Source organism: Ursus americanus, chromosome 15 (genome assembly GCF_024610735.1).
Source record: "Ursus americanus isolate L20-20 chromosome 15, mUrsAme1.1.p, whole genome shotgun sequence".
Classification (NCBI taxonomy): Eukaryota; Metazoa; Chordata; class Mammalia; order Carnivora; family Ursidae; genus Ursus; species Ursus americanus.
In genome coordinates, this window is record NC_142141.1 from 3,443,013 (window position 1) to 3,586,776 (window position 143,764).

General features: G+C 46.7%; 2 protein-coding genes across 3 annotated transcripts; one reads left to right on the top strand and one right to left on the bottom strand.

The window, feature by feature from the left end:
* Positions 1–53,753: 53,753 nt before the first annotated feature.
* On the bottom strand, positions 53,754–90,650 carry SFXN1 (sideroflexin 1). 2 transcript variants are annotated; one of them, XM_045803665.2, is made up of 11 exons: positions 90,552–90,650; positions 79,125–79,299; positions 73,490–73,660; positions 72,649–72,747; positions 71,014–71,089; positions 70,355–70,440; positions 68,844–68,971; positions 66,977–67,026; positions 59,980–60,029; positions 59,528–59,575; positions 53,754–55,897 (listed from the first exon to the last, which is right to left on the bottom strand). In XM_045803665.2, the coding sequence occupies exons 2-11, from the start codon at positions 79,286–79,288 to the stop codon at positions 55,801–55,803; spliced, it is 969 nt and encodes a 322-aa protein (XP_045659621.1). In that variant the 5' UTR covers positions 79,289–79,299; positions 90,552–90,650; the 3' UTR covers positions 53,754–55,800. The 2 variants fall into 2 exon arrangements, with proteins under 2 accessions (XP_045659621.1, XP_087723931.1); XM_087867805.1 differs by lacking the exons at positions 53,754–55,897; positions 59,528–59,575; positions 59,980–60,029 and adding an exon at positions 60,040–61,118.
* Positions 90,651–111,805: 21,155 nt separating this feature from the next.
* Positions 111,806–115,606, top strand: DRD1 (dopamine receptor D1). The gene has a single exon (XM_045803787.2). It carries the CDS (start codon positions 112,541–112,543, stop codon positions 113,879–113,881), a length of 1,341 nt encoding a protein of 446 aa, XP_045659743.1. The 5' UTR covers positions 111,806–112,540; the 3' UTR covers positions 113,882–115,606.
* Positions 115,607–143,764: the final 28,158 nt, after the last annotated feature.

Sequence of the window (143,764 nt, forward strand, 5' to 3'; positions counted from 1 at the left end):
TGAAAAATGTTCTTCACATAAAAAAAGAGGAAATTTCTAGGGCCTCAAAATATTATGATGAAAGGGACCTACGAAGGCAAGAGTTCTGGGGCCCGTGAAAGGCATACGCAGTGCTGGGTGCCTGGCTCTGGCTACGTACCTTGCGTCAGGCTGGGGTCAGCAGACCATGGGGCACGGGCCAAATCCACTTGCTGCATGTTTTTGTAAATACATATGGTCTGTGAGAAGCTCAGTCGAGAAGATGCGGCAGAGACAGTATGGCCCATGAAGCTGAAAGTATTTATTATCTGGCCCTGTGCAGAAAGAGTCTGGCAACTCCCCACTTTATGACCATTAGTTGAGCTCATCAACTATTCTCTAGATAGGGACACTGAGGCTGAGTGCCGCTAAATGGCTTGCTGGAGACCCCATCGATTTCCAACGAGCGCGCTGTGACTTCAGCGAGAGCCTGCGTTCTGCTACAACCACCACCAGCTGGGATGTTCGATCTGTTTCCTTCCTGCAATTTCCCTCTGTTCCCCCTCCACTTACCAAATGAATCTGCAACATTAGAGCAAAACTTGTTACCACAATTAGGTTCAATTCAACCAGTGTTTTCTGTGCCAAGCCTTCCCCGTGCTTGGTGCCAGCCGCGTGAAGATGTGCCTGACTCATTCTTTGAAGGAAAGCAGCAGGGCGGTGACTCCAGCGTGAGTGTGGGTGAGATGCGGCAGCCCTGACTGCGCGAGGCCCCTCTCTGAGCCTCGGCTCGCTAGTGTAGTTAAGAGCATGGCTCTGGAGGCAGGCGATCTGAGTTTGAATCTTCTCTAGTAGTGAAACCTATTGTCCTGTGTCCTTGGCTATGAAGTTGGGCGTCTAATGGTTCCTACTTTAGAGGGCTGTTGTAAGAAGCAAAGTCAAACATGTAAATAAATGCCTTAGGGATGCCTGGGTGGCTCAGTCGGGTAAGCATCTGCCTTTGGTTCAGGTCACGATCCCGGGGTTCTGGGATCGAATCCTGCATCGGGCTCCTTGCTCAGTGGAGAGCCTGCTTCTCCCTCTCCCTCTACCCTTCTTCCCTGCTCATGCTCTCTCTCTCACCCTCTCTTTCAAATAAATACATAAAATCTTGGGGCGCCTGGGTGGCTCAGTCGTTAAGCATCTGCCTTCGGCCCAGAGCCTGATCCCAGGGTTCTGGGATCGAGCCCCACATCAGGCTCCCTGCTCCACCAGGAGCCTGCTTCTTCCTCTCCCACTCTCCCTGCTTGTGTTCCCTCTCTCACTGTGTCTCTCTCTCTGTCAAAATAAATAAATAAAATCTTAAAAAAAATACATAAAATCTTTTTTTTAAAAAATGCCTTAGGACAGGGCCTGGCACCCAGCGAAAGCTTTGTAGTTATTGGCTGCCACTGGTGTTCTGCCCCAGGGAGTGATAAGAGAGCCTCATTCAGATCTGGTCCCAACTGTTTCCAACTTGTCATATGACCTGAGACAAGCCATTTTCTCTCTCACGCCCTCAGTTTCCCCAGTTGATCTCCAGGGTTCCACCTGGCATTAATTTTCCCTTTTTCTGGAACTTTTTCATTGCTTCTTCCCTTCTAGGCCTTGATTCTGCCAGGGCCTGCCCAGGGTGGTGCCCGTCCCTGGCTCCACGCCAAGTGGCGAATGTCACCCTTGCCTGCCTGCCAGTGATTCAGATAGGGAGGTCCTGGGAAAGGTCAGAATCCAGGGGCTGAGGCTACCAGGGCCTGGAAAGATAAACAAGAAAGGAAATGAGAACAGGTTACTGCTTACGTAGCTCTAAGGTGTGTCCATTCGCCCCAACGGGGAAACTGAGCCCCTGAGGATTAAGTCTTCACTTGCCCTGGGAAAGCAAGCGTGTCATCTCTCGTAGGTCTTATAAAGCACCTTCATAGCCAGGACCCTTCATCCTCCTTGTCACTGCCTCCAAAAACACTTCTCAATCGGAACAAAATCTGAACCCTGCTCCCTGGCTTCTAGGCCTGCCCACTTGCCTCCTGCGTGCCTCCCTGACAGGTCTCCTACCTGACCACCCCTGGCTCACCACCCGTCAGCCACACTGGCCTGCTGTCTGTTTTCCTGAGAAGCCAGGTTTATTCCCATCCCTTTCGCTGTTATTTCTGTCTGGAATGTTCTCTGCGGCTCTTGTAATCGCTGGCTCCTTTTCATTCTTTCTTCTTGGAGGCCTACCCTGGCTGCCCCTAAATAGTCTTCCCCAGGTACCCTGGGCCCGTCCTTCGGCTCACTTTTACTCTGCCAGTCTCCTGGTCCCGTGCTCGCTGTCTGCGAGTTCCGGGAAGCCGCGGGCCTTGTCTGTCAGATCACTGCCGATCTGACGCACCGACAGGCCCAAGGCAGTGCCTGGGGGGTAGCAGGTTGTCAGGACTACCTGCGACAGGACCGAATGAGTGACATCCACACACATCATCACTTCCCGCGAGAGGAGAGTGAAGGCCCAGGGGGAGAAAGGACGTGAGGGCCTTTCTGAGGAAGCTGGCAGCCTCACTCCGGGCTCTACACCAAAAGCCATTGAGTTGTACACTGAACGGTGAGTTCTCTGATGTGTGACTCATGGCTCCAATAAAGCTGTTTTAAAAACCCTTTCCCATGTCAAAAATGCAGTTGAGGGGCGCCTGGGTGGCTCCGTCAGTTGAGCGTCTGCCTTCGGCTGAGGTCATGATCCCAGGGTCCTGGATCAAGCCCCGCATCGGACTCCTTGCTCAGCGGGGAGCCTGCTTCTCCCTCTGCCTGCCACTCCCCCTGCCTGTGCTCTCTCTCCCCCTCTCTGTCAAATAAATAAATAAAATCTTAAAAAAAAAATGCAGTTGGGATCCAAAAGGTCAAGTTACCGACCCAGGGCCACAGGCTAGAAGGGACAAAGTGGGACCGGAAGACGAGGCTGCATGAGCCCCAAGGCTGTTCCATCCATCTGCGCTCGGCTACCTACCCTGACAGGGCGAGGACGGTGAGGCGGAGTATTTACCGGGCTAAAAACGAAGGGTCTACACAAACAGGTCTTAGGTAATATTTTAACAGGGTTGTCTGTGGGTGATCAAACTTTCTATCTTTCTTTCTTTCTTCTGGCACTGTACGAATACTTTTTTCCTCCTTTTTTTTTTTTTTTAAATTGAGGCATAATGGACATATGACATTATATTAGTTTTAGATGTACGACAATGATTTGTTATTTACATATATTACGAAATGCTTACTGCAAGAGGTCTAGTTTAACCTCGTCACAGAGTTACAGAATTTTTTTCTTGGGATGAGAGCTTTTAGGATCTACCGTCTTAGCAACTTTCAAATATGCGATACAGCGTTGTTAATTACAGTCACCAGGCTGTCCATTATACCCCCAGGACTTACTTACCTTATAACTGGAAGTTACGTGAGTATTTTAATTTAAAAAAATGTTAAAGCCCTTTTTGAAAGCAAACATTATTCCTGAAACGTAGGTGTAGTTCGTTCAATAGGCATCAAGAGTAAACAAGCACTCTGGCAATTGTTCGGTGAAGACCGAGAGCTTTCTGGGGGCTGGGACCGTGCTCGGCTCATGCTGCACAGTACTGCTTGTCGTCCCACCGGCTCTGTGCAGGGAGGCAATGGTTGTCCTCTTGTGCGGATGAGTAAATCAGGGTTCTGAGAAATGAAGTGTTGCGTCCAAGATGACACAGCAGGTGGTGGCAGGGCTGGCATCTATCCTCGGGTCTGGGCAGCTCCAGAGTCTGCTTCTAACCAGGTGTTTCTCGTGCAGACCTACCGTCTAAATCCACAGAGGCAGGAGTCTGGCCACGGGTCACACTGATCAGCTGCAATGTCGGTTTGAGACTTTGCACTGGTGGAGGGCGGTAGGCAAGGAGAGTCAGTAGAGAGGGGAAGACGCAGGGGACCATGCGCTATGGGAGCAGCTGGGGTCAGAGTGGGGAGTGGGTGGTACCATAACACCATACCGCCTCAGTCTCTACCGGGCCCGTTGGGGTGGTCTTACTCTGTGAGGCCGGGAAAGAGGGACATGGGGAGCTGGGACCAATGGTCAAACTCAGGTAGGGGTGGGTTGGGTCTAACTATTTCAGTCTTAGTAGACAGTGACCCCCATCACGGAAGTACACAAGCTGAGGCTTGATTTTAAATTGGCAGAAATGGTGAGAAGTGGCTTTACGCATTGGGTGGAGGTTGTCCTAGATGACCTTGACCTTCTTAGTCAGTGTATGTTGGACAGCAAACAACCCCCCAAAACTCTGTGGCTTACAACAACAAATGGCTATTTCTCATTCACCGGTCTGCGGGTCTGCTGTGGCTCAGCCCGGCTTGGGTTCCGATCTGTTCCATGTATCTTCAATTCTTGCAGTTCCTGGAGCGGGATCTTCTCATGGCCCATGTTGAGAGCATACAAGGAGGAACAGAAATAGCAGTGCATCTTAAATTCTCTGCTCAGTATGGCCACACTGTCAGTTCCACTCAGCTTCCATTGGTCAAAGCAAGTCACACGGCCAAGGCCAAGGCCATGGGTTTGGGATGTGTATTCTGCCCACAGAGTGTGGAGAGCAAATATTTACTGAGCACTAATGCAGTCTACCACAATGACCTTTCAGATGATCTGCTCCATACCAATGAAATAGATATGCGATTTTTCGGATCCCTCCAGGAATGCATGGTAATGAGTAAACACATGGCCAACCCCCAACGCCAAAGTGTCTCCTTGCTCCCTCCTGCCTTTCTCTTGGTTTGAGTGCTGTGTTGTCATCCATCCATCATTTCTTCACTCTCTCTATCATCCTTCCCTAGTTCTGGGCAGAAATAGGATCGGGGAGATGAGGAAGACAGTTTCTGACCTTGACTTCCTTATAGCCCCTATGCAGGAGACGGCATAGAAAGAAAAACAACATACAATTCCTGGGACTTCCTTTGTTCCTAGGGGGAGGGATCCCTGACCTGGAATTTGGTCACATGAAGGGAAATGGTAATATCAATGCCCTGCATGTTTTTGGTGCGGCTCAAGGATGGTGCCCAGGAATGGAGAGCCCTTAGCTGAGTGTGTGGGGGGTGGGGTGGGGGTGGGGGTGCCTAGCTGTTCCCAGGAGCTTCAAGCAGAGTAGGGACCAGAAACCCGAAGTCTCTTAATTGGGAGGGAGTTTGGACAGGGACCTGAGGGGAATGGGGAGGCTGTCATGGAAGGAAAAAAGCGGGACAAAAGGTCAACAAGCTAGCGTCTAAGGGTGAATGTAGCCAGGCAGAAATTCTTCCTGGTAAGATTTTAGGATTATACTGGATTTTAGGATCATATTCAAGTTGAGGCTGTTGTCTGCCCTGTGTGGGGTTCAACAACCACCCGTCCTTGCTCCACACTTTCCGTCAGAGTCTGTTACATACAGAGGCTTGTGTGCAGGGTGATTTAGGGCAGAGAAATACTCAGGCTGATGTCCAGCGTGGGGTTGGGGCAGTGGGTGGCCATGGCAGGGAATGGGTGTGGGGGACACACGGGGAACAAAGGTAGCTGGAGGGTGAGCCCTCAGAGAAGCAGAAGAACAAAGGCCGGCTGGGAGGAATGTAGATATCTACATTAGAGCGCCAACTGGCTTTCCTTAACTATCACAGAGCAGGCCTTGCTCAGTAGGCTGGAGGACTAGGGTCTTCAGGGGGCCACCATCTGACTTATATGTAGGGGCTTAGTTAGGATAATTTTGGCCTGTCTGGAGGACCCTTTGTAGCCTGAGTTGGAACCTGAGTTGGAATCTCTGATGCCTTGGACAAGTCTGCTATCCTCTCTGACTGACCTTTTCCTAACCACCGACCTAGTGTTGACACGAATGGTGTCCTCACAGCACCAGGGGGAGCAGTCCCACGCTGGGCAGCCCCTCAGAACAGAGTCAGAAGGAAATGATGCAAACAAATCTGGGGTGTGGAGTCCCTCAGTTTGAGGCTGAGTATTGCAGTGTGTCAAGGCACCTGCAGCATTGAGAGAACTTTCTAGAGCCTTTCAGTCAAACAAATCCCTTGAGGCATATGCCCTCGAGACACGACCACCTCAGGTGGATCACTTCCGGGGTACGCTAGAATGCAGTGTGACAGACTGCAAAGGATATACATGGTCTGGGGGGGAGGCGCGTGAGGGGAAAAGCCATCAGTTCTGCCCTGGATGCCTCTGGGGAAGCTCCGTGGAAGACATGGCCTTCCAGCTGGGCCTTGAGGCTGAAGAAGAGTTCATTAGATGCAAAGATGAGGATGGGCTTCTTGGTAAAAGGAAGGATGGGAGGTAGAATCTGAAGAAGGACGATGATACACGATTTCACTAGTTAACATGAGCTTTTTAAGCTCTTTTTTCATGTATTTCTATTTTCTGTTAAAAATGAGAAATTTATTCAGATTTATGCTAATTGCACGCCTTGCACCCAGAATAGAAAAAGTCGTAGGCAGAGGCTGCAGAATCATCACTCCTGTGGGAGCTTCTTGCTGTGAGAGCGGAGTCTGTGGCTTCTGTAGAAGATACCCAGCCCCTGGGGCCTTACGCCTCTGGCTGGACAGCCATACACTGCGGATCCATCACAGACCCTGCGGTCCCACAGACAGGGGTTCAGTGCCCGAGACTGGTGCGCTGCACTGGGGGCTGTGGGACCTTGGGCAAGTCATCTCGTGTCTCTCAGCTTTAAGTCTCCAAAATCTAAAATAGGGATGCAGATCTGTCCTCCTGCTGCTTTGCCTTCTTCAGGCTTCAAGCACCGGGGCTATTTCCCTGGTAGTTAGCCAGTTGGACTCCCAAGGCATCTTACTTGATCTAGAAGCCCTCTGGCTGCCTGGACCAGAGCACAAGATTGCTTTGATCCCTCTTTCGCTCAGTTGCTCAAAAGTCCTTTAAATAAGTGAGAATAAGCAAGCATACCCATCTTTCCTCCCTGCTGCTCAAGTCGGCTTCCTGGTAACTTCTCACCCCAGATCAATAACACCAGTTCCATCAGTGAGGCTGGCTTCCTGTGCCCCTGGCTTCAGGGTGATGCCCAGAGGGTACATGTCTTCTTTTCAGTCCATGGTGAGCAAGGTGAAGCCATCCCTTCTTCTGGCAGGTTCTGGAATGTTTAGAACCTGAGTTGGAACCTGTAATGCCTTGGACAAGTCTGCTATCCTCTCTGATTGACCTTTTCCTAATCATTTAAATGGGGATGACAGAGTGACCTCACAGAATTATGACCAGGACATTAAATCAGATAATATATGCAAATTGGGAGATGATGACAACTATATATTTGGGTTTTGTTTCTGGTTCCTGGCACAAAGCTCCTAAAACCCTTGGAATATCAAGGAATGATGAGCGTCTTTGTATGCTAATGAGGTGACTGGTGGCTGGGGTCCCCTAGATAGCTTCAGGATGGGGGCTGGCTGCTAGAAAGATCAATCGATGGTTAGAGGGATGGAACTTTCAGCCCCACGCCCACCCTCTGGGGAGAGCTGTGGGGCTAGAGGTTGATTCAATCACCAATGGCCAGTGATGTTCTCCACCATGCCCATGCAAGGAAACTGCCATAAAACCCTGAATGATTGAGTTCAGAGAGCCTCTGGGTTGGTGAACACATATCCACGAGCTGGGAAGATGGCACATCAAGAGGGGGTGCAGAAGCCCCACCCCACCCCCATACCTTGCCCTGGGCATTACTTCCATCTGGCTGCTCCTGAGTTAGTCTAGCCTTTATGATAAACCGGTAACAGTAGGTAAGGCACTTTCCTGAACTCTGTGAACCATTCTAGCGAATGATCAAGCCTGACAAGGTTGTGGAAACCCCCGGAATTTATAGCCAGTTGGTCAGAAGTATAGGCAACAACCTAGGATTTGTGACTGTCTTTAACAGGGCATCCGTGGGACTGAGCCCTCAACCAGCGGGGCCTGTGCTAACCCAGGCAGTCCATGTCAGGACTGGGTTGAACCACGCGGTGTCCAGAGAGTTGGTATCAGAACCGTTCTCTGGTGTTGGAAACGCGGTTCACAGATGCAGAGAGTAATCAGTAAACAGTGCTATGCACAAACGGTGCTAGAATCTTCTGCAACGCTCATCTGTTGAGAATGCTGCCTGGGTTCTGAACACTGCTTCATGGTTTATCAAGAACTTTCACTTACGGTAGAGTCTCATGTGCTTCTCGCAGCACCCCTGTTTTGTGTGTTTGGGCTTTTCTGGCAGAGCAGGACATTGAGGCTTGAAAAGATGAAGTGCAGAGCTGGGGGTCCAGCCCACTCTTCTGATTCCAAATTGGGGGCTTTCCCCCACTCTGTTGCTCCAGGAGGCAGCTCTCATCAGGGGCCCTTCTGGGCTCAGGGAAGGATGTTCCGGAGGGACTGAGCATGCAGGATGGCCAGGGAAGCAATAGGGTGCATCATCTGAGAATTTAACCACAAAAAGGAGAAAACTAAAAGTCAGTTTGCTTTTCGACTATCACCATATGCCTGCTATTTTAAACAATGTTAGAGAAAGAATCTTCCTCCCTGAAAAAACTTTTTGTTGGTGTAAGTTCTCAAGGATTGCTGTGGTTATAGTTGACAGTTTTCATAATATATGTCAGCTTCAAATTGGCACATTTTTATTACTTATTCTTTAAAAAAATATTATTCTACACGGAAACGAATTCTGAGACCTCTGAGCTCTACAGTTGGTGGTGACACACTTAGACTCTGATGGAAGCTCTCGCTTGAGAGGAAGCTGTTAACAGTTTGTAATCGTTCAAGTTTGCTTTGGGAGAGGTTTTAAATGCTATACGCTCCTACGTGTGAACAATCGATTTGAAATAAATGAAAGCACAGTGATTGCAAAGACGAAGACACTGAACTTGGAGCTCTTCAGTCCTGTCATTCTACGTGACTACTTGGAGATGGTATTTGTGTTTGAAATTTAAAATGGTGGGGGCACCTGGGGGGCACCTGCCTTCGGCTCAGGTCATGATCCTAGGGTCCTGGGATCAAGTCCTGCATGGGGGGGGCTCCCTGCTCAGCGGGGAGTCTCCTTCTCCCTCTGCCTCTGCCCCTCACCCCTGCTCATGCTCTCTTTCACTCTACTCTCTCTCAAATAAATAAATAAAATCTTTAAAAAAAAAATTAAAACGATGGAACAAAAGACAAACAGTGAAGTATGATATTTTTTGTTTGCTACTACAAATTTTCATTTGTATATGAAATATATCCATTTCACTTTTAATTATTATTTTATTAAAGATAATTATAAGTAATTACCTACCTTATAGAGAGGAGAGGGTGCTAATAAAATGATCTACTCTGGGTGTCAAATATGGTAGGTACACCCCTACTAGGGAAACAACCAGATTAAGGCCAAGTCCTAGGGGTAGCTGAAGGGACTTTTGCCACTCCCCCCTTCAAGTCAAGACTGTCCAAGAATCTGGGGGAGTGAGCCGATGTGCTGTGGTCATATGAAGGAGGCAGCAGTCGTTGGTACAGCAGATAAAACACAAGCTTTGGAATCAGGGACAGCAGGTGTGCTGTCAGAGCCTCGGTGTTGTCATCTGTCAAAGAGAAATAATGACAGGACCTACCTCCTGGTTCGATAAGAAGGTTCAGGGAGATAACATGGCCCAACTCTGCCTGGCTCACAGTTGGTGGGCAAGGATGGGTGCCCACTGTTAATGATATGATTTCCTTCCATACAGTAGGGAAGGAAAAGACAGGAGGCAGAACAGAGTGTGAGTGTGGGCATTTCTTGTATGATCTGGGGTGGTTGTGGTGACCAGAAGAGCAAGGGCACTGTCCAAGTTCAGAGAGTCTGATTTTGCAAGAGAAGCTGGAACTAGGGAGTTTTAAGTGTCATTTCTCATTGAAAATGTTGGCTCAACTAGTTTTAAAACACTGTGAAGATTGAACGAAACAACTGTGGGCTGAGTTTGATCCACGGCACCAGTGGGCACACAGTCTAAGAAAAGATGGACCCCCAAACACAACAGGAACGAAGTCTAGTGCTTGGAGAAACATCAGTGAATCTCTTTCCTGTTATCTCTGGCTCTCTGTCTGCATATTTGTCTCTCCCATACTCTATTTTATCTGCAAATATGTCAGTAGTTATCTCTGGAAGATAAGGGCTTTTAAAAATGTAATCACAATACCATTATCCTACCGAAAAAATTAGTGCTTTATCAGCTACTCAGTAAATAGCTAACATTCCCCCTGCTGCCTCATATTTTACAATTTGAGTGTTCTAATTGAGTGTTTTCAAAACTTTTTCCATTATGGCCCTCTAAGGAACTACTTAAAATATTTTCCCCCCAATCACACCCCTCCTTACCCTACTCTGTGAAATTTTAATACCACATATATATATATACTGTGTATTTCCTTATGTACTGGGGCCCTTTGGAGGGCCACAAACCATTGAAACAACTAAGTTTTTCCACCCCTCGAAAAACGATTTTTGCTCCCCTTGGGGTGACTTCCGCTGGAAAAACGCATGCTGTAATGTGATCCAAATATGGCATGGCTCGTACTGTAGCAATGGGTTGATGTGCTCTCCCAGACCCCTCTCTCTCTCTCTCAATTTTTAAAAGCAATTTTGTTGTTGAAGAAATGTGCTGTGTGTCTTATGACATTTCTCCCAGGTTGCATTTGCTGACTGCAGCCTCCAGGTGTGGTTTACATGTTCCTCGGTCCCCTGTATTTCCTGGTCCTTGCTGGCTGGATTCACTAGTCTGAATCAGTATGAGGATTGAACCCGACAAGACTGGGTCTTTTTTAAGTGGGAGTAGGCACTGAATATCACAGTCTGGATGCATTAATTCATTAAGAGTCTCTCTCCCTTTTAAGTGAATGATTTTAGAGGGGAGGAAATTTTTTCCTTTCTTCCCTTTTAGGTTCTTTGGCTGGTCCAGTCATTGACGTAAGGCAGATCAACAAGAGAAAAACAAATGTAATTTCATACTATGGGAGCTCTTAAAACTATGTGCTCTCCAAAGTGACAAAAGCAGGTAGCTTTTATATCTTTTAAAAAAGGAAAACAATTATTTGCGAAGAGTTGGCAAAGGGATTTGGGCTTGGGTTAGCAAAGGAATGAAGAAGTAACAGCTTGTTTATACAGCCTTCTCAGTCCCGAATTTCCTATGTCTGGTGATAAGAATGCCTTCCAACCTCTAGCAGGGAGGGTAGACTTCACATATTTCCTCCTTTCAGGGTGACAAAGGCAGTCAGAGTATCCTTCTGGTACCAGCTGTTTCTTAAGAAATTTTGATTCAAAATAATCAACCTGCAGAAGTGGCATATTTTAGGGCACCCTACGCTAAGCCCCATCAGTTTCCAAGAGTTAATTCTTCAAAGGGCTGAAAACTGTAGCATTTCTTAAGGGTTTATCCATTGCACTTTCTGCAAAGAATATTTTAAACCTGCTTAATCTAAAACACAAAAGCTCTAGTTAAAAGTTCAGTCCTGGTAGCTTCTGGAAGGCAGTTAGATAACATATGTGAAATTCACACATTTCATAGCCCTCTACAAGTATAAGGGAAAAGGATGACCATCCCCCAAACACCTGTCTTTCTGCTTTCTTCCTCTCCTTTCTTCCATTAACAAGTACTCTCGAAGCACCTTTTGTGCGTGTTAGACCCTGTCTGAGGCATTTGGGTGAGCAAGACAGAGTAGGGAGGTTACATGCACAGAGCAGACCTGCCCCTTCCCCACAACTCAGCCATGCATTGCCTTTTTTCTTGCTCTGATTTTTTGGTGGCATGAACAATGACCACAGAAGTGTATCCTTGCCTTGGCCGGGACCCAGAGGCACACTTTGGGAAGAGTCCAAGCCAGGAATCCTGGGAGAAGATGGGCATCTCCTTTGCTGCCAGAGACCAAGCCCCGCCCTTGCTCATTCTGTAGGAGCCGGTCTGTGGACATCACCTCGCTGTCCCCTCTCCTGCCTGCACCCCCCACCCCGCCCAACTGAGTTAAGTAGGAATTAGTGACAGGGGTTTATTGTGGGAGGATTGGATGTCCTTGGCTTATCCTATCACATGTAAATGTCCTCCCAGGGATATTTTCACCACTTATAATTTCCTGTTCTTTCCCACTTGCTGATGCGGGGGTCAGGTGGAAGGGGGTGGGGTCAAGACTCCATACTCAGCTCCTTGGTGATAAGAATGCCTTCCCACCTCTAGCAGGGAGGGTAGACACAAGGAAAGATTTTTTTTTTTAAAGATTTATGTATTTATTTGAGAGAGAGAGAGAAAGAGAGAGAGAATGAGCAAGAGGGGCAGAGGGAGAGGAAGAGAGACTCTCAAGCAGACTCTGCTCTGAGCCCCCAGCCTGACTCGGGCTCAATCTCATGACCCTGAGATCATGACCTGAGCCAGAAACCCAAGAGTCGGATGCTCAACCGACTGCGCCACCCAGGTGCCCCACGAAGAGCTTTGATCAGCTTTCATCATGGTCCTGGTATCTCCAGCTACCACCCTCTGTTTTCGCCTGTTGCCTTCTCCCTAAAATAGAACCCCAGCTCCCACCTATCCCCATGAAGGGAGAGGCTGGATAAGGATCTGTTGAGTGAACCCTTTAGGGACAGGCATGCAGCAGCTTCAGGATATTTTCAGAGTGGAAGAGGAAAAGCTCCTTTAAGAGCCAAATGCAGGCTTGGAAGGGGAATAAGCAGAGCCAAGCTGGTTCAAGTGTGACCTTTCACATAAAGCCAGATTGCACAGGGAAGGGCCAAAGCCCCGCTTCCATGCTAATTAGGCAGTATTTTGGAAGAGTAGAGGGAGGAAATGTGAAAATCTGAGTGGGGCTGAGAACCGGGGTCTGCCTTCCGTCCCTAAGCTGGTGTCTCTGGGTATCTAGTTGGTGCTCAAAACTCACTCTTTTTTGATACATGAAAATCAAGTGAGAATATGCATATAGAAGTGTTTTTGCAATCTGTAAAATGCTATAATCACGTGAAGGATTGTCTTTATTAAGGGGAATTTTTATCTTGACCTTGGAAAGTGAAGGTGGGGTGAAGGATATGGAAGGGATGGGAATATTATATGCCTAGTACTTTCAAAACATGGGTCTTGTTTAATTCCTCTAATTCTTATATGAAGTCGGAATTCTTATTCCATGATTTGTCAGACTCCGGAAGTTCATTTTTGATTTTATATATTCCAGAAACATACTGGATTGGGTGCTAGAATGAAGAAAGCCTTCCAGACAGTTCTCCTAGTCAGTTCATTTCCTATTCACTCAATTCATAAATATGTATTGAGTGCTTGCCTCCCAGCTATTTTACAAATGAGGACACTGGAGTTACAGAGCCAACAGCTCACCAGCTGGTTGACCTTGGGCAAGTCGCTTCATTCCTCTGACTCTCATTTCTTCATACATAAAATGAGGATAATAGAATGGCTTTCTGGTCTGCTGTGAGGATTCGCTGAGAACCTTGCATGGAGCGGGGACTCAATAAAGCAGCAGGTCAGGACAGCCCAACCTGAGTCCTCCTTTACTGTGCTGATCCAGGATGTTTACCTGGATGATAGCCTCCCTTTGCAAATGGGAGGCAGTGTTTTTGTTGTCACAGGGATTGTGAATGCTAGCGGCATTTGGGGGAGGGGACAAGGATGCTTGAATCCTGCCATGGGCACGACAGTCTTACACAGCAAGACACAAGGAAGAACGGTCTGCAACCCTCCAGACTTTTAAATGTCCCACCAGGTTACTCGGCACCAATATAATCAATAATAGGTCAATATTTTAATAAGGAAAAGTTTTTACAAGACATTTATGTGAAATCCCAGTAATTTGGGGGATGAGGAGAGAGGTCTTGAGGGAAGAAAAACTCTGTCTTGAGATTATTGGCAATTTCTTTGGGTCTAACTCAGCTAACTCATCTGTCAGAGTGCTTCCGAACTCGTAGTTAGCTGCAAAGGGCTTCCAGCCACCCATCAGTTACTGCGAGAGGAGGTAGTTACTCATTGCCTATTTCTTACAGCAGACTTAGAACCAAATTGCATTAAATTAGTGGAGATACACAAAATGCAGAAAGCTCACTAAATTTCATTAATGTTTTTCAAAAATATTCAAAATTATTGCTCTTCAATATGATTTTATATTTTCATACAGCCTAACTCTAAGAGATCGCTCTTCCGGAATTACACATTAAAATGATTTATTTGGGGCTTGTTACTTTTCATTTTTACTCTGATAGTGTTTTCAGCCAATGACACAACTTTTCTAAGGCATCTTGTGTTATTTATTTATTTATTTTTTTTTTTCCGCGCCATAGACCGTGTCCTGTCTCCTCTCCAAGGACACAGTTTCCCAGGTCTCTGAGACTGGGGACATGCCTCGGAATGTCTTCTGGGATTCCTCAGCACTGCCTTGTCTCCCGTTGCAACACAGGGTATTATCTGGGCACTGTACTTCTACAGACGGCCCACCTTCTCCCTGACGCTGGCTCACCTCCTTATTTTCTCCCTTTGTCTCGGCGCGCTAACCAAACTTCAATTAAGATTATTGCCTTTCCTCTTATCACATATAAATACGTCTGATCTGTTGACACTAATCCCAACACTGGTTTTAATGGAAGGTCCGCTCCGCCTCAGCCTGTTCGTTTCCCTGTGCTTCTTATGTCTTCTGTAAGTCATCTGGGCATCTCGCCGCTCTTCAATCCAAATGTATGTATTTTGAAAGGGAAGTGGTGTCTGAGTTCAGGGGGGGGCCTGTGGGGTTACTGGATTTTTTGGATTACTGGATTATGTCACTGCATCTAATATATCTTGTCAGAGTACTTTCCTGTATTGTATTGTGAATTGTTTTCTTTCATACTATGGGTGGGAGATATCGTATATCTATATTAAGTGTGTCTGCACATATGTTGTATTATCTAAAATTTCAGGATAGTAAAGAACACTTCTAAAAAGCAAACAAATTAAGCTTCACCTCGATAGATATTTCTCTGTAACAGCATGGATTGGACATGGCAGTTATCTGTTTTTCTGATCTGCTTTGAAATATTTATTATGAAAAAGGGGGCACGTGTGTGAGAGGACTGGGAGCCACGGGTCTGGAAGAGCCCTCATTCCATCAGTCTCTGTGTGACCCAAGCCTCATTGTGCCTGGGGCGTGTCCCCAGGACACACGTCCTCACTGCTCTGCCTGTCACTGACCTGTCCTGCTTCACTCCATCCCCCCGCCAGGGTGATAGGCTCCCTGCCCTCCTCCCCGCTTACCACCAGTCAAGGAGGGTCATTCAAGATAGACAACACTGTGTATCACGGTGTCTAGATAAACACTCCCTGTTTTGAGAAGATCTGGGCACCAGTTCCCTCCTCTGTCCTGTTGGGAGACTCAGTGGTTGGAAGGATCCAGAGGGCTTCCTACTTCCTGCCTCCTGCAGCGGAACTTCGAACCGTCTTAGAATGGCTGAGGCAGAAGGGCTGGCTTGCTCCCTGCTTCCCCAACTTCAGCGTTTGGAGGACCAGCGTCCTGCCCACATCCTGAGGACGCTGCGGAGAGCTACACTCTAGACCCAGGCTGCCCAGGAGCACATCCTCCCTCTACCAGCCGCTGTGTGACTGTGGGGAAAGGACTCAGCAACTCTGTACCTCTGTTTCTCCATCTGCAAAATGGGTATGATAATGGCACCTGCCTTATAGGGTGGTTATAAAGTGCTAATGAATTAATCCCTGAGCGGCAAGTAAGCATTATACACTTGCTGCATACACACTGTTTAGTGAATATTTTCTTGAGATCCACTCACTTTATTTATTTATTTATTATTTATTTTAAGATTTTATTTATTTTTTTGAGAGAGAGAGAGCAGAGGGAGAGTGAGAGGGAGAAGCAGGCTCCCCGATGAGCAGGGAGCCTGATGTGGGCCTCGATCCCACAGCCTGGGGATCATGACCTGAGCTGAAGGCGGACACTTACCCAACTGAGCCACCCAGGCACCCAAGATCCACTCACTTCAAAAAGACTTAAGTTTAGTTCCTTTCTACAGAATAATTCCTCAGAACAGCAAGGAGTGGATAGGCTAGTTATACATTTTTCTCATTCATTTGTGATAAAGGCAAGACTGTTCAAGTGCCAGCTGTCAGCGTGCACGTCCCACCTTGGGAGGGTGTATGAGGCTGGCCCTGCCATGCCAGCAGGGAAGGCCCGTCTCAGTCCCCAGCATCTGGGGCCTGGGGCCAAGCTGGCGCTGCTGGATATTCTTGGGTAACTGATTGGACCATTGAGGAAAGTGAGTCGGGGGCTTTGTCCAAGGACCCTGCGCACACCTGCCTCCCCTGCTTGCAGCCCACCTACCCAGGGAAAAGGGACGTCCCTGAATTCACTGCCACAGCTCCCAGCCCCAAGGCGTTGCCGAGGAGATTGTGATTCCTTTTTTTTTTTGCTGACATCATACATTTTGGAGCTATTTGGCTCGCCTTGTGTCCTCCCCTAGTGTGGGGGGCGGGGCGCTGTGGAAATCGTGCTCTGGCAGATAATTAAAATTGCAAGTGAGCGAGGAGTCAGGAGCCCACAGCCGCTGCTGAGATGTGCTGAGCAGCTGGAAGAGAGGGCTGCAGATAAGCTGCCAGGAAGAGGGCCCAAGGGGACGCAGAGATGCCCCTGACCTGCTCCTGGACCCGCTGCCCTCTGCTCTGGTCCCCGGACCACAGCCTGGTCTTGCCCCTGCCGGGTTTCCTCATCTGCCGTCCGGCCTGCGACAGGACCCTTGCCAAGGCAAGAGGACTCGGGCTCCCCTAATGAATGCCCATCGGCGGTCCCCCACGGCCCACTCCAGGCTTCTCTGAGTGAGGTGTGCAGACCAGCGGTGGCAGCAGCATCTGGGAACGTGTTAGAAAAGCAGATCCTTGGCCCCCCTCCAGAGCTACTGACTCAGAGCCTCGGGGGTGGTACCCAGAAATCTGTGTTCAACGAGCCTCCCAGGTCCTGATGCTCGGTGCACGGTGAGAACCACGGTCCTACACAAGGTTCAGCCTTATCAGCCAGGCATCCGGGGCCCTGAGGACTGGGGATGGGCCCCGCCTGCAGGGTGACGGCGTCCCTGCCCTGGACTTCACCCAGGCTCAGATCAGCTTCTGCCCTGGCGCTCACTCTGTGTCCTTGCACAAGTCCCTCCATGCCCGCCGGCCTCCGCCTGAGCCATCACGCATGGGAGTGTCGAGACTTTCAAGGAAATGGCTGTGTAAGGTGGCCCGCTCCGTGCCTGGCACAGAGCAGTCCAGAGATGACCATCCATTGAGCAAGCACGATGTGCCAGGCACGTTACAGGCCTTTGGGGTACATCGAGGAGCGAAACAGATACGAATAAAAAGCAGCACAAGGTGTTCATATTCTACTCGGGGAATTCAGACCACAAACCAAAACACCCCACAATAAATCAGTGCGTGATCGAGAACTGCAGAAGATACAGCCGTGGGGGGAGCACAGAAAGAGTAGGGTAGGAGGGACAGGAGGGTGAGGGGCAGGCACGGCTGTGCGGTTCTGCTCAGAAACAGGGGGTCAGGGAAAGAGACATTCCAGCAGGGGCCGGAAGGGGAGGCGTTAGCCAGGAGATACCAAGGAAGGGCGCCCCTGACAGCAGACGCAACACCACAGCAGAGGCCCTCCGAGGGGGCACTCCTGGCTCGTTGGAGCAATGGCCAGGGGCCAGGGGGCCGGAGCCGAGAGGGTGAGGGGACTGTGGCACAGAGGACAGAAAGGGCAGTGGGCTGGACCTGGAAGGCCTGGTCGGCCCTGACTTCAAGCCAAGGCTTTCCCAGGGGTGCAGTGGGAACTGTGGGGAGTTTTTAAGCAGAAAAATGACATGCATGGGACTTATACTCAGCAGGGCTCGCCATGGGCGCTGTGTTGGGAAAGGCTGCACAGGAATAAGGGCGGTGGTAGCCGAGGGCCTCTGAGGAGTGCCTGCAGATCCAAGTCCGAAAAGATGGCGGCCTGACGCAAGGGTGACAAGTCCTGGGCTCTTGGATACGTTCTGTGGAGGCAATAGGATGGTCTGTGGAGGGGATGTGGAACGTGGAAGACTCGGGAAAGCAGGGATGACTCCAAGGTTCTGGCTGAGCTGATGGAAGGAGGACATGGCTGCAGGGAGACTGGAAGGCTGTGGGTGGGATGGTGTTTTGAGGGAAGATCTGAGTTAGGTTCAGACAGACTGAGTGGGGCTAGATGTTCAAGCAGAGACCCTGAATAGGGGTGGACGCACTAGGATGGAGTTCGGGGCTGTGCTCTGAAGACAGGAACTGGAGAGTTGGAGGACACAGATGACATTTGAAGCCGTGAGCCCAGCTGAGAGCTCCGTGGTCCAGGGCGCGCCAATAAGCGAAGAAGCTGACCAAGGACTGAGCCCTTGGATTCTCGTTGGACTTGCTGTACGATCTTCCTTCTTCCCTCATTATTTATGAGCTAAATCATATCTTTGACATGTGCTCATTTTGTTTGTATAACAGTCATGATTTTGCTTTTTAAAAAAAAATAAGACCCTTTAACAACTGTTTAATTTGAAGTTGATGGGTACTGTCATTTGTGATGAGTAAAGGGTGGGGGTGGGGATGGAGAGTGAAAAAACAGATTATGTTTGGTTTGCAAGAGATAAAATCCCACCATCCAAACTAGTCCAGTTAAAGAGAGTTTTGTTAGAAAGATCCAGCACCCTTTTATAAAACCCAAGGGTAGACAGAAAGCCCCAGTCTCGTCTAAGCTAGCGAGTAGATGGGGTGCCTGCGTGGCTCAGGTGGTTAAGCCTTGACTCTTGGTCAGGTCATGATCTCAGGGTCTTCATTTCAGGGTCAGGAGATCAAGTTTATGCTCACCAGGCCCTGCACTCATGGCCCCACACTCAAAGTGGAGTCTGCTTAAGATTCTTTCCTCTTCCCTTTCCCTCTCCGTCTACTCCTCCCACCCCAACCCCACTCATACTCTCTCTCTCATAAATAAATAAATAAATAAATAAATAAATAAATAAATAAATAAATAAATAAAATCTAAAAAAAAAAAACCTAGCTAGTGGATAGGAGATTAAGTTTGGCTGCATATGACAAAATCAAGAAGTTTCTTTGTCTCCTATAAAAGAAATATGGAAGTCAAAAGCTCAGGACTGGTATGACAGCTTTTCAGTGTCATAAAGGACTCAGACTCCTATTTTTCTACTCTGTCACCTTTAGCATGCTTCCAACCTCAAAGTCACCTCAGTGTCTAATGTGATTGCTGAAGCTCCAGCTATCACTTCCTTATTCCAAGCATCAGGAATGATGTTTGAAAGACTTCCTCCCTTTTAGGAAAACTTCCGCGTAGTCCCACACAACACTCCTGCTGACGGCCCAATACTTCAATTGGCCAGAACTTAGTCACATGGCCATACCCAAATGCAAAGGAGGCTGGGAAATGAAGCTGATGATAGCAAAATTAGACACTCAGACTGTGGTTGGAATCCAGCCTGCAGATGTATTTTGGTTGGCCTTGACAATTTTGAATTTTTAACAACACGATCAATAATTTAAATGTTCTAAGACTTGTCATTTAAAAAATCCAGATTTCCGGATGCTCGAAAATCCTTGGAAGGTCTGACAACCCTGGGCGCACGTTGCACACGGGGACCTCTGAAAGGTCTCCCTTAACTAGAGCCTTGCTCTCCGCTTTGCCTACCTCTTCACGTTGTTTACAGGGCTGGCGACTTTGAACTGCAGCCTTTTTAAGGGAGGAACTGAGGCCCGATCACCTGCTTACTGCAGAGCTGTCCTTGGAATGCTACCCACTCCGGCCCAGTCAGCGCTGGCCACTGCTGGAGACAGTTGGGGGCCACAGGCGCAGATCTCCAGATTGAGCTGTGGTGCAGACATGAACCCCCAAACCTGTCTATTACAGATGATCATTAATCTGCATGGGCACCCTGGGGCCTCCTGCAAGATAGGGCCAGCTGTTAGAGCCCCGAGCTGCCCCTTACTGAGCACCTACTGAATGCTGCATTTATTGGACTCCAAACCCCATTTTACCAGAGTTTCTCCAAGGGGGACACAGAGGCCTCCCGCATCAGCATCACCTGGGGAGTCTAAGCTGTTGACTCCTCGGGCCTGTTCCAGAACCCTCTAGGGAGGGGCCGAGGACACTGCAGTGATGCAGGTAGGAGCATGGGCCAGGGATCTGCCCCCGTGGCTGTCTGGAGGAGGCCGGGAATCAGCAGGCGCTCTTTCTGGAGGAGGCTGCTGGCCCCTGCCGGGCTCTGCCCTGAAAGGCAGTTTGAGGCAACCTGGAGCATCTCCTGCCCGCAAGGCTAACTCCGGGCTGCAGCGACGGGGTTCTTCTCTTGATTTCTATTTCAGATTTAGGTCGGGGGTGCGGGGGTGTGGAGAGGAAGACAGCAGGCTCTGGAGAGCACGAGTCACACCAGGTTCCACTGCTCCCTCCGCCCTGGGCGCGCGGCTCCCCTCTCCGTGGCTCTGCTCCCTCCCTATAAAGCGGGCAGTCACTAGTAGTGGGGATAGCTATTTTTATGTTATCTACATGCTATCAGTTTTGATGTTATCTATTTCCCTTCCTGCTGTCTTCACTTCCCCTTTCCTGGGGTGGGGGCCCTCGCCCTGTGCCGTGCCTGTGGGCGGGTGGGCAATCCTCCCCTCCCTGCCCCAGGATGGGCATCTGAGCCCCTGAGTGAGATGAGGCCAGTGGGGCCAGAACCAGGACTCGGGTTGAACCCACAGGGAAGGACATTCTCCTCCATGGCTGCTCGCTGTGGGGATATAGGCTGGTCAGCTTGTTGCCCACAAAGGGTAATTCTGCCTGGGAAGGAAGGCAGCGTGCGGACAAGCAAGGTAGAGAGAAAAGAGGCCATGAAAATGTCGGATGGCATCCCAGAAGCTCCTGGATCCGATACAGCCTCAAAGTCGGGTCCGCCCCAGGGTTAATTTGCCGGTGGGCCCCCTTTTTGCTACAATTCACTTGAGTTGGTGTTCTCTCGCTGAGGGAGTGATGGAGGGCCTAATGTAACCGGCTGCCACCACGCCTGAAGCGGGTCCGCTGCTGGGTATGGTATCACTGCGACATAATAGTCTGGTCACTCTTCTGGCTCTTCTTTGCCTTCTTATCATTTGTGCTCTTCTTAGACGCTCTTTTTCCCTTTGTTATTTCATTCCTTGAAAGCCTGGCCCGTGGTAACGGCTGGCAGTTGAATGCTTGTGCAGGAAAAGGCGTGCACCCTTCATCTGGGTGATGACTATTGTCGTGGGGGCCACCTGGAGCGCTGGGTTAAGAATCAGTGGGAAACAAGGCAGGGATTGACCAGCGACTCTGCCGCGGGGCGGAGCTTCTGTAAGCGCACAGGTGGTATTCTTGCCAATGTGGGTGATCTTCTACTGATACTGGTTTTTCCTAATCAAGAGGAGGGAATTATAAGGGCTGTGTGCTGTATGATTTCCCAAACTGATGCCAGTTCTCAGCGCAATTCAGAACTTGGAGCATGGGCAGATTTGTGGCCAGAGGTGACTGAGGTGCCTGTGGTAGATGGGAATTCCCAAAGGATGCGGTGGGGGGGGGGCAGAGGCCACATTCAGCCTCTACCACTTGCTGGTGATCCTGACACACCCCTCCCCTTCCCCGGGTACCACGGCTGAATTTGCCATGGGATGGGGGGCTGAACCAGGAGGACTGGAGGAGGCCCTTGGATTTGCATGCAAGAGGCGTTGCCCATGCTGTCCTCCCCTGCACGGAATGCTCTGGTGACCTTGACCTACTTGTCATTCCCCAAATGCTCCATTTTGCTTCTGTACCTTTGAGGATGTTTGTCCCCTGTGCGATGTCACCCTCACACACTCTTCATCATTCCTCAGCAGCCTGATCAAATGTCCCCTCCCCCCCACCTTGGGCAGGGAGGGTCAGGTCCTCCACTTGGGCTGATGTTGTCATCTGTCGCCCCAACAGTGAGTTGCTTGAAGGCGGGTCCAGGTCTGATTGAGCTTGGCCTGTGACCTGGCACGGAGCAAGTGTTCAGACAGCATTTGTTGAATAAATTAGTGCATGATCCCTTTCAGGGACATGAAGCTGCTGAGATATTGAGGGGAAAGGGCAACCTCCCAAGGGATTTAATACTTTTGATATTTCTCCTCCCTCCTTTCCCTCCCCCCTCCCTTCTCTCATCTCCCATGGAATTTCCAAGCTGAAAAGCCCGTAAGATGTGAGATCCTCGGTTTGGCCTTTGGAGGTGAAACTCCTGAGTCATGCGACTGGCCTAGGCTGGCTGGGCTCCAGGGAGGCGGGGGTGGGGCCGGGCGGGGAGGCTCCTGATCTGCCCTTACCTCCAAAGGCTGAGTGGCCAGGGGCTCTCCGAAGAGGCAATCAGAGGCACTGTTTACATGCTAAAGCCTGTTTTTCTCTGAACTTCTTGCAAATTGGGCTGAATGTGTTAAATTCATAATGAATCCGCTAAACTCTTTAACACACTTGCACTACTTATTGATTTCCTCGTTGATTACATGTAATTTGCTGAACTGATTTGGCTGTGTGACTTGAAAGGCATTTGGGAGAGATCTCTGTAATTTGTCCCTCAACTCCTCCTGGACTTTAGAATGAATACAGAATGATACATTAAAAAGTTTCAGGGTTGTGATCCAGATTATCTTCGATGGATGGGACCACATTCAAGGCAGCACATTTTGGACTGAATTCCGATTATGTGCCAGGCCCTGTGTGAGTCACCGGGGTTTCACTGATGAATAGGAGTGTGTTTCTGACCGTGGTGTGATCACAGTCTGTTGCAGAGGTGAGTAGACAAGCCCATAGCATTTAAAATTTAGAGAGTGGGAGCACAGAGGAAGAGCATATCAATTCATTTTTGAAGGTCAAAGGAATTTTCAGAGAGAATTTGACCTTTGAGCTGGGTGGTAAGAGATGTGCTGGAGATTCCCGGCAGGCTGGGTATAGCGGGTGTCTGCTGCTCTTGTCTGCCTCGCTTCCCTCCTCCCTTCTTTGAGAATAGTATCCAGGTTTTCTTTGAGAGCTCCCCTGCCCCATCCTGCATGTCACGAGGTCCTGGTGGAAGCAGGTGTGCCCCCAACCACACCCCACGGCTAAGATGTGGGTCCTCAGACTTTGCTCCTGGGACTCTTCCCTTGTTGTGACATCTTGCAAGGACAGAAGGCAGCTGGGGCCGAGATATCCCAGGACGGTTCTCCAGTTTCTGCCGGGAGATTCAGGCCCTACCTGGGTTCTTTCCTTCTCAACTCTCAGCCTATGAGCTGCTCAGCAGCCAGGGTTGGTTTCTGTCACTTACGAGCCAAAGTCTCTAAGTGACACGTAAATGTGGAGGGCCTTTCTCTCCACTCCCCCAATGGAAGAAATTGATCCTTCCTCCTTGGCAAGACCACAATCCCAGGGCCACGCCTCTGTCAGGGCCATGTGGCCACAACCTGCCATTTATATCTCCAACTCGGAGTTCTCCAGGGAGCTCAGAACTTGCATACCCAACTGCCTCACTAACAGAGCCACTTGGATGCCGAACACACATCCAAAACGTGTACCCCGAGTCCCACTGCCCTGCCCCCTCACCAATGGCTTCTTCTCCCATCCCAGTGTGTGGCATCTTCATCCACCCCCGAACCCAGGCTAGTTGTCATCTGACTGGGCTCTCTCTCCATCTGCCCTATCCCAATCCCATTCATCTGCCAGTCCTGTTGGTTCTGCCCCTGACTTCCATTTTGAACGCAATTTCTTTCTACACTGACTCCACTATCCTAGATCTGGGCATCCGATCTCAGACTCCACAGTCCTATATACCCCTCTGCTTAGCATCCTTCCATGGCACCCCATTGCACATGAGATAATTCAGATTTCTGGGATCTGGTACATTCTGCTCCATTAGGCCCCTTCCCACCTCCCTGTCTTCACTTCTATGCTTCTTCCCTCAGCCAACTGGCCTTCCTGTTCCTGGAACCCATGGGGGACCTCAGGGCAGTTGTTCTGGCTGTGCCTCTGCCTAGGATATGCTTCTCCATCGCAACCTGGCGGCTCCTTCTCAGCATTCTGGATCAGAGTCTCAGCTCAAAGGTCATCTCCTTAGCAAAGCCCTCCTCGATCACACCAAACACCTCTCTCACGTGATCTAGTTTTATTTTTCTCACCGTACGGATTACTGTCAGATACGGCTGGGTTCATTCATTCACCTGTTCAGCGTCGTCTTCCCCACTGCAAGGAGGGCTCTTGCAGAGCAAGGTCTTGTCCGTTTGTCCACCACTGTATCCCCATCACCCTGCACAGGGTGTGCTCAAACATTTCCATTGTACAAACAAAAGAGCGAGTGAAGGAACAAATGAATCAGTAGCACATATTCTCGGTGTTCTGCGTTTGTCCGAAAATGTTACGCAACAATCTCTCCCAGTACACAGGGACTGGGGCTGTGTTTAACCTCAGTATCTGCGGCACCCAGCAGAGAGCGGGCACACGGCAGATGTTCCATGGACGTGTGCTAAAAGAATACAGAAGTGGGCGCCTGGGTGGCTCAGTCGGTTAAGCGTCTGCCTTCGGCTCAGGTCATGATCCCAGGGTTCTGGGATCGAGCCCTACATCGGGCTCCCTGCTCAGTGGAGAGTCTCATTCTCCCTCTGCCCCTACCCCCTGCTCATGATCTCTCTCCCTCTCTCTCTCATACTTTCTCTCTCTCTCAAATAAACAAATAAAATCTTAAAAAAAAAAAAAGAATACAGAAGAAAATGGCATTTGTGAGAGTGGGAACAGGAGAGGGAAAAGCGTGGAGGATTGATTTGTGTTACACAGATTGACACTCTTCTTGGAGAAACACTGAACACAACTATCTTTATGGCACTAGGAGTGCATGCATACCCGCACATAGTTGCAGGAAAGAGATGGGGCAACAAAGTTCCAGCTGATAAAATCTTTACAATGAAGCCTGCCTTCTCATGCAAAGCTCTGCAGTGGAACGATTTTCAAGGATCAGGGTCCAGAGGGGAAAAATACGAAATATGAAAGTCATGAATTTCTATAACAGGAGAAGTGGTGGGAGGGGAAGTTGAGATTTGATAAATGCCCAGACTTTGTAAGATTGCAGGCTTAAAAGGGACTTCCCATTTTTCTAGGCCAGAAGTTGTCAAATGTTAGCAAACATTAGAATCATGTGGAGATTTTGATAAAGGGCCAAATTCGTGGGGTCCATTCCCAGAGATGCGGATTCCGTAGGTCTGGGCCGAAGTTTCCTTCCATCTGTGAATCTATATTTTTACGATTACCCCGTGATGCTGACACAAGCTGTCATTGACTCTCCAGGCCAGAGAAAGCCTGAGCTGAACCAAACTTTATTTGATGCCGTGAATTCTCTCTGTAATATCCCCTCTGAAGGCCTTTCATCCTGCCTAGGATCCTCATAGTGACGGGAGCCCCTGTCTTTGGACATCTAAGGCTGTTAGGAAGTTTTATTGCTATGGGGTGGGGTGGGGGAGAGGAATGCCATTTGAGGCAAAAGGTACAGCTTATATAAAAGCTGCTAAGAAGAAAAAATGCCTATTTGTTGCTGAAGTTCGAGTAATGGGAAACAGATGGATCCTGGATTACAGGAAGATGTGCAGAGCCTGGAAGTGGAAACTGCAGATTGAAGCCAGATCAGGGAGGCCTTGGATGCCAAATGGTGAAGTTTGGACATTATTACCAGACCCTGGGAACTTGTTGAAGAGTTTTCAGGAAAGAATATCTTACTTAAAACAGCCCAGCTGGGGTATGATTACTATTTGTCACAGACTGATCCAAAAAGACCCAGTTTCTTTCTCTCCCCTTTTCTTGACTCTGCTACCTCAGTGTTGACTTTGTTACCAGACCTCATGTCACAAGAGGGCTGCAGCAGTTCCAGCCATTCTAATTCCTCTCTAGGTGAAAAGAGCCACAGTGTATTCCTGAAATTCACAGAAAGCATCCAAGGGCATCTCATTGGCTGTAACTGGGTTTAGGTGCCCATCTCTGAACCAATCACCATGACTAAGGGAATATGATAATCGGATTGGCCAGGGTTAAGTCACATGTCTATGGAAGGGGTAAAGTCAACTCTACTGGAAACAAAGGGATTGCTTGTGGAGGATGGGTGGTCCCCCAAAAAGAGCTTTGATGAGTCAGTGTAGAATGATTTATTCATTATCTACAGAGAACCGGGGCCAGAGAATGGGAGAGTGTGAGGTGGAGACTGTGGAAAGGTACAGGCCGAATGTTTTGGAGGAGACAAACTAGATTGCATGATGCTTCATGGGTCAAGGTCTGGCTTAGCCATTTACTTCCTGGGTGGCCTTGGGCATGTCTCTCATTCCTTTGTGTCTCATTCTTCATCTCTAAAGCAGTCCATGAACTGTGTCTTTTAGCTCCCTGTGTTGGGAGCTGATGAACTAGGTAGTCCCTGGCACATTGGAACTACTCCATAAAAAAGCAACAATTACAACATTTCCTGGATTGTATGACAAACATCGATTATACGTGAATTGTTGGTTTAGGTAAAAGAGAAGAAAAAGCTCCTATAGCAATTGTATTTCAGAAATGTTAAAATGTGAGAAAAAGTGTCTTTGGATTGAGGACATGAACAGTGATGATGATGCCGGTGGTGGGGGGGACTGGGGCAGGTGGTCAGTGGGTAAGAGGTAATAGCACAAACTTGGAGTTGACACAATCGCACATAAACTCTGGTTTTGACACCCACCTGCTGCCTGATGTTGAGATGCATGTATCGTAAAAAAGGACTCATCACATAGCTCCCTTTCCTTCCCCCTTCTGTGCCTCAGTTTCCCTTTTCATTCTCCTATCCCATGCCATCAAACTTCACAATTTTTGCGTTCCTTATGTGTATTTGTATTCACCCACTTTTCTAAAAATTTGAAAAATAATCAAATTGTTTTGATAATTTAGGAAAATTCCTCCTAGAAAATTAAAAGGTAGAGATCCTCCTATGTCATTCCCACCCGCTGAAGGTAACTCTTTACTACGGAATTGGATTTCTTTCCCTGGTATTTTTCTGTGTAGAAGGTTTTGCTGTTGTCACGTAGAAATCATCTATAATTTCAATTTTGTATTCTGTCTCCCTCCCGGTTCTTACCAGCTCTCCCCAAATAGAATTTTATTGACCGTAACATAGTTCATCGTGTGTGTAGAAGTGGTTCACTTAATCATTTTCTATTTTTGAACACTCAGTAGTTTCCAAATTTTTACTGGAGTTGAGAACATAGGGATGAACAATTTTCTGTGGAAACGGATTTCCTATTTCGGATAACATCATGAGGAAATAATCTTGGATGTAGAAATATTGGGACAAGAGTTGGGACTTATTTTCGGTTCTTGGTTGCCAGTGTGTCTTGCAAGATAGTTTTAACACTGTGTGATCTTACAGCTATCTGTCAGGCCTGCTTCAAATGCTTGCGTGTGATAGCTGTGCGTGCACGAACACACACGTGTGTGTAGCGTTTGTCATGAGTCGCCCCCGGGGCTGGGAAGAGTGGGTCTCCGTAACCAGGGAAACAGCCCTTCAAAAGTCTGCCACCCCCAGCTCAATGTTAAAATAACCCGAAGAGTCTCCCGTAGGAGCGGACCGGAGTGTAGCTGCCATTTATCTTGCCAGTTCTGGCTCAAGCACTAGGTGCTGGCTTTAACCCTGGGCCCCCTCCCTCGACTGAGATGTGGGCTCAGACCTGAACTTATTTCTCGTGCCCCCAGCCCCCTGCACAGTGCAAAGTCCCCTGGGCAATTTCCTCAGGGCTTCAGGGACCATGTCCCCCCTCTGCTTCCTTGTCCGGCAAGCTCTCCAATGGGCCCTGGGCAGGTGACCCCACCAGGGAGATTTGCTCCTAGAATGGTCTGTAGGAAAAGACATCGGGATGTGAGCATAAACACCAGAACGTCTCATATTTTCAAAAAGGTTTTTTTGTGTGTGTGAAAAATAATCCATGTTCAGAAAAGTACATGCCATAGAAACGTGTAGCTTCGGGAATGGTTTTAAAATGAGCATCTGTGTAACCACCACCCGGCTCAAGAATTGCCCGGATTGGGCCACAGAGGCTCAGGAGAGTCAGGGCACGGCCCTGGTAAGTGGCAGATGCACGATGATTCGTTGATTTGTTAGACACGTACTGTTGAGAACCCGCTGTGTGCCGGACCCCGTGCCGGACCCCTGCTCTCAGGGGGCTCCCACCTGGAGGAGAGGGACACATAACAAGTAATCGTACAAGTGAACAACGTTAGCTCAGTCTGGGGAAGTGTCATGAAGCAGGTGGACAGGGCAAGGAGAGCCGCTTCCGACGGCCGGCTCAGGGTGGCCTCCCGGAGGAGGTGAGCTGGGAACAGAGGCCTGAATGAAGAGGGGCTGCCCACACACGGAGAACAGCAATCTTGGCAGAGAGAGCAGCAAGAAAAAAGCCCCAACAGGGAAACAACCTGGGTGTTTGAGAACAGAGAGAAGGCCGGTATGTCTGGACCACGATGAGGGGCAAGCGGAATGAGGGTGAGGTCGACGCAGACAGGAGAGAATCACACAAGGGTCCTGTAGGCTGCAGGAGGATTGAATTTGATTCCAAGGGCTGTGGGAAGCTGCTGGAGGGCTTTACCTAGCGGAGGGGCATGATGTGATTTATAGTTTAAAGGGAGCACTCTGGGGGCGCCTGGGTGGCTCAGTCGGTTAAGCATCTGCCTTCGGCTCAGGTCATGATCCCAGAGTCCTGGGATTGAGTCCCGCATTGGGCTCCTTGCTAGGCAGGAGCCTGCTTCTCCCTCTGCTTACTGCTCTCCCTGCTATGCTCTCTCTGACAAATAAATAAAATCTTTAAAAAATAAAATAAAATGAAGGGAGCACTCTGGGTGCTGCGCGAGGCAAGAGAGGGAACAGCCAGGCTAGTCCGATGACCATGGCCTCAATTCAGGGATGACAGCTGGGACTAGGATGGGGCAGTGGAGGTATAGACAAGCCAGGAGACAAAGCCCGTGCATCTCCCAGGTTTTTTTTTTTTTTTAATTGAGATGTAATTTACATCCCATAAAATTGACCATTTCTAAGTGTACAAATCAGTGATTTTTAGTGTATTCACAAGGTTATGCAACTAGACCACTATCTACTTCCAGAATCTTTCCACCATCCCTCAAAGAAATCCCCCCATCACTAATTTCTAGGGATTAGACCATGTGGGACATTGCCCACGATGCAATCACGCAATATATGGTCTTCTGTGTCTGGCTTCGTTCACTGAGCGTCTTTGCAATTCGTCATGTTGTCCCATGAATCACAACTTCATTTCTTTTTGTTGCCAAACAAAATACCATTGTACGGACCTATCACCTTTTGTTTCTCCATTCTTCAGTTGATGGACATGTGGGTTGTTTCCACATCTTGACTATTACAAATAATATTGCTGTAAATATTCCCATTCAGGTTTTTGTGTGGACATGTTTTCAGCTCTCCTTGAGTATCTTTCTAGGAGCAGAATTGCTGGGTCTTGCGGTGACTTTATATTTAATTTTTCAGGAACTGCCGGCCTGTTTTCCAAAGAAGCTGCACCATTTTACCTTTTCTCCAGCAGTGGATGAGCGCGCCACGCTTCCACGCCCTCCCGAGCCAACACGCTCTGATCATCCTTCTCAGTGCCGCCGTTCCAGCAGGTGTGAAGTCGTATCTCACTGTGGTTTCGATTTGAGTCTCTCCGATGCCTAATGATGTTGGGGATCCTTTCATGTGCTTATCGGCCACTCGTGCATCTTCTTTGGAGAAATGTCTGTTCAAGACCTTTGTCTACTTTTTAATTGGGTCCGCTGCCTGATAAGTCCCTGAACCACCCAGGTCCTTGCTATGCCTCTAATTCCTTCTCTTCCTACCCTCGTCTCATTCATTTGATTCCAACCTTTCTGGCCTACTCACTGTTCTCAGAATCTGCCTTGGGGCCTCAGGGCATTTTCGTATTCTCTTCCTTCTGCCTGGAACCCTCTTCCTCAGTTATCCACAAGACTCCCTCCCTTGCTTCATCCAGGTCTCTGCTCCAATGTCCCCTCTTCAGAGTCACGCCGTTGCCTTGCCCTCCTATATCATGAACATGTCTGTGTATTGTCAGCTTCATCGGAGCAAAGCCTTTGTTGTGTTCTTGTGTCCCCGGCACATGGTAGGCAGCCAATAAATGGCTGTTAAATGAATAAATGAAAGAAATTTCTGAGCATAGTAGCTCTGTTCACAGTGACTTTAGAGAGGGGAGCGGCAGGGGGAAAAGATAATGCTCCAGGTCAGTGCACTGTGGAATTAAGACGACTTTAAGGCATCTTGGAGAATCTTGGAGAATCTTGGAGGGCACGCTGGGCTGGAGGCGGTACTTAGGAGTCATTGGCACAGTGCTGGTAACAAAGTATAGGAGCCTGCCCAGGGTAGTGTGAGAGAGTGAGAAGAAATGGGGGTCTGTCCTGTGGGACTGGGGGTCCAAAGAAGAGGGGGAAAGAACATGAAGACGGGGCATGGGGAGGGAGTGGGGGTATAGGGAGAGTCAAGTGTCACAGAGACACTGAGGAAGAGGAGGCCTGGACAACAGGAGTGCTTTCAGGCACAGCGAGAAAATGAGACCTGGAAATAACATTTCTCAAATCAATTGTTGCTTTTAGTCATCCTTAGCAAAATAAACTGGCATTTCAAAAATAACCACAAAGTTTAAAGCTAAAAGCAGACGAGTTATTCCCAGTGCAGAAAACACTGCTTTTAATCAAAGCAATGGAGTTTGGCATTTTTTCCTAAGGCCCCAGACTGGGAGCTCACCAGTTCCACGGGGTCCACCATGGGGCCAAGCAGATCTTTAAAAAATACGGAATGTGCAGCTCACATTTAAAACTTGGGGGATTTCACATAAAAACCCCATTTTAAGGTGCTTTGAAAAACTGGAATATTTGGGCACACTGGCCCCTAATTCCAATGAGGCATCAGTGAGCTGCCTTCTTGATTTTATGCTTAGTTTAGGATATTTTGGATAAGCAAATAACGTTAAAAATCCTTTTTTGCCGTGAGAAATTTCAAACATACTGAGAAGTGGAGAAGAGAGACAAAGATTTCTAAAAAATCATAACCACAATACTATTATCATATCCAACACAATTAATGATAATTCCTTAATATCATTTAATACCCAAATGCTGTTCAATAAGGACCCCCCCCCCTCCCCGCTACATTGGGTTGTTGGGTCCTCTTAAATTTCTTTTAATCTATAATTAGTTCCTTCCCCCCTCCTTTTCTTCCCCCTTCTTTGTTGAGGAAAGTGGGTCATTTGTCCTGTAGAACGGCACATATTCTGGGTTTAACTGCTTGTTTCCTCCTGCCGTATTGTCTTTTACATGCTTCTCGATCCTTCTACACCGAGGTGAGGTTAGATCCAAGGCATTGCCTTCTTTTTTTGCGAGTATTACTCACTGCTGCTGGAGGCTCATAATTTTTAATGTTTTTATTTTTAATTTTTTTAAAAGATGTATTTATTTATTTGAGACACAGAGAGGGAATGGTGGGGAGGGGCAGAGGGAGATGATCCTGAGATCATGACCTGAGCCGAAACCAAGAGTCTGAAGCTGAATTGACTGAACCATCCAGGTGCTCCCGTGTCGCTCCACATTTTTAAGAATGGTTCAGATGATGTCAGCAGATATTGTCATGATAACGTTCCCCCCCCAGAGCATGGGCGACCATTGTCTAGGTCACACATTCTCAACCGGGCTGATAATGCCTCCCAAGAGGCCAAAATTAGTGTGTGGAGAGGGGTAGAAAAAAATCGTGACCTTCTAATGTAGAAAGCACAGATGTATAGAGTGCGTAAATGGAAATACAGAACATCTGTGGCATTAAAATTTCATGGGGGCTGTGATTAGGAAGACAAAGTGTCTAAAAGGGCTCCTTAGGGGAATGATAATAAAAAGAAGGCTGAGGAACGCTGGCACGGATGTATTATTTCATTAGGGATTGCAAATTGGTAATTTCCCAACGCTATCAGTCCTTGGCTATGATTCTTCTATAAAGAACTTCTCCTTATCAACAATTTGGCTTTTCTGAAATCCAATTCATACAGGAAAGGCAAGATAAATGCTTATCCTTTGCTTCTCAATTTTCAGAATAATGAATTGGTGTCTAGCAACTTGCAAGGGAACCAGTGAGATTTTTTGGTATCATTTTGAACTTACAGATTTCATGTGCTGGGTGTGATTTTTCAATTCATTTTAGTGACTATTTTTCTTGATGCTCAAATTAATTTTGTTTCGACCAATGGTACCCCTTCAAATAGGCTCCTGTGTCTATCGACGTATTCCCAAATCTGTGTTCTTGCTTTTAGTCGTGACAAGAGGTCCCAGATTTATCTTGGACATTTCTTCCCCAAATCTTCTAATACCCGTTTCTCTGAGGAGCACTGGTTCCTTTCAGAGGGTAAGGGGAACGGTATGCAGAGAGCACAGTCTGAGGGCTGAAGGTGCTGCTGGTTATAGCAGAGAGAAGTAAGAAATAAATATTTTTAGAAAGGGGAAAAATAATAAGTTCATAGAGCTGTTTCCAATTCAAATCAAAGATTAGCATTTGTATTGAACAGTTTTGATATATTTTCATTCTTGAAATTATGCTAATTATCCTGATTTCTAAGGAAATTAATGTAATTATTTGCTTTATCTCCTTACATATACACCTAGAAGATACAAATACGTGTGTTTACATATATAAAAATACACACGCACAAGCTTAACATAACAGCACTAATTTTTTACTAAGTATTTGACTACTGAATGCAGTTTAAAATATCTTTTTATTTCTTTGGTTACTTTTTTTTTTTTTAAGATTTTTATTTATTTATTTGACAGAGAGACAGCCAGCGAGAGAGGGAACACAAGCAGGGGGAGTGGGAGAGGAAGAAGCAGGCTCATAGTGGAGGAGCATGATGTGGGACTCGATCCCATAACGCCGGGATCACGCCCTGAGCCGAAGGCAGACGCTTAACTGCTGTGCCTCCCAGGCACCCCTTCTTTGGTTACTTTTAAAAAGTAACTTGAAATAGTTCTTCTGTGTGTAATTGTACCACTATCTTCTTATGCAGCTGGGTTTTGTTTCTCTGTTTTGCTTAAAATTTTTTTTTTTTTAATATGTCTGGGGTCTTGGAAACTTGACTGCGTCACGTTCTCCTACAAATGGACGTTGAGACCTTGTTCGGAGGTTCTAGCAAGGGGAGCCCGGCTACTCGTATACTCTTGGCAGAAGAATGGTCCTCCTCTAACAGGGAAGGCCGTCCTCTTCAGCCGAGGGCGCAGCCTCGGGGGGGACGCACATGGAGCCATGAGGGCGAAGGGGACACCCGCTTAGCCAGCCAGATCCGCCCAATCAACCCCGGTGATCCAGGGGGTGACAGATGTCGCAGCCAGATCTCCCTCACATCCTCTTTTTGCTTTGATTTTTAAAAACTATGTGAAACATCGACATCCTTAGAAAATAAAGGCTATAAGACATGTACATTCTGAGAGGACGAACTTCGGTCCCTGTCCGTTTCTTCTGGTCCAGTAGTCCCCCTTATCCGCAGGGAACGTGTTCCAAGCCCCCCGGGGGGTGAGTACAATCACAGTTAGAACTGAACATTATCTATACCGTTCTTTCCTATACATACGTACCTATGATAAAGCTTAATTTATAAATTAGGCACATAAGAGATTAAAACACTAATAATAGAACAATTAGAGGTCTACACTGACCACTGAATGTGGTCTCTCTCTCTCAAGATATCTGATCGCCCTGTGCTCAGTCTTCTTGTGAGAATATGAGAAGATAAAGCACCTGGGTGATGAAATGAAGTGAGGTGAATGACACAGGCGTTGTACGGGCCGTCGGGTTACTGTTGGTCATCTGACGATACAGCCGGATTGTCTGCCTCTGGATTGTGGTTGACCACGGGCAACCAGAACCACAAGGCAAAACTGTGGGAATGGGGTGCAGGAAAGGGACTGTAGTACGAGGTTTTGTACTTTCGTCCTAATGGCTGCATTATATTAATAGCTTTGTGTGATATTTGTAGCCCTTTCTTTATCCGTTTGTCTATTGGTTTCCGACTACAAGGAATACTGAAATTAACGAAGACCTTTTTGTACCGTCCCCTCCTTCCTCAGCGTCTGTCTTAAAGTAACATCGTTTTACTTCCAGTGAGTACCAGCGAGGCCGTCATCGTACACTCTCTCCTCTCCCCACGTGTTGAAACTTGGATCACACGCGGTTGTCAGAAATGTCAGTTACATACTCGTCCATCACTCCTGCCCCGTCACCAAGTGCTGCGTCTGTTGTTAAACACACGGCTCCCCACCAACCCTGGTGCTGAGTCTTTGTTTGCCGACTGTCTGAAGCTGGCTCTTCAGTAGGTTTCTCAGAAAATGATCACGGAACAATATTCTCTGAGTTCTTTGAAGCTTGTGACGGCTTGTGCTGCGCTTTTTTTTACTTGATCTCTTTGACTGGATATGGAACCCTTGACTCTTACTTCCTTTCCTTGAACTTCTTAAACATGTCACTCTTTAGAGTTCTGACAGAAAGCATTTCTGATGACAAGTTCGATATCTGAAAAAACTGATTTTCTTTCCCGGTCAAATAATTTGTTCATTCTATCCAGATATCCAGTGTACTTTTTCTTCTAAAGTCCAAATGTTTTACTAAAGTATGTCTTGGTGTTGGCCATTTGGGGTTGCTTTTCTCAGCTTGTATAATTCAAGAGATTCTTTTTTCCAGAAAAGTTTCTCAGGTTATAGCTTTTGCTATTTACGTCGTTGCGTTGCGTTTTCCCCCCTTGGGAACTGGTATATACATGTTGGACATTTTACTCTCTCTTTTGTGTCTATCATTCTCTGCCAGATCTTTCCTTAGGGGCATCTTCATTTCTGTTCCACTTCTTTCCCCCTTTTTGCCTCGTCATTCTGTCACAGTGATTTTCTATGGCGTTTTATTAATTTTACCTCTAATTTGTTCCTGAGCTTTTCTAATTCTGTTTTATGTTGTTCTTTCTTAACTGCTAGCTACAATCCTTCAATTTTTTTGGTCTTCTAGCTCATTTTGAAATATTAGGTTACAGTTTTCCTCTGCTTGGAGTGATATATTTCTAATGTGTTTCTTATTCTTCACAGATCTATTACTCTGATAATTACTCTGTTTTTTAAAAAATTCTTTGAGCACTATCTTTCTCTGTTTATTTATATTTAAGCACAATGGGTTTCCCCGTCCTTTTTGGAGGAAGTAACTGTTGCTAAGAGATAATTTTCAGAAATAGGTAAAATCACGAGTCTCATACAGATATAAATATGAACACAGGTTAAAAATTGTATTCTGTTAAACAACGGGGGAACCAGGCAGATGTTATAACTAGTTCTGAGGAAAAGCCAGAAAAACACAAATTTTCATGGAGTAAAGGAGTGTCCAAACGAATTGCGAAAGAAGGCAAACTCTGTGTGCAGGGAGGGGCGAGACAGGGCAGAACCTGCATGTCTGTCAGTTTCATGCTGGTTACAGAGCTGGGAAAGAGCGCCCACAGAGTCAGTCTAATAAGGCCTAGGGTGAGCTACAGGCAATGCAGAGTTTTTGAGGGCCGTACAAGATGATGTCTTCCCTGTGGGGAAGGTGGGGCGGGCCGGGGCTCCAAGCCACTGCACCAAATCGTGGACTTGCCCAGCACAGAGGACTTGCCCACACTGTGCTAAGAGACTTGACCCAGCTGTCGCCGGGCATCCATCTACACTAGGCCAAGTCTCCAAAGGTGACCCCGGGCTCTGGGCTGAGTCTTCTCTCAAGAAAACGCAATATGGCCAAACCATAAAATGTCCGTTATCCCCAGCCATACTGGCCACACTGCCAAACCATCGTCATTGTCTACTTCCATCTTCCTCCCATTTCCTCCCGGCCCCTTTTAATTCCCCCTTTGTCCTCCCTTTAAGATCCCAAGTCACCTTTGTTCCTAGTCAAAGTTGGGCTCCATTTATACCCAAGACGACCTTCCCTATGCCCCTGGTCTCAATAAAATCTCTCTTGCGGCCTCTGCTGTGGACCCAGTGCTGTTCCAGGGCTGTCTTCGGCTGTCCCCACAAAGCACTGAGAACTGTAATCTCTCGGTGCAGCCAGCTCCCTGCACTTGTAGAGATTAGCTCCTCTGGGCCCCTCCCCCACAAGCAGCTAGATCTTTCTCCACCTTTGCCCACAACCTTCCTGTGTGGTCGGTAGGTGGGTCGCTCTATGTGCTGTTCTCAGCAGTTTTCCCCCCTGTGGCTCTGTCTATTCCCCCCACCCCCGCATTTTGGAGAAGCCCGAGGGCCCAGGTCACCCCAGCCCCTAGGCCCCCTCGGTCCCCTTGTGATGAGGGAACAGAAGGGCAAGCTGAGGACAAAGCAGAAACTGACTCCCCCGCAACCCCCCCCCAAGGGGTGTATGTGACATTCCTCAGGCACTCCTGACTGCCCTAAAGGGCAAAGAAACAGTTAACCTATAGACACCACAATCCTGCAAGACTGGAGTCTCCCTCAGTTTCCCAATGTCTTAGCAGTCTCCAAGAACAAAGCATTTCTATCAGTAACCTAGCTTCCAGAAGGGAATGTAAATACAATTTAATGTCTTTATAACCTGCAGCCCACAGACAGATACTGGAAGCAGGCAGAGTGCAACGTTCCTCCAGGAAGTTCCCAGCTATCTTCATGTTCACGCCTTACTAGAGCCGTAAACAACCTTAACTTGACAATGGCAAGGCCTCTGGTATCCTGTGAGTCTTCTTTAACATATGAAAGTACTTTCTTGAAACCTCCCTTTTTCCTTACCTCTCCCAACCCCAGAGTGTATCATCAGCCACCCCTCACAACCCGGGGCAGCCGCTCTTTCTGCCCTCGGGGGTCCTGTCCCCGTGCTTTAATAAACCACCAATTTTGCACCAGAGACGTCTCAAGAACTCTTTCTTGGTCGTGGGCTCCGGACTCCACCCCACTGAGCCTCCCCTGTATTCCACAGCCTCATCACTTGTCCTCATCCGCACTGGGCAGCCAGTCGTGCATTCATACGTAGTCCCCCGTCCTCCGGACCGCCTTCTCAAGGTGACTAACCATTGGCAATCTCTGCAGTTCCGGGACTTCTGCACGCCCTGTCTTCCTCCGCCGCTCCCACGCCGCTGGGACCCCTGTGCCTCTGCCACCATCAGCGGCTTCCCCCCAGCTGCCCACGTGCTGGGGTACCTGGTCACCAGGTTGTGTGAAACGTGTCCTCTGCACCTTCTTTCCTTTTGCCCCCCCCGCTGATTCTGTATGTGGCTGTACGGGAAGATGGGGATGCTAAGAAATAACACGGCTGTGGCCGCACCTTTTCAACAGGACAGGTACTGTCCCCAGCGCCAGGAAGGGTCCCCAGCAGGTGGCTTCACTTCCTTAGGACTTACCGCATACAGCGCCCTGACCCCAGAGGTCCGTTTCCCCACTGCTCTGGGCCCTTTTCCCCTACCCACCATCTGGCTCAGTGCGTTGTCTCAGAACCTAGCTGTTTGCTTTTTCTTTACTTTTTAAAAATATTTTATATTTTTTCTTTATAATATCTAAGGAGTCGTTCCTGCATCTTTCTTCCTTCTTTCTCCCTCCCTCCCTCCCTTCCTCTTTCTTTCTCTTTCTTTCTTTCTTTCTTTCTTTCTTTCTTTCTTTCTTTCTTTCTTTCTTTCCTTCCTTCCTTCCTTCCTTCCTTCCTTCCTTCCTTCCTTCCTTCCTTCCTTCCTTTCTTTCTTTCTTTCTTTCTTTCTTTCTCTACACTGTTTTCTTTGTTTTGTATTAAAAAGGATGAGATTCAGTCTCCCCCTCAGGCACTTTGGAGGCACTTTCTTGAACTGTCGAGAAGCAATTTCATCATCTGTGAAATGGAAACAATACACGCGCATCAGAGACTTTGAGGAGAGTAAGCCCACGCGTAGGTCGTCGTCCATCCGTCCGTGCCCGGCTGCATCTCCTACTGGACCCTAGACTGCTGGTCAAGTACATTGCCAAGTGTCCTGTTTGCATTTATCAAATAGTTGTACAGCTTGTTTTGTTTTTAAAAACAGATGTGTATACAGAATGTTTTAAAATTCCTCTTTGAAGAAAGATCCCCTGTTGGGAAGAAAAAAAAGAAGAAGAAAAAGGAAACCAGGAATTCAGATGCTTTTTCTTCTGCCTCGTCAGTCAGTCAGTCACTGCTTTTCCCCGGGTCAGGGCCGCTCACAGGAGAAGAAAAAGAAAACGGGCTTTCTGCCCATGATTCAAATTAACCCCTCTTACGACCGTATTTTTTCTTTCTGAATTGATATCTCCCTGTGCCACATTTTTTTAGCCTTTTAAAAAACTGCCAGAAATGATTAGAAAGGAGAACAAAAGGACTGGGGACTCTGAAAGGTAAAGACGCCCCACGTTTGAATTCAATCACCTCTTTTATGATGCAAATACGGCCCCTTTGATTCTGCCTTCCGTGTGGGATTCAGTGGAGACTCTCAGGATAAATGGGGCACAGATGCAGAAATGAAGGTTCCCCATTTCCCAAGTCCCCTTTCCTTAGGAGTCTCCTCCCACAGCCCCAGCTATGGCCCCTGTTCCCAGTGGGGACAGAAATGTTGAATTATTGTTCCCGGCTCAGAGCTAACAGCAAAACCCCAAAGCCCCTTCCCTGGTGGCCCAGAGCTGCCTCCACTAGCCAGGTGCAGAGCTGGGAGGTGCTTCCTGGCTTACATTTCCACTGAGCTTCCTGGACGCCAGGCACCCTCTCCATCCCTGGCTCCGGTCACGCCCCACAGCTGTGTGAGGCTGGCACGTCCTCTGAGGAGCTCACATTGCGGGCACTAAGAGCCCAAGACTTACTCAGGTGAAGTCATTCCGGGATTGGAGCCCAAAGACAGCTTCTGAGATCGGGCACCACTACCCACCGGGCAAAGGGACGGGGGCCCCAGCCTGGGTTTTGGTGTCATTCTGGACCCTGAGTTGGCAGAAACAGAGCCAAACAGGAGGACGGCATCATGTGCTCAAAAGGAAAGGAAAGAACGAAGGAGTGAATGAAGGAGTGAATGAATGGGCACCAATCTGAGAACCACGCAGGACCGGAGAGAGGGAAGAACAGCGGCTTTGGACCCCCGCATCTGGGTTCCAGTCCCAGCCATGCCAGAGGCTTGCACGGGGGTTTTGTACAATTATCTAGTCTCTCTGGGTCTCAATCTGCTCATCTATCAAATGGTGCCAGAAACAGCCCTATCTCAAGGTTGTGGGGAGGATAAAGTTTAAAAATCCACAGGGAAGCGCCTTGTTAATAACAGCACTTTGTAGAGGGAGACATACAATTTGTTCTTCAAACCAGGTGTTGTGTGTTGGTTTGCTGTGATTTCAGGTCCACTTGTTTATGGCTTCAGTGCACTTGTTCTGTTCCGAGGGTGACTTCGTTTACACTGGGGAAGCCGTGTCGGGGTGATGTCATCACAACCGTTGTGCTACCGAGCGCTTATGCGCGTGAACGGATGAAGGAACTACTGCGACGTCATGGACATTTGAGCCTTGATGACTAAGAATTTGGGAAGACATACCGAGAGCGGTCCGTTTGGGCAAGGCTACTCGTTGCTGATCTAAGCACCTCTCCAAAGACCATGGGACAATAGTGCCTGCCATGGCAAGGCTACTCTTTGCCGGCAGTGGTGAAAACCATTCAGAGGCCCCATGACGGAGACCATCTTACCTGCAACGCTGGTGTCTGAGTCCCACTAAACATCGCGCTCGAGCACCAGCCGGCTTCCAAGTCGCACTGGCCGCTGGACATCAGCTCTTGGTTGGCTAAGCCAGCTCTTCCAAGAACCGCCCCTTAGAAAGCTCTCCCTCAGCTAATTTCTTATTTCTTCCGTCTCCCCTTGGCCTGGAACAATAGTGTAATTAATCTATCATTGAGGCGTGTTATTTCTCCACCGGTTTATGAAGCGACGTTATCCTGCATGGTATTGGTTGTGAAATATTATTATTATAAACTATAACTCCCACCGTGAACCTGTGTGAAATAAATTATTGGCAGGGGCACCTGGGTAGCGCAGTCGTTAAGCGTCTGCCTTCGGCTCAGGGCGTGATCCCGGCGTTCCGGGATCGAGTCCCACATCGGGCTCCTCCGCTGGGAGCCTGCTTCTTCCTCTCCCACTCCCCTGCTGTGTTGCCTCTCTTGCTGGCTGTGTCTCTGTCACATAAATAAATAAAATCTTTATAAACAAATAAATAAATAAATAAATAAATAAATAATTGGCAAAGACAATCTCCATCTCTGAGCATGTTTTGAACAAAACACCTGGGATCCTGGGAACGGGAGAGGGCGCTATTAAAAATGACACCCAGTCCATCTGAATGCGGGCCATTCTCCTTCTAAATGCAAATGGTGGCTTCTTCGGCTTCCCTAAGCTGAGCGATGTTTCAGGAGGAGGAGCTTTGGGAAGTGTTCAGGAAGGTCATTAACTTAGCCTTCTTGGCACCTGGCTCTGTCCTAGCCACTCACCAGGCTCAGGCCACTTCACAGAATCATGCTATTTCGGTTAAATTCAGCAGAAGTCGAGATGATTGATGTTAGGTCTTATTTTGTATGTTGGAGTCCCATTTCTGCCTCTTACCGGCTGTATGATCTTGGATAAGGTATGTAACCTCTCTTTGCCTCAGTTATGTTCCCTACAAAATGGGGACGTTAACCCCCAAGCTTATGGGGTGCTTAGCGCAGTCCCTAACACACAGAAGCTCTTGATAACTGGAGTTTCCATTCTTCCCTTCCAGCAAACCATGGGGCCAGTTTGAGTATTGGAATTTGAGCAGCATAGAGAACAGTGAAATTAGATTGTATGGTTGTGTGAAAATCTATAACCAGAGCAGAAATGCTGGACGCTCCACTCCACACCCCTGCGGCCCTCCAGGGTTGGCTCCCAGGCTGACCTCTTCCTCCTCAAGCACACACATCTCTTCTCCGCTCAGGCTTCTCTCCTCAGGCAGATGCGCTCAGAGGTACAGCGGGCTGTCACTGCCTCCCAGGGCAACCCCTGGAGGTAGGGGGAGGAGAGTCCTGATAAAGGCCCAGCCTCCCCGCCTCAGGGGAACGATCCTGACGATCCTGACGATCCTGACGTGATTCTACACTGTTTCTCAGAGGGTCTCTGGAGGGCCTGAGCCCCAGGTGCTCACAGCAGGAACTCACTCAGGACAATACCTTGTTCTGGCCCTTCTCTCTTCATTCTCCCAGTTCCCTCTGCCCTTCCTGGGGTCACGTATAAATAAACAATGAACCCAAGTCTTATTCTTTGAAGAACTGAAAGTGAGAGGGTAACCAGTGATTGTTACAATCTGTATGTTTGTGTGGCCCCCAAATTCATATGTAGAAATCCTAACTCCCAAGGTGGTGATGCTCGGAGGTGGGGCCTTTGGGACCTGATTATGTCATGAGGGCAGAGCCCTTGTGATTGGGATAATCTACGTTATACAGGAGACTTCAGAGAGCCCCGTGCCCCTTCTACCACGAGTGGATGCCACGTGAGGATGGCCACCAAGACAAAGCATGCTGTCTCCAGACACCAAAGCTACCTGCGCTTTGACCTTGGACTCCAGAACCATAAGAAATAAATTTCTGTTGTTGATAAGCCGCCCGGTCTATAGTATCATTAGAGCGGCCCCAACAGACCGAGACAGTGACTAACATGGAAGTGTTGGCTGTGTGCCCGGTGCTGTGCTGAGCACTTTACAAGCACCGCTTTGTGCAAAATAAATCCTCACAAAAATGTTAGGAGATTGGTATTAGTTTTATGCTCCTTTTACAGATGAGAAAACTGAGGCTCAGAGAAGTAAGTGACTTCCCCAAGTTCACACAGTGACTTAGCCCTTTTCCAAGACCGAGTACCCGGGCCAGACGCCAGCTCTGCAGTGGTTGATTTATTGGGGTGGAAAAGTTTTTCCCTTCTCCCTTCTCGGTTCTTTGGCTGATCTAATAATTACATTGACATAAGACAGACTAACAGGAGGAAAACAAATTTAATTTGTACATACGGGAGCCTGCCCCATAAAAATACAAGAAAGACCCAAAGGCAATCAAGCAACTGAGACTTATATGCCATCTTTTTTTTTTTTTTTTTTTTGGTAACTAGGTAGAAGGATTTACTCATAGCAGGGGAAGGACAAGGAGGTCGACAGAAGTGGAAATAGTACCAAGGACAGCAGAGGGCATTCCTGTGGCTCAGGCCTCTCTGCCCCCTCAGGGTGTTTCTGCTGCGGGTGTTTGTCTGGACTGGGGGTGGGGGAGGTGGGGGGGACTCTCGAAGCAGGTGCTGCCGGGCTCCAGACCATGCAGGTGGTGGTGGGGGTAGCATTTGCTGCTCTGGGCTCAGGTGAAGGAACAGAGGCAGCTCACAGCCTTGGGGTGTTTGCGTTCTGTGCCCTGGCAGGGGCTGGGGTTTCTGGAAAGCGGCAGTCCAGCTTGTGGTCCATGAGAGCAGTGGCGGCCTCCAACGGAAAGGCTAGCAGGCAGCCGCCGCAGGTCAACAGGTCTGAGTGTTTGTGGGTCCCGGGAGGGCAGTCCTGAGGGTTGAGGATCAGTGGTGCCCACGGCACCCACTGCTTCTATGCGCCCAGGGCGTGGAGGGGGCCCCCCACGGGGGCCCAGGGAGTGTCGGGGTTCTCACTTGGACTGCCCTGGCGGTGGGCACCTCCTTCAGGGAGAAGGGGTCCCAGCCCTGGGGCCTCTAGAATCCGTGCCTTTGGCTGGGCTTCACTTTGACGGCAAGGTCTGACATCTACAGCTTGGTATCTGTGTCGGCTGCGGGTCCGGGGTCTACTCGGCAGGGCAGGACATAGGTCAAGGGCTGGGTGGTCTGGCACGTGGAGGTGGCGCGGGCCAGAGGCACTCAGACAGGGTGCTCAGGTGAGTTGGGGACTGGGGCTTCGAAGGGGAGAAGAGCGATTCACAGACAGATGAAAAGAGCAGATGTATGGTAATCAGATGTTTGCCCTGCCACGTACAAAAGTCTTTCAGATAAAAGTTTCTTTGGCAGTAGCTCTCTCTCTGGCATAGAAACCCTACGTAAATTCTTTCAGGCACTCACGGGAAAGGGGAAAGTTTTCCTGAGTCTGCTGGGTCCAGATTGTCTTCAGCTCAAAGTCGATCACATGTCAAAGTGGCCCTTTGGAGGGGTGGTATCTTCTGCTGCCTTTCAATCCTGTTCTGAGACATCTATTTCATTCATTTGATGTGGGAAATCTCTGGGGGATTTTGAAGACTACCTCCTTGGGCGCGGTAGTGGGCTGGAGAATATCTAAACTGGAGAGATCGATGGGGCAGAAGTTACAGAGGAAATTGGGGTTCTGATGCATAGAAGAGTCTATGGGGCCTTAGGGAGAGGCTGCCAGTGTGTTCTAATGGTATTCCTGAAGGCATAAAGAGCTCAGGTCTCTAACAGAGACCATTCTCATGGCAACAGGGGTAGTCCTCTCCGGGGCAGGAGAGGCAGGGAACCCTGTGCTTCTGCAGCGAGGCCGGCACCATGCGGGAAATGGTCATTCGTGGGGGCACATTTCTAGTGCGAAGAGTCACAAACCCTGTTCTTCCTCGAACCTACAGCATCCACCAAACTCAAGTCTTTGGCCTTTAAGGACCTGCTGAGCTTGGGGAAGCGGAGCCCTTCCCATGCTCCCCGTGCGTGGAGTGCTTACCTTCCCATGGTCAGACTCGAGTCTCCGCCGTGGCACTTCTGATGCAAGGGTGCTGAGGAGAAGCCTTTAATTTTAGCTCTTGCTAATGAATGTATGACCGGATTACCAGGAAACTTCATTTCAGAATTAGATAAATTCCAAGAAGGAAAGTGTTTTTTTTGTTTTGTTTTGTTTTGTTTTTAATCTGGAAGGAATGAAAGTCTGGAAAATCTCCGGGTGAGAGGCCAGAGAAGGGAGAATGATGATTCACTGCCTAGTGGACCTGCCTTCCAGAGACACAGACGCCAACTCCAGTCCAAGGCGGGCTCCGCCTCTCGCGGGCCGGGAGCCTCCAGGCCGGCCCTAGAAGGTCCGTATAAGGTCCCTGCTCCTCCGTTGTGGGGCTGATATCGGCTCCTACCTCAGAAATGGCAATGCATGCGGGTCACTTAGCACCGTGTCTGAGGCAGGATAAGCGCTCTGTAACCACAGCAGAGGCAAGGGCTCATTGGGCAGAGCGCCCATGAAAGACGAAGGTGGGGGGAGTCAGGAAGCCCTGGCCGGGGTACGGATCTGACATGTGGCCAGCGCAGCGGGATGCTGTAGAGCCAAGATCGGTTTTAGAAGAGTCGCACTGGACAGAAATCGCCCAAGTGTCCTGCCATGTCCCATCCCTGGTGGGGACTTCCCAAAAAGAGCGTGGCCTCACCTAGAGCTGGGTCCCGAGGGCTGTCAGGGAAGAGACCGGCAGCCCGGCTCCCTTCTTGTCACTGAAAGGCAAGTTTTCGGAAGGAAAACCGGGAGCACGCACCCGCGTGGCTGCCACCGGCGAGCCCCTCCCAAGCACGCCCGGGGTCCCAAGGCGCTCTGGTCTGCAGCTTCCTGAGGACGATGCCGCTCATTCTTCTGGTCTGTCTCCCGTTCCTGGAGCGGATGCGGGTGTCACCCAAACCTGCTCCCTTGGACATCTCCCCACCTGTGTGCATTCTTCAACCTCACTGGTCCGGCAGCGAAGTGGGGATCCGACTCTGTCCCCGCTGCCACCGCTCCCATCGAGGGGCGGGAGCTGAGCCCCCTGTGCAGCCAGCGCTGGTCTTGGCCACGTGACCTGCTTTGGGCAGGGGGTTACCAGCACACATGGTGTAAACGGAGGCTCCGTAAGTGCTGGTGCACCGGGACTTTGTCCTCTTGAACACCATCCTGAGGCCCATGCAAGGAAGCCAGTCTAGCCTGTTGGAAGATGAGAGGCCCCGAGAGGAGCACCAAGATGTCCCAGACCACGGCGGCCGTGAACGAGCAGGGGCAGAGGCCACCTTGGACCTCCTGGCAGCCAGCGCAGCTACCTGAGTGAGGCCAGGTGAGCCAGCGGAAGAATCACCTGCCAGCCCACAGAATGAGGCAAAGTAGTGAATCATCGTTGTTTTAAGATACTGCTTGGAGTGGTTCATTAGGCAGCAATACAGAGCTGATAGACGTGTACCCATATAAACACCTCCCAAGAAGAAAAGAGAATTCTCTGAAACCTTAAGAGCCCTCCCCCCCTCCCCGGAAGATGAGATAGGTTTCCTCACTGCTGCATAATTTGTAAGGCTGCACCTCACCCCTGGGGTCACACAAGGGATCAGAGGGGTCAGAATTTCACATCACAGTGCAGAGCAGAGTTGATGCCTCTCTTCTGTCTTTTTTGCTCTCAAGCCGGGCCTCCCACACTTGGGAGGGGGACACAGGCCCATTGCGGAGCCCCGTATGTAATGTCCGCTCTCTCAGCCAGCAGCGCCCCAGGGGAGCCCTGAAACGATCACATGTAAGGGCTGGCTGGAGGTCATGCCCACCCCTGATTGCCGTGGGAGGGGGACCAGGGAGCAGCCTTCCTTCAATGCACGCGGAGCTTACGCCGTAGAAGTCAGCCAGGATGCGTGTGCTTGACTTACTGCTGATTCATTAACGCATTCCGTAACCACCTCTTGAGGCTCAACTATGTGGCAACGACCCTGGAAATTTTCTCAGAGGAAAAGGACACCTCCTTTGACCGAAATATAACAAGAAGCAAGGCCAAAATTCCTCTCAGAGAGTCATTGAGAATGATTTGGGTCAGGGTCCAAAAGCACTACTTTATAAAGCACAGACGAAGACATTTCAACTGAGAAACGTTCAAAAATTTAAATCGTTTTATTTTTTCTAATTATGAAAGTAATAGTTACTCATTGCAAAGCATTTAGAAAACAAAGTATAAGACAGAGAAATATCACTTGCCATCTCACTGTCAGTCATTACTAACATTTTGGTGTTCTCCTTCTTGGTTTCACCCGGTTTTAAGAAGAGCCATTTTTTACCGTGCTTTGAAGGATGAGTAGGAGTTTTCCAGGCATGTCAGAGACGGAAGGGCCTTCCAGGAAGAGGGAATGGTGCATACATAGGCCCAGAGATGTGGCAGTACATGGACATGGTTTGTGAAAGCTGATGGGACAGGGACAGGAGGGCCAGAGAAAGAATGTTGACGTGGACAGGCTGGCGGGACCTCAACTGTCAGACCGAGGAATGAGAACTTTGTCAGGGGGCTTCGGGGGAAGGTGTGCCTGTTCAGATAGCACGAAGGATGAACTGGAAGGGGGCAGCCTGGCAGCAGGAGCCGGCGAAGGCTCTGGTTCAAGGGGAGGAGACAATAGTCTGGAATAGGTTGGTAGCAGTGAAGACCACAGATGATCCTTGACCCGAAGGAGTGAGAAGCAAGCCCAAAGACAGGGATCTTTCGCTTGTTAGTTCTTACAAAGACCATTAGATCTTCTGTTGGGGAGGATTCCAGAAAATGGGCCCTGTTGCTGCAGTGAAAACCAGCCCTCCCTTTTTGGAAGATAGTCTGGTTACCAGCTGTGCGATTTGGGGCAAGGGAGTCAATCTCTGTGGGCCTCAAAGGACGTTGCATGAAAAATGAGGATAATAATAGACTCTATCTTATAGACTTGATAAAAGGCTTAAACGAAATAGGGAGTAAAATGTGCTTATAACACCTGGCGCATCAAAATCAATCTAAATATAGTCAGCTCTCATCATCACCCTCACCACCACTGTTACCAAATTTGAAAAGGTCACATCCTCTGACCTAGCTAATCTCACTTCTAGGAACTTCTCTTAAAGAAACAGTGGTAAGAGAATAGAAAGCTACACACATGAATATTTCCAAAAGCATTTTTTTTTTTTTGGTAATAGCAAAACCTGGAAATAATGGAAGTGTCCATTGATAGGGGAATGACAAATACATTATAGAAATTAATATTTTGAGATTCTGTAAAGCTCCAAACAAGAATGAAGATCTATGTTGCCTTGAGAAAGATCCATGGTAGGGGCACCTGCCTGGCTCAGTCGGATGCAGTATGCAACTTTTTTTTTTTTTTTAAGATTTTATTTATTTATTTGACACAGAGAGAGTGAGCACAAGCAGGGGAGAAGCAGGCAGAGAGAGACGGAGAAGCAGGTTCTCCGCTGAGCAGGGAGCCTGACATGGGCCTCGATCCCAGGACCCTGGGATCAGGACCTGAGCCGAAGGCAGTCACTTAACCAACTGAGCCACCCAGGCGCCCTAGTATGTGACGCTTGATCTTGGGGTTGTGAGTTCAAGCCCCACATTGGGTGCAGAGATTACTTAAATAAAAACTTAAAAAAACAGAAAAACATCCATAGTCGATTTTTTGAAGGGAAAGAATGAGGTTGTATGTAGTTCAATACGGATACTAAGATTTCCCTTTTATAGACAAAGCCAAGCCACGTCCATTTACAGCTGAGCATGCGTGTTTGCAAGAGCACGGACGAGGTCTGGATAAACGCAGACCACATTATTCCGCAGTTGTTCCGGGAGGTGCTGGTGTTGGGGGTGGGATCAGGAAACGAGAAGAGGGGAGCTATCACTTTACCCACTTCTGTGTTCTCTTAGTTTATTCTTCTAAACATCTCTTATTTTGTAATAAAAGTTAAGAGCTTTTAGGCCAGAGAGGTTGAGGCTTGAGAGAACAGCAGGGTGAGGAGGGGGAGAGCAAGTTGGAGGCAGGGCGGCTGCTGGGAAACAGGTCCGTGCCCCAGACTGAGGTCCAGAAGCTTCATTTTTTTTTCCTCCTCAAATCCCCAGCTCCATTGCTGCTGGAGTCTGTTGCAAGCCATGCGCTCCAGAACTAATAAGCTGCGGTCTTGGGGCCACCTACTGTTGGCATTCAGCCTGTCAGAGGCTGGCTCCGGCCCCTCCCGCAGGGGGAAGGCAGGCTGAAGGGAGGGTGGGCCTAGGCAGGACGTGGGGGGCCCTGCTGCACGGCCAGGAGGGGCTAGAGCCAGATGCCTGGGCTTGAGCGCGGTCGCGCCCCCCCCCCCCCCCCCCCGCCGTGCGTTTTAGCTGGCTGCTTTCAGCCCGTGCCTGAAAAGTCACAATTTCATCTGTGCAGTGGTTATTGCCCCGGGTGCTGTGAGATTGAGGTGGTGAGAGGCACTGTAACTACTCAATGAACGTTAGCCATCTCTGAAAACGGGAGCTCCCTTGTGGCTAAGTAACGCATGTCCACAGTGTTAGCTTGGTGTGGAACGTTCGTGCGCCAGAGTGCATTGAGAACGCCACGCAGCACCCCCAAAGTCATGAAATTATTTGCAAGTACTCGTCAACCTTCAGAGCAGCAGTTCTCGATCCTGGCTGCACCTCGGAATGACCTGGGGAGCTTAAAATGCCAGTCCCAGGCCACCCCCAGGTGCCGATGCAGTAGGTGTTGAGGACGCCTGAGCAGTAGGAATTGGGAAATGCTGCTCAGGTGATTCTGGAGTGAAACGGGGCGTGAGAGACCCTACGCAAATGGGATGCCCTCTGAAGACCCAGTGGACTTTTAAGGATGCATCTCCCCATAGCTGCCCCTCTCTGTGCCCTGTGCCTCAAACCCTCTCTTCCTTACTCTCCACTTCCCAACTTAGAGCTGCGGTCCACATTTTTCTGTTCTCTGCCTCCTCTTCCTCCCTCTACTATTTATTGTCAGGCTCTACCTAGCAGCTTGAGATGCCTTTGTTTTTTTCCTCTACTGTCCAGATTTTGCCCTTGCAAAACTGGAAGTTCACCTGGGGAAGTGGGATCAGGTTCCAGCTTCTCTTTCTCCTCATTGGGGCATCATCACTGGACTTTCCCACGGGATGCATTCTTCTGGCGAGGAGCCCTGGCTAGAGGAAGACGTGGTCAGCTGTGCTCCTGGGCTCCCTGCGCCTGTCCACACCTGCACCCACCCTGGAAAGTTCACCTGATGGGGGCTTAGGCTCTGGGGAGGGATGGGGTCCTGGCACCCCCAACCCACCCTGGCATTCCAAACTGGCTTTATTATTCATTCAATCTGTGTCAGGAGGTTTCGTCCTTTAGCATTTCAATAGAGTAGACGGTTTTATCTCTATTTTTAGCTTTTTTATTATGTTTTTTTTTTAAACTGTTCCCTGTTACCGTCTTTCCTGGAGATTGCACATGATTAAAATACATTTTCATTATAAACGGGAATAAGACGGCAGAACATGTTCTTGATTGCAATCACACATGATGAAATGATTTCCTGCCCCTGGAAGCCAGCCAGGATGACTCTTCTGGACTACTAATGTTTGCCAAGCCGACACTGTGGGTAATCTAGAAATGGCCTGTTTGTCTGGCTTTTCCATTTGAACGCTATTGCAGAAATAGCAATAAAATAAAAAGACAAGGGAAGGGAAGTCATGATTTAGGGATCTCCATTTACCCCTTTAAAGCTCCACAAGACCATAAAGTGGGTTTTACTGTCTCTATTTTACAGAGGAGAAAACAGGCTCAGAGAGGGGAACTGGCTTTTCCCATATCATGAAAATAGTAAGTGGCAGAGCTAGGATTTGACTACTATTTCTTCCCTGCACAAAACCCTTCGGACCGAGCCCGGGGTTTCCGGATGAAGACCAAGCTCCTTCTCTGGGCACTGAAGGGCTCTCACTCCCTCCCCTCCCACCCCAGGACCCGGTGGCATCTTTCTGAAAGCTCCCTCCCTTGCACACACAATATAGTCACACTTTCTCTGGTCTCCAGATCTTCCCAACGGCTGTTCCTTCTAACTAGAGGCCCTGGCTTTCTTCCTGCCCCCTCTCCTCTCCTTCAGTAATTCCTACTCATCTTGCTGATGTGCTGGTCCCTAAAGCCCTCCCTGATTCCCAGCTCCCCTCTCCGAGCCTGGTTTCGGGGTTCATCTTCCTGGTGTCACCGGCCTGTGTCACAGCACTCTTGGGCCTGCCAGTATGGACTGGGTGGGTCTACCATTGTCTGTGTTCTGCTCCACCCCCACCCGCCCGGATCAGGTGCTCCGGTGGCTAAATCATTCCTGCCTGTCACATGCCAAACTAGGCCATCTCATTGCCTTCCCCTAGCTTCCTCTACCCTCTTCCTGAGGTGGCCACGGAAATTCAGAGGTCCGTGTTCTCCAATCTGGCCGCAGTCCCTTGCCTTGGGACACCTGCGGGCAGCTGGGGGTGGCGCGGGGCTGAGCCGCGCGATCTTGCAGGCAATGCTGCACCCTAGCGGCGCCGCTCAGAGCTGCAGCTCCCGCCCCACGGGAGCTCGGAAACCGGGGAGCCTGCTTGGAGCTGGCAATGACCCTGTGAGGCATCAAGCCATGGCATTACTCATCAGAATGAACTTGACGTTTATCTGATTATAAAATGAATACAGATGCATTCCAGAAAATCTGAGACACAGGGAACTGTAAAGAAAATACAGATTACCGGTAAACCCAGAGATGACGGTTAACCATTTCGGTGTATATCCTTCTAACATGTCTTTTATACATATCAGTGCATTTATTAGAAAATTGGGATTATCATACATAGATGTTTTAAAAATACTATTTATTATGTCCTGAATTCTGAAGCAGAAGAAAGTCTGAAAAATCTGAAAAGCATAAAAGAATTTAAAAATCACCTACGATCATCCCACCATCCAGAGATAGGCTTCCTCCTCAGCTTAGTTTATTTATATCTGTGACGTCCGGTTGCTATTAATCCACTTATCTATCTTGCAAGAATCCAAATCAGAAAAATGTTAAAAAGTTCCCAGGGGAAAATGTATTCTTGTATTTTAGATTACCTCACAGTACAGTATCTTTTTTTCTTCCTGCCTAGCAATTTCTCTGGAAACACCCTCCAACCTCCCCCTTCCTCCAGCTTCTGCCTGACACATTGCATCCATATGGCTCCCATGGGAGTAGCCGGGCCTCCCATGAACCCGACTGTGTTCATCTGTGGGATTAATTCTTAGCAGTGGAATTGCTTAAAAGAGGGCATGTGCTTTTGTAAGTTTTGATCACTACTGCCAAACTGTCTTGCAGAGAAGTCATAGCGACTTGCACACCCACCCGCAGTCATGAGTGCCTGTTTCCCGGCAAGATCACCAGCACAGTGTTGCCAAACTTGCAGCCCCGGGGATCACACATTTGCAGTTTAGCTCCAATGTGCTGGGCGAGCGTGCACCGTGCCAGGCACCGGCCGGATGCTATTTATTAATACTCCCGAAGCCTCGCAAGTACCCAGTGCGGGAAGCAGGGCTCTGCTCATGCGACAGGCGAGGAAGCTGAGGTGGAGACTGCTGCTGCCTCAAGGCACAGACCTGAGCTGGATTCAACTGCAGCGATCACCCCAACAGCCACCCAGGGGCCCCACCTTGGACGGATCAGAATCGCTCAGAGGGCTCGCTAAAGTTGGCTGCGCCCTCCCCTTCAGAGCTTGTGACTCAGTGCTTATGGAAAGGGCCTGAGAACATGCATTTCTAGTTCCCAGTGATGCTGCTGTGGCTGCTGGTCCGGGGACCACATTTCGAGAGTCATTGCTCCTCACTCTTACTCTAATCCGGGACTCTATCTGGAAATGACCTCGCTGACCTACGGGTTCCACAACCCTTGTGTGCGTGTGCGGGTGCGTAGGCGGGAATGGGAGTTGTCTTCCACAGTCCCTTGAATGAACCCAGTTAGGTTTGTGGCAAGTGATTCCTCTTCTTCAAATCTGTTTCCCCACCTTTGAATGGAGAGGAAACCCTTGGGGGAAATATAAGGAGTGATGAATGGAAGAAGGAGAAGCCGTGGCCGCCCACGTCACGCCCACGTGAAATGCAGTGGGAAATAGTCGAGTGTGACAGGCCTGGACTGAGATGGCGGTAGGGCCACTGTGTGATACGAGACAAGTTGGTGCACTTCGCTGAGCCTCAAAGTCCTTCTCTTTTCAGAGCTGGGGATATGACACTTAGTAATCTTGGGGATTAAATACGTATCCTCCCAAGTGCTCTTTCTGCTCCAGAGGCTTTGGGGGGTGGCTTCCCCAGTGACAAAGGGGTGTCTCCATAACGATGGATGCAGCTCGCTTGCTGACAGCCATTTTCCCTCTCACTTTCCAGGGACGATGTTTGTTTTGGGCTCCATTCCCAGAAAATCTCACATTCCCTGTTCTTTCCACATCCTGGCAATGACCTCCTCTTTATGACACACAATGGGTTCTTTTCTGCAAGGAAATGGGAGGACGCTTTTCCAGACTCCTGGAAAGGGTCCAGTGTGAACCCGTGATCACGTGGGCCCTCGGCTGGTACCAACTGTTCTAGGTGCTGGAGACAGGTCAGTGGGCAAAAGACATCCTGCCCTCGTAAGCTTATTGATACTGTGTCCCTAAGAGTGTCAACACCAAGCCTTGATACTTTCTTGGGATCCGGTGAGGGGCAAAACATGCAAATTCATAGAAAATTGTAAGTTGATCTTGAAAGGGGCCCAATGACGCTCAGATGTCTGGGAACACCGGAGATATGGCTCCAGCCGGAACTTCTCACGCTGTGGCGTGAACAGGGCTCCTGTTATCCTGCAGGTTCTGGTTTGGTAGGTCTAGGGGAGGGGCCCAAGAACTTGCATTTCTAACAAATTTGGATGTTCTGGTCTATGGACCACACTCCGAGTATCTATGTTTGAAGGGACACCTTATATTCATCACTACGAAACATAACCTTATTTTTCTTCAGCTTTCAGTGAAATTCTGCATACACAAAGGGAAAATTAAAGTTATTCGAGTGTTTCAGTTGTTTACATTTTTGGAGAGGGCTGAAGGTCTGGGCATCGGACCTCGGCTCCCACTGTAGTTTCCAAGTGACCAGACGTGGCCTTGAGTTTGCGCTTCACCCCTGGGGGGCCCGGTTTTCTCATCTGTGAGCAGACTTTTCCCACCTCTGTCTGATTCAGGCAAAACCTTAATTGCTGGACATTTTAACAGGATGGATTCAAGTGTCTCCATCTGACCATTTTAATTGGATACTTTTGGTTGGGTTGTGGGTTATCTCTGGGGAGCTGCTGGGGCTCTAAAATCTTGCCACGAACACTGATAAACTGGTACTCTGAACGCACAAGCAGTGTCTCTAGAACAAATGAGTATATGCTGGGCAGCCATTCACGGAGTGTTGACTATGAGCCGGGCAACGTATTAACTGCTGTGCAGGGATGGCCTCGTTCATCTTTACGACGGCTCTGTGAGGGGCTTCAGTTATCTTCTCCAGAACCAAAGCAAACAAACAAAACTGAAGGTTATGGAGAATGTCAGTCGCCCAAACACATATATTTTAAAAGTGGGTATGACCAAGATTATCCCGGCTCTGTCTGACTTCTAGACCCAAGCTCTCGAAGACAGTTAACTCACTCCAGTGACGAACAGGGTTACCACAGCAAAACAGATGCGGAGACAGGAACAAGAAGGTTAAAGTGCTCAGTCCTTTATGAAGTCTGGTCAAAAGGCACTCCCCGACCCTGGGTTAACTGAGATTTTTCTTGGTGAACCATGCCGGGGGCTAGCTCTACAACAGAACCTGACGGACAACAGGAGCGCGAACTTCCCTCCCCACCATGCGCTGTGGTGTTCATTGTCAGCATCTAAAGCAGAATCACACGTCCCCCTGTGCTCTTCTCGAACATTCCTGGAATCACACTGCGTGGGGCTGGGAGGGGGCACGTGCTCTGTGCATACGGTGTCCACCGAGGTCAAGACTGGGAGCCGGGACAGGAAAGTATAAGACAAAACTATCGTTCATGAGGAGTTACTGACGGTACCCAGATGTTAAGTCTGAACGAAAGGTACCATCGACTGTAACATAAAAACTGCATTACCCTTTACATACAAATAAAAGAGAGAATTTACTTTCATTCTGAGTTTATTTAACATTTCATCCAGTTGAACTGAAATAATACATTGATTCCAACACTGGCGAGACACTGGGCTAATACTGAAATAAAAAAACTGCCAGTCCGTAAATGCGCACAATCATAATTCTTTATAATGTTAATAGAAATACGAATAACTATTTACCTTTATAAGCTCATTGCACTTCATGTGGACTTTTCTCCAGAAAAGGTATTTCTAAGAGATCGGCAAAACTGCCAATCTTGGTTCATTTGTTCCTTTTTATAAACCACGATTCAACGATACAGTTAATAATTCTATATAAAAGCATCAAGAGTTGGAAGCTTCAATAAATAATGTTTAAAAAGACACATCTCCATGTTCGTTACCCCTTCCTGGTATGTATAAAGTTTCGGTTAGTTCATCAATCTTCAGGCCAGTTGTTGATTAATCTCTCAACGAAGGTTACGATTCTGAGATGGAGCTACCAGTTAAGGGGACTGGGGGGCAGAATTCTGAGATCAAGTGGGGCAGGTTGTGGGGGGGGGGTTCGGTTTCTCCTTAAAAGCACCCTTTCAGCACCTCATGGAGATCTGCCTTGAATTTCAGGCTCTTACCACTTTTTAAAGAGACGTGTCTATGGCAACAAAATACATCCAAGGCCAGAATGTCACGGAGAAGCTATTTTGCCTCAAATGGTTTAAGACAGTAAATCTAAATGAGAAAATTCTGGTGGCACAAAGGAAGGCTCAGAGTGGCCCCAAGCTTCAGATCCATTAATCCTTTCAGAGAAAAGAGAAACACGGACACAAGGCACGCCATTTTTTCTTTATGAGGAAATTCAGTCTGGTCACATTGTCTGGAAAAATCTGTCAAAACTAGCTTCTACATTTTTTTTCTCACTTACAAGTCTCTGAATTACAATTGAATGGAGTGGTCTCAGTCAACAGAACCACCACCTAGAATATGCCTTGAACATCTTCAGACTTGAAACATCATCTGTTACATTAAATATATGTGAAGCTACTACAGATGATGTAAACAGTGGTCCATGGGTTCCTTACTGTCACAGGGGTGGGGTGTAGTACGCAATATTCAAGTACAATTCACTCACTCACTGATTCACATACACATGATTTCCGCATCTTTCTGAGAGCCAAAGAGGTCTATGAGAATGATAAGAAGAGACATGTAGCCAGCTGGAACTGTGCTCTCACTTCTAAAAAAATCAAACAAACCGGATTCAACCCAGTCATACAGCATTGGCATCGAATATGCCTCCAAAATGTGACATTTGTACATTTCAGTTATTTGATGATTCGATGTAAAGAATTGAATAGCGGGTCAACAAGTGCAAAGTAAGATTAACTTGAAAGGAATGTGAAACAGAACAAACTTAACAAGTGAACTAAAGAAATCCACCAGCAATGACTGCACACAGCTGCTGACAGCAGGGGGGCACATCGCACTTGTCTATTACTGTGACTTTTGGGAAGCAGATGGAAGAGCTTTTTATCCCATAAATCCAAAAGATGCCTCATCTACTTTGGGCTGCTCACTGCCCAAAGTGGAAGCAAATGTCCTTAATACTTACGAGCCATTTTTTACAGCTTAGGCTCAGAGCTTTTGTATTTTCCCCAATCGCTGCTGAGTGATTTGAAACAAGAATGGGATAAAAATTCAATATTTCAAACAGATTTCCTTTTCACTCACTGATAATCAATACATATTTATTGAGCGTATACTGAACATCTACTCTATGCCTAGCACTGCTTTTTAAAACTCTGGGTGAGGGCTGGTATATTGTCTTTGAAAAACAATTACTATAAAAGCTAGAGGAAGGGTATTTCTGTAAATCACATCGTGGTTCAAATGTAAGGGAGCCAATGGGTGTTGGGCACCTGGCCCTACCAGGTGCTGTGCTGTAAGGAGCAGCTTGACTCTAAAAGGCTAATGTGGGTCTTTAAAAGGCTTCTGTAACGGGAGAACCCAGGCCGAACAGGCTTTTCCTCACCAGGTTTGCAGGAGGCGGGATAAGCTGTGGAGTTTCTTCCGCTACTTTACAAGCCCTTATTAAAGTATACACGTCGTAATTCGGGATAGGTCTCCTGGATCTTGGCTTGCAACTCAGGCTCCAAGCTCGTCACAGACATGGAACTGGGATAAGGGAGAAACGACAGGATTATTACACGAGCAGGCAACTAGAGTCCTGTTAGAAAAATTCTTCCCCTGCCTTGAAATGGAGTGCCTGGTTCTTTTTGGAAAATTAATTGTTGCTAATAATCAAAGAAATGCACCTTCAGAGCCCAAAAATTATTAAAAGCTTAAAAACTGTTCATTGGTGGGAAGAAGGCGAGCAAGGACACTCTCAGCCCCTGATGGTACTGGGAAGCACTGTGTGGTAATGCCGCTTCCCCAAGGAAAACAAAATAAATGTTCACCATTAGTAAAAAAGACATATGTACTTAGTGGGATTTTTAACACTAAAAATTCATTTGCACGAATATGCTTTTCTCCATTGTATGATAATAAATGCTTATTGTAAACCTTTTAGAAAATACTAAACACTACAAGAAAAAACCATCACTCAGTTACACACCACTGAGTGATGACCTCCGTTAGTCTTTGCTTTATGCATTTAAAAAAAAGTACTTGAATGTCTTATATGTGTATATGTATTAAAGCTTGGTTTTTTGTTATAAATGCATACTTATTCTATGAAAGTATGAAGAAAAATTGTCCAGAATGCTTACTACTAGAAAACCTGGTAATATTTTGATACGTAATTAGTCTTTTAAAAAAATTGTTCTGTAATATAGTTGAGATGTGGGAAAATATAAGGTTAAAAAAAAAGGTAGGATAGGGGCGCCTGGGTGGCACAGCGGTTGGGCGTCTGCCTTCGGCTCAGGGCGTGATCCCGGCGTTCTGGGATCGAGCCCCACATCAGGCTCCTCCGCTATGAGCCTGCTTCTTCCTCTCCCACTCCCCCTGCTTGTGTTCCCTCTCTCGCTGGCTGTCTCTATCTCTGTCAAATAAATAAATAAAATCTTTAAAAAAAAAAAAAGGATAGAGCTATATAAAGACATGTAAAAAAAATAAAAGAAATATTGTGAACACAGAAAAAAAGTACCACCATGGTTACGTTCTGCACAGTAGGATGTAGGGTGGTCTTAAAATGAGGCCGCTGATAACGATAATGGCTTTGACTTATCGATCATTTGTTGGACCAGATATGATGCATTTTCATCCTTGTAAGAACCCTGAAAGTCAGGTATTATCCTAGTTTTACAAATAAGGAGACTGGAGGGACACTTGATTCAAAACCGGGTCTTTCTCGACCCAAAAGCCACGCCTCTAACCAACACGCTATACGGCCTCTTGGTCCTGTTTTTCCACTGATCTAGAAATACTCATAATTACTATTAATATATTATAAAGGCCAACTCCGATTTTGGAATTAAAGTTATTCAAACCTCCTGGATGGTGGGGAAACTCTCTTTTTTAAAATCTTCTGGGAGAGTTTGTTTAAAACTGGAGTAATGTGTTTCTTGACAGATGTGTAAACTCCACCTGTAAAACCACCTGGTTCTCGTGTTTACTTTGTACGAAGACGTTTAAATACTTCAATTTCCTTAATGTCGATATGCCAACTCAGACTTTCTAAGTTTTCAGCACTGTTCATACGTTTCCAGGCATTTGTCCATCTGCCTCTTTTCAAATCTCCAGATGTTGACAATACTTGTAGTAATATTTGTAGTTATACCATCTCTTCATTCACAACAGTTTTCCTTTTGTTGTGACTGACATCACGATGATTTTGTTACTATTTGTTACTGTTTTGTTGCTATTTTCGAAGAGCCAACTTTTGACTTCCTGGAGCCTCCTCTATTTCTTATCTCCTTCCTTTGTCTTTCCCTGCAGTTTATTCTTTTTGTTCCTTTTTGACCCGAAGCTGGACATTTAGTGCACTGATTTTCAGCCATTCTTCCTTTCTAATATATACATTTAAAGCTATAAACTTCTCTCAAAGCAACGCTTTTGCTGTTTCCCACAAATTCTGATAAGGAGCGTTTTCATTATTTCTCATGTGTGCAGGAGAACGGAGAGCGGTGACATATTTATACAACGGACTATTATACAGCAGTAAACAGTGAACGAACTTAGCCTCATGCAATAATGTGGATGAATCTTAGCTACATGATAGTGAATGAAAAAGAGTGAGTAGCAGAAGACTATATATAGTATGACGCCCTTGCCTAAAAAGTTCCCGAAGAGGCAAAACTAAACAACATTGGGAATACACACACACATACATAAAATAAAAAATTTTAAATGCAATTGTATTATAAATACAAAATGCAGCATAATGGTTAAATCTGCAGCAGGGCGGGGTACGGACTGGGAAGAACCTACAAAACATATAACTTATTGGCAATATTTTTCTTTATGAGTGGGCAGTGGACGTGCATTGTATCATTAAAGTAAACGAAATAGGGTCATGCTTGGAGGATGGTGTGCAATGAACCAAAGAATAGGAGTAATCCTATTCTATCCAACTGATGGGTAAGAAACAAAAAGAAAAATAAACAAATGTCTAAGCAAAAACCCAGGAATGCGATTCACTGAAACCAAGGCCTATATAGGAAGCCCCTTTATGGGTTTTCAAATCCTTTAATCTCAAAATTATAACAGCTACATTTATTAAGGGCTTACCGTGTATTAGATGTTCACATATACTATTTCTAAGTCACTGAATACAAGGTCAACTGCTGGACACTGCTATATACTAGAGAAATAAACTTCTCTTATGCTAAGTCCTGAGCTTCTGGGGTTTGAAAAGTAAATAGGTGTAACTACCCCTCTTTGGATTTGAGGCCATGCATCTGTAGTGGGCTTAGAGAATAAATTCTGAAGGTCCTGCCCCCTCCCAGGGGGTATGGCTCCAGGCATCAAGGTAATTTCAAGGCTCCCTCTCCTTGAGATTTAATGCCCTATTTGAGACCAGCAGGAGTCAAAGACGGATGTGAAAGAGCCAATAAAGGAGGAGTTCTTGATCAGGTGGAGTAGACCTGAAAAAGTTAGTTCCAGTACACCCCACCGTCTTTGAAAGCCTCAGGTATGAAAGACCCTGTGTCTGGGAGCTGTTGGTGCAGGGGGTATTACAAAGGCAGGAGCCTGAGAACCCTTAGACAAAAGCAAAACAACAATGCTGCTCTCTGTGCTTTCACGTCAGATCAGCAAGAGGCTGAAGACCCAGATTTAGCCCATGCTGACTTAACGCCCATCAATCCAGTTCTTACATCAAGCGAGATTTAAGGGTAGCTTGTGATGAAAGTACGCAATATGGATTTTAAGGTGAGAAACTGAGTAGGAAGAAGGGCAGCAAATAAACCACCTGTTGAGGCTAAGTGCACATAACCGCTATCCTTGGGGTAGACCTTAAACTCGAGTGTGTCTGTGTTACAGCGGCACCGGCCAATGGACTGGATGGCAAGAAGCCATATTTAAATGTTTTATAAAAGCAAATTCGTACCAGAGTTAACCTGACTCTTACAAAAAATAAAGCATTTTCAAATGTAATGGTAGAGCTGGATAAAGAGAGTTTTGAAATTAAACAGATGTGTGTTTGACCTCTGCCTCTCTCTCTCTTCCTTTTAGAGACTCGGCTTCATTAATCTTTTTGAATCTCAACTTCCCTTCAAGTGAGAAGGAGTAACAACACCTGCGTCTTCAACTGGTTTTTAGGATTAAAACTCGTGATCATTCTGAAGAACAGCAAATACATACCTTTTCTGAGGAAACAGAGCACAACACAGAGGTGTGGCAAATACCAAGCTTGAGAAAAGAAAAAAAAAGACAAATCAGAGCATTTTCAAATGGATGAGTTTCAGATTCTTCTATTTTACTTTTGCAACAATCCCCTTTCTTTTGAGCATTGTATTTCCTTATAAAAATATGTTCTGTTTGTGTAATTTTCTTACCAAGGACTGTCAAGATAATTTTTTTTTAAAATCAGAGAAATATCAGGAGTTTAAAAAAGAATCACGCAAATAGTCCCAAACATTGTAGGTTTCTCTTCACTTCTGGGTAATTTTTGGGGACGACAAGTTCCAGATGTCCTGCGGTGGTCTCACTTTCAAAACTGGGATCCCACATTATCTACCCGTTCCTTCACCTTTCATATGCTGTGTATTTACTTTTAAAAAAGAAATTAATTACATAAAAGTAATTCCACTCACCAAAAGCCAACTAATCCAACTTGTATAGGTGCGCTCATCCATGGGAACCTCTGTGTTGAGAGAGAAATTACTTTGACTACTTTTCATACAGGCTCTTAGAGACAATTTCTTCTGCTGGTTAATAGGGAGGAAACTCTCCACGTTACAAGCTCCAGATTAGTGAAATTTGGGGGTAACGCTGCAACAAGCATGTTAGTCCTGACTTCCTGCAGCCTCCTTGATCTGTCAATGAATGCACATGCAAAGATCAAGCGGCTTCTCAGTTTTGTCTCTTGCACATATCACCTGAGAGATGCTCGGCCCTGAACACGTGGAAGAATCATCACCTCCCGCTGCCCAGGTTGGAAGACACACAACCTTGTACTCAACTCTCTGCCCTGCCGCCTGGTTCCTGACTGGGGACGGGGCAGGCAGAGCCCAAGCTCTCCAAGCTTTGGTTTCCTTATCTGCGAAATGAGGATCACAACAGTGTGTGGGAGACGTGCCACGTAACACGCGTCAAGCACCCAGGATGGTGACCGGAACGTAGCCGAAACCCAGCAAACATTTCCCTCCTTCCCAGCAGCTTCCCTTTTTGGGTTTAGTTGTTGTCAATATGGTTAAAACTACAGCTGGCATAGAAAATTTTTGCCTGTCGCTTTTTTTTTTTTAACGGACATGAAGGAGTTGGTTGGTCTTTTGGAGAATAAGCACGGTTAGATTTTTAGTTTTCAAAAAGGAGTGGTACCAAAACATGCGATATAGAGAACGATGGGACAGAGGGCTCTAGAAACAAGGCCCCTGAAACAGCGGCAGCCGAGTCATGAACTGGTTGTTAAGAAATCAGCCAACTTAGTGCAGAGTCACCACAAGTTGTTAAAAGATCATGATCCCAAAGACGCTTGCATGAGAGGCGTACCCTGGTCCCCGAGAAGACTCCTCCGGCGAAAAGGTACGTCACGCAAGTTAACGTGAGAGGAGAGAGGCATGTACTAGAGAGGAAGGGAGAAATGTCACCAAGAGGGGACAGACCCACCCCTCAAAGGACAGCAAGAAGAGGACATGTTGTATCTTGGGTAACTGGCTCCATGTGATGATGACGGATTTTCATAAGGAGATGTACATCCTCGCCCCGGCACTTTCCAGACGTGACATCTGCACTGGTGATGAGAAGGCAGACTAAGTACTGAAGGAGACTTTGTGGAGGATGAACTTGAGCCCCTGAGAGCGGCCTTCTGATTTCAAGTGGACTCTTGTCTGAAGCAAACGGGGCTAACCAGTTACCCCAGGGAGCAGCTGTGAGTGATCTCAAAGAAGGATGCGTGAGAGCGGAAGGCAGACTGTGGCTCGTGCCGAAGGTTCTGACGGAAAGGCTCTGAGTAATGACAAGGATCCTGGAGAATTCTGACTTAACCCAACCTGGATGCCATCCCGCAGTCTCCTGACTCCTCTCCAGCACCCCCTCCACTTGATTCGCCCCTACCTCTTAAATAGTACTTCACAGGAGACTCAGTGAGCTGTGGGTGTCTGGTCTTCCCCTACATACTCACACACTTAGAATCGTGCAAACAGAGGATACGGTAAATGAAAGTTTCAATGAATTAAAGACGGCAATCATAAGTGCAAAAGATAAATATTCAATAAGGTAAAAACTCAAAAAGTTAATGTGACTCTGAAGTCTTCCCTCCGCCAAGATCTTTTTTCTAATAGCTTTGCTGACATACAGTAAACTGCACATTTTTGCTGTGCACAGCGTACGTTTTTATACATGTATTCAGCTGTGAAGCCATCTCCACGATCAGGGCCATGAACATACCCCTCACCTCTAATGCCGTCCTTGTTACTTGTGCCCTTGGCAATTCCTCCCTCCTTCCTAAACCCTGCACCCCATCCCCTGGCAACCTCTCCTCTCCTTTTTGCCACTATGTATCAGTTTCTGTTTTCTAGCATTTTATGTACGGTATCTATTCTTTTGTGTAATTGTTTGGAGATTCATTCGGGTTGTGGCATGTGTCAATAGTTCATTACCCTTCCTTGCTGAGAGAAGTACTCCCTTGTACGGATACAGCACCGTTGATAATCTCTTCCCCTGCTGATGAACGTCTGGGTTGTTGCTAGTTTTTGACTATTGCAAATACAGCTGCTGTGAACCATTTGTCTTTTATGGACATAAGCTTTCATTTCTCCTAGGTAAACACCTAGGAGTGAAATGGCTGGATGACATGGTAAGCATCTATTTCACTTTTTAAGAAACTACCAAACTATTTTTCAAAGTGGTTGTACCATTTCTAATTCCCACCAGCAGGACAGGAGAGTTTCAGTTCCTCTGCGTCCTCACCAACACATGCTATGCTCAGTCCTTTTGATTTTAGCCATTCTTGTAGGTGTTCAGTGGTAGCTCATGTAATTTTAATGTGAATTTCCCCAGTAAATAAAGATACTGAGCATCTTTTCATGTGCTTATTTGATATAGATATGTGTTAGGTGAAACGTCCATTCAAACCTTCTGCTCATTTTTAAAACTGGGTTGTTTCCTTAAATGAGTATTAGAGTGATTTGTATCTTCAAGATATAAATCCTTTATCAGATGCAAGCTTTGTGTAGATTTTCTCCCAGTCTATTTGTCTTTTCATCTTTTATAGTTTTCAAAAAACAGAATTTTACCATTTTGATGAAGTCCAATTTATCAATTTTTCTTTTGTGGACTGCCTTTCCTGTTGTGTCTAAGAAATCTTGGCCTAATCTCGATCTCAAAAATACTTACTATATTTTTTGCTAGTTTTACAGTTGTCGATTTTTACATTTAGAATCTATGAACCACAGGAAATTAATTTTTATATATGGTACAGTCAATTCCCTGTACAAGGCCTGCAAGGCAACCTGGCCATCCACAAGTCTCCCAATAAGCCGTGCTGTGTGTCCTCTCTGAGCTTCTGCAAAGTGTGTACCCTTGACCCATCCTCTTCAAGTCTCTGCCACGCCCTGCAGTTGAAGGAGACACCTCCTCTATTCCCTCTGTGCTGTAACCACCCAGTGTTAGAACCACTGCCCTGCACCTCTTCCCATCACTGTGCTATACGGTCCCTGCGAGCAGGGCTCAAGCCCCGCGTCTACGACTCAAGCACCTAACACATTGCCTGGCATGTAACAGGCACTCAGCAAAGGGCAGCTGAGTAAATAAATAAATGAGTGAATGGATAAATAAATGCTACCCTCACATTTAGTTAACAGAAAGTCCTGAAAATCTACAGAGTAGACAGAGCAGTCTGCTTTTATTAAAGGGACTAGGGAAGAAGTAGAACTTAAGGAATGCGGAACCATTATCTGACCCAAACCATATTAACTTGACTTATTCCCAGTGAAAGTACCAGCAAGGCAAAGAGACCACAGGAGCTATTCTTCAAGAATACCATTCTTGGAAGGGCCAGATTTCCCGCAGTGAGCTTTTTGGTTTATTGCAAAGATTTCTGTGAGTCACCTGCCCACCGCTGGTGCTTTTTTCCAGCACCGCACTTGGGCAACGACACGGTGTAGGGGGAGGGATGAGTCATACTAAGCGCTCCGCAAGCTCAGTGCTAAAAGAGCCAAGAACGTTCAATTTGTTTCATGTTTGCAGAGGAGGCTGGTCATGTCCAAGGTAAAAGCCCAGATGAGTACACACTTGCAGAGGGGCACAGCCAGCCGGGGGAGCTGTGGGAAGACTCAGGGGCCAAGCGAGGCCAGCATTACCCACGTGGACGTTATGAGCTGCTGGACAATGATCTCCGGAGCCTCTCTAAAAGGGGCGTGGTAACGCCTGCCTTTCCCGATGCGCGTGAAGGTGCTCTGAAGATGGAAATGTATGGATATGAATACAAGCCACCCCTGCCTGTGTTTTAGCGGCAGCTAGACGCTCGGTTAGGTCCTACGGAACACTCTACGCCGGCAAAATGCAGTATCGCAGGGTAAGGCCACGCCGTACTTGGGGAGCGGTGTGTGCGTACGAACAGCTCGACAGTTCACCACTCCTTTTTCAAAGCAACACCCCCTGCTGAGGCCTGGAGCGGGACAGCTACCCCAGACCCCCTGTAGCTGGTGAGACGCTGGGACCGAGCGTGGACTACTCTGACCACCGCTCCCGGCCCTGCCTCGGGGTTCTGAGGCCACTGGCCTCTCCCAGCTCCAGGTGAGGCCCTTCGCTGTTGGAAAGTGGGGCAGGCAGCGGGCTGCTTTGTGAAGGACAGGTGAGGGGGCACACTTCCAAGTTCTCACTGACATGTACGGTATCAAGCAAAGCTAAAAACGGCATACTGAGGTGGGGGAGGACAACACAATATGCATTCAGTTACTAAGGTGAAAAAGCCCACAACGGAGTGGCGATGGGGGACTGGCTGCTTGTATCGTTTGCTGGTTCCTTCACGTAGAAAATGCTATTAGGCTGTATGTGCAGCAACTTCTAACCGTCAGAGCAAGAAAATGATGCGAGATGCTCAACTAGGTCTTCTGTCCAGTGTTTGTCGCTCAGAGATCAGAGAAACTCCAGCAACTTTTCCAATAATGCTGAGACCCCAGGAGTGCCAAGGCACAACTGCTCTAGAATAATGTACCAACCTCATTTTGTGTGTTCCCCAGGGACCTAACTTCTCAGCATTAATGGAGCTTCAGATGCAGACTTTCTCACAGAATTTCTGGAATCCCCAGCCATGGCCAGGATACATGTTAGCGGCCAGAGTGTGCCCAAGGCCCACAGGCGGGAGCCCGATGCCCACAGGCCAGAGCCAGACTCTGCAGGATAAAGTACCACCCGCGGGGGCAGGTGGCGAGATTCGGAGCCTCTATCCAGAGGCAGGCTGCGGAGACCCTTCTGGTAAAGAGGTGCTGGGCGGCATTTGAGAGGCAGAGAGAAAAGATCAGGGAGGCCTCAGCCGTGGGGATGCTGCTGCCGAAAGTGGCCTCCCATCTGCTTCCACGGTTACCTGCAGACTCACGACAATCCTAACCTCACCGCACTGCGGGTGAACGGGCCACACTTACGACTCCCCTCTTGCAAAAGCTGTCGCTTCTACATCAGACAACCTCACATCACATGACGATTTCCAAGCCCTGTCACTGACCTAGACATCTGGTCTTGCTTCCAAAACCCGAGTTTTGCTTCAGTTCAGTGGGGGTGGGTGGGTGGGTTAGGTTTGTTTTGATCCTCCTTGGCTCCTGAGGTTGGCATGTCACTGCCTGAGGAGCTAATAACCACCGGGTGAGTCAACAGGTTGCCTCGGTCAACACAGGCCCTCGCTGAACTACTACAACCCTAATCGTAATGGCTTCCCAGATCGAGAGCCGGCAGAGAAGAACGCAGGGCATCAGGTCAACGTCTGCAAGGTTATGGACGTACTGGGTAGACCCCTTACTACCAGTAAGCTGGAGAGTGACGCGGACAAACCCCATTTAAGTTACTTCGATAGGCTTCTTCCTTCAAAGCCTGAATCACTTCCCATAAGTAAAGCAGGGATGGAGAGAGGAAGGAGCACTCGTTTTTCTCAGATTATCTGAAAATCACAGAGGTGTCAAAGCTGACGCATTCCAAATGTGTATATAATTTGGTGGCTTTAGGATATAGTCACAGTTCTAGTAGATAAACTAATCCATTAGCAGCTTTTAAGAGTTAATCCTTTTCTAAGCTTTGCACCAGAAACAGATTTGGGCAAAACTTGGTCATCAATTCTCAAAAGAAGAGCTTACTGAAGTAGGTAAAATGTTAGTGCACGATGACACTTTGGTCTACACCAATAGCTTTACTGCTTCCTTACATGTAACTGTTCTGAATTTGGGGACAGTGCAGTCGCTGCAGAGCCATGACGACACTCTGCTGCACAATTCCCACCGACCCACCGATGTGTAAGACTCCTAGAGGAGGACGCTCAGGGAAAGAATTCTTCCACGTGCCCAAAGCACGCAGCACGCAAAAAAGAATATGAGAGAAGGTGCTGGAGAGACGGTCCCCCTTCCCTAACATGGGGTTGGTGCAGTGACAGGTGACACCCTGGCTACATGGGTCAAATGAGGCACTCAACATTACTGTTGCCTCACAGCAGACTTTCTGGCTTACTTTCCCAAGAACATTGTTACATGAGAGTATTTACGAAGGGTTCACTTGGTGTTGACCGTGGCTTTGCCTCTGGGGTGCACGGGGAGTACAGGGGTCAGTGAACACACCCGCTGCACTTTTAGAATACCCCTAATCAATGGAATCATTTAGGAAGTGTGTGGCTTGTGAACTACGTCCGTTTTTGAAGCTTTATATTGTCCCCTCGATGTTACAGTTCTAAGACCCCAAACAATTCACCGTAAGAGAGCTGCGGTCTGCCCCACAACATGCCTGTTCCTCCGGCGAGCGAGGAACCCGGCTCCTTCCTCTTGGCAGATGTAACAACGCACGAGCCAAGTGAGTCACCCTGTTCTACCGAATCCCTCTGGTGAAAGAACTGGAAAATGACGGTGATGCACGAACACTATTGCTTTAAACCGGGAAGCCACAAAAAGCAACGTAGAAGCATCGCGAGTCCTTGGTCGCAGTTTCATCCTCTAATATTTTCAGACCTTGAAGGGAGGTGGCTGGTAGATTAATGGATCAGTAGATATGATCACCAAAGAAAACTACACCGGGCACTATATTCAGGGTCCTACAAAGCTACTAGTCCAAACTGATGGTACGTGTAGTGACGTATAAACACATCACCCCAAGTTCACACTCACCTCTTCATTACCACCTGGCTGGGCACCCAAGGGATGGCTAAGACCAGCTGTAACTGATATAACCTCTCAAGAGGAGCGGGCAGCCAGCCGCCTTCATGTACGAAAGCTCTGTCAAATATCTGAGATCGGAAGTAAGATGTTCCCGGAAACACCTTTTTATTTATGTAAGTGCCCAAGTGCCAACGGCCTTCAAATTCTTTACTCGCTGTGCCGGGAATATTCTGTATTGTTTGAAGTCTGAAAAGGAACTGAAAGGATTGAGACAAAGATTAACGGAACTGAGGCTTACCTTTAGGAAGGCTTTCTTCTCCAAAGTGTTCATGATAAATGGAGGGATGGCTGCAAGAGAAGATAGAGCCATTTAAATCTTTAATATTTATTTTCAGCTCACATCTTTTTCAACCACTTTACAAAAGGCTTATGTTACTTTTAGGCTATTTTCACACTGGCAGAGCGAAATTATTTGCAATAATTCTTTAAAATACTTCAGCACTTAAAAAAATTAAAAACAATGCAATGCTCTTTACCAGCTGGAAAATTTTATAATCTTGAAGAGAACTTTATATTTAACTTTAAATATACAATAGTATAAACACCCAGAACTTTCCCCTTCTGTGCTAATTAAACAGATGCAGCCTCCTCCAGGCATCCATCCCACGTGGAGTCCAGTATAAAGATTCTGCCTTAAGAAAAAGAGTACTGCCTTGAGGAACAAAAGTTACCTAACTTCTCTGAGCCTCAGTTTTCTGTTTTCCTCATCGATAAAACGGGGAGAATTCTACCCAACTGGCTGCGATGGCTGGAGACAGTAATGTACGTAACACCTCGGGTAGTGGTAGTTCATTTATTATTTACTCACAGTTTCTATCAGACCCAACTGTCACATCAACCACTTCCATCTGGCAATTACCTCTATAGATTTCACTAGGACAGAAAGGCTGTGTTTCTTCTCTCGGGACTAATTAATGTTTAAAATAACCAAGCCTCTAGAAATGGATCCACTGGGCTGGCTGAACTCCAAAGGGAAACCTCATATTTCAAAATGAGAAAGAACAAAACCCAAACCAAAAGCAAATGCAGGGTAGAGGCTGGAGCTGCCAGCCTGACATCGGCAGATGTGGAAGTCCGGGCACGGCGGGCGTGTTGGGGCAGGCCCCGCAGCCCCTCGCAGGTGAGTGACGGCGCCCCCGCCCCCACAGCGCGCACCGCTGTCTCCTGAGGGCGCCAAGGGGTCCCTTTGTTCAATCCATCCACGGTGGCTAAATCACATAATCCCAATTATCTGGGATTACGACTGATGCCACTACAATGTTCCTCAAAGTTTTCCTTCAGGCCCTCTTCTTCAGCTTTGCTTACCCACTCCTACTTATGCGCTGGTGAGACTCACAATGACAAAAAGAACTTAAAGACAACCAAAGATAACAGCAGGACAACCTGACAGCAATTGATTACGTGTGCTTCTTTTGAGAGCTTGGTTAATAGCCAAGTGCTTTTTGTGGTCAGTTTAGATGATGAAATTAATCCTACTAACTTCAATTTTTTTTTTTTTTTTTTTTTTTTTTTAACAGAGCACTAGACTTCCCAGGGCCTCTGGTTTCTGAGTAAGTCTGAGAATCTTCTCTCGACCTTTGGTCTGAGGGCAGCTCTAGGAAGCCCTAGGAGAAGGCCAGAGATTCTCAGAGGAACTACACACAAAGCAGATTTTGGCTGTGGGTCATGCTGACTCCAAGCCGTGTGGACAGAACTGAGTAGAAGCTCGGCACACATCTTGCAGCTGCCCTAACCAACCCAACTTGGTTTGTGCTCCAAGGGTTTCTAACTGATATAAATAAGCTCGGCAGAAATTTCTCTGATTCAAGAACTTTTAGAAGTTTCTTCTTAAGAATTATGAAAATCAAATTGTTTGCCTTCAAGTTCTCATCGTCCATACTGTCACTGCTCTGGGCCAAACCTGGCCCATCCCTGGCCTGCTACCGCGCGCCAGCCTCCTGGCCAGTCTCTAACCATCACTCTCGGCCCTCTTCACTCTGCTCCCGACACAGCACCCGGCGTCGTGCCACTAAAGCCTAAGGATTACCCTGCTCCGCTGCTTAAACTGTGCTGCGGCTTCCCACCCCACAGACTCCGGCCGGGGCTCGCCGACAAGGGCTACTAACCCATGCCCGGGGCTGCCATGAGAATCCGGGAGACGACTACTTGCGTGATGGCTTGTTTTGCAGCATTGGCCGACTCGCCCAAGCGGTTCCCATTCTCATCTGTGACGGGAATGCCAACTTTGAGTTCCCTGCCGAGCAAAACACAGGCAAAGAAGTTCACAGATGCCTTCATGAAACAGCTGGAAACAGCACTGGGCTATGGAAGACCAAGTCCATATTGAATCCAAATACCCATTCGAGTGTCATTTTTGGCACTAACAGGTGTATTTTTATTTTTTAAAGATTTTATTTATTTGAGAGAGAGAAAGAGAAAGAGAATGAGCAGTGGGGAGGGGCAGAAGGGGGAGAGAGAGAGAACAGCAGACTCCCACCGGGTAGGGAGACCAACATGGGACTCGATTCCGAGACCCAGAGACCATGACCCAAGCTGAAGGCAGATGCCCAACTGACTGAGCCACCCAGGCACCCCTAACAGGTCTATTTTTAAATACCATGAACAAGTCTAATCCTTGTGTGATAGGCACAAAAGTAAAATAACACGGGGCGCCTGGGTGGCTCAGTCGGTTGAGCATCTGACTCTTGATTTCAGCTCAGGTCATGATCTCAGGGTTGTGGGATCAAGCCCAGCGTCTGGCTCCACGCTCAGCACAGAGTCTGCTGGAGATTCTCTCTTTCTCCCTTTTTCTCCCTTGCCCTCTGCCTCTCCCCTTGCACGCTCTCAATCTCTCTCTCAAGTAAATACATAAAATCTTAAAAAAAAAAAAAAGGTAAAACAACACTAGTAAACTCCACGAAAAAAAAGTGTTGCATTTTTAATAACAATATAATTCAAAGGGTGAATACGCTTAACTTAAAGATAAGGCTAATTTCTAGGCTCACATGTAAATCTGAGCAACCTTCCAAATGAGACAAATACAATACATGACATTACTAAGTAAACTAACTGTACTGACAGGAATCACCAGTACACGGTACCACTGGGTATTCAACTCCAGTTACTGACACTAAAATTACAGCTCCCACTCCTGTGTTTTGTTATCCATTCCAAAATGCTTTTTCCTATTCTTTTTTCTTTTTTAATTTTTGCCAGTCCTATAACATACTTCTGAAAATACAGATTAATATTATTTTAAACCCGATAAGACAGTGGGGGGTCACCTATTTTAGAGAATAAACTTTCTGTGCACAGGTCTTCTCTGCCCAGCTCTAGAACAACTAAGTGTTAGTCTGAGATATATGTTTCAAACTTTTTCTTACAGAGAAGTAGAAAGAGTATTCTAACCCCCCACATACTCAGCAGCCTACTTCAATAATTAGCAACTCATGGCTAAGCTTGTTTCATTAATGGATCCATCCCTGTGCCAGGATAGGTTACTTTGACGCAAACCTAGGGTCCCATATAATTCCATCTGTAAATATTAAAACGAATTGTTAAAAGTTTCAACAAAACTAATTATTACAGACTCTACTCTCAAGCGCCAGTCCTTTCTAAGACCGCATATGAATCTTACCTTTGCCTCATTAATGGGATATTAATGCAATTAGCAGCAGCTACGGCCGCAAAGGGAACAAAACGTCCTATGAGCGGTGAGACATGCTGCAGAAAGAAAAATCCCAAGAAGGTTATCTTACTTCACCCGTATGACTGAATGCAAATAATTATTTCTCCTTGAAAACTGCTAAAAACACAGAGTCTTACTGGTACGGAAACTGAGGCCAGGAGTACTCTGAGAACTCGTTTCCTGGTGGTGGTTGTCAGTTTCCAGCACGGGCGCACTGGGACAAGACATTGGCCAGACTGGCCCGGCTGATGGACTGGGGGGCTCTGGAGTCGCGGGGTCTGGAGTTCAGGCAGGGCGTCTCCGCCTCTCCAGAGCTGTGGGTGTGGGCACACTCCTCGGCACATAGCCTCTAGCGGCCAGTTAGGGTTGGGGAGCACTGAGCATGTCAGACGCGGTGCCAGGGACAGGCCAGGGGCCTGGCAGAGGTTGCTGGTGACAGCCCTTCCGAAACTCACTGGAAGACCCAACCAACGGAGGCGGGCGAAGATAATGATGGTAATAAGAAAGCCCCAGGACTTGAACTATTTTGAGAAATAATGGAGAGACTTGGAGCCAGGCGGGTGAGAACAAATTAGGAAGCCTTACTAGGGAAATAAAAATCCAAGTACCTTGGTTAATGCGTTGAGTCCTAGAGCTGTTGCTACGGCACCAGTTGTCGCGGAAACGTAAGCTGTTCCCAATTCACTGAAAAGAAAGAACAGTGCGTGAAAAACGAGTGCCTGTCAGGAAACCTGGGTTCGACGTTTTTTGAGGAAATGAGGGGACAATGTGAAAGAGTGATTAAGAAGGGAGAGCCCACAAAACGCCACTCATTATCACTCTACAAACAGACAAACGCAGACTGGAAGCAAGCAGTCCTTGGAAGAGTGGCCTTCCTTGCAGACAAGCCGGCCACCAACTATAGCAGCGGCTGTAGGGAGTAGGTATTGGGGGTACTGAGGGGCTGTGAGCGTGCAGGGAACAGCATCTTGGCCTAAGAGTGGGCAGCATATGGCGTAAATAAAAAGTACTTCTCAAAATGGAAATACACATACTGAGTGTAAAACTGCCATGTTGCTGTTCTTAAAATTATGACTTATTGTATCGAAATACTAGAAGTCCATCTGCAACAGGCAGTTAAGCACAGCTGTTTTCTCTTATTTTATTTTTTTTAAAGATTTTATTTATTGGACAGAGAGAGAGACAGCCAGCGAGAGAGGGAACACAAGCAGGGGGAGTGGGAGAGGAAGAAGCAGGCTCCCAGCGGAGGAGCCTGATGTGGGGCTCGATCCCAGGGATCCAGGATCACGCCCTGAGCCGAAGGCAGATGCTTAACGACTGAGCCACCCAGGCGCCCCGTGTTTTCTCTTATTTTAAATAAAGTTTTAGGGGTGCCTGGGTGGCTTAGACAGTTAAGCGTCTGACTTTTGATTCTGGCTCAGGTCATTATCTCAGGGTCGTGAGATCGAGCCCCGTGGTGGGCTCTGTGCTGGGCATGGAGTCTGCTTAAGGTTCTCTATCCCTCTCCCTCTGTCTACCCCCTGCCTTGTGTGCTTTCTCTCTAAAAAAAAAAAATAATAATAATAATGATAATAAATAAAAATGAATACGTTTTACTGTGTGGGCTGGAAGAACTGAAGGTGTGACAAACAGTGCTGGCGGCAGACTTCCAGAGCCTTCGCTCCATGTGGGGACAAGAGAAGACTATGAACTGTCAGAAGCCGTTTAAACCGACAAAAAAGAAAACACTTTGAAGTATTCTCCAAGTTTGAACTAAAAGTTTTGGTTCACTAATCACTTTAGCCTGCCCAGTTTCTTACAGGAGGCACCATTTTAAACCTATTCACCTTCCGTTTGGCTCTACGGGCGGCTTAAAGACAGATCCTAAATAAACGTCCCCGTGGTTCCTGCAGAGATCACAGTCTTGACGCCGCTACTTTTGATGTTGTTATTAGGCCACAGGCTCAGGGTAGATGGGCGCACAGCCTGTCGTCTGCCACGGGCCGGCCCTGAACTGCCTGCCTTGTGTTCCGCAGGGGGAGCCTGAGGGTGTGGGGGACAAATCTACCTACCAGCGTCCCTAACAGCATGAGTTATGTCTGAGAAGGGAGGCTGGACAAGACGGGCATCTGGGTGGGAAAGAAGCAGAAGAAACGCTACTGGAAAATATGCCCCATGATATTCTGAACGTCAACCATTTCTACGCCACTGAACCGAATGCACACTGGGGAAGGACAGCGAATGATGAACTCTAACGGTCTTACTTTACAGTGAGGGGAGCGTCTCCACTTCTGTTGGTGTAATTGACCACGGCGTTGAAGGACTGGTTGATCCACTGCCAGAAGAGCACCGCCGGTGCAGTCCTAAAACAGAGTGGTCCATCACATACCGGCCATTGCCGGAGACCTAGCCGCTGTGCAGAACAGAAAACGTCAACACCAGTAACCACAGAGGAGACGGACTGCAGAAGGAGCACGCGAGGTCCGAGACCCTGCGCTCCGCGGCGAAGGCTTCGGACCTGTGTGGCGGGGCAGCTGGGCACCCTCTGGATCTCAGCATCTTCCTCCTTCTTTGGATACGGGTAACCCCAAGCTCAAAGGGCCACGGTGGGGATCAAGGCATCCTCCTTAAATTTGATCTTAAATCTGTAGAGAGCCTGGCGTACACCAGGCACTCAACACATGTCAGGCCCCCTCTCTTAGGCAGAGAAGCAAGCTGTGTGCGGGGGAGCAGCCCTGATCCCCCTAACGGCTCGTGCAAAAGCCTCAACGTCTGCGCCTACGGCTCATCTGCACGCACATCTGCGTCTTACGAGTTGACTAGAAAGAGAATTTGCTTAGAGACTTTTTAATTGTCTTTCTCCATCTCATTTCCTTTTGGGTGTTGAGAGTTAGGGAAAAATTCAGTCTCCTTTGAACAACAAAGAGAATACTATTTATTTAGCACCAGGAAAAGTTAAAACAACCCCCTAGACAGTTGCGACATTTATACAAAATGGAACTCAACGTGAAATGACATTTATTTCAATAAAACTATTTATATACCAAAATGTACGTTAAGCTTCTGCAATATAAAATGAACTGTTGTGATGTTTCCATAACTTACCTGTAAAATGTCATCATACAACCTGTGATGGTCATGTTCATTGGAACCTGAGCTGACATTCTTCCTATCAAAATCATCTTCTCACCCGTGTCGGGATGAAAAGCTGAATCATAGACGTACTTTGCTCTCCATAATTCATTTTCCGTAAGACCTGGAGGAATGATTCCTTGCCTAGGGAAACAAGAAATAACAAGGGAACCGTTCATTTCCAATATCTCACCAGTGCTCTTAGAGACATGTAGCTAGAAAGTTTTTAAGTTTACCCTTACCTCAAACAACTGTGCCTGCAGTGGAATTTTAGTACAAGAGACGGTAAACACAATGAACATTTCAAACCCACATATCGCAAATGGTCTGTAATTTTGAAAAACAAAAACCTATCTTGTATCTTAAAGTATTCAACTTTGAAATATTCCTTGTTTTAAATGACATATTTAAAAATGTATTTTGAACTTTGCAAACTCTATATTTTCAACCAATTAGACAAAAGCTGTGGCAATCAAGAACATTAATTCATTTTTATACCGACGGTTTGAAACCCTGGATTAGAAAGGCTCATTATTTTACCTGATCAAAGAAACACAGGTTCATGGCTAAATTTAGAAAATACAGACATTCATCAGTGCAATTAAAACCACTCAAGCCTCTGAGTGCCCATTTCCACTGATGCTGTTTTGCGAAGACACGGCCCGGGTCTTGCAGGATCTGTATTCGCCACTTAGGGTCCCTATTACCGCCACCCTGTTGTTTTATGACCCTTTTAAAATGAATACTATTTTGTAAATGCTTTTCTGTATCTTTAGAACTTCTTCTCTATCACCTATACTGGGTTAAATAGTGTTCCCCCAAATTCATATCCACCCAGAACCTCAGAACCTTATTTGGAATCAAGGTCTTCGTGGATGTAATGGTTAAAATGAGGTCATGCTGATGAGGGGGGCCCTAAATCCAATGACGGGAGCCCTTACAAGCCAGCCACACGCAGACAAAGAAGGCCCTGTGACGACAGAGACAGAGGCGGAGATTGGAATAACGTCGCTCCAAGTCAGGGAGCGTCAGGGAACGCCTCGGGCCACCAGAAGCTGGAAGGGAGGAGGAAAGGTTCTCCCGAGAGCCTTCAGAGAGAGGTGGCCCTCCCAACACCCTGGTTTCGGACTTTAGCCTCCAGAACAGTAAAATAACACTTTCCGTTGTTTGAAGCCACTCAGCTGGTGGTAATTAGTTACAGCCGCCTTAGGAAACGGAACTAACACATCATCCTTTTAAATGCTCCAATCTTCCACCGGCGACTATGAGATAGTAGATTATCCCGATCCCTATTACTGGGCACTTTAATTGCCACTAATCTTTTCATTTGTAAAGGATGAGGACGTCAATCTCCTTACAAATAAATCTTTCCCTGCATCCAAGATTAATCAGAAACAAACGAGTACATTGGCTGAGACAAAAGTTATGTAAAATACTGAGGCTGTTAATGCACCTTTTGTCCTTTCTCTCCACTTGAGTACGTCTGTCGATCAGCAGCGGCATCCCCACTGTTTAAGCGGCTCCCATGTAAACGTGACCCGCTGTGGGTGACTCTTGTTAGCCGTGTCATCTGTGCCCCTGAACATTTTTATCTGGATGTAGTCAGGCAGGAACAGACGAAGTCTTTGCCTAGAAAGGCCTGACCTGCTTGAGGGTTATACAAATATTCGCCTCTACGTCTTGCACTTTCGTAACAGGTTTTTTTTTTTAATTGTCACTGAGGTTTTTAACTCATTTGGAATTTATCTTAAGATATGAAAATGTGAAACTTGCTTACCTTGACTTCCCCACTGGCGGCTCCGCTACCCTAACACCAAGATTTAAACGCCATAGCCCCCATCATCAGTTGAGATTCTTTGAACGCTGGGCTTGGTTTTGGGGATTTCTAGAGAGTTCCTACTATCTTCAGCTTGTGGGGCCGATGCCCACCTCCAAATGACAATCCATTCTGTGCCTGGTAGAACAGCAGTCCCTCCTCTCTCAAAAGTGACTGAGTTATGCTCATTACTTTTTCGGACAATGCTTAGAATTATTCTGTCAATTTTATAGGTGAGCACAATTATATTTGGACCAGAACTGTATTGATTTAGAGAGAATCGACACTTCTACTGTACTAAGACTTTCCATCCAGACTTACTGCACGTTTCTCCAGTTATCAAATGCTCCTTTTAATGAGTGGGCTTGGAACTGCTTCACATTTCCGGGTAAGTGTATTCCCAGATATTTTATTTATATCTATCTATCTATCTGACGAATGATATTAAAATAATATTGTCTAATTGGTTATTGCTGGTGTATGGGAAACTGCTGACTTTTTTGTGTAGCCCACTTGTCATATTCTCTTTGTTCCATTGTTTTTTTAGTTGATTGGTGAGAAAAATCATTTGCAAAAAAAAAAAAAGGAAGGAGAAAGAAATTGTCACATTTTTAATATTTGTACATCTTCTTTCTTTTCTTTTTTTTTTACGTCTATTTATTTAAGCAATCTCTACACTCAACATGCAGCTCAAACTCAGGACCCCAAGTTCCACCAGTATGTCAGTCAGGCACCCCTCTTATTTCTTTTTAAAGGTTTTATTTATTCATTTGAGAGGAAGACAGAGAGAGCACAAGCAGGGGGAGAGGCAGAGGGAGAGGGAGAAGCAGACTCCCTGCTGAGGTGGGAGCCAGACGTGGGGCTCGGTCCCAGGACCCGAAGATCATGACCTGAGCCCAAGGCAGACACTTAACCATCTGAGCCACCCAGGCGCCCCTCCTCTTATTTCTTTTTTATGTCTTACTGAATTGGTTAGGGCTTCCAGAACAATACCACACAACAGTGAGGATAAAGGTATCCCTGGACTTGCTCCTGACTTTAAAGAGAATGACTTGTAGAGCAAGGTTTTTAGAGGAGTGTTCTTAGATGTTATAAGGTTTACGGGAAAGAAAAAAGGCCCATGTTCAAGTTAGGGAAAACGGACTACTAACGGCTTTCTTTATTCTGATACTTCTTGGAATTTTTCAGAAGTCGACAGGATGTAGGGGTGCCTGTCTGGCTCAGTAAGTGAGACATGCAACTCTTGATCTCAGGGTTGTAAGTTCGAGCCCTGTGTTGGGTATGGAGATTACTTAAAAATAAAATCTTAAGAAAAAACAAAAGAATGGGCTATAAACTTTTCCAAATTTTGACTATGAAAGCCACCTTCTCTCTTCTTTCTTTCCCCCTTCCTTCCTATCTTCCTATCTTTCTCTTTCTGCCTTTCTTTTTATCTTTCTCTCTCTCTCCCTCTGGTGTTGGGGGGAAATATTTCACAGGATTGCTCTTCTAAGGAACTGTCTGGGGAGTTCGGCTCTACTGTTTCATTACTTAGTGTGATGCTGGCTGCTAATGTGGGTGTGTATTCTTTACCATATGAAAGAAGTACAGTACATTATTCCTAGCTGATTAATTATTTTCTGAGAAACACATGGATAATTTAACCTTCTTTCGGGCATCTATCAAGATGTGCCTTTCCTGCTTTGATGTGACAAATTACACTGATAGATGTCCTAAAATAAATCAACTTTTTATTCCTGGAATAAATCCTGCTTGTTCATACTTTAATGAAAGTCTGGATTTGATGTGCTGGTATTTTATTTTGGATTTTTATGTTATTAATTTGCAAGATGGATCACTGTATTCTTTCAGTGTACTTCTGTCATTTATAGTATCAGTGTTGCAAATGAATTGGGAAGCGTCTCCTTTTTCAAAAAATTAAATCAGCTTTACGGATGCAATAAAAGTTACCCATTTTAAGCGTACGATCTGATGTGCTTTGGAAAAGGTACAGTGTTGCAGCCACCTCCAGAATCATGGTATGGAATATTTTCGTCTCCCCCAAAGTTCCTGCAGGATCCTCTGGAGTCATTCCCCCATTTCTTGGCAACCCCCAATCTGCTCCCACCTTTACGCCTGTACCGGGAACTGACAAAGTATAGCCCGTGGCCTTTTTCTTTCTTTTTTTTTTTTTTTTAAGATTTTATTTATTTATTTAACAGAGATAGAGACAGCCAGCGAGAGAGGGAACACAGGCAGGGGGAGTGGGAGAGGAAGAAGCAGGCTCCCAGTGGAGGAGCCTGATGTGGGGCTCGATCCCATAACGCCGGGATCATGCCCTGAGCAGAAGGCAGAGGCTTAACCGCTGTGCCACCCAGGAGCCCCCCCGTGGCCTGTTTCTGAATGGCTTGTGCACTAGGAATGGTTTTTACGTTTTTAGGGGGTTGTAAAACAAGCAGGAACAACAAGAAGAATATGCAGGAGAGAACGTATAGCCTGCAAAGCTGAAAATATTTGCCGTCTGGTCCTCTGCGGGAAAAGTGTGCCCACCTCTGCTCTTCCCCACTGGAAGAGTGTGTCGGGTTTACCTTCCACGTCTTTGTCCCTCCTTTTTCATTGAGCCAGCTCTGTCATTAGTGCCTCCCACTGCCCCGTCTCGCTCCTACAGTGTTAGCTTCTTTGCAGTGTTTTTATGTCTTCTCTTCAACTCCTCTAGCTGTCTTTTCCTCTGCACCTCTCCCTTTTAGGGCTACTGCTCCAGATTCATAGGACATTTACTTTCCTGAATTCCTGACACGTGCTTCTGCTCTCTCTCTGCTTGTCCTTCAGTACTTTCGCGTAAGGTTCTAAGATGTTCTGTTCCTCGGCTCTTCTCTCTTGATGCGCTGGCACATGCTAACATCTGGCCAGCCTCAGTGTTTGGCGATTAACTTTACAGACTGCCCTTGGTTCCTTCCCTAACCACCCACGAGACCGTCAAATCCCCGCCTGTGTGCGCTGCTCCCAGCATGCTTGGAGCGTCCACTGCTCCAAGTCTCAGCTTCTGGCTGACTCCCCCCTAGAGCAGGAGTCTGTAAACTCCTGTCTGTGGCCTGTCTGCCTCACTAGCTAAGAGTGCCTTTTAATTTTTTAAAAGGATTGTTTTAAAAAAAATAAAAAGTAAAAAAAACCCCCAAAAAACAAAAACAAAAAACTAAGAAAACTCTGGGGCAGAAACCCTCTGTGGCCCACAAAGCCTGAAATATTTCTTATGTGCTCTTTTACGGAGACGGTTGTGACCACTGCCTCCTTAGAGCATCTCCTCCCTGACGGCATGACTGGCTCTTCGAACTGATGAACTACAGCCCAAACCTACAAACTGCCGCCAGCATCCTTCCACCTGAGCTCCTGCCTGCGAGGTTCATTCCTTGACACTTTATTTCAGAAGCAACCAACCTACTCTAATTCTCGACAATTTGCTTTCTGCACGATGCTGTCTGCACCCGGAGACAGAAGATGCACGGGGGCTACAGATACAGGGATGTGCTGGAGAGGAGGCAGAGCGCTGGGAAAGGGGACCTCACAGATCGGTACCTAGGAGTCGGAGGGACAGCTCTTATTTTCAGGTCACTGTGAACACCGGATATCTGCATTAAGGCTCAGCCTCAGGGGGTAAAGCACGTCTGTCTTCCTACTTCCTCTTTTTTTTGGTAAAGAGGATTCCATTGCAAAAAAGAGAAAAGTTGTAAAATGACTAAGTGAAGGTGTCAAGGCAGTGGGCTAACATGATGACCTATTACAGTATTAATCAAAAAGCATGATCATTAATGTTACCTGTAATCATGCACTACTTTTCTTGCATTCTCTAGTTGTTCGTTGGTTAACAGGATATTCCTGGGATCTGTTACAGTGAAGAAATGACTAGCTCGTCCAACAAAAGTGCTTTGATCCCATCGAGGTTCCTTGATGTTAATGTTCGGTGGAAGTTCTCCAGACATCGTCCTGGACTCTAGAGGGTCAAAAAGACAAGTCGAGTTAAGATTTACGATGTTGCTACACATTTTGGAAACTCTATAGTCACATTAATTTCCAGGTAAAGATTTATGTACATTCCTCTTTAGAAAAATAACTTTGCTATAAATGGCAGAAAGACCATCTAAATCCAAAGCTTACTTTATCCATAAATCCCAACTGATCTTAACCAAATTTCAATAATTTCCCACATATTTCTCCTTACAGATACACAGTATTTCATCATTCCTTAACTTTCGGAAGCCTAGAAATACTCTAGAAAAAGTAGAAATAGAAAAAGTTAAAAATAACGTCAGCAGTAACAGGGTCTGAAGTTTGAAACCCCTTTTCTGGGTGCAACAGCCAACACCATACGACTACACCACTCCGCTCTACTAAATTTGTTATTTCTAGCGGTAGAAGTGACTAATTATGCACAAAAGGGCTACGTGCTAAAAATTCTACAACTAGAAAAAGACTCAGATTCAGTCAGCCTTGTTCAGCGTATACACCACCCAGTCAAAAATGCAGAGTAATGTTCCTCGATCTAACAGGGACACGGTGGGAAAAACACATTCGGACAAGCCCATGAATACAAGTAACACTGTGGCGTATCGTTTCCCTCCCATGATACCTATTTTATGGCTAAGAACCATTACTATTTTCCCAAAAGTAACTAATTTCTTTCTCTGAGTGATATACACTTATTTTTAGAACTGCACTGTCTTACTGTAATGCATACTTACGATAGTGTTCTGAATAATATAAGCTTACTGTAGAAAATACAGAATAAAGAAACAAAATTTCTGATAAGTTAGGCACACTGAGATAACCATCATGTTTTGGTAATTCCTTGCAGACACTTTTTATACATATCATATGAATAAAAAACTAAGGTTGATGTCATACTCTGTATTTTCATTTTGTTTTTTAATTTTTTTTGCGCTTACTTCATGAGCATTCTACATGGCACTAAATATTCATTTTGCGTTTATAACACCTCTAGTGTTTAAATTATTTTCAGTTTTTCACCATGATAAAGAACGTATCCTTGTCTACGATCTTTTCCCTCAAAGCTGTATGAAGTATAAATGCCTGCACCTGGCATCTTAAGGTACCTAAGAACTTGAGAAGCGCTAAAAAATAACTTAGTGAAAAATGACCTGGAAAAGAAAGCTGCTCTTCGAACTGGTATTAGAAATGTAGGGGAGGGCAACAGGAATAACAAAGCAGTCGTTTGAAGCCTCCTTAGCTATTTGACCCTTCGGTCTGCTAATGTCACAGACAGATCTAGTCTAAGGAGAGCACCAGCTTTGAGGGAAGAGATTGCGTAGGCCTAGCATGAGGCCAGGCACGGGACAGTGGCGCTCCGGCCCCGGCCCTCCAGCAGTCTGGGCACCAGGCCGTACGTGCCGCTGGAGCCGTTTCCTTCCCGGCGTTTCTCTGCGCTGCCTCTGCCGCCCCTCAGGCCTGAGCAATCACCGTGTTCCCCAGTGGATAGCTGACATGGACTGTTCTCATATAACTGAGTACCAAGTCATCTTTCTTCCCTTCAATAGAACCCTCACCATCACTACTTGTCCTTTACCCCTAACATGCATCCTCCCCAAAAATAACACGTTGCTTTCATAGAATTCTAGTTCTTAATAACAAACCATCTCCAACTCGTGAAATAGAAAGCAGCATTTAGGTCAAGTTGCCACAGACATGATCTGGGTTTAAAACGTGGTCACTTTATAAAATCAAAACGTCCTAATTGCGTGAGAGCTGGACAGGATCTCTAAAAAAGACCCACCATGTTTAACCGCTCCATACAGATGAGGAAACAGGCCCGGGGTCGGGGGCAGATACCCCGCCCAGGTTGTGTGACTGGTGCTGGTGGCAGAAGAAAAGCCGCAGGACCAGAGCAGGACTGCACTCCTGGGCTCCGGTCTGCCAGCCCCTCTCTCTACTTTACCACTCCCTGTTAGCTAGGCTCCCCTCAAAGTACGCCAACTAGCGCCTGCGCAGAACTGTTCTCTGAGGCCCTCCTCCTTGCTCCAAATGCAAACGTTTCTACTGATGCTGTGAAGTTCTGCCCTACAAGGACCCTGTGGGACTCTGGACCACGTGAGCAAGAAGGCTGTGGAGGCCTCGCAAAGTCTCTAACAGGCAAAGACAAAGGAGAGAGATGGGGAAAGGCATCTCAACATGTTTGGTCTGGGGACTGGGCTAGATGCCTGCCTAAGAGTGCCAGCCCCACTCTGAGCCGTGGCGGAACGTTCTACCTCAGCTCTCACGACGCTGTGCTCTGGGAATACTACACACATTTTACGGAAGAGGAAGGTGCGAACCGGAAGTGTTGCTCCCAGCTGACCCTTATCTACCTGGCCAAAGAGGAAGGAGGCGGGTCTTCACACTCCCGGCCAAGCCCACCCAAGCCGACACTGAGAGCATACAGTGATGGGCCTTAAATGGGACTCGTGCTAGGCAGAATAATGCCCCTTCCCAAGATGTGCACATCCTATCCCCGCACACTGCAAGTATGTTACCTTCTGTGGCAAAGGGACTTTGCTGGTGTGATTAAGTTAAGGATCTCGAGACTGGGAAACCACTCTGGCTTATTCAGGGGGGCCTGATGTAATCACAAGAGCCCCTGCAAGAGAAAGAGGGAGGCAGGAGAGGCAGAGTCCGAGGGACAGAAGTGAGACACGCAGAGACTGGGGTGATGTGGGGCGGTGAGCCAAGGAGGGCCTGCAGCTTCTGGAAGCTGGAAAAGGCAAAGAGCCTCCAAAAGTAACACAGATTCATTTTAGACTTCCAACCTCCAAAACTGTAAGATAACGTGCTATTTTACAACTGCTAACTTTGTGGTTATTTGTCATAGCAGCGATAGGAAACTAAAACAGCACTATTTCCCCTAATTGGAAAGGATTTCAAGTAACACTATAACCTGGCATAAGAAATACCAACTAGCCTCGATAAGCTGTCTCTGCCCCTACGAATTTCAAAAACACAAAGCCTAATCAGGAATGCCATATTAACATTCTTACAAAGACAGCTGACCTCAAGCCAGGTAAAATTTTAATTATTAACTGTGACTCCCATGTTTCAATTAGACAAGCCTTTCCATGCATGAACCTTCAAGCACACTTCACTTTCTCTACTCTAAATAAATCAACCAGTTTCTATAATCAGGAGTCCTACTTTCATTTTTTTTTTTCTTTTTAAAAATCTGTGTCCTATTCCACATTAAACAGCGGGGCCTCCCGTCCACCCCCAGCCCCAGGCCCTCTGATTGCAGACCAAGCAGCAGCTCTTTGCGCACTGAGTCAGGGTGCTGGGGGAGGGGGCCCTGAGGCGCTGCTGGGGACCTCTCTTCCCATCAGCATCACAGGCATGCTGCATTTTGTACCTGGAGCTGGCGAAGAGAGGAGGCTGCAGCTCACCTGGGCCTCTGACCCTGCAGCTACCTCCAAGGCGAATATGCCCACATTGCCTTTGCCACCACGTTGGGGGGGTTCCCTGGAGCACGCCCCCTTTCCATCAGCTGGCTGGGCCGTGGCCCTGACTACTTGGTCAAACCACCGTGTCCTGGGCGTCCACTGGCTGGTGGGCAGCACTGGTCCCTGCATACTGGGGACAGCTGTTCGGGTCAGAGGGTTGGGGGTACCAAAGCCAACTTGGGCACCTTTGTGGGGAGGAAGCCAAGTCCCCAGGGACGGGAGAGGAAGGAACCGGTTTGGTTTGCTCGCAGTCTGGTTCAGCCATAAAGTGCACAGCCATCTGGAGGTTTGCGGTTCCTGGGCTCGCTCTTCACCCCGCCCAGGGTGAACCTGGTCAAAGATCAGACACCTTTATAGAGAGCTGTTCCCAAACACGGCTGAGCACAAGGTTCTGGCAGTTTTATGACAGGTACTCATCACCTAGGAATTTCTGCAGAGAACACTGGATAAAGCCATTATGTTGTACAACTTTATGATGATACCGGGGACGGCAGGAATGATCGAGAAGCCAAAATGGTTCAAAAGAAAGTTTCAGAGAGGGGCACCTAGGTGGCTCACTCATTTAAGCATCCGACTCTTGATTTTGGCTGTCATGATCTCAGGGTTGTGAGATCGAGCCCCATGTTGGGCTCCGTGCTAGGCATGGAATCTGTTTAAGATTCTCTCTCTCCCCTCCCCTCTGCCGCTGCCCTCACTCTTGCTCTCTTCCTCTCTCTCTCAAAAAAAAAAAAAAAAAAAAGTTTCAGTGAACAACATATATATCTTTGGATTATAGAAGTAGCATGGATAAGGAAAAATGCCATACCTTCAAGGGACAGATGGCACAGGATGCCAAAGAACGTGGTCAAGACTGTGTGAGTTGACCGGCTTTATCACACCGGAAGCAAGTGAAGGCTGCCGCGTCGAGAATCAGAAGCCATCTGTGGGGAGGCTACTCCCCGTGCGTGTCTACCCGAGGCTTGGACAGTTACGCGCAACAGCTGAAACATCTTCGGAAATTCGGAGAGGCCATGAAGAGAGAGGCAGGAGGGGTGGCCCATCACAGCCGCAGGGGAACTAAGCGACGAGCTTCCCCCGCAGCAACTTCCGAGCCACTGACCAGCGGGTTTGATAACTGCAGATAACTGGTCAACAGCAAAATGCTACGGTTTACACCACGTCATCCTGGCACATTTCTGATGTTCGATGGATTCAGCTTTCATGATCTGAACTGAAGGAACAGGGGGTGCTGAGGAGGGACAGAGGCTGTAAGGGTCCAGAACAGAGACATGACAGGGAAATGGCTGGTGAAGGGGACCTCCTTGTATGCTTAAATAGCTGTAAGGAGCTTCCTGAAGTTTCACCAACTGAGGTGTTAATTATGACTTAATCTTTTCCATGAGGAATTTCAAAGAAAAATTTGTATTTTAGAGGTATTAAAATATCTTTTTGTAGGAGAAAAAAAATAGTGAGGTTTTAAAAAGTTTTCTGTGGTTGACGGACATCATTTTGCTATCAGAAGAAAGCCAAGGCTTTATCACGTAAAGACAAACTCACTTGTGATGAATTCGGGATGTGACTACCTGGGACCGTTAATTATTAGAGAGTTAGACTGCATTTAAATGAGTCACTTCTAAAGAGATTACTTTACATATTATATTGATTCATTACTTGACCCCAGAAAGGGGACAGAAATAATTGCTTCGGAGGAAAATAACTTAAAATTCAACCTCTTAGCTAAGGTTTTAGATAAATATAGTCTCAGAGAGCCTTGTCAAAATAAATTTCTCAGTCTTTTTATTCATTCATTCACAAACAAAATTACTTTATGCATTCACTACCGACTGAAGGCCTCTCTTGTACCCAACACTGGCTTGATCCTGGGTTGGAAAGACCCAACACACAGTGAACAGTAAGTTGAAAAACAAACATATTTTAATGAATGCAGCCCAAATTTCCCCCAAAAAACTCGTAGACATGCTTCACACATAGAGCTTACTGCGTACGGACATGACTCAGACGTGCTCATGAAGTCTTGTACTGAGTTATCAGATCACTAATCTTGCTGAATGACTCTGGTTTCCAAATCTATACACTTTTCAAAATAACCATGATTTCAATGGAGTAAGCCTGCTCTGAAATCCATAATAACCAAGTCACAGAGTTTATAAGCTCTTTTTTTTAAGATTTATTTTTAGGGGCACCCGGGTGGCTCAGCTGGTCGGCTCTGGTCATGGTCCCGGGGTCCTGGTTTCGAGCCCCGAGTCAGGCTCCCTGCTCAGCAGGGAGTCTGCTCCTCCCTCTCCGTCTGCCTGCTGCTCCTCCTGCTCCTTCTCTCTCCAAAAATAAATCTTTTTTAAAAAAAGATTTTATTTATTTATTTGAGAAAGAGAGACATAGCAGGCACGTGGGGGGAGTGGCAAAGGGAGAGATACTCCTAAGCAGACTCCATGCTGAGTGCAGAGCCAAACTCGTGGCTCGACCTCACGACCCTGAGATCATGACCTGAACTGAAACCATGAGTTGGACGCTCAACCAACGGCACCACCCATGTACTCCGAGTTTATAAACTTTTAAAGCCCAAATGAGTGCCGTGACAAAGACCTTCTCCTCATAACACAGTAATACATTACCGATTATAGGCCTACTGCAATGCTCATGAACGCCATCTTTCCCCAAATCATCATTTAAACTACACCACAATCTTTATGAACAATTCTGGGAGGGCATTTCTGCCTTCCTTGTAGGTTAGATGTCACACAGTCAGCGCACAGCTACGCAAGGGTGAAGACCACCCCCTCGATCCTCGGCCCAGGACCACCTCCCACCACATATAAGCCTCAGGGCTGCTGAAGTCTGCACCGATGAGACTATGGTGATCAGTTTCGCTTCCAAATAAGTTCACGGAACGAGCTCGAGAGCTGAGCCCGAATTCCTGGCTCCAAGCTGTACCTTTCCAACTGTCCTGTGATTGGGGATCCCTGGATGGATGGAAGGAGGGAAGTGGTGAGTACTGGGTCAGGCGACTGTGTCTGTGGAGACAGCAGATCTGAGCTCACATCCCAGATCCACCAATGGCTCTGTGGCCTTGTATACGGTAGCCCACTGCTCCAAGCTCCTGGAGCTTTATCCACAAAATGAGGTTATTTATCCACGATAACCCTAACCTAAGAACCATGTGTTCTTAGAGCTCTCCTTGGATTGTCATCCCATCCAAGCCTCACAGCAGTTCAGGTTCCAGGGTGGTAGCGAACTTGCTCGAGTAAGCACGGGGGCTAGAATGTGAACCTAACTTGTCTGGCTCCAGAACCCGGCTCGCTGGGGAAGCAGTTGTGACCAGGAAAGTATCTCCCTGGAGATTCGGATTCAGGCGAGCTGCGGTGGGGCCTAGCAATTAGATGTTTCAGAAGCACACCAGGGGTACCCTATGTAGGTAAGTCTGGAAAAACATAAAAATAACAAATAAATAAATAAAGACCCACTCCCCTGCCAGTTGAGGGAAGATGCTGACCCTCTTGTAGGGCCAGGACACATTTAGATGACTCCCTGGCCGTTAATGCTGATTGCTGGGCCTGGTCTTTCTGGCAGGTTCCTGTTAAGGCTAGCTCCCTGCCCTGTGGCCTGGTCCTGTGAGCACCTGCCCGGACAACCTCTGGAATCAGAACTGGACTGGACCGAACGCACTGTGGATTGGAGTCCTGACTCCGTCACTCCTTTCTAGGCATGTCCCTGGGTGAGTCATTTCACATCTCTGAGTGTCAATATTTTAACTACAAGATGGAGGAAAGAGTTGGCTCACAGAGTGGGTAGGATTAGTAAGCTGAGGTGTACGAGACAGCTTTTAAACCTTTATTAATTGTAAAATGCTAAACAAAGGCAGGGCACATGTCTAACGAGCCAGTTCCCCATGAGTGGGAGCTCCTGGCCTCACTGGCTGAAGTCCTGCCCGTAAATGCAGTTGCTGCTGGTGGTGGTGGTGGTGATGGGGTCGGGGGAGCAATGGACTGGCGCTTGGCTGCCTGAAGAAGAGGATCAGAAATGTCGAACAAGGGGCGCCTGGGTGGCACAGCGGTTGAGCGTCTGCCTTCGGCTCAGGGCGTGATCCCGGCGTTATGGGATCGAGCCTCACATCAGGCTCCTCCACTATGAGCCTGCTTCTTCCTCTCCCACTCCCCCTGCTTGTGTTCCCTCTCTCGCTGGCTGTCTCTATCCTGTCGAATAAATAAATAAAATCTTAAAAAAAAAAAAAAAAAAAAAAAAAGAAATGTCGAACAAAAATCACTTTTTTTTCCAAGATAAACTTTGTTTTCCAACTTTTAGCTACATGTCAAGAAAATGCTTAAACTGGCAAAAAAAATTTTCTTCCAAAATTTTGCAAGTAACAAGTTAGCAGAGAATGTGCTTTTCATCAGGGACTTACTAACAAAGACCTTTAACCTTGGCTAAAAATTAACAATGGAAATTAAATTATTAAACTGGAAACTTGCTTGTGATTGAAACAACTTTGAGAGAGGCTTGAAATAGGTAAGAAAGCCTGGTCGCCCTGGTTTGCTTAGTTAGGGCCAGGCAGGTGCAACACAGCCTTCCAACATCACTATCTGGGGGACATGACTGAGTGCCCATTATGTGCCAGACACTAGGCTTTCCCGGCATTATTAATGCCAAATCCTCATTTCAGTCCTCCAAGAAAATGTTTCTTGTTTTGAAGAGCTGCTCAGAAAAATCAAGTATCACCCCAAGATGGCAGAGCCTGGAGGTGTTGCTTCTGTCTGACTTTCTGCCACGCTTCTGACCCTTGGGAGGCCAGGGGTGATGTGGCGGCCAAGGGCAATCACCCTAACTCGAGGAGCCTAAATAGCACATTTACTAATTCATTTGGCTTTGGGTTGGTTGTGCATACACACCCCATTCCTTTCTCATGGGTGTGGCCACACAGGAGATCAAATTATAGACCAGAAAGTTGAATCCTGGGCAAAGAACTAGACTCCTTCAAAGTGAATTTCCACCCATCAATGGCTTTCTGTTGCACACTCTCCTCTATTCCAGGGGGCTTTTCTAGAATAAAGACGGCATGGAGCATTACTGCCTTCTGCCTGTCTCCCTGCCGGCATCCTCCTCACCCCCTACCTCCCAGCCCACAATGCAGATCCTACTCTTGGATTAACTTGAAAACATCCCGGTGACAATGCAATCATCGGACGTATTCCAGTCCTCAAGATCAACTTTGGGCTTGGGTTTCTTAATCGATTTCTTACGATGGGTGAAGTTCTCATCCATTTTTTTTTTTTTTAAAGATTTTATTTATTTATTCGACAGAGATAGAGACAGCCAGCGAGAGAGGGAACACAAGCAGGGGGAGTGGGAGAGGAAGAAGCAGGCTCATAGCGGAGGAGCCTGATGTGGGGCTCGATCCCATAACGCCGGGATCACGCCCTGAGCCGAAGGCAGACGCTTAACCGCTGTGCCACCCAGGCGCCCCTCTCATCCATTTTTTTAAAAAAAATTCTATTGGTTTTTACTCAAGATGGTGGCATCAGCCTATAAAAATGTTAAAATACCACCAAACTGTGGTATTTTGGATGTATTCAGTTGAGTATTTACTACTTTAAAGAGTCAAATCAGGTTACATATAATGTCTCTGAAAACATTTGACGAAGTAATAGTTAACTAAAAACTTCGTTAACTTTGAACTTCGTATAATTACGTATAGGTATGATACTTATTCTAACTTAACAATTTTTCACATTGTAAGTCAGCCCCCCCCCTTTTTATGACGTATTGCTACTGATTTCTTACCTTTAACCTCACACAAAAGGTCTGTTCCATCCATGATTATACTCCAACTAAATACATCTGATCACTGCTTGTACAGTAGGGGGGATGTAGATGCCATATTTTATTCTAAGATACTGGAGAGCAAAAAGTTTGGATGACAGGCTCTTAAGGTCACTGCTGCTCTGGCTGTCCTCTAAGCTTTCTCCCCAAGAAGTAAAGAAGGGGAAGGATGCTTCCTCCCAGTCGGCACCTCTCTATACCCATCCACATGAGATTTCATAAAACTCCTACAGAGTATTATGAGCATTCTAAATATCCGAATGACCCTGAACTATAGCCCGCCTCTGCTATACACGTTCCTCTCTGACGACTCCAACCACAGATATTGTCCATTTCCTGAAGGCCCATGGGCTTAAAAATCTGCAAACTCCATCTAACACTGGAATTCATACTTAGAGCAATTATATGTAGGGTTAGGCTAGATAGGAATGGATAGATATTTCCTTCCCAACTGTCATTTTTGCAAGCTAGACACTGGCAGTCCTAAGGGGAGAAAGGACCTGCTGAGGTCCCAGAACTTCCTGGTAGAGCCTCCACCCATCCTCCCAAAGAGTTCCCCTCTCATCTTATATATCCTCTATGTCAAGTCTGAGTCCAGCACCATAAGAGCTGCAAACCCTCCTTATTTACTTGAATACCTATTATAATGCCTGGAAACGGGGAAGGACACTGGAAAAGGAAATCAAGAGGTGCCCAAGTCAAAATCTAGAGGGCAAGGCAGAAGAAGAGATTATAAGTTTGAGCAAAGTACAAACAAAATGCACTGGGGGTTCAGAAGGCAGTTGTCCACAAAGTAAAGTGCCTGAGCTCTGAAGTCACTGAGAAGTAGGCTTTTTCATTCAGGCACTCAGCAAATACTCATTGAGGGTCTACCTGGTACAGGCAATTGTTGGATGCAGGGAGGGATAGGTGAGCAAGACAAAAATAGGCCCTGGTCACAAGATGAGAAAAAAACGAGCAAGGAAACACAGCGAATTTCAACTGATGACAAATGCTATTTAAGAAAAATCACAGGGGTAGTCTAACAAAGAATGCGTGCGGAAGGGGGCAATTTTAGGCAACACAGTCAAGGAAAGGCATCTTTGAGCAAGTAACATTTAAGCTGAGCCTTGCCCTTGCTCTACAGACGGCCAACTGTGTGACCTTGTGCATGTTACTCAACCTCTCTGAGTACCAGCTTTCGCATCGGGATTATGAAAGCAAAACCAAGAACCTCACAGGGCTGGAAGAATGTACAAGTCAATGGACCTAAGTCACCCGCATACACACTTCAGTGGATGCCATGGCTGTCATTCTGGGAAGGTTAGAGACCTGTGACATATGGGAAAGATCAAGAGAGCACGGAGATGCAAGGTCGGTCCAGGACCACTCTCCCCCCATCTCCTTCCTACAAGACTGCGGGTTCCAGGGCAGGGGCCAGGTGGTCTCCTCTCTGACCACGGGGCCCCGCTCTGCGCCAGGAAGAGAAGCCCGGAGCTAGGAATGTGGGGGCACGGGGGTCGGTAACACCCGGTCACCAGGCAATCCCTCGCGCCCGTAGCGCGGTGGCCTATCCCCGCGGCAGCCATTTTGGGTGTCCTCACCGCGGGGAGTTTCGTCACGCGGCCGCCGGGCACAGCGTGGCAGGGCGCGTGCCGGCGTGGATGGGTGAGCCCCTTCCCATGCGGGGCGAGACGCACGCCACGACCGGGGCTCAGGGGGAACCTCAGGGGCAGTCAGGCGGCTGCAGGCGGGGAAGCTGCCAGACAGCCGGAGGGCAGGGGTCGCCAAGGTGCAGGGACCCCGGCCGGAATCCCCAGCACGGCGCGGGGGCTCCCGATCTCCCGCCCGGGCGGGGGGGGGGGGGCTACGCGCCGCCGGCCCGCGGGCGCGCGCCCCCGCCCTCGCCCCTCCGCCGGGCTCCCCGCGCGCTCGACACCCAGTCCCGTCGGGCCCGCGGCCCGCGACTCACCGCTCCCCGCCGCCCGCGCCGCCCGCAGCACCCGCTCCGCGCCGCCCGCGCCGCCACCGGAAGCGCTTCTCCCGCCAGAGCCGCCCCGCGCGCCGCCGCCGCCCGGTGCGCGCCTTCGGAGCGCGTCCCCGAGCGGAGCTAGGCGGCCGCGTGGAGCCTCGGACCCGCCCCGGAGCCGCGGCGCTCTTCGCCCAGCCTCGCGCCGCGCCCCGCGCGCTCCCCCGTGCCCGCGCTTTCGCTGACGGCTCCTCCCCGCCCTCCGTCTCCGCGGTGCGCTCCCAAGTTCGTGCTCGCCGCCGGGCGGGGCTCTCTCCGCCCAGGCCGGTGCCGCTGCTTTCCATTTGGGTATCCCCGAGGGGACTACCCTTTACTGGATCGTTTGTTTATTGCCAGGGCCTTGCAAAGAGTCCGCAGCCACTCACTGACTCACTCATTTGTTCATTTAAACCCGTGTTTCCCAAAGTGCGGAGTTCGGCGCCGGTGGTGCCACGAGGCAATTTTCGGCGGTACAAGGGCCACGAACTGACTTGTGTCTTTAAAAGAGTGGCTCTGGCTACTGTGTGGAGAATAGGCAATAGGGGAGGTGATGTGGAGGCAGAGGCCAGGAGGGAGGCTACCCGGTTGGCTTGGACCGGGTTGATACAGGTGAAGCGGTGAGAATTAATCTCATATATGGTGAATTACATCATGTTCATGGAGAAGATTCCATTTTTAAAGTCATAATTTCTTCCTCAAATAACCTATAAATACAATGCAATTCCAAACAAAATTCTGACAAATCTAGTGTAGGAGAGTGTGGACGTACAACTTGATGACTATAAAGTGTATATGGAAAAATAAAGAACCAGAAATAGCCAACACAGATCTGAAGAAAAAAGAGTAAGGTGGAATGACTCATTTAACGAATACGGGCAGGTAGTGTGGCTGCCCAGGAATCGACAAATAGCTTGGTGCAGCCACATGCAGGTACCTGACAAGGACCCTACGTGCTCTGAGCTGGCATCCCAAGTGAGGGGGGTAGGATAAATATTCACTAAATAATACTGGGGCAATCGAATCTTTACCTTACGTCATATACGAAACTCCGCTCCAGATGGATTAAAGACCCGAATATGAGAAACAAAACTCCCAAGTTTTTAGCAGACCATGTAGGAGGGTATGTTTATGACCCTGGGATAAGGAGACATTCTTAAATAAACACAAAAAGTACCAAATATAAAGGAAAGACTGAAAAGTTAAGCCTCAGGAAAACTCAAAAATTGAATTTAATTTGATAGCTCACCAATGATAGCATAAGAGAAGTGAAAAGTTCACAGACTGGGAGGAAATATTTTCAATGCATGGATATAGCAAAGAACACCTACCCAGAAAATATTATGAAAAGCCATTTAAAAACTAGTAAGAAGAAATAACCCAATGGAAAGACATACAAAAATCATGAATATACAATTTACAGAGAAGGGAAAACAAATGGCCCCCATACATAAGTAAAGATACTCAAACTGGCCAGTGATGTGGGCACTCAGCATAGGGTTCACAAATAGTTTTTTGGTAGCATTCCTTATCCTCAGAGTTCCTATGAATGTTGAACCAGTTTCTGTTCTTTACCATACCTTGTGCCAAATGTTTGGCACAAAAAGATTAAAAAAAAAAAAAAGTCCCTCCCTCACAGAGCTTATTGGCAAGAAGATAGGTATGTAAACAAATAATTGTAAGAAATGCTTATAATTCAATATAAAAATAGCAACGGTATAATGTGGGCTATGTGACTCGGGCTATGAGGGCTTGGAGGAGGGACTGCCTAACTTGCCTGCAGAATGGGTAGCAAGAGACAGAGCAGAGGCAGAGTGTATCAGTTATCTGTTGCTACAGTAAAGTTGCCCCAGAACTAGACACCCTCAGGAATATACAACAAGGAACACTTGTTTGTTCCCCAGTCTATGTTGGCTGGCAGTTGTGCTGATGGAAGCTGGGCTCAGCAGGGCTTACTCATGTGTCTGGTCAGCTATGGGCTGTCGGTGGCTTTGTGGATCTTAGCAGGGCTCTCTCACATGTCTGGGACCTCAGCTGGGACAAGTGGACCCACAAGGGAATGGAGGAGGGAGAGAGGGAGGGAGAGAGAGATAGAGGAAGGAAACTCAAGGCCTCTGAAGGTCAAGGCTTGGGACTGACACGCCTTCGCTTCCACTTCATCCTACTGGTCAAGTTACAAGCCCAGCCCAGATTCAGGGGAAAATAGATTTTCTCTCTTGATGGGAGGAACTGTAAAGTGACATTGCGAACAGGTGTAGATGTATAGGCAGGTGGAGAATTGGCGACATTCTTTATCAAAAATTCTGTCACGTGTTTTTCTTTGCCTTCCAAGTGTCCCGGTTTATTTTGGGAGAGCTCCCCCAACTCACTTCATTTGATCCTGGTCAGATTGTCAATCATTTATCTTCTCACACCGCCACAGTCCTGGTTCCAAGACCCAAGCTGGACCGAACAGAACCCTGTTCTGAATTTATATGTGGTCTCATGCTCCTCCACTGCCCCTATTGGGGTTACTGAGCTGGGAGAATGTGGATCAGGGGCTGTCTGTTGGGGTAGACTTTCTGCCACTCTGCAGAAGAGAAGCCAAGTTGAAAGATGCAAAAGAGACAGAGTTCAGATGACATCCTTTCAGGCCCTGGCTCAGCCAACCTGGGCTCCTGGGCTTCCAGTTATGGGAGCCAATAAAGCCACCAGCATACACTTTTTTTTTTTTTTTTTTAAAGTCACAAAGCTCTTTCGAGTTAGATTTCTATTCCTGATTGACTTGGGGCAGGGTTCGCAGAGATGGTGATATCTGAGCTGAGTGTAACTAAATTTGAAAAAGTAGGAAAAGGAGGCAGAGGGAGGAAGTAGAAATGAGCTGAAGATATAAGAATGAAAAGTGAGTGTCCACATGTGTTCCTACCATTGTTTCAAATAAACAGCCTTCAGAAACAGCTTCTATGGAAGCTAAAATAGTATTTTCCAGCTTTGTTGATGAGGAGACAGTGCTTGGGAATTCTTGCTAGGCTTGCATCAACAAAGGTTGCAAAACCCTTGCGTTTTAATGTGGACTTTGAACCGTTCAGGGCATGGCAAAAAAACAATGCTTAAGTCAGCAAAGAAGGAGATACATTTCTGAGCACAGTAAAAGTTCAGGGAGCTGAAGGAAGATCTTGCTGAGTATATCACAAGATGAAGTTTTCCTCACTCTAGAACAGGGAATTTGGTGGGAATCATTTTTTTTATATTGACATTCTAGTGAAAACTTTAAGTTCCAGATTATATTAGCAGGTATTTATGATGATAAAATAAGTACACAATGGTATGAATTTGAAAAGAATGGAAAAGTTCATGCATACACTCCATGCTTTTTCTCAGCACTCTCCCTGATAGATTTTTTTTAGTGAAGTCTTCTTCTAGCATTTTCTTTCCTTTTCTGACCCATCAAACTTCGGTTCATCCTGCGCTTGAGTTTCCACTCTCTGTACATATGATGGAAACACGCGGCCCAGTGCTTAAGAACACAGGCTCTGGACGCAGACCCACCTGGTTTCTGAGTCTATCTCCACCCTGATTGGTTAGGAGACCCTAAACTGCTGGCTCCTGATCTTCTCTGCGCCTTAGCTGCTCTCTCTCTAAAGCCTCCATGGCGCTGTCGTGAAGATAACCTGAGATGAGGTATGGGCAGAGCTTATCAGGGTGCCAGCCACAGTGAGGCTCAATGCTTGAAGTTCAATGCTTGAGAGCTGTTGTTGCCGGGGTCCCAGCTTCATGGCCCTGTCTGTACTTCGTAAATCTCATGTGGGCACTTACCTCACAGCCTTCCACCGTGGTCTTAGTGTCCTGTCTTCTCTCTAGACCATGAACCCCTTTAAAATAAAATTGTAAAAAACATGATCTTACTCAAAGTTCTATCTCCAGTGTCTAGCACAATGCAGGGCATGCGGCGGATTTAGCACGCGTTTGCTGATCACGTGGTTAGATTGTGATGTGATTATTTTATGATCTGCGGTCTTCAATTAAAGTTAGGGCTCAGGGCAACCCTCTCCAGTCCCCTCCCTCTTGGGGAGCTTTGTACTATTGCTCAATAAACTTTCCTTTACTATCATTTGATAAAAAAAATAAAATAAGGTTAGAGTTCATAAACATTTTTCTCGGATTGCATTATAATCTTCATTGTTCATTCATTCCTGCTTTTATTCAATCGATGCTTATTGAACACCAATTATATATTAGTAATTGTTCCAGGGGCTGGGGATTCTACATTGAAGGGAATAAATTTTTAACCCCTGCCCTCAGGCAACTGACATTCTAGAAGGAGGAGACAGACAATAAAACACAGTGAATGAGGACAGTGTAGGAGTGGTGGGAAGTGCTATGGACAGATAAAGCAGGGGGAGGTGGCAGGGAGTGTCCTCAGGGCGGACCTCTGGAGAAAGGGTCCTTAGTTATTTGAATGACTGTGGAACATTCTGTTGAGCAGATAAATCGTCATCCACTGAAGCTGTGAAGTCAACTGGCTGTAGGTGTGTGAATCACATCTACAAAGTTCCTTTGCGGCAGTACCCTGAGTAAGTGCGTCTGCAGTCTAGCCCGGTTGACACAGAAAACTAAACATCACGCTCTTCTTCGCCTGATTTTACATCTCCACTTCCACTCTTGCCTCTCATAATCCATTCCCTGATCTTCTGGAAAAAGGGAATCAGATCCTGTCGTCTCCTATTTTAAAATCCTCAGAATCTCCCAATTTTGTTGATGATAAAATCTGTTTTACATTTTTTATTGACAATAAAACTGCTCACCATGGCCTATGGACCCTCATTCTCTGTCTTGTCCTATTTCTTCGGTTTGACCATATGCCCCTCTCCCCCTTGTTCATATTAATATCGCCAAACTTTCTGAACCCTGAACAGGCCAACGTATTCCTACCTCCCAGCATTTGCTAAAGTGGTTCTCACTGCCTGGAATGCTTTCAGGTCAATTGTCACCTCCTCAGAGAAGCCTTCCTTGACTGCCTATCTGAAGAGCCTCTCCCACTCCCATTGGAGCTCATCATTCTTTTACTTCTTTTTTGCATTGTCACTCTCCGAAATGACCTTGGTTATTTATTTGTTGACTTGTTTCATCTCTGTGTCTCCAGCTAGAACGTTCTACTAAGGGCAAGGATTCTATCTGCTGTGTTCTCCACTGTATTCTCAGCTCCTTGAACAGTGTCTGCCATAGTTCCCCACCCTGCCTGAATCATGCCACAGCACCGCTGTGGTGAGGACCCTGTGGCCTCCACCCCGACCACTGGACACTGCCATTTACATGAGAGTTATTCCTGCTCTGGGAACTGCTTGCTGCAGCCGCCACCGGAAGGGATGCTCCGCCGGCTGGGCAGGAGCCTCGGACTGGCCGAGCTGAGGTCATGTACCAGCAGGACACGAAGCCTTTCCTGTGAAGGCCGATGCTCTCTGCCCACCCACCCCCCAACGTGTCATGTGGAATTGAATCCCTCCAGAAAGTTCCCTCGTGCCCTTCCTCGGTCAGTATGCTCCCACTCCAGACATAACACTATCCTGATATCTATTACCTGCTTTCTCAGATTTCTATCACTCGTTTCTAATTAGGTTTGTCTGTTCTGAAACCTCATCTAAATGGAATTGCCAGCAGGTGCTTTCGTGTGTGCGTGTCTGGCTTCTTTCACTCAGCATGTTTTTGAGATTTATCTGTGTTGCTGGGTTTAGTTGTGGTTTGTTTCTTCTCATTGCGTAGAACTCTGTTTTGTAGGAATTTACCGTAATTTTTGGGTAATGGACACTTACAACATTTCTAGTTTAGAGTTATGAACAAAGTTGCTATGGACATTCACATACAAACTTCTTACAGATATGAGAGCAGATTTTTTCTTTTTTTTGCATTTAGTTCTCCATGGTTGGTGGATGTGCTTTGACCCATAAGCTCTGCCTCCAGAGCGATCTTTCCAAGACACTAAGCTCATGTTACTCTGCAACTGGAAGCCTGTTTTTGCGCTCCAGATAAAGTCCAACCTCCTTGGTCTGGCAGTCAAGGCTTTTTGATACTGATCTCGACCTCTGGTAAGTTTCACCTCCTGCCTTACACCTGCTGCAGGTACACCTACCAGTTCACTGTTTCCAGAATGCACCAGGCTGCTTTCTTCCTCCTGTTTTTGCACACATGTTGCCTAGAATGCCTTTCTCCCAGAGAGTCTTGATTCTTGGACAAACTGATCCACATTCTTCCAAGGCCGGCTCAAAAGACGCCTCCTCCAGGAAGCTGTCCTTCAATTTGCCAGGTGCTTTATTGTACTTTCCATTGGGTGCTTTGGTGTGAATCTTTGACATTGATCATGCTTTGGTATTAATATTGTGAAAGTACTTATTTCATCGCATGTATTTCTGTGATCACGGTCTGTCTTCTCATCGGTGAGCAGCTAGACGGCGGCGAAGGGGCTCAGAGCTGCGAACTCACCTCCCTAATGCCACACGGCTGTGGTGACTCTGGTTAGGTGCTGCTAACTCTTCGGCACATGGTGGACCTCATGCCAATCGCCATGCACCAGGTTGATGGAGACCAGGGGCTCGAGCTCCGCGGCCCTTGAGAGTCAGCTGGGTCGTGGTCATGAGAGCGGCAGTGAGCATGGAGATGAGCCAAGGGAACAGGGCACACCCACCAGGTGGGGCAGAGCCCGCCCAGCCCAGCAAATTGTTGCCCTGGGAATATGGGGTGTGTGGGGTCTCCTTTTCTGAGGAGCCCCATAATCTCTAGAATTTCCTAATTTTTGAATGTTAACAACTAAGTTATGATTTTAAATACCAGGTAAGATAATCAAAGACATCTGTGGGCTGGATCAAGGCCCTTGTTCCCTCATTTCCTCCTTGCACACAAAGCTGTATTGTACTAAGTCTGCATTCTGATAAATCTAACCTTTAGAAAGTTAAAAATAAAAATGATAAATTACTGCTTGTGGCCCAAACACAGATTCACCTGGGAAACGAGCCGAATCTCCCAGTTCTCCCTGATGTCCCATTTGCTTAGTGGGTCACTCGCCACGCTCTCTGATGCTGCTGTACTGGGTTAGGGCCCAGGAGGACACTGGGCACCGAGGCGAGCTAGACACGGTCTTGCCGGTGAGACGCTCAGGGTCCAGGGAGGCAGTGAGCACCACACAGGCACGGGCCAGGTGGTCTAAGCCGCAGACACGGAGTCCAGAGGGAGAAACAGCTGGCCTGTTCTGGGTACGTGTCAGGAAAGAGCTCCTGGCAGAGGTGATGGCTGAACCAGGGCTCAAAGGACAAGTAAGAGAAAGTGAGGTGAAGAGGTTCGAAAGGAGAGTCTTTGCAGAGGGAATAGTAGGTGTCATAGGACAAAGGCCCAACCAGTTGGGTGTGGATGGGAGAGCTGTGGCTCGCGTGGGGAATGTGATGCATGGGGTCGTCCTGGGGGTAGATCTTAAAAGGCAGGGGTGAGTGAAGAAGGGGCAGGGGTAACCCTCTCCCACCCCAATGGGGGGGGGGTGTGTAGCTAGGTGACATGCAGGAATTCTGCCTGGGACCAGGGTTGAGGCCAAAGCTGGAAGGAGTATCCTCATGAGGTTCCTTCACCGAAGACGTCAGGGAGAGTACAGGGTCAGGGCCAGAGGTCAGGGACCAGGAGCGGCCGGCAAAACAGAGAGGCCCGAGTAGCAGAGTGGACGAATGGGAAAGCAACGGTATTTCCGCAGGCAGAGTACAGATGGCAGTGAGACATCATGCTGTTTTGTCCAAGTCCTATGAGGGATCTTTTAAAGCAATGATTCAACCCTAGCGCCAGCGTAGAAGCACCTGGGAGCTTTAGAAAATTCTCATTTTTTTTTTTTTTCGTATTCCCCAGACAAATTAAATCAGAATCTTAAAAGTTGGGACCTGCAATCTGGATTTTTAAAGCTTCCATATGCAGCCAGGGATGGAAACTGCTGCTGTAACAGGATGGACCAAACACCAAAGAAGCAGCAAAATCATCCTTCAATTGATTCAAAGTGGCCCGTCCGTTCTTGAGACACAGGGGGTTTGCCTCAGGATCTAAGTGGTCACTGCAGAGTTGACCTGCCGTCTGTCCTTTCGAAAGGCTGGACGGTTGTCAGCAGGTAGACAGGCCTTAGACTTTTGTTCCTCAAATATGCAGACGATAATCCTAAAAGCATTCCTGTTTGGGAGTGAAAGCCCAGTGTGTCTCACACACAAAGCATCTGAAAAACACATCATGAATTGGCCCTTTGTTTAAAAATAAAGCAACACTAAATATCACTTGGAAGCCAATTATGTCTTTAAATAGGTCCTGGAGGCTAAACACAATGTTGATTATTCTGAGAAAGCTGACTCACTCCATTATGAGTTTTAAGGAACTGGTTCATTAGTCAAATTAATCTTAACATAATAGGGCAGAAATGAGGGAGAAATAATACTTCACATTTCTTTTTGCTCTGCTTAAGTATTCACTGTTCCTTTTTTTTAACTCTTCGGAGAAGAATTCCATATCCTGCTTGCTCTTTAGATCCAATCCATTCATCCATCCACCACATATTTACTGAGCACCTACTCTGCGCCGGCACTGGACAGACGCCAGTGAGGCTGAGTCCCTTCCTTTGTGGAGCTTACGTTCCCAAGGGGGAGATGGCTTTGAGCCAAGACATTTGGGATTTCGGGGACTGAAAAGTGGAATGAAGAAAGCTGGGGTGGTAATTCCGAAGGGGTGCTCAGGGAAGGCTTCTCTTCGGAGATGACGTTGGAGCAGAGACCCGAATGAAGGGAGGGAAGGAGCCGTGCAGAGATCAGGGGAAGAGTATGCCAGGCAGAGGTAAGGGCAAGTCAAATAGCCTTAGGACTAAACCGAAAGTACAGGCTGCAGAGAAGCCTTGGAGTTGATATGGGAATTTCCGAGAAGAATATTGATGAGACAGAGTTGGGGCTCCAGCCAGCACACACAGTGCCTTTGTGGTCACCCTTTCTGGCAAATGAGTTACAAAAAGCCACTCCTACCTGTGACCGAAGCCACTCCAGGTCATCTGGCTCCTAAGCAGAGCTCATGCTGGATTGTAGCTCCTCCTCATTCTCTTAGCTGGGGGCATATCTGTGCCACTGTCAATGTAATCAAATCCATCAACTTGCTGCCTTATGTTGAGCTTTCGAGGTCTTGATTTAGAAAGCCTCCCCAGATACTAAATCATAAAGATATTCTCCCATATTTAACTCTTTAGTTGTGTAGTTTTATGCTTCACCTTTAGATCTCGAATCCATCTAGAATCTACTTTTGTATATAGTGTGAGGTAGGGATTCAACTTTATTTTTCTCTGAAGAGTGAGCCAGTTTTTACTATACGATCTAGTAAACTGTGGATTGGGATATTTAGGGAGTGTAGGGATTTACTCCTCCCCAAGCCTGGAAATGATTTCCTCAGGCTGAAGGTGGAGGAAAGAAGAGGGAAAAAATTGAAAATCCAGATATTAATATGTTCCAGGGAGAGGGAACCTGTCTCCTGCTTCCCTGGTAGACTCTATAATGAATATAGGGAGATGGAATCTTAGCTTCGGAGAGATTGTCAGGTTCTTAAGGATGAGTGGTAAAAACAGCTCTTGCAGACCTGAAGAGTACTGGAAGATAGGAATGAGGGATACGTAAATGCTGACATTTGCATTGGGGCATATAAATGTGTAAATAGTGGCCTCTTTGAAATAATGAAAGCTCAATGGGTCCTTCCTCTCAATGGGCCTTGGAACTTAGATGCAACCCCAAGAAAATGGGAAGGTAGGTAAAACTTTAATGAAGATAAGCTTTCAACCACCTCACTGGAATGGGAGCTCTACATAGAGATTTAATTCAATTGTGGAAGTTGCTCACATTCTGGGCTGGCTGAAATTCAAACATTTATCTAATTATTTCACTTTTGTTTTACCATATCAACTAATATGTCAGAACTAAACTTGCTGATCAATTGCAATCATAATTTGACTAAGAACACAAGAGTTTGGCAAAAGCAATGAAGCATCTTGTAAAAATCAGTTGCCTCTATGAAACTTATAAAAATATTATATAATTTATTATCATTTATAAATTTTGTTCTATACATTCTTTGTGTCAGTATATTTATAATGAACCTATTTCATATATATTTTATATATATATAAAATATATATGAACACTTGAATCTGATCACTTCATCCCACTGCTTGGAATCTTTCAGTAGCTTCCTATCACACATGGAATGAAATCCAGCCTTCTCACCTGGCTCTCGAGTTCCCTATGCTCAAGCCCAGACATCTCTCCAGCTTCATCTCTCCCTACTCTTGCCCACTCCAGACACCCAGGTCTTGTTTCCTCAAATGTGCCAAGTTCTTTCTCATCTTAAGGCATGTGCACTAGCTGTTTTGTCCTTTCTGGAAAGTTCTCCTCTCCTGCTTTTCACCTAGCAGGACCCTTCATTCAGGTATCAGCTCATATGTTACTTCCACAAAGGACTCTTCACTAACCAACCCTCAATTAAGAAGGTGCATAAGTCAGGATAGGTTGTGTAATGCTATGCTAACAAATGACCCCCAGATCTCAGTGGCTTACAGCAACAGCATGTCCATCAGGGATCAGCTCGATCGACAGTGGCTTCATTCGGGGACAGACTGATGGACAGCCTCTACCTGGGACATTGTGGACTCATGGCAGGGAAAAGAGAGATGGTAAACTGTGAGCTGGTTTTAAGGTATCTGCCTGACAAAAGTGCATATCACTTCCAGCTACATTCTATTGGCCAAAATAAGTCACATGGACACTTCTTGGTGCAACAGGGTGTGGATGTTTAATGCTCCTATATGGAAGGCACCATGAGTCCTATGGCCAAACCTGAAGTCACTGAGCTAGGGAAGTATAGTATTTTCCCAAGGAAGGACAGCAAATATTTTGAATGATAATATAATCTACAAAAAAGGTCATCCCTAGCCTATATTATTTCCCCTTTTTTCTTTCTTTCATGACAAGTTATAGTTGTAAATTTTAAATAAATCCACGCTTATTTAAAAACTGTGTGTGTGTGTGTGCGTGCACACGCACGTATGTGACAGAGTCCTGACCCAGGGTAGGTTTTTGATAAATCATTATGGAATGAATGAACACATAAATGTAAAGAAACTGGAAAAAGCCAAGTCTTTTCAATCAGATAGGATCAGGCGTGAAGTCCAGACATATCTCTCATTAGTATGTGATGTCAGAGAAATTGACAAATATTACTGAGCTTGTTTCTTCCTATTTAAAATAAGGACAATAAAACTTCCACCAGAGATGGCCCATAGATGGCGCTAAAGACATCAGTTTCTTGCCTACTTTATTGCTTTAGTGGCTAGCATTCTTCTGATGTGTTTCATTTTAGCACACGGGAGCACCAACACAACCCTTACCGTATTGCAGCAAATGCAGGGGAACGTTTTTATGCTACTTTGATTCAGAAACCTCATTCATCTGACATTGGCTGTGCTTTGCCATAGTTTGACCCACGTGGATCTTAGAGATCTATGGCTCTGCCCCTATGTCTCATATTCTCTAGTTCACCTGCTAACTCTGGTTTTTTAAAAAGTGGCAAAGAAAATCTGGCAAAGAAAAATGCAGTTTAAAAACCTTCCAGGAATGATAGATGCCAATTTGAATAGTGTTCCTTGTGATGGCCAATCGTTACAAAAGGCCTTGTGTGAATAAAGGTACATCACACTGGGAAGACCCTGAGCCCAGGCACGTCCAAAGAGATTTTATAGATACTTGAGGTCCCTTGCGTGGTTATTAAACAGAAAACTGAGTTAGATTTTTGTAAATATTTCCTGCTTCTAACTATATTTAAACTTGTTTCCCAAAAGGCTGTCTTGTTTAGGGTTTTCCCCCCTGAGTACAGCTGTGCCAGCTCTTTTTTTGTTGTTGTTGTTCCTTTACCGTTAATTAGGAGGGACTCCTTTGCAAGACTGCAGATAAAATTCCTTTTCTTAGAATTAAATCTGACAGGGTGATGCCTAAAGGAATATAAGGCCTAATAAAAGAATTTATAAGTAATAGATTTTTTTTTAAACGGGACAAATGGTGAATAATATTTGCTACAATATCTGGTAGCCTCCGGTAGTGATATGGAGGGATCGATGAACGATTCTGCTCGTCTCTGCTAATCTCCCTTCACAAGGTGTCTCTGATGATTAAAGCTATAGAACCCATGACCTAACAACTGGTGTCCTGGGCACATGCTGGGATGATGATTAAGAGGCTGGCTGTGGTGACCAAGTGAGAGATGTTGAGACCAGATTAGAAGAGTAGTTGTAGGAGTTGAGAACAGGGGGCAGATGTTTCCAAGAATCCCAGTAGAAGAATGGACAGGAGTGTATGACTTTGAACTGGGCCAAAGTGGGAGAAGACATCAGGTCATGCATAGGATTCAGCCGTAGTGCCTGGGAGAGTTGAGGTATCTTCCCTCAAGAGAGGGATCACAAGAAGAACAGCAAATTTTGAAGAAAGATGACGAAACTAACAACGCAACCGTAAGACATGGAGGAGATGTTGAGTAGACATCTGGCTACACAAGATTTTCAGAGAGTGGGTGGCTGAAGACTGCGGTTGCACAACTTATGGGCAGTATGGAGAGGAAACCTGCTTTCGAGGCCCCCAGATTCTGTCTGTAAGATTGCTGGGCATTGTCTCCATCCTTCTCAAAGTTCCCTGTGTTTTCCAGACTGCAACCCCTGAGATATATGGGGGTTTCTGCTCTAACTTCTTTGCCTCACGAACTGAGACCTGTTGGATATGTTGAGACCCCTCCATAAGCCTCTGAGTAAGAACATACTGACCTTGAAAATGCTTTGGATTTCCAAAATAAGGGAAGGTGCTCTTTATATGCCTTCCAATCTTCCAACCTCATCTGTCATTTCCCTCGTCTTCTCCCCGCCCCTCACCACCATCACTCCCGCCAAGTCTTTGCATATATTGTTCCCTCTGCCAAACATACTTTTCCCTCCTTTTTCATCTGGATAATTCCTACCTTTATTTTACAATGAGATTGAGTGTTGTCTTCTCTGGGAAGTCTCCTTAGTTCAAATCCAGCCTCCAAAAGCTGGGATGGGTGCTTCTACTCTTTGGAGAAGCAGTCAATCAGGTAAATTCCAGTGTCTAAAAACGTGGGGATTCAGTGCATGTTGGCTCCAAGGGTTCCAGGTGGAGGTAGCAGGGGTAACTCTAGGGATCATTAGAAATATGTAAACACACTACATTATTCACTTACTCTAGTAAATGTGTTTGTTACAGGGAATGATGGCTTTAAATGAAATAAGTCATTGGGAAGACCTACTGGTACATAGAATATATAGGTTCTTCAGTTAATTAGGAAAATTCTGGCACGTCCTGTGTCTAATAGTCCCCCTTGCCGGCCAGGCAAGTAAAACTGGTGGCTCCAGTTGATTTAAATCCAAATAAAACATGAAATTTGGGTTTTTGTTTGTTTTTTGCTTTTTGTTTTGCTCATCCGATAGAGCTCTCTGGTTGTAAGTCACAGAAAGTCGCTATGGTTAACCTAAATGAAAGGAATTCCTCTGGAAAGGTAACACTGAACAGAGGGGAGGATGCAGGACAGGCGTGGGAGTGGATGGGGAGCAAAGCGCTCTCTGGGAGCAGGAGTCATATGGAATCTCACACCAGAAACGGTCCAGGCAGGGCGGTACCAGTGGGATGAATGACCGCGAAACGTTTTCAGCTTCTCTGTCTTTCTGCTTAAAATTCAGATCTTAGGGAGGAAGACCATTGTCCATCCACTTAGCTACAGAGGGGCAGGCTACTGTATCACGCCGGCAGAGTGTAGTCAATAAAGAAGAGGAAATTCCCTCCTATAAATCTGGGATGCTTTTACCAGAGAAGGGGAAACGGACGCTGAGCTGGCAAAACCCAACAAATGACATTCGACAAACAGCTTTTGCTAAGACGGAATGTAAAGCGAAGTAACATTTCCTGATCTCCACCTGCCTACCTGACATTTCCTAGCTGGGGTCTTATTTAATCTCAACAACCTTGGATGGCAAATAGTAGTATTTGCATTTTCAAGGGGGGAGAACAAGGAGGTCAGAAAGGTGAAAAAACCTTGACTAATTTCCCACAGCTAGATATTAGCAGAGCCAAGATTCAGAGCCGGGCCTGTCTGACTCATCACTCCTTCTACTAGAAGCCATGCTGTCCTCTCTCAGAGGTGAGGCAGCTGAAGCTGGGAGTGGGAACAGCAAGACTGGCTGGCGATTATGCTGTGAGGAGGGGAAGTCACTTACCCAATGGCAGAGGTAGGCTGGGAGAAGGGCCTCAGCTCATGGGTTCTGTTGTGAAGGATTCTCTGAGGCTGTCCACTCATTATGGTCTCATGGACCCAACACACAAATCAGCAGCTTTTGTTTCTCCACAGAGCGCTGGTTTACAGCCTCAAGAGCCGGCTGAGGCATTTTCTCTGCAAAGCGTCTCCCCTGGGCTTCATGTGTTCTCTAAATGCCCCGAGGAAGACTCTTTAAGGTGACTGAAATAGATTCTGTATTTACTCAGTATAAACAATTTTCTTGAATTAGCCTGTCTTTCATCCTAGCTTAGTTTATGATCTTGCTAGCAAAAGCATTAATATTTTTCAACAAAATTGAAACTCGTAACAAGTTTATGCTGTGTTGTGTGAAATCTCTCTATCGTTTAGCATAGAAATATAAACTCCGTGAGGTCAAGGATGTTTATTTTGTTCCCTGCTGCATTTCCAGCATCTAGAAGGGTACTTGGCCAATAACAGGCACTCAATAAATATTTATGGAATGCATGACGGCGTTTGTAAGCACTCTAACTTTTCTCAGAGTTCACTCTGTTCACAGCCCAGAAGGCCATGCCAGGCCAAACTGATTCCATATTTCTCTCAAGACTGAGGGGTTTAGGCGAGGGAAAGGGAAAATTCTGGAGTCGTAATAACAAGTGGGCCAGGACTAGAGCTGGTGCTCAGGGCAGCCCCGAGCTGTGGGTCAGTAGCAGTTTTGGGGTGTAAAAAAACAGAAGAAAATCAGTATAGTGTAACAAGCCTCCACTTCCAATCCCAATTTCTGTTGCCTGCTTACATTCCTTTGCTCTTTTAGATTTGAGATCTAAAATGTCAATACTTCTATTTCCAAACAAGGTGGAGTAACAGGGGCTGGATTGAGCCTCTCATCCGGGACAACTGATGAAGTGGGCAGAACACACAAAACAATGGTTTTCAAGATACCGGACATCAGGCAACAAAGGACAGTGATCCTGGAGAGATGGGAAACAAATGAGGTGAGCCTCACAACCACCTTAGCTTACTGACTCAAGAGCATTTCCAGGCCATGGCGCAGGGAAGGGGAGCACAGGTGGAATCTGGTGGACTCCTTGAGCTGAAGAGACAGAATGGCAAGTCTAGGGACACCAAGGCATCTAGAGGTTGCAGAATAGACCACTGGAGAGGGGAGACCTGCAGAGAAAGAGAGAGAGAGAGAAAGAGAACACCAGATACCTTCAGAGTTCTTTTGAGTATTCAGCAGAGAGCCAGTTGGTGCGTGATATGAGGAAATGGGGGTGTGCCGATGATAGGGAATAGTATCTGGAACTCATAGGGGCCACGAACAGTGCTTGTTGCCACCAGCCAGACTGGAAAATCCTCAAAATTTATGAGTCGTTTGGTAGAGTACACAAAGGAATCTTGCCTCAGTCCTGGACAATATTAGCCCCAGAATAAACTCTGCTTTGGTTCTACCTAGCGAGCCTTAAAAGCAAATACCTGAAAGGATCAAACTGTTTTTGAGTATAAATGTGTTCTAGAGCGAGGCTCAAGAATCTTGGCAGGAATACGAAAAGATCTAGCTAGCACCCAACAGGATAAAATTCACAGGATGTGGCATCCAATCAGGAATCACCAAACATGAAAAGAATGAGAAAAATACAACCCACAATGAGAAGAAACAGCAATCAATTGAACCGACATAGAGGTTAGAGTCAGTGAAGAGGGACATGAAAACAGTTATATTTCATAGAGTCTGAAAGTGAAGTAGGGGCACAGATGTAAAAAAAAAAGATGCAAACTGAATTAATAGAGATGAAAACTACAAAATGTGAGATGAAAAATACACTGGATGAGATTAACAACAGACTAGACATTCAAGAAAAAAAACCAGTGAACTTAAAGATACAGCAATAGAAACTACCCAAGAGGAAATACTGAGGAAAAAGAGTGAATGAAACAGAAGAGCATCAGCGAGGTGTTCACCAGCCTCAAGCATCTAATATATATGTACTTGAAGAACCTGAAAAAGAGAAGAACGGGGGAAGACAAACGAACAAAAAAAAATACTTGAATAGATAATTCTTTCAAACTACACAAAAACTGTAAACCCACAGAACTGAGAAACTCAACGAATCCCCAGCACACCAAGAGGTTGAAGAAAACTACACAAAGGTCCATCTCGATTAAATTGATCAAAACCAGCAATAGAGAAAAAAAAAATCTTGAAAGCACCCAGGGGTAAAAAGACGTGTTCGGTAGAGAGGGACCCAGTAACAGCAGATTTCTCACTGCAAACAGTACAAGTGAGAAGACAGTGGGCCAACCTCTTAGAGCACCAAGAGAAAACTCTGTCGATCTGGAATTCTAACCTGAACAAAAATCTCTCTCAAAAACAAAGGGAAAATAAAGACTTTTCAGAGATACAAAAGCTGAAAGAATCAATCACCAGCGGACCTGCACCACCAGACAAGTCAGAGGTCGTTCTGCAAGCAGAAAGATGGTACCAGATGACGGTAGGAATCTAGATAAAAGAATGAAGAGCATCAGAAATGGTACAGGGATGGGGCTCCTCGGTGGCTCAGTCCGTTAAGCATCTGCCTTAGGCTCCTATTATAGAAGTTATATCATGAAAATCTTACATGGGGTGTAAACTCTAAAGCAACCACGAAAACAACAAAGAATTATAGAACATAAGGCAATACCAGGAGATAAAATAAGACCTCTTCAGTTAAGCTTAAGGAAGGCAGAAAAAGAGGGAGAGGACATGGGAGCCAGGACTATATGCAATAACAGAGAGAGTATGATGTGTGCCGACGTACATCTCAACCACTACACAAAGTATTATTTGTTGATTTCAAGATTTTTAATCGTGTTGATTTTTGAATTGTATCGTAACTATAGGAAAAGAAAATACGACATGGGATTGGGAATTTCAGCGATGCTATATTTATGGTCGAAAACAAGCATTCCAGTTACTTAGTCAAGGTCAGCCAAGCTTGCTTCTTTTTTTTTTTATTGACATTATAAGCCATCATTTTTGGTATAAAATCAGCTTTAATAATCCCAAAGCCTCCCAAATGTATCTTTGTTATACCTGACAGTTCAGTTGTTTTATTTATTCTTTTATGAGATTAAGATAGCCCTGTGATAACGTGCCTTTTGTATTGATTTACAAACTCTAAATAAAAATTTGTTGAAAAGCATCATTTTAACTTCCTACTTCCTGCAGTGCATAAATCACGGGCGGTGCTTAAAAGACATGCCAATTTGGGAAATAAAGGTGCTTTTGTGTTTGGGTTGACATTCCCAGCATGATCTAATGCGAATACCTGTTCCATTTATATTCGCGTTCTTGATGTTTGTGGGGGAGATTTTTATAGAGCAAAACGGAAGCCTTTGTTTCACCTTGGCTTCAAGAGAGAAAAAAAATGGAAAAAAAGCTGAAATCTCTAGCCAAATTGTAAGTTCCTCTGAAATTCACACTCTGCAAAGTGAAAAAAAACCATGGGATTTAACATACATTTTACTCTTTCCTGCTCCCTCGGCAATCGTGTTCAAAAATGAGTGAACTAAGTCTGCTAGAACGAGATCTCTGGTGTTTGTCTCGGAATCATGAGAAATTGTTCAACTCTCATGGTTTCCTGGTGACAGGAAACAAAATCACCCCCTTGGGTATTTGCAGATTCCTTCTCCTTCTCTAGCTGGGTTCCTGAGCCTTTTTTGTGCATTACGGGTAAGGAGATTGGATGTTCTGACGTTGAAAATGGCAGACATTTACCTGTGGGTGAGGAATATCTCTCCACCACCACAGAAGGGTTGTATGTTGATTTGATCACCTAGACCTGTCCGGGGAATGAGTTCAGAGAAAATGACAAAGGTCAGCCTGGACTAGTTTGGGAAGAATTTAGGGGATTTTTCAAGCAAAGAAAGAGAGTTGTTTTTTTTTTTTTCCCCTGAAGCAGCCGCCTAGCTTGAGAGAAACGAGGATGGGAAGGAGTAAATTATGAATGTCATTTGTTTCCAACAAGCTTTTGGGTAAGAGTTAAATTTCATATCAAGTATTTTTTGGCCATTGGACTGGTATTTCATTAAATGTGATGCCATCTGGAACCTGACCAGTCACCACTGGGCTTTCTATATGGACGAGACTCCGGGGGCCTGGGTATTCTGGGTGTAGTTGTCATCCTTGTTTTAAGTTAAAGAGCAGTGGGCATTGCCAAGGTTATCGGCTCTGGGAGGATTTGGACATTGAGGGCACTTCTCAGTGGGCCTTATCCTGACCTCCAGTGTCTGTTACCTCGATCTCGGTAGTGTGTTCTTTTGGGGGTTTCTTCCCATATGGAAAATGCCAGGGAAGTCCTCCTTCCTCTAGTCCAATCCCATCTGCCCTTTATCCTGGAAAAAAGACCTCACTTTTTCCTGTTTTCCAGGGTTAATGCTGAATTTCTCCTAGTTGTGTATTTCCAGGTGGAATGCACTGGAAACATTTCAGGATGGGGTGGGTAGAATGTGGGGAGTTAAATGTTCAAGCTCACGTGACCATCTTGAATCAGAAGCATACCTTTAATTTGTACTTATTAGTAAAAGGGAAAGAAAGATGAAGTCAAGAAGCTTGGGGGAATGACTGCTTTAAGGAAAATGTTCTGTAAGTATTATGTTAAGCATGGCTGACGGTTCTACAAGAACCTGGTTCTTTGGGCACATGTGTGGCAAAGTTGCGTCTGTGATTTTGACTCATGACTCATGGTGTTGCTGGGTGTGAGAGCAAGGCTAAGGGTGGGAGCAGAGAGCTGGGGGCGGAGGCACAGGATGGTCTGTGTCAGGAATACAGGCCTTTCCTTTAAAACCAAGGTGCAGGTTGTACCGGCTAATTGAATGGAATTATTACTTAGGTTCTGGGTTTTTACAGAGGAAATTGTAGCTTCCAGTGTGGTGCCAGGTTCTCAAGGAGCTAAGGCTATTGGTTTTCTAATGAGTCCTCAGGGATTTCTGCCCATGGGGGGCTGAGTACCTAGGCTCAGTGCCAAGCCCTCTGCAAACATCATCTCATTTAATACTTAGAACACTTCTGCGATGCCAACACCGTTTTACAGAGGAAGAAACCAAGCTCCGGGAAGAGAGAGAGCCCACAGAGGCAGCAGCGGCAGGGAAAGGGCAGGAAGCCGGGCACCCTGACTCGGACGCCCCTTGCACAGGAAGGCACTGCGATGGTGCCTCTAATTGTACCAATTCGTTCCAAGTCTGACCTGTGAGGCATTGTCCAGGGCAGCTGGGAAGAAGCTGGGGAGATCCTTCTCTACGAGGCCCTCTTGCTCCATTTCGCCCTGCGCTCTATTTTAGACCTGTGGGTAATTGCTTATTTAGTTTTTGGCTCCGACACTAGAGCCGGAGCTCCCGGTAGGCAGTGACGCGTCAGTGAAAAGAACACGCAGGCGGGAGTCAGGTAAGCCAGCACCTTCATTAGCTCTGCAACTCTGAACACCTTTCTGAACCTCATTTTCCACTTGGGCAAAGTGGAGATGCCCAGGCCTATGAGAAGGGATTGTTTGAAGGGGTGAACAACGGCAGGTGTGTGCCCGGGACACGGAGGCCGCACAGCAAATGCCAGTTCTGCCTGGTCTTGGGAGGGTAAATCTTGCATCTTGCTTACCCTATCGCCCTTGCTCTTGGCACGTACGTAATGAGTGCTCGGGGAAAATAGACCGAGTCAATGAATGCAGTGCCAGCAAAAGGAATTTTTCATTCTTGTCAATTTCTAGCAGAATGAGTCCCAAGTGAGGAATACTGCGCATCCCCGTTCCCAGGTTCTGGCAGTCATGGTCGGGGAAGTGCGGGTCCGGGCACGGGTCCCGGGTGAATCCGGGAGCCAGTGCCGGTGAGGTTTGTACCCGCGAGGGTGCAGCGGGGCCTTGGGGAGCCGCCGCCGCCGGCAGAGGGCGCCCCGGGCCTGCCGAGTTGGTGGCGCTGGGGTTGGGCGCTCTCCGGGCGCGAGGCGCAGGCTGCAGTCCGGCGTTGACCGCAGCCCGTGACGCGCCCGCTGCCCGGGCCGAGCTGGAAGTGAGCGCGCTCCGGGCGCAGCGGAGCGCACCTGCCAGGCGCGCCGCAGCGCCGAGACCTCTCCGAGAGCGGTGAGTACGGGCGCCGGCGGCGCACGCCTCAGCCTAGTTGGGGGACACTTGGAGACAGCGCAGGTCGGACGCAGGCCGTTCCAGGGCTTGGTGTGCGTGGGAGAATGGGCAGGGTCCCTGCTTGCTTCGGTCTTTGGGAAGAGCTTGGGGTCGACCCCAGTGAAAGTCTGTCGGCCGAGCTTCGCTTTCAGGCGACTCGGGCTTACTTGAGGTTCTAATGTCAGGTAAGCCCTGTCTCGTGCTGTCCAGGGATCCGAGGGTCCCGGGGTTAGCCGGTAACTCAGGGCGGCCGAGGGCTCACCTGGGCGTCCCCTGCCCCCCGTTTCGCCCGCAGCACCATCCAGGGAACCACGTGCGGCTGTCGCCGGCAACTCTGCCTGTCAAGCGAAGCCCGCCCCCAGGGCAGGGGAGGGGACGCGGGGGCGGGGTGGGCTGTGCCCCGCGGGAACCCGGCTGTCCCGTGCGCCCTCCGGTGCCAGCTCGGCTCTCGCTGCCTGGCGTTCCCACGGGCTCCCGGGTGGTAGCGGACTGTGCGGTGGAGAGGCGCAGAGCCCTGCCCCGAGGGGCCAGAGGCCACCCGAGGGGCGCCCGGGCGCTCGGTTCTGGGAAAAAGCAGCGAAAGAGAGAAGCTCTCCAAGTGACTAGTTCGGGAGGTGTCCTCTCTCAAGAAGGCGCCGAGCGCCCCGGAGCCCTTTTCCCGTGTGTCTTCGGCTTTGAACAATCTTTAGCCATTGGAGGCAGTAGGGCAGCGCCGGCCCCAGGGACCCTGGCCTGGGATTATTTCCCAAACCTGCCCTGCGATTTTTGCGCATCAGGAGCCAGACCCCGGCTGTGCGCGCTGGGCAGGACTGAGGCGCGCCTCCTGGGCGTGGGGAGCTGCGGCGCCTAGCGAAGCCCGCTTTCCGAGCTCCAGGGGCTTTGAGAGAGACCACCTCAAGGCAAGGTAGGTAGCTGGGACGGGGTTGAAGTGGGTTTGATATGGATAAAGCTGCGATCTGCTCAGGTCCTGGCGAACAACCTTTGCTTTCTTTTCGCTTTTTTAGGGCGTTTGGAGAGCTGCTGTGGAGCCAGGGGCTTGGAGGAGTGAGGCATGTATTTTCAGCAGCACCTTCAAAAGGGGAGGGTTCCGTCCCGACCAGAGAGGCAACAGCCCCTGAATATGACTACAATTGCCTAGATCTGCAGAGGCCTGGGAGTCTCCAGATTGATAGCTTAGAATGCTAAAAAGCCAATGCCTTTCATGGAGAATCGAAGGGCCAGCTGGCCAACACAACAGTGACCTGGAGCAAGGGAGTCAGAAGACAGTCGTAGCAAGCAAGAGGGACCTCCCAAGGGGCTGCCTTGGGTTGCCAAGGGCAGGCTGCTGGCACGCAGTTGTCGCAGCCCTCTGATGGAATGCTGTTGAGGTCCTCCACCCAGGGGAGCCGGCGGGGCTGTGCCAGGGGCTGCCTGGTGAGTGACGACTCCTACAGGTCTGACTGACCCCTCATCCCTGCTTAGTAACCAGAGGGTGTCAGAGCCCCCTATGTGCTCTCCCTCTGCAAGATGAGGACTCTGAACACCTCCAGTATGGATGGGGCTGGGCTGGTGGTAGAGAGAGACTTCTCCTTCCGCATCCTCACAGCCTGTTTCCTGTCTCTGCTCATCCTGTCCACACTCCTGGGGAACACGCTGGTCTGTGCCGCTGTCATCAGGTTCCGACACCTGCGGTCCAAGGTGACCAACTTCTTTGTCATCTCCCTGGCCGTCTCGGATCTCTTGGTGGCCGTCTTGGTCATGCCCTGGAAAGCAGTGGCAGAGATCGCTGGCTTCTGGCCCTTCGGGTCCTTCTGTAACATCTGGGTGGCCTTTGACATCATGTGTTCCACCGCGTCCATCCTCAACCTCTGTGTGATCAGCGTGGACAGGTACTGGGCCATCTCTAGCCCCTTCCGGTACGAGAGGAAGATGACCCCCAAGGCAGCCTTCATTCTGATCAGTGTGGCATGGACCTTGTCCGTGCTCATCTCCTTCATCCCAGTGCAGCTCAGCTGGCATAAGGCGAAACCCACAGACTCCGCCGACGGGAATGCCACTTCCCTGGGTGAGACCACGGACAACTGTGATTCCAGCTTAAGCAGGACATATGCCATTTCATCCTCCCTGATAAGCTTTTATATCCCTGTGGCCATCATGATTGTCACCTACACCAGGATCTACCGGATCGCCCAGAAGCAAATACGGCGCATCTCGGCCTTGGAGAGGGCAGCCGTCCACGCCAAGAACTGCCAGCCCACTACAGGTAATGGAAACCCCGCGGAGTGTTCTCAGCCAGAAAGCTCCTTTAAGATGTCCTTCAAAAGAGAGACTAAAGTTCTGAAGACTCTGTCGGTGATCATGGGGGTCTTCGTGTGCTGCTGGCTTCCTTTCTTCGTCTTGAACTGCATGGTGCCCTTCTGTGGGTCTGGGGAGACCAAGCCCTTCTGCATCGATTCCATCACCTTTGACGTGTTTGTGTGGTTTGGGTGGGCTAATTCTTCCTTGAACCCCATCATTTATGCCTTTAATGCTGATTTTCGGAAGGCATTTTCCACTCTCTTAGGATGCTACAGACTTTGCCCTACAACGAATAATGCCATAGAGACGGTTAGCATCAATAACAACGGGGCTGTGGTGTTTTCCAGCCATCACGAGCCTCGAGGCTCCATTTCCAAGGACTGCAATCTGGTTTATCTGATCCCACACGCAGTGGGCTCCTCCGAGGACCTAAAGAAGGAGGAGGCAGGTGGAATGGCCAAACCCTTGGAGAAGCTGTCCCCGGCTCTATCTGTCATATTGGACTACGACACTGATGTCTCTCTGGAGAAGATCCAGCCCATCACACAAAACGGACAGCATCCAACCTGAACCCTGAGATGAATCCGGCCAGACAGGCTCATCCCAAAAGCTGGAGGAGATTTTCAGCGGCTTGCTGGTAGAAGCTAAGGTGTGGTGAGACGCAGATGTCAGGCAAGCCCTCCTCTGCTGCTTTTCCTTCAACACACAACTAACTATATTTTAAAATACATTCCAGTGTGTTTTCTGTGTTGCTCATAGTGAATCAAAGAGGGACACATGTGAAGTGAACGTTCACAGGGACGTGTCTTTGGCTCCAAAATTATTTTTAGAAACTGATTCTTATCTTAGGACTTAAAAAATAGGGCACAGAATCAACAATGAACAGCATCACTTGAAAAATAAATCCTTTCCAGGAAGGAGATGAGAAGGGTTGAGATTGCTGTGTACAAACAGGTGCTAACACTGGTCCAAGCAGAGTTTTCAGATTGTAAAGGTAGGTGCATGCCTTCATAAATTATTTCTAAAAAATAATTGAGCCTTACAGTAGGAGTGGGAATTTTTTTTCCAGACTTGAGAGATGCTTTGCTGGTATTGGTTTTATTTATTTATTGTATTATATGGATATTTTTAATTTATTAAATAAATCTATATTTATCAGACGTCATAGGAGAAACTAATGAGTTATCTGAGACCTTACAATCACATTTCTCCCATGTAACTAGCACTTTATTGGCCGATGACACACACAGACAAACTCTGAGATTCTAAATGCTCATGCATAACTTCTAGAAACACAGCGAAGACAGGAAATGAAGTTGTGGTGATTCCTTAACATTCACTGGCATAAATAAATATGAGGTGAGAATTGACAAATGCTGTGAATTTTTTTTTCTAGAAAGATTTTGAAAAACTTAAAAAGGCATAGCTACTACTGTGTTCAATTTTTTTTTTTAAATGACAGAGATTTTCCCAGGAGAAAGATTTGCAGTTCTATAAATATCTTAAATAAAAGCCAGCTTAAGAAGGACCCGACTTGAAATTTATGATCTTAGGTAGTAATAAAAAGTATGTGCCACTTTGTATTTATGTAAAATAATTGGCCTTCTGCGTCTTTTCTCATTTCGGTGTTAGATAGCTTTTCTGAACCAAACAAATGGCTGTCCTGGTTAGATACGTGTAGTGAAGACAGTAGGTTTCCTTGATTCTTGCATTACAACAGTCTCGCCCGTGGACAGAGGTCAAATCTGCATCTCCATCTCACCAGGTCAAATCACACCACTCAGTGGGGTGACTTTTTGTAGTGCTTTAATCTGAATTCAGAATGGGGTTTTTTTTTTTTTTTTTTAGTCTCAATGTTAATAGTATACTAACTAATGAATAGTGCCTCATTATCATCCTTGAGTTTGACACTTCTCTTGGTGGAAAAAACAGAGGAGACCCCTTCTCTTTGGGTGTGTTAAGTGCCCAAAGCCACCAGTATCTCTTTTGACAAATGCTAGCTCCTTCTCTGTGCTTTGTAATCAAGTTCCTATCTCATCCTCTCAGCTGTATAAAGTATCAGATACTCATTCGTGTGGGGGCATTTCAAGAGAATTTTTCTGAAATGTTTAGAGAGTATTCTTGTTGCTAAACTATTTACACAGCATTTAGATGACATGGGTAACAAGAAGGAAATCTACTGAAAAATATCTCCTGCATCAGGTCCGTGTTATTTATGCATTGTGAATATTTCTTCATTTTATTGCCTGTATGCTTTCTTACATATAATAAAATTATTTTGTGAACTCAAATCAACGCTGAATGAGCTGTGTCGCATTTGTGAAGTGTGTTTTAAAAACGGGGCTATTTCAGACCTACGAAGAAGAAAACATGGGCATTTTCCAGGCTACCTTACTTTTGTTTTTCTTTTTAATGGAAATTTCTCTTGTTATGTATGCCACAGGTTGCCTTTGAATATTTAAACAAGAAATGTTTTTGATTTGGGCTATACACTCTTGTGGGGTTTTTTTGGTCTTAAAAAATTTTTTTTAAAAAGAAACTCTCTTCACTTGAGAGATTCTCTACTTCTCATTTCACATATTTGAAAGCTTTCTAAAAGCTCTGCTTTTTCTTTCGAAGAGCCCAGAGATATTAAGTAATAGGAAAATCACAGAAAAGACTGTGGTTTGCTGTGGGCTGTGTGGACCCTCAGCTTATGGCAACCACTGTATCTATGGGTAGTGTTTGTTTTAAGAGTAAAATGTAACAAGAATTTCTTTCTGGGGAAAATACACAGGTTGTGGTGTTGTGCTTAACAAAATATCTTGCAGAGAATATCCATCAATTCTGCTAAACCTGCTTAGTTAATGTGCTAACCCCCCCTTTTTTTTCATCCTGAAGAAGGAGAATGACTGAACAGCAGGGAATATAGAAATGAAGGGTTAAGTTTATAATTTGGAACATCACACAACAGATGGTGTCTTTTTAAATTCCATATTTGCCTTCCCCAGGCTTTGGCATATAATGAACATATCTAGAATGAACACCCATAAAGCATGATGCCTCTTCTTTCTGCTTCCTGACTTTCTGGATAGCTTTCTTCTTTGCAGTTTAATTTTGTTCCTTCATTACTAGTCCAGCAGCACCAGCTGTGATACTCAGGGTTGTCATTGTCCAACCAGCGGAACAAGGCACAAAAGCCTTCACTATTTATTTTACCGGCAGAGTGAAAAATAAATGATATGTCTAGAAACGCTAGGAAAGAATTGTAAAATTCAGTACACCGGGGATGAGACTGTACTTTGGGTTCCTGGCAGACAGGATTGATCAAAGTATCTTATGAAGTGTTGATTTTACTGATAGAATCTTTCAGAGAATTTAATTTACAGCCATAAAAGCAAAATTACAGTATGATTTTCATTTCATTTTTAGCTATCGTGGTAAGGCTTCATAAAGCTAAATATATGTGAAACACTTTAGCAAGGTAGAGAGAATTTAAAAGAGGTGTTCTTTCCTCCCTTCTATCTAAGAAGATGCCTTTCCTGGTCAAATAGATGCAGAACTCTTACAGGTGATGGAACAGCAGGAAGTCCTATGGAAGGGAGACTGAGCGCTGGGCTTCAGGGGGGAGATTAGGGGTGTGCGTGGAAAGTCACTGCTTTCTCCTGGGATCTAAGCGGGGACGGTTTCCGAGTCTTACTTGCCCTGATTTACTAAACAGGAGGAACAAAACCTCCGCATCAACTTCTTTGGCGGAGGGATCACTGCGAAAAGCAAATCAATATATAACCTAACTTCAGGGACTTTCTGATTTCTCCACTCTCCGGGGCTCCATCAGGATTCTCGGCCTGGCCCGCTTCCCTCCCTGGCCTGCGCCAGCAGCATTTCACCTGGATGCTTCCACCACCTAGGAGACAGTTCACACGTGAGGGCCTGGTAGGCAGAAAACACAGGCTTTGTTTCAGACAGACGTGGGTTCACCTTGCAGCTACCACTTTCAGGCTGTGTGAGCATCAACAAGGACTTGGACCTCTCTGAGCCTGCTCACCCATTCGTGACATGGAAATAAACATGCAGGTTCTCACGAGGGCTGAAATGAAGCTCATGTCTGTAAGAGTACGGAGCAGCGAAATGCTGGGCTCACTAAATTCTTTACAGGATCTCTGCTTCGAAGGTGTGGATGACAATATTTACTGCACGGGTAATAACGGAGCTGCTTTTCACGTGTCGTCTCGCATGTTGGCTTGAAGCAAACGGAAATGACTTTTAGGACTCGTAGTTTGGGATTTCCCCAGACACCGTTCTCTTCTGTTGTGGGCATCTGGTATTCCGGAAGCAAGTGGCTTTTAATATTTGTGTGTTTAAGACAGTTGCCTTAATTTATCAGTAGATACTGACTAAATAAACCTATCTATGATGTTTGAGTCTATGAGATCTACTTACCTTGCAAAATTTGTTTCAGGAATAATGAGCCGATGGCTGGTTGCCTCTGGGTTGTTGAACTAAGACCTGGAGCTCCGCACGATCTGGGACCGTGATCATTTGAAGGAACAAAAGCAGTGGCTCATGAGATTGTCATATTACATAGATCAGTGCACCTCTGTGGATTTCTTTGTGATTTCCTGGATAGAAACATGACATAATCAACCTGTTTTTTTTTTTTATAGAGGATTGAGGGGATGGTGAGTATTATAGCCCAGAGAGCCCCTCTAAGACTTTGTTACCAAGCCAATCTAGCCCTGTCGCCTTCTGTCATGTTAAGTAACTTCAATGTGATGTACGGAATTAAAAAAAAAAAAAAAAAAGAGGAAAGCAGCATTTGGACTTTAGGCTGTTACATCATTCAAGATTTGGGAGTTGTAATTTAAACAGTATTAGAAGCTCAAGATTGATCTCTGGTTTAAAAGGGTTTAACTTTTTAATCACTATGAGACCATGTACAAAACCACTTATATTCTTTTTCATGCTCATAGAATAGATATCCCACTAGCTCTCAAAATTGGCAAAGGTTTTTAGCCACCGAAGAGGACTCCCGGGCAGACGCAGAAGTGAACCCACCCAGCAGAAATGCCAGCAAAGTGGCAGGGGGAGTGGGACCTGGGAGGACTGAATTGAGGGGCAGAGTTTTTTATTTTCTTCACAATTTTTTTTAAAAAGATAAGTAGTTTGGATAAACTACTTTACATCCCTTGAAAATAGGTTTTTTCATCTCTGCGATAAGGGGGTTAGAAGGGATGATTGCTGAGATGTTATTTTGGCTTGACGATACTAGACGTGAGATCCATCATGGACAAAACATGAGTGTGGTAGGTTTCCCCTGACACATTTCCCAATGCTAATGGAGTGATATTTATAAAATGCAAATATGACTGTGCTATGCCCTTGCTTGAGATTCTTCAGTGGCTCCCAATTACTTGTGGGCAAAAAAGGCCCTTTGCGCTCAGGCCCCTGGTGTCCTCTGCAGCCTCGTCCACTGGCATTCCCCCACTAGCACTGTTCTACAGACGCACTGAGCGTCATACTGTCTGTGTGGTGTACAAAGTCCTTTCTTATCCTTTATGCCTTTGCACATGCCGTTCCTTCTGCCTGGAACACCCTTCCCTGCTGCTTTTGTTTGCCTGATCCCACCGTTTTAAGATTCAGTGGGGCGTACTTGCAGAAGGTCTTGCTTGGTGCCTCCTTCCTGCCTCTACTTCTCTTATTTCTTTCTAAGGGCTTACCCTGCCGTAGTCTCCTTACTTCCTTATCTTCCTCCCTAGATTACGAGCATTTTGAGAGCAAAAGATGTTTTATTTTCTTTCCCTCTCTCCAAATATTTCTAGGCACCCAGCTCAGTGTCTGGCTTACAGGATTTGCCTATTAAATCTTTGTTGAATGAAAGAACGAACAAGTCACAATGAGGATGTTGGAGCCACACTTTTAATGAAGTCTAATTCTGGGGGGCTTGGAACAGATGTAGGTCTGCTAGGCTCTCCCTAATGCCTTTGGTCTCTCTAATCCCCATGTGGTCTCTGAGGCCCGCTGCTCCCTGGGGTCTGATCTATTCGTATAGGGTCCTTGTGTACACACACATACTCACACGCAAGTGTGTTTTGTATATGATTCGATGCTATTTGCAATCCGTAACCTTTTTTGAGCACTTTCTATGGTTCAGGTCATATGCTGGACACTAGAAATGAACCAGACCCTCTCCCAATCCTTGAGGAGTTTGAAGTGGAGACAGGCAAATATGCCATTGCCAAAGAATGTTGTTAAAGTAAAACGTATGGAGAAAGAAAATATTTTCTTCCAGGCAATGCCACTCATTCTACTGAGTGCCAGTAACCATCTGCCCGTATCATGCCACACACTGTCCATTCAGGGTCTCCTTACGTCCTCTCAACCATCCTGTGCCGTGGGCACCACTATACTCATCCCCACTTTACACATCAAAATAACAAATACTCAGAGGGGGCATGCAGTGTGTCCAAGGTCACACGGCTAGCAAACGATGGGACCGGTTTGAATCTAGGTCCCACAGGCTGTCAAATTAATAGCTTTGGGGTGGTCTCCACCCCCTGTAGGGGGGCCCCTTCAGTGCATCTGGATAGTTAGCCAGGTGGTCTGGTGAAAATTGTCAGGCACGCGCACAAGCCCCTCTCGCACACCCTGCAGCCCTATGCACCTGCTCACTGCTCTCAAATACTCTGACGGCACCCCTTCGCTCTTCCTCCATTCCGGACAGCCTTTCTCCTCCCGTCTTCATCTGTTTGAGCCTCATCTCAGGTGTCAGCCTTACTGGGAATCCTTCTTCAGCCCTTCTGTCCCCAGGCTGGTGTCCTGCTGCAGGGCGTGCGTCCTGTCCTGTGCTGTCAAGTCTCCTGTGTCTCAGGGGAGCTCCTGGAGGCGTGGACTACGTCCTTCTACACCCTGTCTTCTCAGTGCCCAGCACAGCCTGGCACCAGGAGCTGCCGCAGTTAATATACTTTGTAAATCAATGAATCAATAACTTTATGAAAAGGTTTTGTAGCTGCTTATACACATACCTTAATTCTCATTTTAGGGTTGAGCCTGCTACGGTTTAAGGGCTGATCGTTGCTACCAAGTTAGATTTCTCCACCAAGGACACAATCGCAGGAGAATAATCGGAATGGTATTTAAACGGCAAACTAGGGCTCTCTCTCGTATCGATGCGCATGGATAGTGAGTGACCAACCCTTTCACACGGGAGAGGAAATGTCAGCCAAATGTCACCAGTGTGTTCCGAGATTATCCAGCCACATGCATGCTGTTTTGAGACTGAGTTTTTAGGTCAGATGTATTTAGCATTATAAACATGTTGACTGTAATTTAGATAATGCCCAGTCCCATTTGTAAGATGCTGCTTTAACGCGCTGCTGTTGGCCGTTCAGCTGGGGGGGAGGGAGCTCCATGTTAGTGCCGCCACACAGCTGTGGGTTTTTCCCCGCTTGATGGTGGGGTCACCATAAGATAGTGCTTCTGTTACAGGGAGGGTTAAAGAGGGTCCCCCCGAGAAGGGAGCAGGGGCAATAAGGTGACAGGTTAAAGAGGGTCCCCCGAGAAGGGAGCAGGGGCAATAAGGTGACAGGTTAAAGAGGGTCCCCCGAGAAGGGAGCAGGGGCAATAAGGTGACAGGTTAAAGAGGGTCCCCCGAGAAGGGAGCAGGGGCAATAAGGTGACAGTTTGCTTAAGCAGCTTGGCCGTCACACGTTCAAGGCGACAGCACATTTTAATGCCATTCTCAGTAAGAATCCATTGCACCCAGATGGAAATTAAATTTGTTTGCTCATGCAGTTGGGAACGTCGCACTCAGATGAGGCTCCGCCAAGCAGAGTAGAAGCTCTGGGCTGGGACGGCCAACAGCGGGCTTCCCGGTCTGCTCACAGGACGGTACGCTGATCCGGCTAATTGGCAGGGGAAGTCGGTGGCCGCGACCACACTTACAACATGCACGCAATCTGATCTAACAATTCCACTTCCAGCAAATTGGCTTACGGATGTCCTTACCTATGTGCTCAGGGGTGCCCGTGTAAAGGAGGCAGTCTTGCTCGTAAAGCCCGCTGAAGACCACCGAAGTGTCCGGTAGGAGGGGAATGCGTAACTAAGATGTGGGTGTCCACGGTGTGTGGTAATTGAAAAGAAAGTAGAGCCATATGCACTAGTACAGAAGGCTTCTCATGAAGTGAAAAAGCAAGTTACAAAATTATCTGGACAATACGATTCCTTTTATTTAAAACAATACAGGAATTACATATTTCTTAGGTAAATTCATAGAAAAAGATGTGAGAAAATGCCCACCTTCTTAAAAACAGTAATATCTTAGGGCACCTGGGTGGCTCAGTTGATTAAGCATCTGCTTCGGCTCAGGTCATGATCCTGGAGTCCTGGGATCGAGCCTCACGTCAGACTCCCTGCTCACAGGGGTGTCTGCTTGTCCCTCTCTCTCTGCCCTTCCTCCTGCTTGTGCTCTCTCTGTCTCTCTCAAATAAATAAATAAAATCTTAAAAAAACAAAACAAAACCACAACTCCCCACCCCCACAAAGCACCAGTACTATCTCTAGGGAGAACAGTAAGTTTTGGGGAGACCCAAGTGGAGGCGGCTTTCACTTTTTACTTAGTATATTTCTTGGTTTTTATAAGAAGCTTATGTTTATGTGTATTGTGCATGTAATTAAACATTTTTAAAAAATATTTTATTTATTTATTTGACAGAGAGAGAGACAGCCAGTGAGAGAGGGAACACAAGCAGGGGGAGTGGGAGAGGAAGAAGCAGGCTCCCAGCAGAGAAGCGCAACACAGGGCTCGATCCCAGAACGCCGGGATCACACCCTGAGCCAAAGGCAGATGCTTAACGACTGAGCCACCCAGGCACTCCTACACATTTTTTGAAAGAAACAGGCTGAACTGACATGAGGCAAGAGTTCCAGTCATGATTGCTGGGGGAGGGGAGGCTTGGGCACGTCCTTGAAAGAATGAAAAGTAATCGAACACCTTATGTGCTCACGTGTGAACATTTCTAGGTTGATGGTCAGAGCCTGATCTGGCTGAGACTGGGTGAGGCTCTGGACTGGCTCAGGGGACCGTGCAGAGTGGGAGATCTTGGCCTGCCAGCTTCCCTTTCCCCCAGGACATGACTACCGTCCACCACATGGGGGTCTTAGTTTTCCATGAAAAATATCCTTCTTTACTGAGCTTCCACAGAGCCGATATTTGGAATAATTTTGTTGATCAAATGCATCTCATTTAGAAAATAATAGGATGTATGGCCTTTTGATAGGTTAAAATATTTTCTCTGTTCAGCTTTTGGGAAATGCTAAAAAATAGTCACAGTGGGGGCCTTGCAAACCCCCACTTGGGGGTCATGAGTAACAGCCCATCTGAAGTCCTGGGAGCCGATGAAAAGCAACGCTTGTTAGGGGCCTGGACTGTTTTAAACCTTGTAGGCCCTACAATACAACTCTTACTTCAGTTGTCCCACTGCAAGTCATATCAAAGGTATAAAAATGTTCTCATATCTCTCTTAAATATGATTTTATTGCTGCAAAAAAGACGGATATTTAATGTTGTTCTGAAATTACTCGTAATTTCCCTCTTGCAGTTATTTTGTCGTATTCTGAACCAATATATTTTCCCTCTCTGGTTTCAAACATTTCTGGGTGCTTCTGTGAAGCTCAGGGCCCTAGGGACCTGTAGTCCTTTGGCCCTGAGCAAACTACAGTGAGAATTGTCTCTGAGTTCCGAGAGCAGAAATGCCACACGCTGCTGGGCACGGGCAAGAGAGGCCACTGTGCTTTTCCTGCTGCAGTTTCTTACTCTCCAGCTAAGTTGTCAGTGCAGAAATGTTGAAGGGCCTCTTCTAAAAATGCAGTCTACGAGGATGACACAAACCACTTCGAATTGTTTTGAAACTGAAAAACACCCTAGCGTTTGTTCTTAGGCTTAACCTTTTGGGAGGCTTTCAAATTCTATTTTTCTCATCGTTGACAGAGATATTAAATGTTTTAGTGATATTTTTATGTTAAATGCTCCCACAGGCTCATTTTAGATGTTTCCAGAGAATAGATATGAAGGCTTCAGGTGGTAAATTCAAAGTTTGAGGATAAAAGCATTTAGGGCAGGATTGAAGGAAAAGACAGCCTTCCTCATTTGATCTTCTCTTCTAAGAGGAGGGAGAAATTGAAGTGGGAAGCCTCAGATTCTATAAACTGTAAGAGACAAACAGCAAGTCAAATGCGCCGGGGACACCGAGGCCGGACAGTGATCAGGGAGAGTGGCTAATCGTCAAATGTTAAATCGAGGTGCTAAGTTATTTCAGGCACAAGGTTTGTATGGGAGAGGGTCTTTGGGGACCTGGCCAGAGAATCAGCTCATGTTCACGGCTGATTGCTTTGGGGAGACAGAGGTTACACGTCCATTACAGGACTCCTGCTCAAATCCCCTTGGCTTCACAGTAAGGAGCCGTGAGGAGTCGAAGGTCAGCTTTATTTCTCGTTTTTCCGCCCCGACAGTGATCAAACTACAGGTGTGCATTTGACAAGAGATTCCAAATGCGAGGGGTGGAGGAGGAGGGGTAAGCTGGCCTGGGAGCAAGTTTGTGGTTTGTCAAGAAATAAGTCTTGGCATCTCACTTTTTAAAGAATAAAAATTGTATTTTAAAATAGTTTTCCATTTATAGAGAAATGGCAAAGGTGGTACAGAGAGCTCCCATATACCCCACACCGTGTTTCCCTATTGTTAATGTCTCACATTAGTGTGGTTACAATTAATGAGCTAATATGGATATAGTCTTATTTACTAAGGTCCGTGGTTTATTCAGCTTTCTTTAGTTTTTACCTAATGCTCATTTTCTCTTCCAGGATGATCCCATGTTACATTGAGTCACCACATCTCCTTAGGTCCTCTTGGCTGCGACACACTCTCCCTGTGTTTGAGGCCCTGACAGTCCCGAGGACTCTGATGGGCTGGGTATTTTATAGCCTGTCCCCTAGCTGGGATCTGCCTGTTTTTCTCTCCTCACTTCCACACTTACTTCGGTCAGCCCTTTTCTATCTCCACCCCCTCCCATGAGGTCATTTCAGGCGTTTACACTGCAGTTAGATTCTTTTGCCACATTCTGCTTTCCGTCCTGGGATCCTCTGACCTCCCAAATGATTTTTAAAACATTTCCATACGCTGGCTGAGTCGGAGGGGCATGCGACTCTTGATCCCGGGGTCATCATTTCTAGACCTGCACTGGGTATAGATACTATTTTTTAAAATTCCATCTACTAAGAGATATATTTTGTGCTGTTAAGTTCAATGGGATTTGAAAAAGGCATTATGTCTTGTATCTGGCATTACGGTATCGTACGCAATAGTTTGAATGCCCTTAACGGGGTCGGCCATGCTTTTCCTATTCAACCCTCTCCCTGCCACGCTGTTGGTAACCACTAATCTGTTTACTTTCTCTCTAGTTTTGCCTTTTCCAGAATATCACGTGAATGGAATCACACTGTACAGAGCCATTTCAGACTGGTTTCTTTCACTTACTAGTTTGGGGTGATAATGAGAAAAAGCTGCTGTAAATATTTGCATGAAAGTTTATGCGCAGGTAGGAGTTTTCAGATCCGTTGGATAAACACTTACGGATGCAACTGCTCGTACGGTTCATAGAATGAGTTAAAAATTGTTTCCTTCCCTTCTATTCTCTGGAAGAGATGGTAGGGAATTGGCATTCTTCCTTCCTTAAGGATTTGATGGAATGTAGTAGGGAAACCATCTGGGCCCAGGGCTCGCTTTCTCTTTTGTGAAGTGACTAATTATTGATTTGATTTCTGTGATAGATAAAGGGATTTTCGGGTTGTGTGAGTTGTTGGTCTTTCAAGAAATTGGTCCCTTTCATCTAGGTCATCAAATTTGGGGGATAGAGTTGTTCGTCACGTCCATTTATGATCCTCTTAATGCCTATAGAATCAGTTGTGACGAGCTTTCTTTCATCCTTGATATTGCAATTTGTGTCTTCTTTCCTTTTTTCTTGGTATATCTATTTTTTATCAATCTTACTGATCCTTTCAAAGAATCACCTTTTGGTTTTATTGATTTTCTTTAAGGTTTTTCCGTTTTCAATTTCATTGCCATTTTCTGCTCTTCGGTTGTTACCGTTTCTTTCTGTTTGTTTTCTTTAGGCTCACGTTACCTCTAGTTTCCTGAGGCAGAGGCACAGGGTATTGATTTGAGATCGTTCTTTCTTTCTTTTTTTCCCCCTAGTATATGCATTTAATGTTATAGGTTTCCTCTGAAGAGCTGTGTTTGCTGCATCCCACACATTTTATAATTGCATTTTCATTTTCATCTAGTTTGAAATATATTTTTTTAAACTCTGATTGAGACCCTGTCCTTGGCCCGTGTGTTATTTGAGAAATGTGCCGTTTAATTTACAAATATCTGGGAGCTATCTTTCTGTTCTTGATTTCTAGTGGTCAGAGAGCAAATCTTGGATGTTTCTATTCTTCAAAAATTTTGAGGAGGTGCTCTGGTCTATGGCCTGGGAGGTAGTCTATGCTTGTGAGTGCTCACGTGAGCTTGAGAAGAATGTGTATCTGCTCGTCCGATGGAGCATTCTGTAGGTTCTGTATAGAAAAATAAGCTAAGTGCCGTAAACAGACGCAGAGCCAGGTCTGTCTGTCCAGGTGCAGTAAGCTCACGTTACGTTGCACCTAGAAGTCAAGTTCTGCCCGGGAGACTCTTTTTGGGTTCTTTGCAAGTTTCTCAACAACCTTCTGAGTGATGGTACTACAGAGAGGCCCACTGAGGCTCCTAAAAGGAAAATCACTTGCACGAGCTCTTTCTGCCCTGAAGTGCCATGTCCTCGTACTGACAGCAGCATTTACTGCTCTTTCTACCAAATACTGTCGTGCCAGTTGCTCTGGTTCTGGGATGATTGATTAATTGGAGTTTTATGGAGGAAGAACGCGTCCTCTTTTTCAATCTAGCTGAATTAATCAGTGTAGGAGGCAGCAAGACTTATACAGGTGAAAAGAAAAGTCGTCTTTAACATGAACAAAAGGAACGTAGGAGGAACTAGGCAAGAATGGATTAGTAATAGGGTATGGGCTAAAGAATGTGACACTTGAAGTCAAGGGCAATTAGGAAAGAAGTTTTCATTTCAAAGAAAATGAAGTAGTCTGAGGAAGGGGAAGAGCTGAAGTTTGCCAGTGGTTCTATGTGTCAGGCACTGTGCTGGGCACCTTCACAACCACATCCTCCTGTGAGGATCAGAACGAACCTATGGAATATTCCCACAGCCTGTAGGGTCTCCCTCCCACCTCTGGCCCACTGCATAGTACTGCTTTCCAGGGAATAAGTGGTGGAAAATTTGGAAAAGAATACAGGATGGTGACTGGCTACCCCAGATGGGGGGAAATGTGCCATTGTCACTCTCTAGGAAGACATGGAACAAGAGAATGGACATTCTGACTACCATTCATCATGGGACGTGACATAGAGGGACCAAGGGACTGGGGGAGGGAGGGACTTCCTCAAGACCAGACAGGGGTGTGTGTGGAGGCTAAGCCAGGGTTCTGGGGGTGGGATGAGCCCCTTGGCCTTGTGAGGCACTATTGGGCCCAATGTGCTGACCCACCTACTTCTTTGTATAAATTTCCCTAAGAATTTAGGGGAGGACTCGTTCTAGGCAGAGCGCACGGCATGATACTTGAATTTTTTCTAACACAGACTCCCTGCACCATGGATAATGCATGGATGTGTGCACACGTATGGTATGTATTGGGAGAATTGCATCCCTAAGGAGCTCTGCTCTGGACAGTATAGGATTCTTGGGGCAATCATAGCTAAATCATACCACTGGGGAAGAGGGGGTTCTTTATCCCCCATTCTCTCCTGTCCTCCTTATTGTGCATCTGGAGGAAAAAGGAGAAGACCAGCAGTGGGGACGCCTGCCCCAGGTAGAGAAAGCCCTGATGTTAGGAACCCTACATCGGATCTGCACACTCGTGTGGCCCCATCAGCTACAAAAGCTGCACACTTGCTAACCCAGGCCAACTGTGAAGACGAGCAGGGATTTTTGTTTCTCTGATCTTTTGACGATGGCTACCAGACCTGCCTCCTGAGACTGAGCCGACCTTCTGCAGGATCACGCTAGGAGGGAAGACAGACGTTCCCTGACAGGGGATAGGAGGGTAGGTGGAATAGGAGTTTGGTGCAGTTTCACTTGAATATTAGGAAAAATACATATCTCGGCTGGTGGAGATGGATGTGTCAGCTATTGCTATAACCAGACGATTGGCCTCGGACGTGGATTGATAAATGGCTTACGACTAATCCTTGGCTGTTGGGGTGTGGTAGGCATAGAAAGTAAATGGTAAATGTTCTGGATACTGAAAATAAAAGATGTGCATTTGTGTTAAGACCTGTCGGAACTCTTTTGTGTCCCTCTAGCACCCAGTGCAGAATTCAGTCTGAAATTCAACCTGGTGCTATTATAGACATTTTGGGAGCTTCACCAGGAAGAGGCAAAGAGAATGATCTCTGTAAATATTTGCTGATGGGGGGGTGACTGGGTGGATCAATGGATATAAGGATGGGGGGTGAGCGGATGGACGGGGAGGTGGGTGGGTGAATAGATAGATATATGAATGGGGAGGCGCGTGGATGGTGGGGTAGGTGGATAAATGGATATTATATGGATGGGGGTGAGTGGATGGATTGCCTTGGTGGATGGGTGAGTGAGAGGCTGGACTGATGGAGGGAACCGTGTTGTTAGAATTGCTGAGACTCAGTGTAGATTGCAGAAATGAACAAGACCAAGCTCTTGTGTGTCTGATTGTCAGCAGCCCTTCGGTACTGTCCTCTGGTGATGGCATTTCTGAATTTCTACTTGGGGGACATTATTCAGCTAGAGCATGAATCTGGAAGGCAAATGTGGGTACAGAGCCCATCAGCTAGAAAATGAATTTAGCGGGGCTAAATTCAACTTTTCCAGGGGCTTCCCCAGCCACGGTCACTGTAGTGCTCTGAGCCTCAGTTTCCTCATCCCCCTGAAGAGGACAAGAACCCCTATATCACGGATGGATGTGAGGATTTAATGAGGCAATAGTAATAATTATGCTTGATACCTACAGAGGCTCTTAACTGTGTGCCAGGAACCGTTTGAAGTGCTCAGCGTGAGGTAGCTGCAATGCCATCCTCGTTTTATAGAGGCGACACTGAGGCACAGAGACTTGACCAAGGCCCCCAGCTGGTAAGGCAGATCTGGGCTTCAAACCCGGACAGGCCGGTTCCAGAGTGTGCACATTTAGGCCTTTTGAATGCTTCTTCCTGAATGTACAAAGTGCTGAGCACAGCCCCCGGCATGTGGTGGGTCTCCAGAAAGGGGTAATTCCTTTCCTCTTGGTTCATTAGTTGCCCTGAGATGGCAATGGTGGCCTGTCCCCCGTGGCCAGAGCCGACAGGAGACTGGAGAGGCAGCTGGGGAATCCTGTCTCTGCCAGCCATGCAAAAGCCCCTCCACTGTGACTTCTCTTTTTTATGCTTTTAGCTTTATCCTTAAAAAGTGAAAGGCATGGATTTCAAGATCCTTATAAATAAAATCAATGTTCCTTACCTCAGTGCAGGCCTGGTGAAGGAATAAGAAACACATTCACTTCCAAAAGCGGTTTAAGACAGTTCCGTGAACTACTTTGCAATTTTGGTGCGTGTGCTCTTTAGAACAAAGTAATAAGAAAATGTCTTTTTCAAGCATGCCAAGGGCTATGTTCACTATTAGCAGTGGTGGTAGTAGTAGTAGTAAGAGTCTATTTTGTGTGTGGATGGGAGACATGCATGGGGTGGTGGTCAACTTTCGATTCTTTTCTACTCTAAGTTCACGGGATATTTTATAGTGAGAAGATTACTTAGTTATTCAGAATCGGAAATAGAGGATGCACGCCAACACAGGCAGGAACCAAGCTCCCAGGAATGAAGCAGACAGGGTATCTCCATGGTTAGGACCATTGTCTGGGGAGGCTGAATACAATCCCTACTTCAGTCCTTGCCGCGGGACCCGAGGTTCGTCTCTGTCCCTCTCCGAGCCTCACCCTCTTCACCTGAAACACGGCCCTGGTTTTGTGGGGAGTCGCTGTGATCCTCAAACAGGATTCTGTTATGTTATCAGGAACCAGAGGTGCTGGATAACTGGAAGGGATAGCACTCGTTCCTGCAAGGCATGGTGTCTGGAGTCCGGCAGACCTGATTTGAGTTTCTGCTCGGGCATTCTCTTGCTGAGCCTCGGTTTTCTCATCTTCAAAACTGGGATAGTAACACTCACATAACAGGATTTTATTTTATTTTATTATTTTTTTTAGGATCCGATGAGATTGGTAATATGCATAAAATGTTTGGCACAGTTCATGGTACACAAGAAGTGCTCAGTAAGTGTCAGCAACTGGGGCGCCTGGCCGGCTCAGAAGAGCACGCGACTCTTTTTTTTTAAGATTGTATTTATATATTTGACAGAGAGACAGCACAAGCAGGGGGAGCAGCAGGCAGAGGGAGAGGACAAGCAGGTTCCCCACTGAGCAGGGAGCCTGGTGTGGGGCTGGATTCCAGGACCCCCGAGATCATGACCCCAGCCAAAGGCAGACGCCTACCGGACTGAGCCACCCAGGCTCCCGAACATGTGACTCTTGATCTCTGGGTTCTGAGTTCAAGCCCCACATGGGGTGCGGTGTACTTAAACAAATAAAACTTAAAACCTAATAAGTATTGGCAATTATACTTAGATTATGACCGCTGCCTCAGAAGGAATGCCACAAAGAACAGTGCATGGAAAGAAATAAAAAAAGACTCAAACTTTGATTGACTGCTTCCCTGCGTGTTCTTTTTATTTCCGCCTGTGTGCGTGTATGTGCGCGCGCACGCACGCTCTTTAGCATGGTTAATGACAGTGATGACGTGGTGAGACCGGGATGAGTGGCAGCATCAATGCAGTCCTTACAACGACGGAAAGCACCGTGAAGCAAGGTCACCTTCAGGAGGCCACGCGCACTCGGGGCCGCCTAGGCCGCTGCCCGCAGCCAGTTCCGCAGGCCGCCTAGAGAGTGAAGTTCCCTGTTGCTCCGAGGGGAGGCAAGTGGCTTCCTTGTAACAGGGCACTGGACCGGCGACCAGCATAGGATGTGCGGGGACACCAGTATTTCCCACCGGGCTGCGTGTTCTTGCAGACTGGCCTCGCAGGCGAGTGCCGGAGAGGCGCTTTCGGCCCCTCCTTCTTCCAGTCAAGGGACAGTGGCTGGAATGTTCCTCCGCATCTCACCTGCAGTACTGCACACCTTTCCTCACAGAGAGGCTTGACTCCAGCCTCAGAACGGTGTGGAACTGCCACGTCACAGTCACCCCCAGAGTTGACACAACCCTGTCTGATCGTGCCCCTCCGCGCTCAGGACCTCTCACAGGAGCCCCATCACTCAGGGGAGAGTCCTGGGTGCTTTGCACACGTACCAGACTTTCCGGACTTGGCCTCCCCCTGCCTCTCCAGCCTTGACCGGCGGGCCCCGCCGCGCTCTAATGTGCTGTGCACGCGTGTATGTACCCCACTCCCGAAAAAGGACCCATTTAAGACCTAGAGGAAATAAACAATTTTCTAGGAAAGAGTAAATTTTCAGATCTTATCGTAGAGGAGATTAAAGTCTAAATAAACCGAATATAAAGTTCTGAAAGAACTACCATCCCCTCCGTGAAAAAAAAAAAAAGGCCATAAAATTTCTAGAGGAATTTTGATCACCTGTTGAAGAACAGATACTCCTTACAGGGGTGGATCCGGCAGACACCCCATTCATCAAGTGATGGAAGTTACCGTGACTTGTAAGAGACAAACGTTTATGCGTCTCCTGACGTGATGCACGAAAAAGGACAGAAGCGTGCCTCTGTGGTATTTCTGACCCAGAATGGGTCATTTGAATCCAGTCATGAGTAAACATCAGACAAACTCCAGCCGAGGCTATTACACAAGATAAATAGTCCGCACACCTCAAGCCGTCAAGGTTATTGACAAAGACTGAGGAATTCTCCAGAGGGAAGGAGTCTGAAGAGACTGGACGGCTAGATGCTTGTGTGATGCTGGATTGGGAGCTAACGAGGAAGCAGTATTTCTATGAAAGGCGCCATTGAGAAAACTGGTAAAACTTGAATAAGGCCTGAGGATTAGATGTTAGCAATGGATCAGCGGCAATTTCCTGGTTTGGACAACTGTATCGTGATGATCGTAAAGGTATGTCCTCGTGTTTAGAAAACACACACCAAAGTATCTAGGGCTACCGGGACACATCTAGAATTGACTTTCGAAAGATTTGGAAAAACTGATACATACATTTAGGGAATCTGGGTACATGGTAAATTCATACTTTTTAAAAAAATATCTTTTCTATAAATCTGTAATTCTTTAAAACAAAATGCTACATAAATAAAGGATTATTCTGTTTTACACGAATTAATCTAGAGCAAAGAGAAAGCATCCTATTTTCAATTTTTTTAACAGTGACAATAACATTACTAAGTCTGATAAAAATTGAGACAAAAAGAAAAGTACAGATTAATGGCACACGTGAATACTAATGCAAAATTCTAAATAAAGTATTAGAAACCATACTGCAGCATCCAGTTAAAAGTGAAAGACTTAAAAAAAAAAAAAAAGAAACTCTCACAAATGAAAGAAAACATAAACAATACAATAGTACTAAGGAAGGTTCATTTCAGGAATTCAGGGGTGATTTCATCTCAGAAATTGATTAAATTAATGATTTAAAGAGAAAAATCATGTGATTGCTGATGTAGAAATGTTGGGGTCCAGAGCCGATGGCCAAGAAAGAATTCTTGAGACGTCTTTGGTGCAAAAAGATGGTTTTTATTAAAGCATGAGAATAGGACCCGTGGGCAGAAAGTGCTGCCCTGGGGTTGTGACAGGTGACTGATTATATACTTTCAAGTTGGGAGGGGGTTCAGGAGAGCATAAAACTCTAAGGAATTTGGAGCAAGGCTTCCAGGGCCTTGAGGGGGCTGCTATTGTCGGGAAAAGGTCATTTATTGCCGTCTAATAAAACCTGAGTCATGAGAGCCTGCAGATGTAGTGTCAGGGGGCCATATGCTTGGGGGATGGTTGCTAACATGAATCTCAGGGGGTTTAGAGATAAAGGACGTTTCCAAAGGAATTTTCCTATGTTAAAGTGGGCTTACAGGATCCTGGGGGATCGGGATGGTGTTAAGCTCAGACTGCCTTTTGCCCTTAGCAAAGTGTCAACATCGGGGCAGCTGGGCTCCCAGAGGACAGTCACTTCAGCTGTTTCAAGGACTTGTCCATGGTCTGTAAGTAGTAAGGAAATTTAATTTTTTCTTCTGCTTTTGTTTCCCACATCAATCCCCTCTGTGACAGCTGAAACTCATTTGCCGCAACTCAACGCTTAATAATAAAATAGGAATCAATTGATTCTTCCTTAACATGATAAAACATATTTAACATGATCAAATATATTTAACTCAGCCCCAAAGCCAGCATGGAGCTGAATGGGGACACAAGCAGCATTCTAACAGAAGTGGAAGGGAAGGCTACTCATTCATGGAGGGCCCATTGCACCCTGGGTGCCCTCCAGCAAGATTTAATTTGTCTCCATTTTATTGAATTTAATTCTGTTCTTAATCATTTCCTTTCTTCTACTTCATTTGGGTTTAATTGGCTCTCCTTTTTCTAATTTATTGTGATGGATTCTTAGATGATTGTTTTTCAAACTTTCTTCTGTTTAAATATATGCAGTTAAAGGCATATATGTATTTCCTTCTGAGCACAGTCTTAGCTGTGGCCCAGAACCAAGCAATATTTTCATTATCATTCAGCTCAAGATGATTTTTTATTTCAATATGCTATAAAGTAAAATAAAGTGCCTAAGATATATTTGTACCAGTTTGGATTTCTTGTTTTAAGCGCACAGTTTGCACTGCCGACTGCTTTGAATGAGGAAGGGAACTTGAGTACTTCTCCATCAGTAACTGATACAGTAAACAGAGCACAAACTAGGGCCACTTGTAAAAGGATGATTGGAACACAGCCCCACCGTTTGTGTACCTGTTGTCCGTGGCTACTTTTGTGCTGTAAGGGCTGGGATGAGTAGTTGTGATGGAAACCATGTGGCCGCCAAAGCCTAAAATATTTACTATCTGGCCCTTTATTAAAACAGTTCAGGGACTCCTGCTATAGATCTCGAGCTACTTAGGGCAAAGGTCGGACCTCCTGGAGCCCAGCCCCCGCCTCATGAACAGTAGTCAGTAGGTGCTGGGGGATGACTGAGTGGGTAAATAAACGGCGGGTGGGCCCACATGGTGGGAAGACCAGCAAGGCACTGACTCTCCTACAGAAGTACAGGTCACCGCTCAAGTTCAAGTCCAACCAAGCTGCCTTCCCCTCCTGTTCCTGCCCTCATTTCTGCCATGCCATATTTTGGTTAGATGTAACCTTTTCTCGTGTGGCTCAGATGATTAAAAATGAATTATCTAAGTACTGCTACCCTTTGGGAGTCCTGAGTGCACTGGAAAAAAAAAAGAGAAATCCCTAGCTTAATGCTGATTTTCAGAAAGTGGAAACATTTGCTCCATAATGAAAAATTCCAATGCTGTAGACACATCGGGACCTGTCCTGCTGGCTTTAGTTAACAATCTTGTGATGAAGCACTCATTACCGGACCTTTTTAGACCTATAAAATTTTACAGCACTGGGACTCACTGTAATAGCAGCGAAGAGGAGTTGAGCACGTGCTGTATTCCGGGTCTTGGCTAGTGGCTGATATGCACTGGGAAACTCCTATGAGGGAGTTCTGGTTCACCCTCATTGTACAGGTTGGACAACTGAGGCTCCAAGAGCGGAGTGACTTGGTCAAGTTCACATCTCTGCCATGTGGAAGAGCAGGATTTGACAATATCTGTTAGTCTGCAAACCCAAAGTTCTTTCTATTCGATCAGGAGATTAATAGGGATAATGATAATAGAATTGGCTTGTTTGTTGGAAGCTAAATTCCATAGCCCAGGTTTCTTTGGATTGAACAAAGAGAATAAGGAAGCTTCCCTCAACTAGGAAATGAAATTGCCTGGTTAAATGGAAATGGGTTGGCTTCTAGGGGTAGAACCCATGCACGAGGAGCTGTCTGGGAGCCCTGGTCTTCCTGCCATGTGTCCAGTCCACATGTCACTTGGCTCTCTGGCTCACCTCTCTCTCTGTTCTGTCCCCTTACCCAGCAGAGCCTGGTCATTACCCTGTGTCTCCAAGGCTCCCTCCTGATTACCTTTCCACTGTCTCCATTTCTTCTATTCCCAGTGCTACTGTGGGAGCTCCGGGAGCTAACCCTGGTCTCTCCATGCCCATCACCACGTCAAGCACTTTGAAAGTTCTATCCCCATAGAAAGCCATCAACTCCACCCTCAGTCCTGTCATTACTGATCGAGTACTGTTCTGCCATTCAGCAACCATTCCCTCTTCTGATGACCGCACCTGAATGTCGTTTTGCAGAGAGGCATATCTCCCACTCTTTCCCATGGTGTTCAGGGGGCTCTGACGCTGCCCCAAACTCTAGGAGTGAGCCATGGCCCTGGCCCGGTTTGCCAGCTCTCCCCACCGCCACCCCCCCGCCCTGGCCACAGTGATTGGTTCAGAGATGGGCACGTGACCCAAGACAAACCAATGGGACTCAGTTCTGAGACTTCTGTTGCCGTCGCTGGAACACTGTTGTTTTTTTTTTTTTCAATGAAGTTTCTGGAAGTATCAAGATGTAAGTCTGAATCTGAATAAAGCCTGCCTGGAGGAAAACAAAGCTGAGAAGTAAAAAAAGCCCCCAGATCCAGCTATTCCCAAAGCTAATATACTCCCTGGACCTCCAAATACCAGAACCAGAAAATTCCCTGGACTCTGTTTGAATGGGGTTTCTGTCCATTTATTAGTTGTGACTAACAAATCAATTGAATGAAATAATTTTCCATCTCTCTGTTTCAGTTTCTTCACCAAGAACAAAAAATTATGATTCTTTGTCCATTGACTTGAGATGCTGAAACTCTGAAGTTAAAACCAAAATAATTTTACAAAATTATTTAATCAAAATTCATGTTGTATATCCTTTATAAATGTCTATAATGCCTATCCTTTTATATACTGACCCAGTCACATCCTATTTCTATAGTCACATATTTATTTATGTATATGGTCAAGTATCTAGGCATTAAGATAGTCGGTTCCCTTCCTCTTTTGCTCTGTCTTTCCTCTGTTGGGCACCAGCACTGTGTTAGGCTTAGCCAGATGCGTAAGCATGATTCTGTGCACAAGGGGCCTTCCGTGGTGTGGAAGGACAGAAATCAGCAATTACTACAGGGAGGGCTGGGGGCTGTGACGGAGCAGGCTGGAGGGCAGGTGTCTGAACTGCACTGGGGTGATGGTGGAGGAAGGGAAGGCCAGGCTATTTAGAGGAGAAGCTTTTTTTTTTTTTTTTTTTTAAGGATGAGGAAGTGAAATCCAGTTAGTGGGAACAGCATGTGCTAAGGCAAGGCGTGACTGAAACAAGAGCAAATCGCTCAAGGCAGCTGGAGCCCCCACTCGGTTCCAGCAGTTACCCTGTGACCCCCCTGCCAGCAGTGTCTAACTCAGCATTGCTTCCTGAGCTGCAAAGAGACCTGCGGATTTGCTTTAATAGTCCACTGTTATGTAAATGATGCTCTGCTTGCAACATCAGATTCTGGAAGTGTCCCCGAGCAAAGGCATACATTCACCACAGCATAGCCTGGGAGTCTCTGCCTGACACGTGGAGGCTTCGCAAATATTTGTTGATGATGAAGCTTCTAAGAATATGTTCGGAAAATTGTTCTAAAATTAAGCTTCATTAAAATTCCTACCTTGCAGCTAATAACTCCTTTACAGTCATCCTACCTTTCTTTTTTACCTGAAACGTACACGTCCGTGAGATTTTAAAGGGGTCATGGAGAGTTACTCAGGTCTTAAACTCTGCTGCTGAATATCTCATAATTACAACACATGAACGAGGTTAGAAGGAAAAGGAAGAAATCTTGTACAGACTTATCATTAGTGTGTGCCCATCTAGGGATGTTATTTTATATGTAATAAAAAGTATTATTTTTTAAGATTTTACTTTTTTTTTAAAGTAATCTCTATACCCAATGCGGGGCTGGAACTCAACCCTGAGATGAGAGTCACACGCTCCCCCCACTGAGCCAGCCAGGCGCCCCTAGGTATGTCATTGTATTTAATGTCCCAGAGATGGGGAGAGGTTCTCCTGGATTTGCAGACAGAGAGACCAGTGGCGCTCAGAGACTCAGCTGGGGAGAGGCAGGGCTTGGATTTAAACTCTGGTCTTCCTCCAGGGCCCCTTTCTCCAAACCTTGGGAAGTAAAATCTCACTCAAATTCTCCAAATAGGCACTTACCAATAGGCTCAGCGTCTGGCTCTGAGCCTTTATTCGCGGTTTGCTCTGGGTTTACTCACTCCCCAGAGCTGATGTGCACCCTGGGGTATAGACTCCAGCTTCCTCAGATACCCCCTGCTGTTTTTTTCTTTCTCCTTCACCGACATCTCCCCTGTGGTGGATCACCTCTTCTCTTGTGAATTCGGATGTGACATCAAGTCACAGGGTGTGGGAACCAGGGACCTGGCTTCTGAGGAGCTACGGAGGAGCCAGAGGAGGCGTTGGGAAGCGCGTGGGGAAGGCTTCTAGGGACAGCATCAATTTTAGGAAGTTTGTAAAGTTTTCCTTACAGCTTCTATACGATTTGCCCTGTGAAGCAGGTGCCTCGATCACCGGAGACTGTGGAAGGTATGCCCCAAGCGGGAACCACATTCTCTAAGGTTCTGGGCCACTGTGAGGGCATCGGTCCTGTGGCAGGGGAAAGCTTCACCTCACCCAGAAAACATACCCACAGTAACAGGGACATATTGACAATCCAGACGGATGGGGTTTTGGAATATAGGGGAGGTTCAGTGGAATGAGATGGCTAAGAAAGAATTCTTGAGCCATCTTGGGTGCAAAAATGTGGTTTATTAAAGCACAGGGACAGGACCCGTGGGCAGAAAGAGCTGCTGCCCCGGGGTTATGAGGGGTGGCTGGTTATATGCTTAGGAGTCGGGGGAGGTAAGGAAGAGGGAGGTTTTCAAAAGGATTTTCGTATGTTAAGGAGGACTCCCAGGATACCAGCGGCCTGGCCAATGTCAAGTGAAGGCTGCTTTTCTACCTAGCAAGGCACGGACATGAAGATAGTTGGGAGCTTCCTGGAGGAACATACTCAGCCGGCTTCAAGTATCTTCAATGGGCTGCTGGTTACAAGGACGTTTAGTTGCATCTACATTCCTTCTGGAAGCTAGGTCACTGATAGACATGCTTTGTTCTAGTAGATTGCTGAGAAATTGGGAACCTGAGGGAGACGCATGTCTTGCAGGATTGTGGTCTCTATGAGTTAACTCTTTGTTTTTCCTTTCCTTAGCTTTAGGGCAGCCAGGAGTGCCTGAGAATGTCACCTATATTCCATGGGGGTGGGGTGTCAGCTTCTGCTTTGCCCTCAACTTGCCTTCTGTTCCTTCATCACATACCAGGTGGCAGTGGAATGAAGTTCAGCTCTGGGTGTTCAAAGTCCAGAGGGAGGTCCCGAGGCCTCTGGAGACGAAGGTAGTTTTTCCAGGATGATGGACCTGAGAGGTCAGACGTTGCTGACAGACTGTTTTCACCATCTGACGGCTGGCTCTCTCCCGATGACTGTTCCTAATTTGAGTCCTTTGAAATGCATTACGGTTGGTGAAGGAAGGCAAACACTGAAAAATAAGGCTCGTTGGGGAACCGGGAGGAACCAAGCAGCCGTCTTGGGATTCGCATTGCCCCACTGTTTGTCTCGTTTATAACCACTGTTTTCCCATCTTAATTGGTCAGACTCAGGAGCAGGCTCTTGTCATGTTACCAGGACAGCAGGATGACAAGAGTCTGGCAATGAGGGGACAGTTTTTGCAGAAGCAGAACAGACTTCACGTACATGAACCACCATCTCGACGGGTTTCGTGGTTGCTGCCTTTGTCTCAAAGGCCGCTGGGACATTTTCTGGATTCTCAGGTTCAGTCCATTTAACGTGAGCCTCAATTTTGATGACAGCAATTTCAGAAGCTAATCGCAAGTGATGACTGTACCAGTCCATATCAGATTTCTCGGAATTTCACGTAAATTCGGGAACACTTCCACAGCTATACAATTACAACGGAAAGAAAACACAGAACCTTTGTTTTTTAGGCAGAGCCCTTAAAAGGTACAGAAAGTTTTACAACTGTTATCAGGAGTAGACCAAAAGTCCAAAAAAGAAAAAAAAAATAACGTTGTCCTTTTAATAGAGAGAAAGCCAAATCTAATTTTGTGCTAGCTTACTTTTGATAATAAAATGCATCCATTCCAATCTTAGTCCTGACCATGCATAAAATTCTTTTTCAAAGATTCATTTTTTCAGAAACTTTCTACAGCTTTCTTTTTCCTCAAAAAAAATTGCATCCGCATCCCTCATACCGTCTGTTACTGGAGGCGCGTATCCTACGTCTCTTGCGTGTGGAGGCATTTCCCTCATGACTTTAGTAGCTTTAACCACGTATGTTAATTACAATTCTTAACCCTCAGATACTTTAATTTCTAGTGAAAACCGAGTAGTAAACAATTGTGACTTCTTATGCCAGTGTTCCTTAGGTTGGCAAGTGTATGAACACATTTCATAATTTCTAGAAATGTGCTTTTTAATAGCATGGTCTTTCCAGAAAGCACACGCATACATGAAATATTTATCACCAGACAGAAATTTATCTTTAGTCTCTCTGTAATAAGGAAGCCAAAATTAAATAAACCTATGTTCAGTCATTAATGATTCATTCTTTTATCTTATTTGGAAATTATCTAGATTATGAATTTAACAATGTTTCACTTAACCTAACTCAGCAACACTTTAAGGTTTTAAGTTACCAGAAAGATTTGGGAAACTGTTTAAAAGTTTACCTAAAGCTTTTAAAAATCTTATTTACATCTATTCGATTTACTTGTTCTTAACAATTAGGCTGAGACTACCCATAAAAACTAAATGAGACATCACACAAAGCCAGTCATTGTGCCAAGCTATTTTTATTTTTTTATTTTGTTTTTTAATTTTTTTAAAGATCTTTTTGATCTGAAAGAAAGAGAGAGAGAGGGAGAGAGAGATCATGAGCAGGGGGGAGGGGCGGAGGGAGATGCAGACCCTGGGGCTCCATCCCAGGACCCTGGGATCAAGACCTGAGCCCAAGGCAGACACTTAACTGACGGAGCCACCCAGGCGTCCCTGTGTTTACATTTCAAAAACACGGTAAGATTCATCACTTCAAGGGACAGAGAAAGACGTAAATTTCCTCCTAGAAGAACTTTGGTTTTCTAAAGCCAATAATTTACAAGCCTTTTGAGATAAACAAGGATAGTTTTGGGATTGGTGAAGGAATAGGTGAACTTTGAATTACCTCTCTAGCTGACTTTCGTTTATGGTCCTAAAGGCAATTCAGACAGAGGACAACTTAGGATGAGTGTTGGCATAAAGAAGACAGTTAGAATTACATGGTCTCATAGCTTTCTGTATTAGGTACCTCTTGTATCTTTTAAAATCCATTATCGGGTTTTCGGAATGAAACTTTCACCGAAGTTATTGTTGGAATTTTGAAGCCTTGGCTTTTAAGCGCACTTCTTAAATGATCTGATCTCATTGGGACAGTCCTCCCAATGGCCATCGTAATCCCAGACGGTGAGGTCCCTGAGGCGGGCCGCTGTTGGGTAGGACCCTCGGCCACAACTGGAGTTTGACTCACATTTCTGTCCAGCCACATCTAGTCACAAATAGGATGCAGCTCTCACACTTCTGTCTGGCCTTGTTTTGGGGTCCTCAACTTGATGGTTACCAAGCCAAGTTCTTATGGTCACGAAACAAGCTTCTAGATTTTTATAGCTTCTGGGACTATGGTTCTGAGACATAAAATAAGCAGGCGTGCTGGAAGGTGGAACGCTTAAGTCTTCGATTTTAAGGCTCCCGTTCCCTTATCATGTATGTATTCATTTATTATTTTCCTTTCAGCTAAGCCTTTTCCTCATGTGCACATTGACAGAAGCCCAGGGTACTGATGAGGGAGCAGAAGGCAAGCTGAGGACAAAGCATAAGCCTGTACCCTGCAACCTCCCCATCCCTCGGCTCCTGGGTGGGATATGTGATGTTCATCCAAGAAGTTCCCAACTATCTTCATGTTAACGCCTTGCGAGAGGGAAAAGCAACCTTAACTTGACAATCCTCAGGCCTCCCAGTATCCTGGGAGTCTTCTTTAACATACGAAAATCCTTTTGAAACCTCCCTTTTACCTTACCTCCCCCAGTCCCATCAGCAGCTCTTTCTGCCCACGGGTCCCGTCTCTGTGCTTTAATAAACCACCATTTTGCACCAAAGACGTCTCAAGAATTCTTTCTTGGTCATCGGCTCCGGACCCCACCCCACTGAACCTCACTGATATTCAAAACCACATCAGTACTGAGGAAGTGCGAGTGTGGATAACAGCGGCAGGGGAGACGTGGGGCCTGGGGCGGACTGAGGCAGCAAGGCCTCAGAGAATGGGGAGCGTAAGCTGATTCAGAGCAAGCAGGAATCTGAGATGGGCAGAAGCCCCCAGGCGTTCCCAGCAGGGAATCTGAGGACAGACCAAGGGCTGGGGTTCAGAAGCTACTGCAAGCTGGTCAATGGAAGGCCTTGCAGGCCATGGGCAATACTCATTGTGAGCTAGACCAGGGGACTCCATTAAGGGAGACTGGGGACTGGAAGTGGGGAAAGGACGAAACCAGCAAACCCCAGTAAATGGGGACTTCGGCTGGAACTGGGGAGGGGACCTGGGCGTGGGATTGTGGACTGAGCCAAGGAAGGGCTAAGGTTACTAAGGACTAGCGCTCTGTCAGAGCCGCCCATCGACTGCCAGACCTGTTCACGCGGGGCTGAAAGCCAATGAGATCCAGAGCTTGAATGCAGAACAAGTGGAAGTCCAGCCGGGAGGAATTCACCAGCAGCCCTCGGACACGCTGGGGCTATGAACTCAAAATGGTTTGTAGGGCGCTATGCCTGTGTCCCCAGTGTCCCCGGTGCCGTCAGAGTTCTGCTTTGGACCCCGATGCCGTCACTAATCTGTGTACAAATAGAATCCAACCAAGTGAATGTGAAGATCTGATAGCTGGTTCTTTCTCTGTGGCTCTTTCCTGTACTTTTCAGATGTTCCTGTGGGGCCCCTCTCCCCTGTAGGTCCTCGGACCCTTCTTTATTTTCGGTGATGACTTGCAAGTCCTTCCCTCCCCTCTAGGAGTTCAATCCAGCTGCTGGAGTGCCTTGGTCCCTCCAAGCTGCCTTATTTGAGGGGAACTAAGACAAATCAGCGGCGCTGTCTCCGCTGTGTGACCTCATTTAGTTCTGAGGATGCATCCAGTCAGCCCTGGCCCTGACCGCCCCGCAGCGCAGGAGTCAGACCCCAGACTCCCGGGGTTCCCCGATGCCTCATCACATCTGAGTAGCCCCGTGGAAGGCACCCCCTTACCAGGTGGGAGGGGAAATGGGACTTCCAGTACAGCTCTCTCCAAAATGAGCCTGCTCACAAAATTCTCCATCCTCTATGTTTTTGACCCCTTTTTATCATCTGAGCGGGTGAGGTGTCCAGGAAATGGTTCTCAAGAATTTCCTTCGACATCTAGTTTTTCCCTGCTTGGAAATGTCATGCCTTGTGTGTATTGGTGCCTGGTTGAAAAGTCAGTTGTAATACGTTGTTACATATGTAAATAAAATTGTGCTAGACAGCAGAGGGAATGTATTAGGTTGGTTGTCTCGGTCACTTATCGTGGAGGGGGGGGTTCAGCTGCTACAAACTCCGGGCTTTGATTTGCTACTCTGAAAATCGGGGGTGGTATTATTGACCTCACAGTATTGTTGTAAGAACTAGAGAAGATGGCATGTTCAGCAGGGCCCAGGACATCCTAGGCACTCAAGCATTCGAGCTCCATTATCCGTCCCCTGACAACAGACAGGTAAGAAGTGAGCGGCTGTAGGACCCATGCCCCACGGTGCAGACAGACAGTGACAACAGGAAGGACCAATTTGAATCTGGTTTCTTTTTCCTGCTTAAAAAACCCCACACATAAACCAGACAAAACAAAACAAAGAAAACCCCCCACACATAAAAATTAGCTCTTCTCTTTTGAAAAGAAGATAATTTAAGTAGTAAAAATTTTAAAATATGAAAAAAGAACAAAAAGCGTAATATTTTAAGTCCCTCTCCATATACTTTTACATAGTTGTAATTATACCGCATATAAAATTTTATGCCAGGGCTTTTTTCACAGATACGGTATTATAGACATCTTTATTTTTACTATATCACCCAATAGTGATAATTTTTTCATGACAGCATAATATTTCTTTAAGTGGATAAACTATGCTTTACTTTGCTGTTTAATTCTTTGACATTTCGATGGTTTCTGTGGCTTTCCACCTTTATCAATCAAGTCACTTAGGGGTCTTCGTCAGCAAGCAACAGAAACCAACTCTGGAATGCTTAGACAGGAAAGCGATTTACTTGAAGGATGTGGGTGAGCTCATGCAATTCTCAAGGGCCTTGAAGAACCAGGTGAATAAGAAGCTCAGGAGTTGAGGAAGTTCACGGTTCTGGGTGACAGGAGCTCCTTGACCGTCTAGAGGCTGAATGTCTCGAGGCACAGGAAGACCAACACTGTATGCAGTGGGGGGGGGTGGGCTAGAAGCCCCTCAAAGAAAGTAAGGACATTGATAGTAGGTGACCGATAAACCAAGTTACTGCTACATAAATACCCCATCTTTGCTCACACAGCTTTTTCTAGATTTTTGAACCATTTTTTGGGGGATGAAATTTTGCAAAGTGTAATGACTGCACGAGAGGGTAGAATTCTTGAGGTGGCTTTTCAGGGACATTGTCGGATATGTGTGTGGGGAGCCCAGGAGGGAGCTTTAGAAGTAAGCGGGGTGGTAGTCCACTGGAATGGGGATTCAGGGATTATACCAGCACATCTAATACATTTTATTTGACTTTTGTCTGTGTCTAAATCTATTACACTGCTAACCTTTTAATGCAGAGCCAAGACCTTTGTGTGTGTCCTCGGACTGGACTTGGGTGTTGTCTTTTCTTCACGAGCATCACCCACGACACACCGTCCGAAATTTCTGGTTTGGGATTCTGTAAGAAGGAGCAAGGACTTCGAGATCTTGGTGAAACAATCGGAACGCAGCATCCTTTTGGATTTTTAAGATTCCTACCCCCTCTGATTCTTTTACTGTTGGCTCGCCCACACCTAATTCGACATCCATAATTTTGTATGTGTGATTTGCTTTTTTTTTGAGCCTTTCCAAAGCCTTCAATTTAGTTTTCGTTG

What these genes read in the sequence shown, in the direction of transcription:
- DRD1 (XM_045803787.2), top strand. Translation starts at nt 112,541, where the DNA reads ATGAGGACTCTGAACACCTCCAGTATGGATGGGGCTGGGCTGGTGGTA.
- SFXN1 (XM_045803665.2), bottom strand. Translation starts at nt 79,288, where the DNA reads ATGTCTGGAGAACTTCCACCGAACATTAACATCAAGGAACCTCGATGG. An exon ending in ATCCCATTAATGAGGCAAAG is followed by an intron (nt 68,972 to 70,354) that starts GTAAGATTCATA and finishes TTTGCTCGGCAG; the next exon opens with GGAACTCAAAGTTGGCATTC. An exon ending in GCTCTGTTTCCTCAGAAAAG is followed by an intron (nt 55,898 to 59,527) that starts GTATGTATTTGC and finishes CCCTTATCCCAG; the next exon opens with TTCCATGTCTGTGACGAGCT.